This window comes from Lemur catta, chromosome X (assembly GCF_020740605.2).
Source record: "Lemur catta isolate mLemCat1 chromosome X, mLemCat1.pri, whole genome shotgun sequence".
Classification (NCBI taxonomy): domain Eukaryota; kingdom Metazoa; phylum Chordata; class Mammalia; order Primates; family Lemuridae; genus Lemur; species Lemur catta.
Window position 1 is genome coordinate 4,624,713 of NC_059155.1, and position 140,535 is coordinate 4,765,247.

Below are 140,535 nucleotides of genomic sequence, written 5' to 3' on the forward strand. Positions count from 1 at the left end.
GGGGTGATGGGGGGGGGTGGGGAGTGCGCCGGTGAAGCCCCGGCGTCTTCAGGGCCCCAGTGGGCACCATTGCAGTTGGCACCCCTTGACTCTTCTTTGGAAATGTTCTTTCAGCCAAAACTTCAGGAACGGGGTTGGGAGGATAGCAAAGGTTGGGGCTGTTGCGGGCAGGCGGCTCTGGGCCGGCCGGGTGGGGGAGAACGCCGGGCACCCATGCACTGGGGAGGCGGCACGCTGCAGCGGGGGCACAGCGAGAGGTTTGCCGGGCTTTTAGTAGATTGAGCAGTTGTTCACTGTGAAATGTTAGACTTCGGAATTTTAAGGGCAACAGTGGATTTTCAAAGGATCCACTTGAGGTTTTCTTTGTTGTTTTTGGAGTTTTGCTTGTTTTCTGCTTTTTTCTCGGTTTTTGAATGATAAGGGGTTCATATTGGGGTGTGTATTTGAGCATATCTAGACAGAGCATAGAAGTCGTGGTTACCTCAGAAAAAGCGTTCTTGTAAAATGGAGGAACGCCACCATGAAAGTTGCAGCCGCGTGCGTCTAAAGAGCTGTAATGGAGTCAGCGTGGTGGCACGCCCCTGCAGTGCCCCCTGCTGGGGATGCTGAGGGGAAGGATCGCTTGAGCCCGGGAGTTCAAGGCTGTAGTCAGCGATTATTGTGGCTGTGAATAGCCTCTGCACTACAGCCTGGGCGGCATAGTGAGACCTGGGCTCTTAAAAAAAAAATCGGAGTTGTATGTGACTGAAACTTACGTGCATATGGACAAACGCCGCTGTATAAGTAGAGAGGGCCCCCAAAGTAAACCAGTTCCAACTCAGTTTGAGAAAAAGCTTTGATGGTTGGTAGAAAAATCTGTGGTGTTTATTTTTAAAATTGATTCTGAGACTGTTCTTTGAGGAAAAATAGCCAAATTGAGGGAGAGCGGGACAGACTACATGGAGTTTTGAAATTTTTTTTTTTTTTTTTTTTTTTTGAGACAGGGTCTCGCTCTGTTGCCTGGGGTAGAGTGCCGTGGCATCAGCCTAGCTCACAGCAACCTCAAACTCCTGGGCTTAAGCAATCCTACTGCCTCAGCCTCCCCAGTAGCTGGGAATACAGGCATCCGCCACCATGCCCGGCTAATTTTTTGCTGTATATATTTTTACTTAGCCAGATAATTTCTTTCTATTTTTAGTAGAGACGGGGTCTCGCTCTTGCTCAGGGTAGGCTCAAACTCCTGAGCTCAAACAATCCGCCCGCCTCGGCCTCCCAGAGTGCTAGGATTACAGGCGTGAGCCGGCCTGAAATCTTTTTCTATCAGTGTAAGAAGGAATGGCATGTTTTGGATCTGATTGGGGAGGGGGCATGGCAGCTTTGGACCCTTATAGGCGTTTAAGAAATGGAGTTTTCATTTAATAATGGGAAAAAAATGCACTATCTGTATAGCCAGGGAAATCTAACGAATTATTTGACCAGTGGTCCCTAATATTACTTTGTTATGGACAAACGTACTGGCATTATTCTATGAATTCACAGAATTCTGCACGTGCTTGTAAATAGTGGTCTAGTTGGGAACTCCAAAAGTAAAACTACTGTGAAGGTATGTGCTAGGGTTTTTAAAACGGACATATCTGAAAGGAAAAAATAAAATAGCAGTGGCATGAGATTAGTTATTTAGTATTTTAAAACACAAATGCCTGATGCCGTGAAGGGTGGAGAGGCCAGCAAACTGAGGAACTGAGATTACAGGAACAAAGTGTTTCGGAGGTTTTCATAAAAGTAGGGAAAGCAAGTATTTTTAAGATTTCAAGGAATTTTGCTCCCTGTTCAAAAGTAAAAAGTCCCCAAATGAGCTTGCAAAGCTTTCTCGTGTGGAAGCTGTGAAATCTGGCTGGTGGGTCCTCTGGAGGCTCCCTGCCTTCTTTCTGGGCCTTCTTCCGCAGTACCTATTTTTCTGACCCTAAACATGAGGTAGGAACAGTAGGAATAATTCTCATTATCTGATTAGAGGAAATTTACACTATTACTTTTCAACTTATTTTTTTGGGACAAAACAAAATAAGAAAATCTACTTTTTATGTAGTGATTAACCCCTTCAAGGGTTGTATTTTTCCTTTTTAAATTTAAAATGGAACTTGAGAAGCGCCACAGTTCTGATTGCTTCATATTGGGATAGCAGTGTGAGCAAGCAGGTCATTATAATAATCATCCAGGTTTCTGGCTGGGGCAACTGGTGTTACTACATGTGTAATTAGATTAAAAGTAAGACGGCTTTTACTTGTGCAGCTGAGTGGCTTGAGGTGTAGGTCCCTGCGACAGGGGACCTTAGGTGGTGGGTGAGGCCAGTAAAGAGGATGTGCCATGACCAGGGAGGGGCATTCCACTTTTCTTGTCTTGATTAGTTATTTTACTACTACCAAATGATTTTCTTTTGGGTCCTTACCTTGTGAATGTTGATATTTCTATCAGGAAAGTATTTTAAACACTTCTGAGAAAGATTTTCATATATGGTGCATCCTCATAGATAAATAAACTAGCATGGTGTTCTTAATGGAATGAACTTGCACTTTGTTCCTACTTATCCTTGCTTATTGTGAAGTTAGTTGCTTAACTCTGAATATCATGGGAGAGGGAGATTCCCAGGCTGAAAGTCCATCAGAAGGATGGCAGAACCTCTTAGCAGAGTAGGAAGAAAATTTAACATCCTGAGTAATCATGAAAATTCCTCCTGTTTTATAAAATTAAGTAATTCTGCAGTCAACTAGGTAGCTAGTTTATGTTAATTATGTCCGAAGGCATTAACAATGCTCACATTCAGAAATAACTACGGCCGAATGAAGTGCTTGTTTTAGAAAAGAAAATAGCCCAGTTATGTCTGCAGTAGTTTTATTGTACTTATTTCTCTGCCTGTTCTAGAAGAAAATGGAGTATTGAGGTGTTAGGACACCAAGGCAGTAAAAGAGAATCCTTTCTGCTAAACTTCAGAGAATAGGCAGAAAGAAAACGTTGGACTCATGACTTTGAAAGTACTAAGGCCAATGTGTACTTAGTAATGATACTTAGTAATGAGAACTGCTCACCCACTGTCAGTCCTTATTCTGGGAGATATCTGCCTCTGAGATTAGCCTAGCAATTCCTAGGGAGGTTTGGGAGTGATGGGGTGGAAACTGGACACTTCTTTGATTAGCAAAGAGCAGGTGTAGGGTCTATTCCTCCTCCTCTTCCACAGCAAGTCAGGAGCCAGTGTGGGTGGTCCTCCAATGCCTAGCCTTTGTGTGAAAATTTATTTGCAAAGCAATTCACAGGTGCCCACTTTTCTTGACTGGTAAGAATGAAATGGACTAAAAATCCTCCTTTAAGTAACTGAAAGCTGATAGAACTGATAAGATAATTAGTGTTATGGGGAGAGCAGTTTGTTGATGGTAGTAAAACAAAAATTTGTGGTAAAAATATAGTTTAACTCTCCTGGTTTTCCCGGTTTTATTCTACTTTTAGTCCTTTTTTTTTTTTTTTTTTTTGAGACAGGCTCTCGAGTCTTGCTCTGTCACCCTGGGTAGAGTGCAGTGGTGTAACAACAAACTCCTGGGCTCAAGGGATCCTCCTGCCTCTGCCTCCCAGGTAGCTGGGATTACAGGTGTATGCTACCATGCTGGGCTAAGTTTTTTATTTTTTGTAGATACAGGGTCTCGCTTTTGCTTAGACTGGTCTCATACTACTGACCTCAAATCAGCATTTCATTCAAACATATTCACTCTTGTTACAGGCGCTTTCTGAGCTAAAGAATGGGGAAGGCAATTGGAAATAAAGACATAGGCATTGCTTTTTGGGAGTCCACAGACGCATGGAGCAGAAAAACTTGCAAACAAATTGTTATATCCTGATGCTCTTTGCTTTGAGCTTTTTAAATATGTGATTAAGTAATCTGGACGTTGCAGAGGAGGGAGTGACTGATTTGCCCTGAGGGGTAGGGCCTCAGCACATCTTCTTTAAACAGGAGAATGTACATTGGGCTTTGAAGGATGAGTGTGATAACTCTAGAAGGAGAAGGCAGAGGAAAGAGGATGTATGAACAAAATCATGGAGGCGCAAAAAAGCCTGGCATTTTCCAAAGAAGGAGGTGAGGGTGGCTAGCCCTGAGGCCTTTGGAATAGGAGGGATAGGCAGCCAACATCTAGGGGGTGGATCAGTTTGAGGGTTTGCCTTTTGTTTCTTTGACAGTAGGGAGCCATTGCAAGGTTTTAAGAAAAAGAGTGATTCCCTAATACAGCTTGAGTATCCCTTTTCTGAAATGCTTGGGACCAAAAGTATTTCAGATTTTAGAATACATGTGTTTGTATTTTACCTATTGGTTGAGCATCCCTAATCTGAAATCCAAAATGTTCCAATGAGCATTTCTTATGTGCATCATGTTGGCCCTTGAAAAGTTTTGGATTTTGGAGGATTTCAGATTTCAGATTTTCATATTAGGGATGTTCAACCTGTACCACATCTGATTTGGAGGTAGACTCATCAGGATTTGCTGGGCTGAATTGAAGTTGGAGGCAGGGTGAAGGAGAGGGAGCTTTTTAGCAATGATTCTACCAGTTTCTGTCATATATGACTGGTTCCACTCACTGAGATGGGTGCCACTGTCCAAGGCAAGAGGTGTTCGGGCAAGTATAGTTTAGGATTTGAGCATGAGGTGCTGGTGGAACAGCTAGGAAACTACTGGATGTGCATCAGGGGAGCAGTCTGGGCTGGAAATAAAGATGCAGAGTCATTTAGGTTTCCCCTTGGCAAAGGCTTCTGTGGACAAGTAGCTCTTCTCTGTGGCTCTGTTGTTAGGAAACTGAGTCAATGATCAACCTGCTCCATCCATAAAAAGTTGCTCTGTCTCCTGTCATGCTAATGTGACTTACACTTTGTTTGAATGTTGATAGGTGAAGCTGTGTGACAAAGGCTCCCAGTGGATTTTCAAAGTGATACTCTACGGACATTAGTCTCTTAAAAAACAAGAGCTAAGCAATTGTCAGATTTTTAAATGGAAAATACAAACTACCTCTGAAGTAGGTCTCCCAGTTTACACTCCGTAAAGAAATTTTACATTTTCCATTTGTCCTTTATCAAGAGCTTAAGATCTCTGTAAGGCTTTTTCCAAATACTACATAAATATTAAATTGACTTACAAATGTTTATGAGAAATAAAATATCAGTCTTGTTATTTAAAATATATTTATGGGGTGTGTGTGTTCTGACTTGAGTCTAGCTAATATCCCAGCAGGGTAGGATGCTCTGGAGGTTGAAGAGTTTTTCTTCTGATTCTAACAATTAAGCACATTGTTTAAGTAACAGGTTGTTCTTTGATTGCAGAGTGTTCATGACCACTAATAAATGTCCCCCATATTTAATTATACAAGTTGTAGCTCTGGGAGGGCAGGGAGCTAAGGGCTGTCAGCACTTTTATATGCTAATACCTGAGATCAAGGCATACTAGATATTAATCAAACTAATATTTAGCTTTGGAAATTAAAGCATAAATTCATGAATTTAATTAGTGTTCATCTCTCCACATTGATATTTAACCATAATATATGTATACACACAGTGTTCCAAAAGTTCTCCATTTTGTTTTTATTTTTTGACTACCTATGTTTTACTTGCTACAATATTTGTTAACTTCATGAATACTATTATTTTTCAGGAGAAAGGATCCACAAGATGTTGAACTCCCAGTGTGTCTTCCCCCAAGCTTATCTCCTTGTTAAGGTGACCCTTAACATTCAAGGTTAAGGTGAACCTATCATTTAAGACATTCACCAAATATGTGGGTGTGCAGTATACCTTGTATTTTTCAGGGAACTTCCTTGTCATTTGTGGTATGTAATCCTCCTGAGAGTGACCTTATGGGGTAGGGAGGCCAGGGTTTAGCACCATTTTACAGGTACTCAGAGAGGCTAGGTGAATTGCCAAAGGTCGCAGAGCTAGTGCAGAGCTGGGACTGGATACCAAAAATTCTCACTTCAAGAGTTATGTTGATATCCATTAGTTTTGCAATTCTCCCTAGGTAAGCCACTGAATTAATAATTTTTAAAGTATGTATTAAAGCGAGTATATTTTGTTGTCTTGCTGTCCTCTAATTTTAGGTCTCCCAGTTGGGAGAATGAACTTGTAGGTCAGTTGTTTTCTAGTAGAAAGCAACAAATATATTTTTTATATAGGCAATAGGTTTTGAAAGCTTCACTCTCCTCATTGGGCTGGGTCAAGACCACTTTGAAACATTCCTGGGTGTTTTGCTTACAGGACTTAGGGCTGTTTACTCTTTGCCTTCTTTAGTATCAACCTCCTTTGCTAATCATCTTAGGAAATCTAGGTGCAAGCTTTGCTTTGAGGCATGACCACACAGCACTTTGAAATGAGAAAGCTTTAAAGTAACATGCAGGAATTTGACTGGGAATTTGAAAAGTCTGTCTGCACAAAATGATTGTACTTTGAGGTGAAATTCACAAACAAAGTCAATCAACATGCAGAATCTGGAAACTCTCATTGAGAGTTGTTTCATTTTTCTACACATTCCACAAGAAACAAGTTGGAACTTTTGTGTAAAGTTCCAACATATGTGATCACAGAAGGTATTTGAAGTGTATTGAACAGGGGAGGGTATTGTAGCTGTCAGCCAGGGCATTTGCAGAGCCTCACTTTAATATGCACGTCTTAGTCCTCAGCATTGAGAAAAGAAATGGTGTAGGAGTGGGGGCTGGGGAGAAGGGGTCTGGCATTGGGTAGCCAAGAGAGTGACAATTACGGAGATCGTTTTAAGTGATGAGGTCCATAGCCTTTCTTTCAGGAAATGGAAGGTTTCTTTGGCCCCTCTTTCTAATTCGAGAACAGTGTGGCTGATAAATTGAGAACTTTTTTACCAACTGGTATATATATTTTTGATCTTCCATGTGATATTGGCAGTTAGTTCATGTACCAGTCTTAAATTATTTTTGTTGCATATGGATTTTCATGTGTGGACACTATAGGGGTGAGGGGAAACTTGCCCTTTTCCCTGAAAGTTCACTGAAAGATCAACTCACAATTAAGGCAGATCAATAAGAGAGAGAGGTTTATTTACTATGCACATGGGCAGAATCACAGAGTGATTATTCAATATCCTAATGGGATCCAGATATTTTTATATACACCTTTTTTGGGGGGGAGAGATGAGCAGTATAGGTAATTCTGTTTAGGAGCAATAAATGGTTGCTAGGAAGGATGAATAGTTACTTGGGAGAATGAATAGTTGGGGGGAAACAGATTGACCTGTAAATGATTGTCTTAATAAATTAAATTAACCTGAAAGATAGGTATTATATTTAAAATTATTTGGGCCTGGTCTAGCTGCATTCTTGATTGTTTTTTTTTTCCTGCAATATACTGAGATAACAGGGAGGGGAAGGGAAGTCAATTATTCTTTTGATTGGACAGTCTGGTTTATGGTTTACGCAGATAGAGCGAAAGCCCCTTCCTGTGCTTCTTGATCTTGAAGGTCCTGTTAATCTCTAAGAGCCTTCAATTCAAAATACCAAGGAGTCATATTTTGGGGTGAAATTTCCTGAGCTCCTTCAACACAGCCCCTTTAAAAAATTATTCAATGGATTCTAGGAGACAACTTCCCTGCTTTTCTGGATGAGGGAGCCAAGGGTATACAGAACAGTGTAGTAGGATTTTAGGAGAACTAGGGTATAGGCTGAGGATTACTTTAAGATAAGGGGTTTAAAATAAGTTAGGAGAAACCACTTAATCTCTAGAGGGCTTGTTCCCCCACTCAGACTTTCCCCGATTAAAAAATTGTATTTACAGAATTTTTACAGCCATGTAAAATAGACTGGAAAGAAGTACTCCAAAATAGTGATATTTACCTTGAAGTGGTAGAATTATGTTTGCATTGTCTATTTTGTAAATTTAATACTCTTAAAAATAAGAAACCTAAAACAAATTTCCTTTTACAAAATGAAATCGCAAAAGAAACAAGAAGCCTGGCTCTTTCCCTTCATTCTAATAGGAAATGATTATAGAGTTTTACAAAACTATAAAACTGTCAAAGGAGCTACATAATGATGGAAGGTTTTTGATCTCTTTTGGAGGTCTTGTAGGGAACAGCTTTGCAGGCGCTGCCACAGCCCCTTTCCTATGTGGAGATTGGGCTCTGGGACTTTAGTCTTGAGTGGTAAACACTCAGCATGTAGCCAGAAGCACTAGCCGTGGGTACTCCCTTATGGAGCACCTTTTGGGTCTGAGGCTGACAATTGTCCTGCTTCTTATGCGGTAAACTGTCAGTCCTGTGGGCTGCCAGCTGCCTTAACTTTACCAAAAGGAGGTGGTTCATTCATTCTGTTACTATGGATTGTCAACTGAATAAAGTGGCCCACCACAGCCTTAGGGACAAAAGCTCTCCATTAGGATTACATTGCCAGGTTTGAGAATGGCCCATTCAATGCTCTACAGCCTCAAATGGGGGCTCTACTAAGCTGACCACCTTTATGCAAATCTCTCTTCTTTGTCCAAAGGCCCCCTCAAGACAGAGGCCAGCTAAGTCTTTCTGGGCATGTAGGCTTTGTACAGGGCTGGGAGATCGCCCAGGTTAGGTGTTTCTAGGAAGAAAAGTGGACTGAAATGGTTTTGTAAATGCTACTGCTAATAAATTGAACACAGGAAAAACTTTTATGCTTAAGATGTTACTTGGGAAAAATAAATTATTCCTCGAACAGAACAGATTGTGGTGGCATAGAGTTCTGGAGTGCTGAAATAGTTATTCCTTGGCATTATGCAAAATAATATTGCATCTTTATTTGTTTCCAATTTTTTCCAGCTTCCTACATGATCCTGAGCTTCTTTTTGTCTAGAATGGAGAAGCTGCTCCTCTTTGTGCTCGTCTCCTCAGTTGCTTTGGCTCTTTTCTCTCTCCTTGCTGCTGCTTACTCTATCCTTTTAATTAAATATTTCGAAGTCTTATCTTTTCCTCCTCAAGTCACTCCATGGGGGTACTCCAGTGATTAGCTTAATTTCACATACTCTGTGAACATGTCTTGGACAATCATGGACTCTGCATGCTGGAAGAGATGTACAAGTCATCTATCCAACTCATGTCTACATGGTCAAATTGATAATTCTTGTCAAATAGAGGGTGGGTTTTCTTGCATGTTTCCTTGATACTTAACATGCAAAAGAACTCGAAGCTGGTGAATTTTCTCTCAAGACTCTTTTCTTGACATTGTTTCCCTTTAGTAGAGAACACCCTGGTCTTCTGACCTTCAGCTACTTCAGCCCCCACTCTCCCAGGCCCATAACAGTAGTGTTACATCTGAATCTTAGTATTTGTTCCTTCTCCTGTTTGTCTGTTTCCTTCATAGCTTGTGTGGGAGCCATCCTCCCTTGCAACTTTCTCTTCCTTCTGCAACAACTACCTTCTGACCTCAAGCCTCTTCTCAGCCTGTCTGCTTGTGCACCCTGCAAAATCTCTTTAAAATTAGTTTGATCTCGTTAGTCCATTCTCAGAAATTTGAAGTAGTTCCCAGCTACCTCACATATTAAATAAAAATGTTAGCACCTTTGGTTAGAGAACCCAGCCTGATCTGACTGTCTTGATTTTCTCATTTGATTCTTCTTAACACCTTTTAACATTCCAGCTGCTTGATTCTTAGAGAATTCTTTTGACAGTTATATAGCTCTTCTTTGAAATAATAATGGTATTTTTATTTCTGTTTAGGTCTTTTTGCTTTAGGGCTAACAACAACAATGATAATAATAACAATGAAAACAACTGGTGCAGTGCCTTGCTCATGGTAGATAATTGGGGACATGAATGATGAGTAAATAAATGAAAGTACTTGCAACCACTGTAGACACCTTGATTTGCCCAGAAACCAGAAATGCAGGATTCAACATCCTGGAAACAGGATTCATGCTTTGATAATTTCCTATGGAGTCATGTAGAGTGAATCTTAATAAATATAAACTGAGAATGGCCTAAAGTACTCCAATATAATCTGTAATATGTTCAGGTTCTTTACCAAAATTAAATTTTTCTGTCAGTTTATGTTTACGACTCTTCCTGTTTAAAAAGTTCTATTATGCAGTGTCCCAGTATCAATTTTCTTTAGCTTGTTTTCATTGATTGGCTCTCAATATTTTAAACTGAAAATGGACTGAAGACAGAAAAGTTACCTATCAAATTCTTTTTTTAAAATGATTCATTAAAGTCTCTTTAAATGGTTCACTTAAAATATACCTTTATATGAACAGAGATGGCTATCTCCATATTAAGTTATCTGTCCTACATTTTTTCCTACATCTTTTTCTATATCTTAGGTCATTCTTTCATGAATCCCAGAGTCTCTGGAGAAAGCTCTTCATTTTTTTACAATCTTCAACCAGCTGAATGTTATTCCTCACAGTTTTATAGGCTAAAATTGTAAATATTTCATTCTTTCTCACTGATTAAATACCTTTAATAAACCTTATATAAGTAAGAGAAGATGACTTCATTTAAATTGATGAAATATGCCATCATGCATTTCCCCCATAAATGTAAAAAAAAATTCCTGGAACCATATTGAGATTTGAAAGAACATTTTCCTTTACTTGAGCAATTGTTTATAAAAATGTGTTTGTCTCTCTCTATGTATAAAGAAAGAGTTCATCCCTGGTAATGCACAGCAAATTTTATAGCTACAAATATATGGTGTGATTATCTTCCACAATGACATTTTGAATACTTTGAGGTTTTTACTTTAAAATAAACAAATATTGTAACCAGAGTAATATCCAAAGATGTGTTCATCTCTGCATTCGGCTTTTCTTCAGACCCTCTCTGGTTTTCTTTAAAATTCCACGTAAACATTTTAAATGATGTTTACAGGAGCCAAACACTTTCTGGCCATTACTGCAATGTGAGGCCACAGGGCTTTCCTTCTCCCTGTCAGTCTGGCTAAGCTGACTGACAGACTGGTTGGGGGTTGGGCAGATTGGTCAACAGAGCACAGTTCTGGCTGCTGCTGAAAGAGGATTGAATTTGGTGAATAGCTGATTAGGCCTCTCAGTGACTGCCTGGGCTTCAGGCAACTCCACAGAGAAGGCAGTTATTCTTGGGTTCTAGAGCGCTAACTAGTTAACTTCAACCTCTTCAGATGTGGAATAGTGAGGATATGCTCTCTCTTTCCCACTATCTTTTTATGAATGGTAGAATATTGTTCATGATTGTACTTATCAGAAACTACAGGTGACATTTTCAACTTAACTTTGCACAGTTAAGCCCAGAACCTCATATCTTTTATTTTATTTTATTTATTTATTTTTATTTCAGCATAGTACAGGGGTACAAATGTTTAGGTTACGTATATTGTCCTTGCCCCACCCAAGTCAGAGCTTCAAGCGTGTCCATCCCTCAGACAGTGCACACCACACCAATTACATGTGTATATACCCATTCCCTCCTCTCCCCCCACCTGCATGACAACTGAGATGAATGTTACTACTAAATGTGTACATAAGTGTTAAGCAGTTTATACCAATTTGATGGTGAATACATGTGGTGCTTGCTTGTTTTTCAATTCTTGTGATACTTCATTTAGTAGAATGGGCTCCAGCTCTATCCAGGATAATACAAGAGGTTCTACATCACCATTTTTTTGTGTGTGACTGAGTAGAACACCATGGTATACATACATCACATTTGATTAATCCACTCATGTATTGATAGGCACTTATGCTGTTTCCACATCTTTGCAATTGTGAATTGTGCTGCTATTAACATTCGAGTCCAGATGTCTTTTTTATAGAATGTCTTTTGTTCCTTTGAGTAGATGCCCAGTAATGGGATTGCTGGATCAAATGGTAGTTCTACTTGTAGCTCTTTGAGGTATCTCCATATTACTTTCCACAGAGGTTGTACTAGTTTGCAGTCCCACCAGCAGTGCATGAGTGTTCCCATCTCTCCACATCCACACCAACATTTATTATTTTGAGACTTTTTGATAAAAGCCATTCTTGCTGGAGTTAAGTGATAGCTCATTGTGGTTTTGATTTGCATTTCCCTGATGATTAGAGATGTTGATCAATTTTTTTCATATGTTTGTTGGCCATTAATCTGTTTTCTTTTGAAAAGTTTCTGTTTATGTCCTTTGCCCACTTTTTAGTGGGGTTGTTTGATTTTTTTCTTGCTGATTTACCTAAGTTCTATATAGATTCTAGTTATCAGCTCTTTATCAGACGTGTAGCATGCAAATATTTTCTCCCATTCTTTAGATTGTCTGTTTACTCTCATGATAGTTTCCTTGGCTGTGAGAAGCTTTTTAATTTAATCAGGTCCCATTTATTTATTTTTGTTGTTGCTGTGATTGCCTTTGGGGTCTTCTTCATAAATTCTTTGCCTAGGCCAATGTCTATAAGAGTTTTTCCAACATTTTCTTCTAGAATTCTTATAGTGTCATGCCTTAGGTATAAGTCTGTTATCCACCACAAATTGATTTTTGTGAGAGGTGAGAAGTGCGGCTCCTGTTTCAGTCTTCTACATATGGCTATCCAATTTCCCCAGCACCATTTATTGAATAAGGATTCTTTCCCCCAGTGTATGTTTTTTTCTGCTTTGTGAAAGATTAGATGGCTATATGAGGATGGTTTTATATCTGGGTTCTCAGTTCTGTTCCATTGGTCCATGTCTCTGTTCTTGTGCCAGTACCATGCTAGTTTAGTTACTATAGCCTTGTAGTATAGCTTGAAGTCTGGTAAATTGCTGGCTCCCAATTTGTTCTTTTTGCTTAAGATTCTTTGCTATACAGGGTCTTCCCTGGTTCCATATGAAGCGTAGAATTATTTTTTCTAGATCTGTGAAAAATGATGTTGGTATTTTCATAGGGATTGCACTGAATCTGTAGATCACTTTGGGTAGTACAGACATTTTAACAATGTTGGTTCTGCTGACCCATGAGCATGGTATGGTTTTCCGCTGGTGTACGTCCTTTGCTATTTCCTTCCTCAGTGTTTCATAGTTCTCCCTGTAGAGGTCTTTCACCTCAACCTCATATCTTTGCAATTGTCTATTTGGGCACTTTTATTATCCATGTTCTTTCTCTCCTGAAGATTTATTCCAGCCCCTTGACAACTGTACTTTTTTCTCATGAGCCTCTCCCCATCCCTGCCTCAACTTCTTTACTTAGTAAATCTTTGCATTGTGGTCCAACAATTCAAGTACTTTTTCTGGCCAATATTCTTAGTTCCTCTTGTTGTCCTTGGTGTCCAGAAAAACTCCAAGCAAGGGTCAGTATGATCATCCTCCATTTCCATTCCTACATGTGGGCTGCTGGGTGCTGTTGGAGAAAGTGTCACTTTTATTTAGATCAGTACCACTATAGAGTCATACTCTCTACTGCATGTTGTGCATTACAAGGACATACATACATTCAATGCCATGATACCCTGACTCTGTAAGCAGACCTAAGACAGTACTTATTCTGACACACTAGACTTACCTAGCTGGCCCACTGCACGGAGATTGGTCTCCACATGTTTCTCTCATTCTTGCCACAACAGATGACATCAGGATACCTCTCTGTACTGCCAAATTTTTGCTATCACTTCCCTCTTTGGGAAGAGTGCATTCTTCTCAGAATCCTTTAGATTTTATACTGCTATTAATAATCTATAATTAAAGCTACAATTTATTGGGTGGCTGCTCTGAGCCAGTTGTAGTGCTACACACTTTATATACATTAACTTAATTCTCACAAAAACCTTGACACATTGGTATTATACCCACCATTTTATAGTTGAGATAATTGAGACTCATAGGGGTTAAGGAGCTCGCCAAAGGTCACACGACTATAAAAAGGTAGTGTTGGGATTAGAACCCAAGTCCGATTGATTCCGAAGCCCAGACTCTTCACTGTTCAAAACACCCAGGGTGTCCACATTATTTTTGAAAGGAGTCTCTTAATTCTGAATGTCACATATACTAAGTATAACAAACTTAAAAATGTGGAAAAAAATTTGTTTAATCACCCATTGTTCCATCATTCAAAGACACTTCTGTGAATGCTTTGCTTTATTTCTAGTCCCATTTTCTACACAGTATTTCATTTGTTCATTTGCTTAACATGTTTTAAATGATTGGGTTTATATAGCATATATTAATACACAATTGTAACCTTATTATTCAGCCAACATTATAACAAGTATTTTTCATGGTACAGATTCTTCACAAATGAGCTTTTCAGTGGCCTCTGCATTGATTAAAAAACATGAAAAATCTACTGGGGAGTGTCACAAATGCTGAGACTTTCCATGAAATAAGAAATGTAATCTAGGGAGGGAGGATAAAGGGACTCCTAGTCCTAGGCAAATGTTACTGTATTTCAAACTGAAGAATACCACAAGTGTAGACATTTCACATGGAACTGCATTAAAATTCAACTTTATAAATTCTCAGAACAAAGAGGGATGAGTACAAGTATCTGAATTTGTTGGAAAGGTCATCAGCCCTGAGATATGTAAGTAAATTCCTTGAATTACAATGTTATAATCTTTATTCTAAGACTCTTTTCTAGTCCCCTAGGTTTGTTCCAGAGTCATGATTTGCTGTTCTGGTGCTGCTCAACCTAGTTTCTATCCTTCTGTAGCTGCCGGATATAGTAAATGTTGGGCACTATAAAGTAGTCCAGGGATGGTGGGAGATTTAACACCCTGGGCCTAACCTCATAGTAAATGAGTTCTGGAACCATTCTCAGAATGTGATTCACTTTGATTCTAATTCAGGATTATATCTTTAGTGTGATTTTGTCCTAAAATATTTGTACTGGGAGATATACGCACATTAGGTATGTCACATAGACCCCAGATATGGACCCTGCAACATGTTTTAGGAGCATTAGCAATAGGAGCCCAGATTTTGATCAGCAAGTCACTTTTCTCCAGAGAAGTTGGTATTGCCATTGAGCCTGAGCTAAAAGTCTAGTAACATATTTGGGTCCTGGCAGTTTTGACAGTGAAAGATTGAGATTGAGGGTTCTTTTAACTGTAGACTTTATCCCAGTTAAACATTGATAATCCTATATCATCATAATAGTCACACTGGAAAGTATCTATATAAATTACTCAACTACAGAGAGCCAATAATTAATTAAATCCATTTATTCAATGTGTTTCCTTGTGAATTAAAAACAAATATATATGTATATCTATATGTATGTGTGGACACACATACACACATTTTTTCTCAGAAAATTAAAAGTGGATGAGAACACTCCACCCACCTCCTCTCAAACAGAAGAAATCTTTGCAAATGTGACCCTATTGACCTTTATATTATACCTCAGTAATAAAATTTGATGGGATTTTAGATTATTTTCCATTTATTTTGGAAAAATGTACTCAGCACATAACTGTGCTATTCTGACAAATTGTTATTTTGCATAGGAAGGCTGGCTACTCTTGGTCTGAGAGCTTTTAATTAGCCTCATAATTAGCCTTACTCTTTCTCAGTCTTTTTATGTTCTTTAACTGGTATGAGTTTCTGAGTTTGTTGTTTTAGAATGGATTACGAAGTGGAAAAGGCAGAAAGTGCATTAGCAGTTGGATATTTGCACCTACCCTACCTTGTCCAGTAGTTAAGGACAATGGTCAGGTGTTCAGCAATGTATTTTGAGTGTCTGCTTCGTCTAGATCTGGGTGCTGTTGGAGATATCAAAGACATCTAAAGCATGGTTCCTGTTTTTAAAGAGCTTGAAAGCAAATTTTGTTGCCCCCAAACACAGAAAGGGCTATATTAAACACACACACACACACACACACACACACACACAGACTTCATGGTGAAACTTCAAAAGTATAATGCATTTTTTGGTCATAAATCAAATTTCAATGTATGTATAGATCTGTTCCTGCATTGTTTCTTCTGTTTCATACATATGTCTTTCACCGTTATCCACTAGCCTAAGTATTACAGCTTTATAATAAGCCTTCATGTCTAGTAGGGCACATCCTTTACATTGTTGTTCTTCAAAATTATTGTGTATATTTTTGGCCATTTGTTTTCTGCAGGAATTTTGTAATTGTGAAGTTACATAGAAAAGCAAAACAAAACAAAAAACCTACTAGGTTTTGATCAGAATAATGTTAATTTGTAGATTAGTGGGGGAGGTCTAATAAATTGATGATTTTGATACTTCTTGTGCACAGACATGCATATCATTCCATTTATTTAGGTCTTCTTTTATGTGCTTCAATAAAGCCTTATTATTTTCTGAGTAATGTTTCTGCACATTTTCGTTAAATTAACTACTAAGCACTGTATAATTTCTTTCCTATATGAAGAAACCTATAAATGTTAACATAAAAAAGAGATTTGAATGATTGGAGAGATATAACTTTTCTCGATGAAAATATATAATAGCATAAAGATGTATAATGCAATTTTAGTAAATTACAATAAGATTATTCATGGTTTTGGAGTTAAAATTAATTTTCATAGTCAATCAGTTTGAAATAATCTCTAATTTCCTTTGGGGTTTCTTCTTTGAGCCAGAAATTATTTAGAAGTATGTTATTTCCAAATATTTGGGAGTTTCCCAGATATCTATTTGTTCATTATTGATTTCTAATTTAATTATGTTGTGGTCAGAGAACATAATCTGTATGATTTTAATGCTTTAAATTTATTGAAACTGCTTTTATGGCCCAGAATATGTTGAATTTTAATGAATGTTCCATACACAGTGGAAGATAATGTGTGTTCTATAGTTGCGTGGATGTGGTGTTCTGTAAACATAAATGGACCCAAATTTTCTGGTAGTATTGTAAGTCTTCACTATCCATACTTATTTTCTATTTATTTCTATTGATTACTGAGAGAGAAGTGTTGAACTCACCAACTCTTAATTGTGGCTTTGTTTATGTCTTCTCTCATTTCTGTAAAACTTCTCTCATTTCATCATAAAGCTTTGTAATTAGATGTATACCTCTTTAGGATTGTTAGGTCTTCTTTATTGACTTCCTTTATCATTATGAAATGTCCCTCCTTTTCCTTAGTAATAGTCCTTATCCGACTTTGTCTCATATTAATATAGACACCCAAGTCTTTTATCACTAGGGCTGCATGCTATATTTGTTTCTATCCCACTTTTAACCTATCTGTCTTTATAATTAAATTGAGTTTCTTATAGACATATACAGTTTGGTCTTGCTTTTCAAATATCTACTCCTGACAATCTCAGACTTTACAGTTGTGTATTTATTCCATTGGTAGTTAATATAATTATTAATGTGGTTAGATTTAAGTCTACCGTCTTGCTGTATGTTTTCTGTTTGTCCCATTTGATCTTTGTTCCCTTCTTCGTTTTTTTCTGCTGTTTTTAGGATTAAATGAGTATATAATTCGTATTTTATTTTATCTCTTCTTTTGATTTATAATCTGTATATTTGTGCCTTTTGTTTGTTGCTCCATGCAATTTGTAGTATACATCTTTAATTTACTATAGTCTGCCATGAATGAATATTGTGCCACTTCATGTATAATGTAAGAACCTTACAATGGTAGATTTTTATTTTCCACATTCCTGTTCTTTGTGCTATTGTTGTCATAGGTTTTACTTTGGTGTATATTATACACCCTACAGTACTTTGCTTTTACATCAATTATCATTTAAAGAAATTAAAGAAGAGAAACATTTTTTGTATTTATGAACACATATATTCTTGGCAGTGTTTTCCATTCCTTTGTGTAGATCTGAGATTCCACCTGGGACCATTTTCCTTCTACCTGAAGTACTTTCTTTAATATTTCTAGTAAAGCTGGTGTGCGCTGGCCATGACTTCTTTCAGACTTGGTTCACCTGAAAATGCCTGTATCTTTAGTTTTCTCATAAGAGTATAGTTTTGTAGAATTCTAGGTCAATTTTCTAACCCTTCCTCCTAGCACTTTAAACATGTTTCATTGTCTTTTAGTCTAAGTTGTTCTGATGAGAAGTTAGGCAGAGGACATTCTTTTTTTTTCTCCTGTATTAAATTTATCTTTTATTTCTATTTGCTTTTAGGATTTTCTCTTTATAATTTGTTTTTAGCAATTTGGTTTTTTCTTTGTATTTATTTTTTTAAATTCATTGAGCTTCTTGAATTTCTGAATTTATATTTTTAATCTAGTATGGAAAAAAATTGGCTGTTATTTAAAAAAAATTTTTTGCCTCCCCTTTTGGGAATCCAGTTACATATATTTTAGATTGGCTGATATTATCCCACACTGAGACTATGCTCTTTTTCAGTCTTTTCCCTCCACTCCTTTACTCAGGCTCCATGAAACTCAAATGCCTTCCAGCTATGCCTGAACTGTGGTTGTTATTTAGTTTGAATTCATAGTATTTGTTCTCTCCAGGGTTGTTGGTCTTTGACTGGCTTATTGTCCCCACCAAAACTCATGTTGAAATTTGATCCCTAAAGTGGTGGTGTTGGGAGGTGGGGCCCAGTCGGGGAGGCACAGCTTAGTATTCAGCCAAAGCTTCAAGCGAACCCATGTGCAGATTTCTGGAGCTCTTTTTCCCCCCATAACTCACTTTCTTCTGATATTCTGCTCCATAGATTCTAGCCATCTTGGCCTTCTGAGGTCTTACATCTGCCTCCTAAACATAGTGAGGCCACTGTACTCTGCTTGGGATTTTTCTCCCTGAACCATAGTGTGGAAGCGCCCCCAGGTAGAAATCTGGGATTATTGTAGTGCTCATCTCATTTTTACTCTTATCTCCAAAGATCTCAGGCATGTTCTTCCTGTTGTTCAATGTCCTAAAAGAGGCATTTCCTATAATTTGTCCAGTTTCCTAATTGCTCCTGGCAGGAGGGCTTTTCCCGTATCAATTATTCCATGGCCATTCCATTCCCGTATCAATTATTCCAATAATTCCAATGGAATTATTCCATTCCCTTAGTCCATTTGGTGTTGCTATAAAAGAATACCTAAGACTGGGTAGATTATAAAGAAAAGAGGTTTATTTAGATCATGGTTCTGCTGGCTGAGAAGTTCAAGGGCATGACCCTGGCATGGCTCTGGCTTCTGCTGAGGGATTTCATGAGGGAGAAGGTCAAAGGGGAAGCTGATATGTAAAAAGCAAACAGGAGGAGGAAACTTGACTTATAACAACCCACTCTCACTTGCACTGAAACTAATTCATTTCCTCCCCCCCAAAAAAATCTAATCCAGTCTCTAGAGAGCAATAACTCACTCACTACTTAGAGAAGAGAGAATGGCACCAAGCCTCATGACCCAAACACTTCCCACTGGGCCCCACTTCCTAACACCACTGATTTAGGGATCAAATTTCAACATGAGTTCTGGGGGGAATGGGATGGTAAACCATATCCAAACCACAGCAGACCCCTATAAATTTTGTTGCTATTATATCTCTTAAAATATTTTCTAATTTTTGTAGCTGATATATAAGAAAAAAATTAATCTTTACGTATTAATCTTGTGTACAGCAAACTTGCAGAACTATTTTATTTCTAATAATTTGAAGGATTTCTTGGATTTTCCATGGAGATAATCACAATATTCATGAATAAGGACAGTTTAATTTTTCCTTTATAATAGTTATTCATTTTATTTACTAAGACTTTCTTATCTTAATGCATTGGTTATTACCTTTAGCACTGTAGTAAGTGTTTTAGCAGCCACTGCTGTTTTTTTCTGAATCTAAAAAATTCCTTTAATGTTCCACCTTTACATATGAGGTTTGTATGTTTTTGGTTGATATCCTTTATCAGGTTAAGGAAGTTCCTGTCTATTCTTAGTCTGTTAAGAATATTTTTTAAAAAATATATGTGTACTGAATTACATCAAATGTGTTGTTTTGGCATCTACTATAATGATCACATGCTTTTTCCCTTTTTATCTTGTATGTTGAATTACATTTTTTTCTATTGTGAAATTACTCTGATATTTCTGAGATTAACCCTAATTTTTTAATACCCTGCTGTTTTGGGTTTGCAAATTTTACTTAGGATTTTTTTCATCTGTATCGTAAATAAAATTGACTTATAAAATTTTCCTTTCTCATGCTGCCCTTTTCTGGTTTGGCATTAAGAATATACTGGCATTGTAAAATGAATTGATTGGGTGGCTTCTTTTTTATCTGTTTTCTGGCATAATTTGCATGAGATAAGAAATGCCTACCTATCCTTTAAATGTTTGGGAGTATCCATCTGTGAAACCATCAGGCTATTTTGGGGGGGTTTGGTTATTTTTCTGTGGATAAATTTTTAACTACTGAATTAATTTCTTTAAATTTATAGGATTTATTCAGGTTTTCTTTGTAATCTTAAATAGGTTTGGTAAAATACATTTTTTCTAGGTAGTATTTAATTTTGTTCCTGTTTTCTCTGTTTTCAAATTTATGTGTGTAGAGTTGATCATACTGCATTTTACCATGTTTTATTTATAGGTATGTCCCTTTCATTCCAAAATGTGTCTTCTCCTGTATTTTTTGATTAATCTTGTATAGCAATGTTATATTTTACTAGTTCTTTTTTTAAGAAACAGATTTTTATATCTTTATTTTTATTGCATTATTTATTGCATAGTATGGTCCTATACTTACTATTGCCTTGCTTCTCCTTTCTTTAGCTTTACTTTTATTTTTTAAAGATTTTTTTGGTTTACTGGTTAGCTCATTTATTTTCATTTTTTTCTAATAAGCATTTAAGACTCTAAATTTTTTGTTACTGCTTTAGCTGCATCTTACAGGTTTTAATATGTAGTATTCTTATAATACTTTAGTTCTGAATATTTTCTCCTTTTCAGACCAAATTTAGGAAGTTTTATTGTTGTCTTAAATGTCCAAATCTACACAGTTTTGTATTATCTTTTTGTTCTTGATTTCTAATTTAATTGCATTTGGGCCAAAGACTATGGTCCATATGATAGTATTCTTTGGTATTTGTTGATCTTTTTTTATGACCCAGAATTGCCTAGCTGTCTTTTGTGTTCTGAAATTTCACTGTCATGTTTCCAGGTGTGGTTTTATTTTAATTTATCCAGATTGGGTCATATTTTCCATCTGGAGAATTTCAGCCATTGTTTCCTTACTGCCTCTCTCCCATTCTTGCTATTATGTCCATCTGGAACCTCTATTAAATACAAGTTGGACATTCCCATACTGTCCTCCATGTCTCATAACCTCCTGTTTCATATTTCCCATCTCATTTTCTCTCTGTAAAGACGATATGGTAAGTTTCCTCATCTAAATTTCATTTACTGATTTTCTCATCTGGTGTGTCTAATACATTGCTCAATCTATCCTCCTTAAATTAATTTCAGTGCAAATGTCATTATTTATAGAATTTCTCATTTGTGTTTTTTTACATCTACCTTTTCTTTTTCCATATTTTGAGTTCCATCTATATTGTCTCTAATATTTTAAAACACAATTACTTTATAATAGCTTTCAGATGTTTAAATTATTTGAAGTTCTTGGGGTCTCATACAGTGTGTGTATGTCCCTTATTTCTGATATGTAGTGGATTATTTCCTTGTGTATTTTATAATTTTGAGTAGTGAACTCATCATCTTCAGCAGTGCCTTATCTGTAGAAATCTGTGGAATCTGGCTTTAGAGAGTATCTCTTCAGAGTGGGTTCACCTTTGTTTCTCCTGGAACTCCAAGGTTAATTCAATATGGTGACACTTTTTCCCCCATCCAGAGAACATGCTGAGACTGGCAAGCTTCCTGTTTTCTTCCTTTGTTTAGTTGGAGGATTTTTTCAATGAAATGGTAACCTCTGGGTGTCCTGGCTATACATAGGGAAAGGGTGGTGGGTTTTAGTTGCAATTCCATGCTTGGGTTCTCCTTTACCCAAGAGAACATTAATACCTTTGTTACATAGCTTATCCATCTCCATCCATACAGCAGCACAGGTTCGTGTTTTGTTTTCAGTGTCTTTCCAATGTTTGACTCCCTGAACTTTCCCTTACTTTCAGAACATTTAAAGGATATTTGCTATAGTTTAACTAATGCTACTTAACACGTATGTATTTGAATGCCAATGACTTCTATGTTGAGGCTTTAGCCTTGAGGTGATGCGTGAGTCTAATTATTGAATTCAAAGCAGAGCACTTAGGGGATTTCAGGGCCATTATTTTATGGGCCCAGAATTTCTGTAACATCAACAATAGATGCAGATTTCATCTCCTGTGGTGTGTACATGCTAGGTATGAAGTTTTGGACCTGCATCTGTCTTTATTTTCTTAAATGTTCTTGAAGTTAGTGAAAGTTAAATGAATTTAAAGGTATGGAATTAAACCTACAAATATTTGTCTTTTGGATTAAGTAGTGTAACTTCACAGAATGTTTTTGTAACTTTTACAAATATATTCATTTGTAATGTTATTATCAAAAATATTCATGGGTGATCACATAATAAAGCAAGTCTTCAACGTCTACATAACATATGAGAATGTTATTGGTACTTAATGAAATTATATCTTTAAAAGAAGTAGGCATTCCTTGAAGGAAAGGTGTTTTGTAATTGAGAATTTTGATTAGTCTTACTGCTTTACCATGATTCACCGTAGACTGATTTCTTAGTAAAATGTTGCTTCACTTTGATTTCAGAATTCTTCATTACATCACTGAGTAATGGATGACAACGGGAAAGAAAGAAAGAAGAGGTATAAATTCATAACTGACTGATAGTTCTGTTAAAACTCTCTCCCCTACTCCTTGTCCTCTGTTCCCATTTCACATCTAGCAAAATCCTACTTCCTTGGGGAAGCCTGACTCACTCAGAGAAATTTTGTCTTTCTAGTGGATTTTTCATAACTCTCAGTTCCAATTCTATTATAATACTTAGCACGTTACCTGTTTACCTGACAGCCTTTTTCATCAAACTGTGTGCTCCATTCCTTGCACAGTGCCTGCCCAGAGCTGACTCTAGTAAATGGCGGTTAAGTAACTGATGGGTATACACTCTCTATATGTTTAGAATCCTGTTTTTGAGTCTTGGCTTGCCTAGAGCTTAAAGTAATTTATGTTTGAAAAGATAAATTAACTTATTTTTCCACATCAAACTTCTAAAATAAATTCAAGGGCTTCTGGAGGACCCCTGACTCCCCCATCACTTGGCACTAGTCAATAAGTTTTTGTCAAAAATTTCCAGTATGATATGTGGTTTTTAAAGGTAAAAAAAAATCTTAATTAACATTGTATTGCTCAGCCTTCTCTCTGAGAAAGAGCACTGGCTTTGAGAGAGCTTCTTCAGTAATTGTAGATCACGTAGAAAGAATTTTCTTTAATCAGAAGTATTCTTATTAAAGTAGGTGATAACATTAATATATGGTAGAACAAAGACCCACCATTAAATTCAGGTTAATTTGAACTTATTTTATGTACTTGTTAGGCCACATAAGAATTTGCTGGGCTTTTCTGTGGAAGAAATGGAGACAGATATGGTCCCTACCCTCAAGGACCGCACAGTCTAAGTGAGATGAGTTTGGCTTTCATTTCCCCATTTTAATAGTGATAGTTATTATTGTTCTATGGGTAATCAAGGGACTAGATTTTTGCTCAAATATTGACAATAATTCCTTTGTTTCTTTCTTATTTCCCCCTTCTGTTGTTCCACCATCTGAATTCCTAGCCCCACCCTTGCCATTAGTAACCCTGATTTATTTTTGTCAATTAGGGATGAAGTTAATAAACCTGAAGAGCCAAGGCAGGACCGGGTCAATTCCTTCCTTGAAAATCTGCGCACAATGATGCAAACTCATGGTTATCCTAAGAAAGGAGACAAATCTAAAACATCGCAGTGCATGGCTGCCGTCTCACAGAGGAAGGAAGGTTTGATTTGTGCCACCTGACCTAACCTTATATTTTTTGATTAACCACATTGAAAATTAGCTGTGGGTGGGATAACTGGGTCACTTACTTTACCTGAAATGTTCTTTGGGAGGGATTAATGATTAGAGGATCTCTTGAAGTATTTTCTAATACACAGAGAGTTTGTTTCTTTCCATTGATGAGTTTGTTTCTGGTTGGCGCTTAAAAGGTTATTGAGGTTCATGCAAAAGTGGAACAAGGAAATGAAAATTAATAGAAGCATATGTGAGAAATAATAATGCAAATTTCTGTATCTTAGTCACTTACAAGCATATGGTAAATGTTGCTAAGGGAAGCATGGCCCTGAAGTTGTAAAATATTACCTATAATACTTAAATAGGTTTAACTCAAAACATCTGAGTGGGTCATTCCAATAAGCATATAATTATGCTGCAATGATCTCTTACCTTAAAATAAAGTATAACCCCATGACAGCCCCCAGCTATTGCCCTATTTCTGTGCACCTTCACAGCAAAGATTATTGAAATAATTTTATAGGCCCTGTATCCATTTCCTCATATCCCATTCTTTCCTAAACCCACTTCACTGAGGCTGTAGCTTCTACGTTTCCACTACAACTACTTTTGTCAGGAATAACAGTGACCTCCACATTGCTGAATTATTTGGTCCTTTAACTGTCTTCATCTTTCTTGACTTTTTGAAAACATTGGACAAGTTACCACTCCCTCTTTCTTGAAACATTTTTCTGTCAGCTTCTAGGACAACACACTCCCTGTGTTTCTCTCTTAGCTCATTAGCCTCTCCTCTGTCTTTTTTTTTTTTTTGCCACCTCTTCCTCCTCTTTCAACTTCTAAACAATGGTATGCCCCAGGGCTCAGTCCTTGGGGACTTTTTCTTGTTTATATCTATGGAGTACTCATTTTCCAGGTATTCTCACCCAGTCCTTTGATCTGGAGTGCTGTCTGGACATCAGTGACCCCCACTTTTTCAATCCATCTCCAGCCCTAACCTCCTACCTGAGCTCCATACTTGAGAGTCACACTCATAAAATCAGCAAGAGAGTTTCCTGTGTGACTTCTTCACTTGGCTGTCTAATAGGAAAGTTGATATGGCCGTAAAGGAACTCTTGATCCCCCTCCACCACATTGCCTCTCTCACCCACACCTCCAGTTCTCCCCATATCAGTAACGGGCAACCACCAGTCCTTCTGCCAGCTGCTCAAGCTAAAAATCAAGAAGGCATTCTTATTTTTCTGCTTTAATCACCAGCTCATCCAATCTATCAGCAAATCCTTTTGGCTTTTACCTCTAAAATATATCTTAAATCCATTCATTTCTCACTATTTGTGTAGCCTTGATGCACTACCCTAACCCAGGGCACCATCATCTCTTACTCTTTCTACTTTTTCTTTTTTTTTAAATTGGCAAATATAAGTTGTATATACTTATGGTGTACAACACGATGTTTTGATATATGTATTCATTGTGGAATGGTGAAATTGAACTAATATATCCATTACCAAACATGGTCACCATTTTTTTATGGTAAGACCCCTTAGAATCTACTGTTTTAGTGATTTTCAAGAATACGTTACATCATTAACTATAGTCACCATGATGTGCAGTAGATCTCTTGAACTTACTCCTCCTTTCTAACTGAAAATTTGTATCCTTTGAAAAAACATCTCCCCACTCCCCCATCTGTTACTTTTGAAACACCTTCCTAGCTAGACTCTCTGCTTCTATTTTTGCTTCCTGCTTTATTCTGTTTTCCACGAACAGCTATAGGGATCTTCTATAAACCTACCACGTCACTCTCCTGCATAAAAGCACTTCATGTTTCACTCAGGATAAAATATCAGCTCCTTGTCTTATACACTACATGATCTGGTCCTTCCTATCTCTTCAGACTTCATTTCCTGCTACTCTATCCTTTGGTCATCTCACTGTAGCCACTGTGGTCTATTTTCTTCTCTTTAAATAGGCAAAATTCTTTTTTGTTTCACTTTGCACTTGCTGCTACCTCTGCCTGAAATGCTTTTCTCCTGTGTCTTCAGGTGTGTTGCCTTCTTATCATTCAGATCTTATCTCAGATGTTATCTTCCTATTTAGGCTTTCCTTGATCACTCAGTCTCAGTTATTGTACTGTCTATCTGATATCTATCTGAACCCATCTGTTCTGTTGTCTATGTGTTATCTGTCTACACTGCCCCACCAGTCTTACAGACAAAAGGACAGTCACCTTATTTGTCTTGTTCATACTGTATCCTGAGCCTCTAAAACAGAGTCTGACACATAGCAGGATCTCTGTAAATATTTTAAAAGTAAATGAATAAATGAGGTTCAGTTTAACAATAACTACTGAGTCCTTACTGTGACTTAAGTATCATGCAAGACACTGGGGATATAATGAAGAATTGGATATGGTGCACATCCTAGAGACAAAATAAGAACAAGTTTATGTGTAATAGTGAAGTAAAAAAGTTCTTTATGATTTATTGATAAAATACGTTGGTTATCCTTTCTTGGCAACACATGGGCTCTCTTGTCTATATTTTTTATTTCTTTGGAAGAAATATGGGAGATGAAAGTCAGTAGGTAGAACTGAAAAGCAATGGGGAAATTACTTCAGAAATTGACTGTAGGGGGAGTGTCATGGGTTCTTTCCTGAGTTTGAGGAGCTATGCCCAGAATTGAGTTTCTAATCTGGGACAGTGGTTAGTATCACTGATCTGGAGGCAATTATGCAATTGTCATGGTTTAATTTTCATATTACTCCTGCTTTCCACTCAGTTACATACCCTCTTCATGTTCCCTCTTCAGTGAGAGTTCTGGAGCTCCTCTGCTCATGCATGACCTCCCTCTTACACAAATATACTCATTGGAAAGGATCTGAGACTCATGCCCACTGATAGAAAGCAATAGCCATTTTCAAAATTATCCTTGTCACGGGAATTTACATTTTTATTAGGGATCAAAGTTTATGCTATGGGTCTTTCATTTTTCTGTAAGGTGAAGGAACCAACATATATTGAAGTGAAGCATTAAAATCACTTGAGATTGGAGGGCTGGGTTAATGAAGTCCCTTTGGTAGTGAAGTTAGTAGAGCTGGTGGAATTGGGGGAGGTATAGAGGGGAAGATGTTGATAGCAAAGGCTCTGAGTGAGCACAGGAGCAGAAACACTGTTTATTGGGAGAAACGGAAAACCTTAAAGAATGGACCAGGATGGATGGGAGATAGAACAGTGCAATAGCTTTTAAGAGATACAAGATAAGGCTTGAAGATATTCTAGTTAGGGGCCCTTGCTCAAAGCTTAACTAGATGGAACTAAAAAGCGAAATTCCAAATTTCAGTCAGAAGTTGGGAGTCTGAACTTGCCTAGAGCCCTTGACCTTATCTGACAGATTATGGATACTGGGTTTTGGTAGAACCCAAGAAAAGGAAAGAACTGGAAGTTGAAAATAATGAAGTTGTTGTATAGGTTATAATGTGTGGAGTAGAAATTGAGTTGGATGATCTTCAAGGTCTTTTTCAATTCCAAACATTTCTGTGTTTATAATCATTTATAAGCAATTAGTTAGTCTATACCAGATCCTTCATTAGCACTCAGCATTTTCTCATGAGAGTCTTTTCTATAAAATTAATTATAACTTTGAAAAATGTAATACCCTTAGCCAATAATTTTAGTGTGACACTTTTTTATCCTTTCTTCCTTTATCTGAAAAGGCAAAATCAATCCAAAAGCCTCTCGGGAGAAACCACGTTGGATTCCATCATTTCGTACCTATGAAGACTTCAACCAAAAGACACTACAGGTAAGAGGGCTTTTGTTCTTTGATTACTTCATATGTTGAATAATGCAGTAGAAGATAAAGAATAGTGTTTTTCAAAGTGTGGCTAGGAGACCATATGCATGAGAATCACCTTTGGAGCTTGATAAAAATACAGATTCCTGGGCCCCAACTTAAGCCATCTGAATTAGAATCTCAAACCTGATAGGGCCAGGGGTTTTCATTTCTCACAGGCTCCCCAGATGCTTCTTATGCCGACCAAATTTTGAGGCCTACTGATCTTTAAGTGACAACAAGCAAAAACAAATCTTTGTATAGGTTAGTGACAAGGTACATGAATATTTGGTAGACTCATTCAGCATAGATTGTTATACTCTAATGAATAAGACTTCAAGTCATTTTTTTCCTTCAAGGACATCAGGTTTTTGTGGTTCCTATCTCCAAGGAAACTGATTAGTTTCACTAAGTTCAAAGGCCACAAACTTCACCCTGAAGGACCATAGTGTTTCAATTGGACAGATAGGGATACAAATTTTGCCTTTGTCACTTTCTCGCTGTGTGTCTTGAGTAAGTTACCATCTCCGAATTTTGATTTCTTTCTCTTTAAAATGGGTAAAAATTATCTCTATTTCACTGAGTTGTTGTGAGAATAAAGTAAAGTAAATATGTTGTACAATTTCTAGTGAAGTGTTTGGCACATATTAGATGCTCAGAAATTATGAGCTCAGGCCCTTTTCCCCTTTGGTACTGGCTGACTACCCAGCATTGTGACCATTAGTGGTCATAATGGTGTCTGAGAAAGGCTCTGTGTGAGTGAATCTTTTCAAACCTATCCCAATGCTGGAAGCAAAATTCTGCTGACCGCAGAAGTGGAGTCATTTTTGAATAGTCTCTAGTTCATCTTTCTTCCTTTCAAGCAACAAATCCCCTCACTTTTTAAGAGGTTTTGTTTTAGGGATCATATACATAAATATTTGCTATATAGAGGCCTTCAAATGTGTTGTATAAAATCCTGTTACTAATTTTATGAAAACAAATGCTTACTTGAAATCTTTTAGCTACGATCTAAAAGATTTCTATTATATCCTGCAGGAATAGTTATGTTCACAGCGACAGAATATATGGTATTAAACTTTTATTTTCTTTTTTTTTTACTGGACCTTCAGAGTTACAGGTATTAAACTTGAAGGAATCAGAATATCTGTAATTTCCTCTTCTTCACTTTTTCCCCTCCATTAGGCTTTAATAACTTCCTTGGAAAAGCCTGTTTTTTCGTGTAAAAAACAAGCTAGCTCAGTCTGGCTAATCAGAGCTCACTTCAATCAGTGATATGGAAACATCAGGGAATCTGGGAAGAGGGATAGTAGAGGGCTCCTTTTCTCCACTTCCCAATTTTCAGTGTAGCTTTGGCCATTCTTTGGAAGCTTGAAAGAAAATGGAGTTTGGAAAAAAGAGAGGGGGGTGGGGAAGAGATAGAACTTTGTTTCTTAGAGCCTATATTCCAGAGCCATGACTTAGCTTTGGATGTTTCCTTCCTGTTTGCCACACTGCTGGTCAAAGGTAACAGCCTCCTGATGTCTACATAACAACCTACACATGGCTCTCATATAGAGTAGCTGATTCCATCCTCACAACAAGCCCATGATGAAGTTAATACGATGTCGATCCCTCTTGCTGTAGGAAAGAAGAGACCAAACCTGGGAGAGCTTGTGACTTGCCCAAATCTAAGAGCTGTTGTTGAGTAGCACAGCTGAGACACCATTTTTACCTCACACTCCAGCCCATGGGAGTCCAAAGTAACTCAGAGCAAACCATCTCAGTAGGGAATTTGGTAATCAAAATGCCAAAGCAAGCAGGCATACAAGAAATGAGTAGAGGAGCAAAATACCTTACCAGATCTGCCTAGATTCTTTTCTGAACTCAGATGTCTGGAAGGTGACTTCAGGCTCATGGCAATTTTGGACTTCAGCTTTTGATGTCAGACAAATAGGAAATAGCAAATATCAAATTGTAAAAAGCTTTTATTTGAAAATTTATCTTACAAGAATGTATATAGCATATACTTACACTTAAAAGAATAGTATAGGTAACACTGAGCTTAAGAAATAGAGCATCACCAGATCCTTTGAAACCTCTTCATCATAATCTTCTTCCTTGCTTTTCTTTGTCTTTTTAGGACATGTGTATGTATCTCAAAGTGATATATACTGTTTTGTTTTGCACGGTTTTCACCTTTATTTAAATGGAATTATATTGTATGTATTCTGTGACTTTATGTTTTTGTTCGTTTCTTTTGCAGTTCTTCCATGATGTTACACGTAACTGTAGTGCATTCATTTTTGCTTCTATATTGTTGTTAGAACATATTACACAATTACTATCCACTCTACTGTTGATGTACTCTTGGAATCTGTTTTAGCTCACAATCCTTAGAAAATAGAGACTGAAGCAAAACTTACATGCTAAGGTTTTAGTGGGATATGAAATCTCAGGCTAGTGAGGGTAAGGGAAAAAGAAAAGTAAGGCAGAGAAGGAGGAAAATGAAATATATGGTGGTTTATTACCAAGCTGAACATAGATTCACAAGAACACACAGCTGGTTGCTCAGTCACTTTTAAACTATGTAAAGCCACCATACTTTGGAATAGTCTGTGTGGTGGAGGAAGGGAAAAGATTGTATCTACCAGTTACTTTCTGTCTCTTGTCATTAGTCAAGAGTCACACACAGGATGGATATTAACTACTCTATCCTTTGGGTTACCTGACCCTTCTGGGAACCCACTAGGGTACCAAGATCCCATGCCCTGAGGTAGATGATGTTATAGCTTTCATGAATCTAGTCACTTTGGATAGATACTGAAGTCCCTCTTCTTGCTAGTGATAGGAGACTAGGCAGGGGCTGCAAAAATGGAGCAAACATCTGTGGCTTGATGAGGGTGGACGAGGAGTTATGAATCTTGAGGAAGTGCATAAAACCAGGCCTGATACAGCTGTAGTTTTTTAGCTATGGCGAGCAGTGCTGGTTTGAACATTCTTGTCCATGTATCCTGTTTCACATGAGCAAGAGTATTTTTTTTTAGGTGTATATCTAGGAGTGAGATTGTTGGGGGGTAGGGTGAAGTGGTAGGGTGGCCCCCCTATCTGCATGATGATGATAAATTGCTTTTGAAGTGGCTGGTTTTTCCTGTGTATTCTACTGATGATTTATAACCCCAGTAGTAAATGGATGAAAGTTCTTGTTGCTCCACATCATCCTTGCTGATTTTTAAACTTTTGCCAATCTGGTGGGAAAGGAATGGCATCTTGTTTTATTACAAAGGACAATGAATATCTTTTTACATGTTTTAAGGCCATTTGTGTTTCTTATGTGAGATGCCTGTTTCAAACCTTTGCTCAGTTTCTTATTGGATCGTTGTTCTTTTTTATTGTTCGTATGGTGAAGACTTTTAAAATAGATTCTGGGAACTAATCACTTGCTATTTATATGTTGCAAATTTCTCCGCCCAGTTTGTAGCTTGCCTTTTCACTGTTTAAGGTTACTTTTGACAAACAGAAATTATTAATTTTAAAGTAATTAAATTTATCAATCAAAGAGCATTTACTTCCTTGTTTAAGAAATTCTTACCTACAAGGTAAGAAATACATTTTCTTATATTTTCTTTTGAAGGCTTTGACATTTTATCTTCTATATTTAATGTCTAAATACTTTTTGAGTTCATTTTTGTGTGTGGTATGTATATGATGTGAGGGAGAGATATTATAAAGATGAAAAGAGAATATTTTAAACTAATGATTCAATTCTTTAATGATTATGAGATTGTTCATATTTTCTCTTTCTTCTCGAGTCACTTTTGGTAATTTATATTTGTCTAAGAACTTGTCTATTCCATTGCTTTCAAATTTATGGGCATAGAGTTGTTGATAATATTCTCTTGTTATCTTTGTAATGTCTGAAGCTTCTATAGTGATATCCACTTTTCAGTCCTAATATTGTTTGTGCATTTTGCCCTGTGATTTATCATACCAGAGGTTTATCAATTTTATTGCTCTTTTCAAGGAATTGACTTTTAACTTTTTTGATTCTCTCCATGGTATCTGTACTTTTTATTTCATTAATTTCTGCTCTTACTTTTTACTTTCTTCTAATTTTGGGGGGTTTATTCTTTTGTTCTCTACCTAACAATTTGAAATTAGATATTTAGCTCATTGATTTGTAATCATTTTTCTTTTCTAATATATATATTTAAGGCTAAAGTTTTCTAAGTATTGTTTTAGCTGCATTTCATAGGTCTTGATAGTTTTTTTAAAAATTATTATATTGTGAATATTTTCTGATTTCCATTATGATTTCCTCTTTGGCCTGCTTTTTTTTTATTGTGGTAAGAGATCCATAACATGAAATTTACCATTTTAACCATTTTTAAGCATAGAGTTCAGTGGCATTAAGTACATTCACATTGTGCGATCATCGCCATCATCCATCTCCAGCTTTTTACAGCTTACATAACTGAAACTCTGTCCACATTAAACAATAGCTCCCCATTCCTACTTCCCCCAAGTCCCTGTTAACCACCATTCTACTTTCTGTATCTGTGAATTTTACTACCCTAGGAACCTCATATAAGTGGAATCATATAGAATTTGTCCTTTTGTGACTTGCTTATTTCACTCAGTATAATGTCTTCATGGTTGATCCATGTTGTAGCATGTGATAGAATTCCCTTCCTTTTTAAGGCTGAATAATACTCCCTTGTATGTTATACCACCTTTTGGTTATCTATTCATCTGTTGGACATTTGAATTGCTTCCACCTTTTGGTCATTGTAAGTAATGCAGCTGTGAACATAGGTTTACACATTTCTGTTTGAGTCTCTGCTTTCAGGTCTTTTGGGTATATATCCAGAGGTGGAATTGCTGAATCATCTATTAGTTTGTTTAATTATTTGAATAACTGACATACAGCTTTCCACAGCTTCGTCATTTTACACTACCACTAATGGTGCATAAAGGTTCCAATTTCTTCACATCTTCCCCCAAATTTGTTATTCTTTGTTTTGTTTTGTTTTATAATCATAGCCATCCTAATGACTTTGAGGATTTCATGACTTTATATGTCCAGATGCGTAATCCTGCTTGCAATTATTCAGGCTTCTTGAATCTCAAGATTGGTGTATTTCATTACTTCTGGAAAATTTTCAACGTGTATCTCATTGAGTATTTCCTCTTCTCCATTATATCCTTCTTGGAACTCTGATATGACATACATTGTACTTTCTCACTCTCTTCTCCGTGAAATTTAATTTCTCTTCTTTTCCATTTGCATGTCTCCTTGCGTTGCATCCTGAGTTGTTTCTTCAGCTTTATTGTACCAGTTCAAAATTGTTTTTTGCAGTTGTGGTCCAACATGCTACTCAACATATACATTGAGTTTCTAATTCTGATGACAATATAATTTGTAGACATTTTGTTTGATTATGTTTCATATCTGTCTGGTCAGTTTTGAGTCTCTTATTCTTCATATTTTCATTACCCTTTGTTGTTTATTTAAGTGTATTAAGCACACTTATTTTATATTGTGTGTTTACTAATTTCAACATCTGCTATTTTAAAAATCTGATTCTGAATTTTATTATTTCTATTGCCTCTTGTTCATACAGGTTTATCTCTTCCTGTATTTGTTAATTTTTTAATATAAGCTCAAATTATTTGTAACTTTATCTTCATGAATTCTTTGAGCCTTGATTTTATAATTCTCCAGAAGTGATTTCAATTTCTTTTTAGTAGACATCTGGGGTCAGGACCACTTTAAACTAAATATTAGACTTGAGTTGTTGAGGTAGTGTCTGAATTCCAGCTCCAAATTTGTGTGAGTGTGGACTACTATTTAGTACCTCCTAGGGAAGACTATTTTTTTCTTACTCCTTCCAGGGTTGAGGCTGAGGCAAGGATGCACATTCCCTATCTCCTTTTGCTGGATAAGATTTTTATATTTGCCTGCTGAAGGTGTCACCCTTCAGGAGATCTGGCTTTATGCTGTAGCCTCAGCTTTGCTTTCTGTCCCTCAAGCTCTAGGCTATTAGTGTTGGGCAAATATTCCCAAGGCAAACACAGGCTCCAGTGTTCCCTTATATCTTAATTCCCATGTTCTAGTCATTGCTGGCATCAGATCGGTTCCCTTACTTTACCATAACCTTGGTCCTGTTTTGAAAAACAAGTCTTTATATATTTTATTCATCATTTTAGATGTTCTCTACCAGGAGGCATTTGTCTGGATATCTAATCCATTATATAGCAGGAAAATGATGGAAATATCCAAATTTATAAGTAGACGACTAACTGCAAATGAAAGTGTCCTTAAAATATTCTTAGCATTTTTTTAAATTAAATGTGCTTAAGATGAAACAACCTACACACGGAAATGAATCTTCCTAGCTTGTGTTGGAGAGTTTCGTGTTAATTGGGTGTATATTGAAATTTGTTTGTTTAAGTGACAAATCATTTGATAAACATTTCATGCTTAAGGTTAAGTAGATTCTGTGTAGGAGGCAGAATAATGGAATTTTAATTAAGTCTGTGCCTACTTTATTGATATTTAAGGACTGCAATACATTTTCAGTATGCTGTTATAATTATGCATTTAGAAATAAAGCTATCATTTTATTATTGTTCTACTGTTTAACTACATTATTATTTTCTCTTCATTAGTCATTAGATGGCTTTATGATTATACTGAACACAGATGGAGTGATCACTTTTGTGGCTGAAAACATCGTTTTTCTCCTTGGCCATTTACCAGTAAGTTCTTCCAGCTTTTGTGAAAGTGGATCATTCTGGTTTATCATTTAGGGGTTCATTATTTATTTTCAGGGACATATAACTAATCAGAGAAGATGTTCTCAATGTTGTCAAAATGTGCCTCTGTTTTATTGCCATCTCCATTGGTTTCAGAATACCATAGACTGGGTGCCTTATAAACCCACACATTTATTCTCACAGTTTTGGCATTTGGGAAGTCCAAGATCAAACTGCCAACAAATTTGGTGTCTGGTGAGGGCTCACTGTCTAGTTCATAGCCACATTCTCACTGTAACCTCACGTGGTAGGAGAGTCAAGGGAGCTATTTGGGGTCTCTTTTATAAGGACACTAAATCCCATTCATGAGAACTCTTCTCTCATGGCTTAATTAGCTTTCAAAGGCCTCGCCTCTTAATGTCATCACATTGAGGGTTAGGCTTCAATATATAAATTTTGGAGGGGCACAAACATTAAATCTATAGCAATGACTTCATATTCCACTTATGCATAAGTGTGAGGAGGGGCTACATAGATTACATTCACCACCAACAACTCTCCCCTTCGAAACCTCTGCCCCACAACCTCTGGGGTGGTTGTGTTAATCATGTCTTGATGGTTGTTTTCATTGTATATCCCTCATTCCACATAATTGTCTCAAGAACTTGATAAACCCTGACCCAGAGATCTATAGCCCTCAAATTTAGAACATGGAAATTAATAGCAGCTTGGTTAGATTATTCTGTAGTTAAGTTGGAAGTGGGTTTGAAGCTTATTCCACTAATTAAGCCATGCCAGCCAGTATGTTTCACAGCCTTCTTGGAAAACCACAGAGCTTTTATACCCTTTTCTTTTTATTTACAGATGCTAGAATCTCTTTATTCTATTTCTCATTATCTTTCTTTTAAAAAAACAGTTTACATTTCCAAATTCAGCTTATATTGGTAGAATACCAAAACAGCTGTATAAAATGCAAATATGAGTGATATTTATTGAATTGGACTTTAGACTATTTATGTCACAGAAGGCAAGTATCTTATTAAATCTATATTAAAATAAAGAATATGTGAGTATGACCCATTACAGCTTAAATTTTATCATAATGAAAACCAGAAAAATGCCTGAATTCTTGTGGCATCAGATATTAGTTAAACCAAATTAGTCATTTCATTGAGACTGATAACTTTTTCTTAATATGTGAGGATTGTTTTGTAGTGATGGTGTTAGTTATATTATCCTTGTTTCTTTATGTATTCGATTCCAAGTTTTCACTTTCTAGAGGTTCTTTGACCCTTCAACATTTGCCGTATCCGTCTCTTACACACACACACACACACACACACACACACACACACAGAATCACCATAAGGTAGAGATGTCTGGAACATGTACTGCCAACCTTAAACCATAGACTTGATTACCTCAGATTGGTGTACTTAAAAGTATAACTGTTACATATATACATAAATGTTAAATGGAAATTAAGTTATATATTCTTATAAAATAGGATTAAATAGGAATATTTACCTGAAGCACAATTTCACACTTCCTCATTAAATCCTAACTGTTCTTAATTTTTAACCACAGGCAATCTTTTTCTCAGGCATTGATTAAAATTTCATCTTATAAGTCACCCATCTTATATTAAAATGTAGACAAAACACTTCTAGAGTGTACACCGGACACCAAGAATCTATAGTTTCATTAAACATCAAGGCACCTTTGTCTATAGGGCAACTCTAAACTGATAGCATGGTAAGGTGGAATGAACTTGGTCTTTGGAATCAAATAATCTAAAGATTAAAATTTAGCTTTGTCACTCACTCAATAAATGACCTTTAGTTTCTCATCTGTAAGTGGGGAAAGAATAGTACTTAGAGAATGCTGGAGGTGGGTTATTATAAATAGTGTGGTTAGCGAAGACCTGTCTGATAGAGTGACATTTGAACAGAGACCTGAATGGAGCAAGTATGTGCATCATGGAGATTACTGGAGCAGGTGTGTTCCAGACAGAGTAAAAAGCATCTGTAAGGGCCTTAAAGTGAGAAATGTGTTTGATGTGGAAAAGGTACAGCAAAGAGGACAATGTGACTGGAGTGCTGTGAGCAAAAGGAAAAAGAGATAGGAGATGATGAGGTCAGAGTGGTAACAGGGGTCCACCTTGTTTAGAACCATTGTAATGACTTTGCCTTTTCCTTTGAGATAGGAGGAATCCATTGGGGGTTTTGGAACAGATTAGGGAAATCATCTGACTTAAGTTTTATCTGCATCACTTTAGCCGTTATGTTAGGAATTGGCTATGGGGAGCAGACATGGAAGTACACAGTCTACTTAGAAAGCTATATAAATGGTGATGGAGAGGATTGAGGTGGAAGTGGAAGTGTTTTGTAGGTAAAATAAGTTTTGCTACTAGATTGGAAGGCGGTATGACAGAAAGGTGAGATGTGTCCAATTTATGATGTTATAATACATGCCATTAATAAAATGATGTCTATGATCATGATCAGTTATATCCAAAATATGCCATCATATTTTCACAAGAATTGGTTTCCTTAGGAAAACCTGTAGTCGTTTGTACTAGTAACTTGTAGTCATTAACCCCTGTTCTCAGCAGCCTGCCCTCCTACTCACCCTACTCCATCATGCCCTTGAAAAATAAAATAAACCCTAGGAGTTTACATATTTTTATTCTCTTTTGCAATTCTAAAACAAATGAAACTTTTAAAACATACACTTTATAACATGGGTAGAGTTTCTCAGCATTGAATTTCTAAGGGACTAGAATTTAGCAGGTTTTGAACATAGATAAATGGTTAGTTTGTGATAATTGTGGTGAGATTTGTTCTGTTCTTCCTGAGAAGCTTACAGCATAGTAGAGAATTAGTAGTGATGAGACTCATTTTATTCAGGATCCAGCCTGAATCTCCTGCAGAGGCTCTTATCATTCCCTATGCCCTATACACTTGAATAGTTTTCTAATGCATGTTTAATGTGAATGTCTCTGGCAAAAAAAAAATGCTTCTTGCCTACATTCTCAGTAAATGTCATGGAGTGAGGTAAATTTTTTGTTCTCTTTTTGGCACGTCTGGCACTCACCATACTAATGTGTGACAACTATTAGTTATTTGCAAACTTGGCTTTTAAAAAAACCACCTTAATTTTTCGCTGGTATTTATCCTTGCTTCATTAAGTTCTGAGTACCTTGATCTTTCTGCCTTGTGCAATAAGAAGAGCAAATGCCAAGGATTTACAAAAATAACATGAGGTTGATAATGCTTTCAGGTCTCTGCCCTTTTTCTAACTAAGGAGCAGGGTCACTGGAATGATTGTTATGTCCACTTTTTTAGTTGGTGGTTAATTATAAAGCTTGTTGTCACTATTCCCATCCCTAGAGAATTAATAAGAAACTCATTGTCCCACTAGTTACATCCAAGGGAATATAGACTATCAAAAAGGTAGCGCAATTTGAATTCTTTTAAGTGACAATGCTATCCTTATTCTTCTACTAATGAAAGAACATAGTGCTTTGTACCTCTTGTTATGGTACTGTTTTATATTTTGCATCATAATTGTGCATATTTAACCTGCCCTACTGGACTGTGTACTCCCTGGAATTAGAAATCATGTCACGGTCATCTTTTGTAACCCTTAAGAGTACTCGGTATAAAATTTTATTTAATGAATTACTTCATGTAGAATGTACAAAATGCAGGAAATGGTCCAATAGCAAATTTTCTGGTCCTAGTGCAACTTGAACTTGAGGCAGCTATGGTGTAGTGGAAGGAACAATACACATGGAGTTGGATGGAGCTTTTGCATGAATCTCATTTCTGCACTTCTGAATTCCCAACAGTTGGACACACTTTAATTTCCTGATTAATAAAACAAGGGATAATTCTTCCTCTCACAGGGGATTAAGTGAGCTAGTATTGTGAACTTACCTAGAATAATGTCTAGCATGGAGTACTTGTTTATCATATGTTAGATGAATGAATGAATAAGTAGTTTCCACTAATCAGAGATAAATTGATTTGGCATCTAAAATGTATTTTATAACTAAACCAATAAAATCATTTTATTGAAAAATTTAAATTTAATGAAAAACTACATTTCTTTTGGGAAGTCAGTATTTAACTGTGTGACTTTCTCTGTCAAAATGTATTCCTGTTAATTCCATAATGTTTTGTTTGCTAAATTAAGGTAATGTTTCTATCCAAAATCAAGCTAAGCATTTTCTTTTTTTTTTTTAAGACAGAGTCTCGCTTTGTTGCCTAGGCTAGAGTGAGTGCCATGGCATTAGCCTAGCTCACAGCAACCTCAAACTCCTGGGCTTAAGCGATCCTACTGCCTCAGCCTCCCAAGTAGCTGGGACTACAGGCATGCGCCACCATGCCCGGCTAATTTTTTCTATATATATTTTAGTTGGCCAGATAGATTTCTTTCTATTTTTTATTAGAGACGGGGTCTCGCTCTTGCTCAGGCTGGTCTCGAACTCCTGAGCTCAGAAGATCCACCCGCCTCGGCCTCCCAGAGTGCTAGGATTACAGACATGAGCCACCGCGCCCTGCCCAAGCATTTTCTTGATTGAGACAGGATTCATATGCTAATTTGAACATTGGCCACCTCATAGGCTAGCTTGTACAAATGGGCCATAAAGATATATTTCAAAATATTGACTATAAATTATTAATACCAATCAGTTAAAAAATCGTTGGAATTTGTGGTTCATTACCCAAAGCCATTATTCAGCTACAGAGAATACTTTGTTTATTACTTTGTTCCTATCACATTAAAAACTCATTACCTCTATGTCTGATATTTAATTTATCTGTGCGTCACCATATTTCAGCTACATGTTGCAGCATTATTCATTCATTCACCTAATATTTATTGAGCGCTCACTGTGCCAAGCTCTGTTCTAGGTGTTGAGGATGCAGCAGTGAATAACACAAACAAGATCTCTGTTCTGATTCAATTTACATTTTAACGGGGGAGACAGATAGTAAACAAATAACAAAAAAGGCAGTAAGAGGATGTCAGGGAGTTGGTGCCATTTAAAATACTTTTGCGTAAAGACCTGAATTAAATGAGAAAGAAAGCCTTTTCAAATATTTGAGAAAGAGTGCTTCACATTGAATGAAGGGCAAATTTAAGGGCCCTAAGATGAGCATTTGCTTGTTGTATTTGGATATGAGTGAGGAGTTAGGTATATTGGGAGTGCAGTGAGCACCAGAGAGAGACAGAGAGAGAGAGAGAGAAAGAGAGGAATGAGATAGGGTCAATAGCAGCAAGGAACCAGAACATAGAATGGTAAAGGCCCTGGGTGTGAGGCTTTTGGCTTTTATTCTGAATGACCTGAATAGCCAGTGGAAAAATTTGAGCAAAGGAATAACATGATCTGACTTATATTTTGAAGGGATCATTCAGGTTGTTCTGTGGAGAATGGAGTGGTGTTGGGGGTGTGGCAAGAATATACACAGGCCAGTTGTGGCTATTGCAGTATATCATACTGGAGATGAGACTTGGACAAAGTGGTGAGAAGGGGACTGATTCTATATGTATTTTGAAGGTAGATCTGTTTGAGATTGCTGATGGACTGGATGTTGAGTTTAAGGGAGAAAAGGTAAGTCAAGGATAAACAAGTAGGTGAATGGTGGTTGCCATTTACTGAAATTAGTAAGCCTGAGAGGAGAACATGTTTTGTCAGAAGCTCTTTTGGATATCTTACAGCTGAAATCCTAATAAATATCCAATTTGAGTTATTGTGTGCATATAAATCTAGAAGAATTCAGGGAGAAGTCTGGACTGGGGATGAGCATTTTGGAGTCATCAACAGATAGGTGGTAGTTAATGAGATGGAACTGGAAGAGACACCCAGGGAAACAGTGTAGTAAGAGAAGAGGTCTAATGACTAAGGCCTGGGCACTCCAATACCTAGTAGTCAGGAAGAAGAGTAAGATCCAGCAAAGAAAATTGTGAAGGAGTAGCATTTGAAGTAGAAGCATATCCATATGTGTGATGTCCTGGAAGCCAAGTAAAGAAAGTGTATCAAGAAGAAGGAGGGATCAAATATATCAACTGCTGAGATTTTGGTAAGATGAGGGCTGAGAATTAATTATTGGGTTTGGCAATATGGAGGTCATTAGTTTCAGTGGAGTGGTTAGGATAAAATTTTGATTGGTGTGGTTTCAAGGAAGAGTGAGAAGTGAAGAAAGGCAAGATGACAAGTGTACTTCATTTCAAGGATTCTTGTCCAAAAATGGATCCGAGTAGAGCTATAGTTGGAGTAGAGGAGATAGTGTCAAGGAAGATTTTGAGTTTTTAGAATCTGTGTTGTTGTTTTTTTTATTTTCCTAATAATTTTATTTAGTTTTTTTATTGATACATAATATCTGTGTTTATTTATGGGACATGTGTGGTATTTTGATACATGCATGGAATTGTTAATGATCAAATAGATGACATATTATATATTTATGGTGCAGTACTTATGTGCTTATGGGAAGACCCACTAGAGAGGGAAAACTTGATGATGTGGGGAGTAGGGGGAGAATTTCTGGAGCAAGGTCTTTGTATAGTCTAGAGGAAATGGCATGTAGTGTACAAGTGAAGGAGTTAGACTTAGGAAGACACTCATTCATTGAAATGGGGGCAAAGCAGATCTCTAGGCATAGGAACAGAAAGGTTGGTAGATTTGCTGCAGGGAGATGTTGACATTTCTTTCTCTTTTTTTTCTTTCACTGAAATAAATGAGGTTAGTTGAAAATGAAGGAGGCCAGGGATTTGGAGGTTTGAATAAAGAGGAAAAGGCAATAAATAAACAGTTACATTGAAGAGTAGGAGAACAAATTGTCTAAAGAAATGATTACTGGGAAGAGTTAAGTACTCATTTCAAGTAATATACTATATGGTTATGGGTTTTTCTTCATCCGTATTCAGTTGCTTGGGTGAAGGTGTAGGGTAGATGAAGAGTTGGATGTTACCAGAATTGAGATTTTCCCAAGCAAATATGGCAGAGGGAAAGAGTGCATGGGGATGATTATAGTGTCCATGGAATCTGACTTTGGAATCTGAACAGCATAGGGAGGGATGTGAGGATTTGAGGAAGATAACGCACAGTGAAAATGTGATAAGAATGTACTTATCAGTGAATGGAATAATTGTTGGAGAAATGGGGTACTTGCATGACTGTACTGGAAAGGTAGGAGGTAGTGGTACTCATAAAGTGAAGTGATGTGAATTGTGTTTTTTAGAGGTATGACAGGTATAACCATAGATGGCAGAGGACAAGCTCCCTGGGAGTGAGGTGGGTAGAAGCACTGAGCAGTATTAGCACATATAAAAAAAGTGCTCCATTTATATAACCAAAGCATTTGTACCTCCATAATATTCTGAAATTTAAAAAAATTCCTCCCTCTCTCTCTCTCTCTCTCTCTCTCTTTCTCTCTGCCCGCCCTTTCCCTCTCTCCCCCCTCCCTCTTCCTCTCCCAGGCTGATATTGTGGGCAAAAAGTTGTTAAGCTTTCTTCCTGATAAAGAGAGACGTGAAGTCTACCAAAAGATTACTCTCAAATGTCCTTTGTCAAACTCAGGTACAGATTTTTTCAAATAGTTAAGTTCCTTAGGTGTTAAGAGGCAAGTAACAATCAATCACTCAGCAGAGTAATTTTTTAAAAGGCATTAGAGTCAGTATGGTTGTTGTATTGGTTTCATTTCATGTAATATTACAAATTATATTTCTAGTGTTAAAAAATGTCTCTTCCATTAAATCTTGTTCTTTACCATGAATCCTGATTATTGGAGCATCTGTATAATTGCATTAGTGCTATATAAATAATGGACCATTGTGCATAATGTTCTAGCTGGTACCCTACTCTACAGATACAACAAAGATAGCTGTGTAAGTGCTAATGTCTGTGCAAAGAAAATAATATTTTTGCAAGATCTAGTCTAAGTAACACATTAGTCATATGAAATAATCCAGCAGAATATGGTAAAGTTCAAATGTAGACTTGTTTTTTATTTGTTCTCTTTTTAGTAGGAAAACATATTGAGTTTTGCTGTAATTTAAAAAAAGGAAGTGTTGAACAAGGTGGCAGTCCTGCTTATGAATATGTGAAATTCATTCTGAGTGTAAAAGATTTTTCTAATGGTAAGCAATATAGTTTAGCTTATTTACATGATGTTCATGTGTTGTGTATCCCCACATTTGCTAACATAAATGCTCTTGTAGTTTTCGTCCTAGCAAACTCCCTGATATCCTTATGGCCACAGTTTTTGGCTATGCACATTAATTACACTATAAAAATCAATAATGAAATTTACAAGGTGGGTTCATATAGAAATGTGGTACACTGAGCAGATAAGGATTGCTCTTTACTTTTATCAAACAAGGAAATGATTGCTAAGACATAACAAAAGAAGTTTAGTGCATAGCCAAGCTTAAAAGAAAGGAAACTCCATATGTACCAGAAATTAAAGAATAAAGCAGTACCACAGTGGTAAAAGGAAGTTGATTTTGTGGTAGCTTAGGTGGATGTTAAATAATGCACAGGCTTCATTGGCTGGGGTCTAGAATTCTAACGCCCACTCAAGGACGAGAATATAAAACCTAGAGATCAGTAAAATGATCAGTAAAGTTCTGTCCACTGGCCTAGAGGAAGAGTAAGTTTGCCTTCTCTGTAGGAATTTAAATCGACAAAAAAATGTGCCATTTACAGGAATTCAAAACCCAGATTTGTGTCATGTGTGGGTATGGAGTTTGATTTACAAATTTTGAGGTTTCAGAAACTGCAAGCTGAGAAATCAGCATACATTAATTAGTATTAACTAGTTTGGGGCCATTGAAACATTTGGGGTTTGAATCAGAGGTAAGTAGTCCAAATAAATAGCTAACAAATACATGAAAAGATGCTCAAACTCACAAATAAGCAATGAATGAAAAATTTAAAAACCAGTGAGATAGCACTGTATATCCATCAAAATGGCAAAAATCAGAAGCGTAAATAATACCAAATATTGGTGAAGATGTGAGAAATGAATAAGTAAATAAATAAAAATTAGCTCACACAAAGGTTGGCCAATAGATTTGTCATGTTTCTTGGAAATTAAAGGTCAGACATCTTTTTTTCAAATTTTTTTGATACAGGGTCTTGCTCTGTTGCCTAGGCTAGAGTGTAGTGACCTCATCACAGCTCACTGCAAGTCCTGGGATCGAGCAATCCTCCTGTCTGAGCCTCCTGAGTAGTTGCAACTACAGGCATGTGCCCCCATGCCTGGCTATTTTTTCTATTTTTTGTAGAGATGGGGTCTTGCTCTTACTCATGCTGGTCTCGAACTCCTCGCTTCAAGTGATCCTCCCATCTCAGGCTCCTAGAGTGCTAGGATTATAGATGTGAACTACCGTGCTTGTGCCTGGCCTTTAAAAAATTTTACTTGACTGTGTACACACACAAATTACACATAAACACACACACACACAAAATACCTAAGTGGTCTATATAAAAGGGAAGAGCTAAATTTCTCGTGGAGACTAAAATAACAATATACAGGGTAATGACAGAATACTGAAAGCCAAGCTGAACTCTCAATACCTGACTGATTCTTAGTAATGATTTCTTTATGTTTTGGTGGGGACCATTGTGGGGAGGGTGGGTGGAAAGGAAGGAAGACAGAGAAAATTCCATGGCTTAGAATTTTGAAAATGTCAATGGGTTGGAAAATAGTACACTGATGTGGCAGATGTTTGTCTTCTTGTTTAATCAGTCCACCTTTCTATTAAAGTGTCACATGGGTGTCTATCTCCCTTAGATCCTTTTGTGATCTTCGGCAGCTACTTTCCGAAATACCTGCGTGCTGGGCCATCTGCTGCAAATCTTGGGAAGGATTGGTTTTATTTTGTGGGAAATGTTTGTATTCTCAGGGCTCAGACCCTACGGGTGAGTATGCTGTGCGTGCTTCTTCCCTCACTGTGGTGATGTGGGCTTCCTTTGAAGGGCCACTTCCCCTTTGCTCTCTCAGCTGGGGATAACATTGTGCAGAAGGTTGTGCTAGGATGAATGAGTAAGGAAACATCAGCTCCTTTGTTTCAAAAGGTGAGCATCTCAATGGAGATTTAGACACATTTGAAAGAGATGGTGGTCTTGATATCATATAAAATATTATCAAATATAGGTGCAGGGGCCAGAACATATTAATAGAAGTGAGCATTTGGGTGGTAGATAAAGGGATGCTTCTGACACAAGGTGAGTTTTGAGGCAGGTTTTCCTCCATTGAGGAGCTGATATAAAGGCTTTTTGCTCACTTTGTGTTCTAATAAAGCACTCAAAGATTCTCTCTCTGAAAAGAAGAATTCATCTGATCTGTTTAAGATCAATTAATTTATTCATTCAGTAACATATTTAGTAAACACCTACTGTGTTCCAGGGAAACATTAAGGGAAATAGACAAGTGCCAGGAAGATTATAACAATAGAATAATGTGCTAATGACTGGAGGGGGTGGGGAGTTCAGAAAGAATAGTCAAAGTCTCTTCCTGATGATTTGTCTTTCAAGCAAAGACTCCTAGTGATGATAAGAACGGAAGGCCACCCAGGTAGATGGTTCAACAGCTGTAAAAGCCTTGAGGTAGTAACTAGCTTGGAGAGTTCCAAGGAACAAACTAGGTTATGTGACTAGAATAAGGTGAAAGAGGGAAGGAGTAGTAGAAAATAAGATCCAAGAGGTAGGCAGGGGCCAGCTTATGTAGAACTTTGAGATCCTTGATAATGAGTCTGGGTTTTATTCCAAGTGCATTAGAAAGCAGGAGGGTGACATGACTGATTTTTTTTTAAAGGTCAGATTGACTTCTGGGTGGAAAATGGAGTATAGAGAAACAAGAATGAAAGCAAGAGGACCATATGACTGTAGTAATGGAAATAGAAGTACACAGATTGAGGATATATTTTGGAGATAGAGCCCTTGCTGATAAGTTGGAAGTGGCTGGGAGAAGAGAGAGAAATGTCTCAAGAAGGACTCTTAGCTTTTTGGCCTGAGAAACTGAGCATATGGATGTTCCCCTAACTGATTTGAACAAGCCTGGGACAATGTGGATTGGGCAATATGGGAGGGCTAAATCAAGAGCTCTGGTTTGGCCATGTTAATATTTATTTATTTATTTATTTATTTATTTATTTATTTATTTATTTTTATTTATTTAGAGACAGAGTCTCACTCTGTTGCCCAGGCTAGAGTGAGTGCCGTGGTGTCAGCCTAGCTCACAGCAACCTCAAACTCCTGGGCTCAAGCAATCCTCCTGCCTCAGCCTCCGGAGTAGCTGGGACTACAGGCATGCGCCACCATGCCCGGCTGATTTTTTCTACATATATTTTTAGCTGTCCATATAATTTCTTTCTATTTTTTTAGTAGAGACGGGGTCTTGCTATTGCTCAGGCCAGTGGCCATGTTAATATTATGATGGCATTGCAACATACAACATACCCAACTCATTACCTTACAAGGGAGGCCTCTAGATCCAGATCACCTGGGCTCAAATCCTTTCCCTACCAGATGTGTGACCTTGCCAAGTCACATCCTTTAGCCTTAGTTTCTTTTTCTATAAATGGCAATGATAGTACCTCCTTTTAAGATTTTGTTAGGAGAAAATAAGACAGTTTCTCATATATGGTAAGCATTCAGTAAATGTGAGCTATTACAGTGGTCATGGTTGTCATTATTACTATCATTGTCATTGCTAGTTGTCGTTGGGATCCAGAGAGGGCAAAGAACTTGCTTTACTTTTCATCCCTGGTTTAAAATGTGAGTTTTTCAGTCCCTATTTTAGATATTGTGAAGGGCACCTTTACATTCAATTTTAGAGCAGTGATATATGTCATCATAATCTTCAAATTTAAGATGGTGCGAAAAGTAGTATAGAGAAAAACAATTGAAGGAAGTTGCCTGGTTTGATTGCCCCATTCATTATTCCTTCTTGGTAGCTCTCTGGGATTTAACTGTCATATCTGCCATGAGAATGTAGACATCTCATTGTGGAGGTCAACCCCAATATCTACTTCTTCCTCTGAGAAAGAGAAAAAATCTGATTTGGCTCACAACTTAGTTCCTCTCATGGCAAAAAAACTGTTAGTGATGTATTCCAGTTTCTGTCTCTAGGCTATTTGTTCCATATTAGTGGATATCTTGGAAAACACATATCATGAGAACATAGAGCTTTCTGGAAGATTTTTTACAGTGTGACCATATAGCACAGTGGAAAGAGCAATGAACTCAGAATCAAATTTTGAAATTCTGCTCCGGATATACTAGTTCTGTACCTTGGACCAAATCATTCTATCTGTATAATCCTCAGTTTTCAAATCTGTAAAATCCAGTGCCTTTCTCACATTGACATGTAGATTAGTCAAGACATTCGATATAAGGATGCTTCCAAAATTATTACATGTTATACAAATGTCAGGAATTTTTTACTTTATAAATATATTTAAGTATCTAAATGTGTCAATTTTTCTTCAGGAACTTTGCACTGCAAAGGAATCCAGTGAAGAAGTTGTATACATAGAAGATTCAGATGAAGAATGTTTTCCAACGAGCCCCAGGTGAGAGAGGTAGTGTTGCTATAGGTAATGGTGACCTAGAATACAATTTTACTAAACAAAACTAAATCAAGAGAAATAACACCTACAGATATTTTTTCTATCAAAATTAAAACAAACAAACAACCCCCCAAAACAGGTAAATCTAGAAGACCAATCTATAGTCTGAGTCTCCTCTGCCAGCTATTATAATTCATATTTTTCCAACAGAATATAAATACAAGTGATTGGCTTTTTATTTTTCAAAAACACATTGAAGCAATACATAGAAAAAACTTAATGGACACAGACATTTAATGACTTTCAAATTAAGGTAATACTTTTAAAAATAGTACCTTATTACTTTTTTTCTTAAAAATAAAGATAATGTTTAGACATTTTTAAATGGCATATTAGAAGAGCAAGTATACATTACAGTAACTGCTAATTATATAAGCATCCCTCTTTTTATGAATCTAATCTGTTCCTTAAAATTTTTAAATGAATTTTCAGAAAATAGAAGCCAATATTCCATTATTTTAAGTGGGAAAAATAAAAAAAATGCATTCTAACATAGGTAAATGCTGATCAATTTGCCAAATATCACTAAAACCCCCATATACACCTATTTAACAACCCACCAAGTGTTTCTGTTCAATATAAATTAATTATGATACTATTTAGTTATTCAATACTTGATAGACTTAGTAAGTATGTTTATATGCAGTATGCCACAATACCATATACTATACAGTGTACAGTATTGGGGGTGTATTATGTTTTCCTTCTACATTGCTGTGTACATGTACTGGTAAATAAATAATATATAAATGATGTGCACTACATGCCAGTAATACTTAGCAAAATAAAATAAGCAAACAGGAGAACTTAGTGAGAGGTTTCTTAGGATTCAGGGCATGCTTGTGTGTGGTCTGGTGGTGAGAGGAGGGAGCTGGAGGCTGTAGTCACTGTTACTGTTAGGGGCAGGAGGGAGAAAGAAAGCCAGAGCAGGTGAAGGAATGAGTTAAACAGGAAATATCTGAGGTTCATCTGGATCTGAGGGAAGACAGGGAGAATCTTCCCTTCCCATCAGGAGGAGTTCAGAGGTGCTTATCTGTGAACCACTGAGGCTACACAGAGAGCAGTGGGAGGAGAAACAGAACTCTCAGTGCCTGTCTGTTTGAATCCCCTTTGCTTGTTTAAAAACTGTTGCTAACATGAGGCTTCAGGTGTTATTGTGTGTTGAATGTAACTTTTCTGCTCATGATCACCTTCATTTGTACCAGCAAACTTTTTTGGGGGGTAGAATCTAAAATTTTCGTATAAATCTCCAGCATTTGATTTGTGGTTTGTAGGAGTTGGGGACACATGCATAGCCAAGCTTAAGACTTCTAGCCATTCAGTTCTCTTAATGTGCTTTATCACTCCCAACTTTTCTTATAGTGCATGGATTTCAGTAGGCCTCTTAGGCTTGCCCACTTTCTTCATTAGTTTCTCTGCTTTTCAAGAAGATCTGTTATTGAATAACATAGAAGGATAGCTACAAGACATAACATGTTCAAACAATGTGAACCCAAGACATTATCCTATTAGGAAAATGCTGAGATACAATACCAACACACTTGTGTGTTCTTGCCTAGGTGTACATGACTTAAACATATTCTTACATGCAACCTAAAACAGATTTATTTGGTATGTTTGGGTGATAAATTTTGTGTAAAAATTTAGCACATCATTATAGTAAATATTCAGATAGTGAGAGTTCAGAGAGTAAAGAGACCTGTATTTTATTTTAAAGTAGAGTTTACTTAGATGAAAAATATTCTGATGCAGAAAGAAGCTAGCTGTTACATCTATGCCACCAGTCTTCATAAAATATAATAAGAAAAGCATTTTCTGATGGCTCAAAATAATATCCTTTCTAATATTGGAAGAAATTATGACTTCAGTGTGGATGAATGCATGGTAGTTTTATATAGTTTATACTTTCATAAAATATAACTAAAGTTGAAAAACTAGTCAATTGATTGTTTATCATATATAAAGATAGAAAAATGACACTTATGGAAAAAACTGATACATTTAATGAAGAAAATTCTGCTTAATTCCAGACCCCCTGTCCCTCTCATATTCCTCTCCTCTCCTCCAACTCCATGGCCACTGCTCTGGCTCCAGACTCTTCAGCTCTCACATGATGGATTGTTGGTGGACCTGGTTGGTCCTGAGCTCTGTAAGGCAGGCCCTGTCACCCTCATCCCTGTCTAGCACAGAGCCTGATAGTGAGTAGGCAGAAGCGACATCTGCCGATTGATTGATTGATTGATTGATCCTACCATAATGGTAATCCATTCCAGGCCATGATATCTCTCAAACATAATGCACTATTGTTATAAAGCAGAGCAAACCAGTACTGTATTGCCCTACTTTTTTTTTAAAAATAAACTTGTTCCTTGTCCCCACTATATTTTCAGATAAAAAGAAGGAGAGGAGATCATATCATATCAAAGTCATGGTTTGAAGTCATTAATATTCTGGCTGTTTTACCCTAACAGGCATGGTTAGAAAAGTAATCGGGCACAAAAGTCATAGGGACCTGCAGCTCCCAGAATGCTTCCCTTCTCTTGATGACTTTTTCTTGAAAGATTAAGTAGCATCCTGCTGAAAGTCTTGAAAGTTTTATCTATCCTTATGAAAGAAATGCAAAGAGGAGAATTTTAATTGTCTGGAAGAAAGGATCTGTTTCCATGTAAGATGTCCTGTTTATGCATGTTTCAGATCTGAGGCTTAAGAACCTTTCTGGAGAGGGACTCAATAGCTGGGGTATTTTTCATTGAACTCATAGATGCACTGGAGTGGAAGTTCTTGCTTGCTTGAACCATTGAAGGGAGAAAAGAAATAAAGAAGTAAAGGATGTGTGAGTCAGTGAGGGCCAGGCAAAGAAGTGAATACTGAGTAGCCCTCTGCCATCTTGCTTATGCTAGAGCCAGAAGTAAGCAACTAGCCATTCTTTTAGTCTGCGCAGTTGTATGTGTTGGTAAGGCCCAAATCCCTATCATAGCATCATCTTAACACAAGTATATTTTCTACTTTACACATCATGGTGTGATTTAATGTCTATTAACCCAGTTATTCTCCACACACACATAAGGTAGAATTTAGATCCATTACACAACTGAAAAAGTACAGTCCCAGAGGATGTATGACTTGCCCAGATTCACACAGTTGGTTAAGCAGTAGAGCTGGAATTGGGACCCAAATAATTTTGAAGTTTAGATCAGAATTTATTATTTTTTGGCATACAGATGTCCAATTGTTCTGACACCATTTGGTGAAATATGATCTTGTCCCTCTCCTGCTCAGAGACTTTCAGTGGTTTCCCGATTGCACTTAGAATAAAATCCAAATTCCTTTTGCATGGTCTGTAAGACATACTGCTCTCATGCCTACTTGGTTCTGAAATCAAATTTTATGTTACACCCCCTTTTATGTATCATACTCCAGCAATCCTGGCGTCTCCTCTTCTGTGAATTCTCAAAGCTCTTTTCCAACACAGAGCTTTTGCACATATTTGTTTCCTCAACTTGAAATATCTTTTCACTGTGTTGTCCAATGATTGGCTCATACTTACTGGTCCCCTAGGTCCACTTTTAATTCTCTTCCCTGGCATTCTGCCTTTTCTTTCATCATTGTTTTCTTTTTCTATGTTAATTTTTGTATTATTTCAAACATTTATAAAACTTCCAATTACTCAACAATGCATATTAGCATCCTAAAATTAAGATCAAAGGCATTATAAATTGTTTTTTACATTGGTATTCTGTTAAAAGCCAAATACATTGTTTAAATTTATAATAACTGAACAAACCACAAGGGAATCTTTTTCAAATGTGTACAGAGCAATTCTTTTTTTTTTTTAACTTCAGCATATTACGGGGTACAAATATTTAGGTCACAAATATTACTTTTGCCTCACCTGAGACAGAGCTTCAAGTGTGTCCATCCCCCAGACGGTGCACACTGCACCAGTTACCTGTGTATATACCCATCCCCTCCTCCCGCCTCCCATCTGCCCAACACATGATGAATGTTATTACTATATGTGCACTTATGTGTTTATCAGTTAATAACAATTTGATGCTGAGTACATGTGGTCCTTGTTTTTCCATTCATGGGATGTTTTCTTCACGTAGTAGAATGAGCTCCAGCTCTTTCCAGGATAATATAAGAGGTGCTATATCACCACTGTTTTTTGTGGCTGAGTAGAACTCCATGGTATACATATACCACATTTTATTAATCCACTCATGTATTGATAGGTACTTGGATTGTTTCCACATCATTGCAATTGTGAATTGTGCTGCTGTAAACATTCGAGTGCAGATGTCTTTTTTATAGAATCTCTTTTGTTCTTTTGGATCGATGCCCAGTAATGGGATTGCTGGATTAAATGGTAGTTCTACTTGTAGCTCTTTGAGGTATCTCCATATTACTTTCCACGGACCTGTACTAGTTTGCAGTCCCACCAGCAGTGTATGAGTGTTCCTATCTCTCTGCATCCATGCCAACATTTATTGTTTTGGGACTTTTTGACAAAGGCCATTCTCACTGGACATAAGTGATATCTCATTGCTGTTTTGATTTGCATTTCCGTGATGATTAGAGATGTTGAGCATTTTTTCATATGTTTCTTAGCCATTAGTCTTATCTTCTTTTGAAAAGTTTTTGTTCATGCCCTTTGTCCACTTTTTGATAGGGTTGTTTGATTTTTTTCTTGCTGATTTTCCTGAGTTCTAAATAGATTCTAGTTATCAGTCCTTTATTGGATGTGTAGCATGCGAATATTTTCTCCCATTCTGTAGGTTGTCTATTTACTCTCCTGTTAGTTTCCTTGGCTATGCAGAAGCTTTTTAATTTGATCAGGTCCCATTTATTTATTTTTGTTGTTGCTGTGATTGCCTTTGGGGTCTTCTTCATAAATTCTTTGCCTAGGCCAATGTCTATAAGAGTTTTTCCAACATTTTCTTCTAGAATTCTTATAGTGTCATGCCTTAGGTATAAGTCTGTTATCCACCGTGAGTTGATTTTTGTGAGAGGTAAGAGGTGCTGATCCTATTTCAGTCTTCTACATGTGTCTATCTAATTTTCCCAGCACCATTTATTGAATAAGGATTCTTTCCCCCAGTGTATGTTTTTTTCTGCTTTGTGAAAGATTAGATGGCTATATGAGGATGGTTTTATATCTGGATTCTCAGTTCTGTTCCATTCATTGGGCTATGTCTCTGTTCTTGTGCCAGTACCATACTGTTTTAGTTACTGTAGCCTTGTAGTATAGCTTGAAGTCTGGTAAATTGATGCCTCCCAATTTGTTCTTTTTGCTTAAGATTGCTTTTGCTATACGGGGTCTTCTCTGGTTCCATACAAAGCGTAGAATTATTTTTTCTAGATCTGTGAAAAATGATGTTGGTATTTTAATAGAGATTGCATTGGATCTGTAGATCACTTTGGGTAGTGTCGACATTTTAACAATATTGGTTCTGCCGACCCATGAGCATGGTATGGTTTTCCACCTGTTTACATCCTCTGCTATTTCCTTCCTCAGTGTTTTGTAGTTCTCCCTGTAGAGGTCTTTTACCTCCTTAGTCAAATATATTCCTAGGTATTTTATTTTCTTTGTTGCTGTTGTAAAGGGTATTTAGTCTTTGATTTGGTTCTCAGTTTGACTGTTGTTGGCGTATAGGAATGCTACTGATTTCTGTACATTCATTTTGTAACCTGAGACTTTGCTGAATTTATTTATTAATTCCAGGAGTCTCATGGCAGAATCTTTGGTGTTTTCTAGATATAAGATCATATTGTCAGCAAAGAGCGATAGTTTGACCTCTTCTGCCCCCATTTGAATGCCCTTGATTTTCTTCTCTTCTCTGATTGCTCTGGCTAGGACTTCGAGAACTATGTTGAATAGAAGTGGTGATAGAGGGCAACCTTGTCTGGTTCCAGTTCTAAGTGGGAATGCTTTCAGTTTTTCCCCATTCAGTATGATGGTGGCTGTGGGTTTGTCATATATGGCTTTTATCAGTTTTAGGTAAGTCCCATCTATGGCTATTCTGTTAAGCGTTCTTATCATAAAAGGATGCTGAATTTTGTCGAATTCTTTTTCTGTGTCCATTGAGAGGATCATAGGGTCTTTGTTTTTCCTTCTGTTTATGTGATGAATTACATTTATAGATTTGCATATGTTGAACCATCCCTGCATCTGTGGGATGAAGCCCACTTGGTCGTGATGGATTATTTTTTTTTTTTGATAAGCACCTGAATTCAGTTTGCTAGGATTTTGGTGAGAGTTTTTGCATCTATATTCGTAAGGGATATTGGTCTGTAGTTTTCTTTTTTTGTTGCGTTCTTTCCTGCGTTTCATATCAGGGTGATGTTGGCTTCATAAAACATGTTGAGGAAGATTCCTTCCTTCTTGATGTTGTGGAATAATTTCTGCAGGATAGGCGCCAGGTTCTTCTTTGTAGGTCTGGTAAAATTTGAGTGTGAAACCATCTCTTCTGGAACTTTTATTTTTGGGAAGGTTTTTTATTGCTGTTTCAATTTCAGTACTTGATATTGTTCTATTCAGAAATTCTATTTCTTCCTGACTGAGCCCAGGGAGATTGTGTGTTTCTAAGAATTTCTCCATTTCCTCCACCTTTTCCAGTTTATGTGCATAGAGGTTTTTATAGTATTCATAGATGATATTTTGTATTTCTGTGACATCAGTTGTAATTTCTCCTTTTTCATTCCTGATGGAGCTTATTAGAGTTGTTTCTTTTCTTCTTCTGGTTAATCTAGCAAGAGGCATATCAATTTTCTTTATTTTTTTTCAAGGAACCAACATTTTATTAATCTTCTGTACAGTTTTTTTTATTATAAATTTCATTTAGTTCTACTCTGATCTTTGTTATTTCTTTTATTCTGCTGGGTTTAGGGTCAGTTTGCTCATCCTTTTCCAGTTCTTTGAGATGATTCATTAGATTGTTTATTTGTGATCCTTCTGTCTTTTGGATGTAGGCATTTATGGAAATAAACTTTCCTCTCAGGACTGCTTTAGCTGTGTCTCACAGATTTTGATAACTTGTGTCTCCTTTATCATTCAGTGAAAAGAATCTTGATTTCCTCCTTAACGCAATAATTGTTCAGAAGAAGGTTGTTTAGTTTCCATAACTTTGTGTAGAGATGAGTGTTTCTGTTGGTGTTGATTTCTAATTTTATTCCACTGTGGTCTGAGAAGATACATGGTATAATTTCTATGTTTTTAAATTTTTTGAGACATGCTTTGTGGCCTAGGATATGGTCAATCTTAGAGAATGTCCCATGAGCTGATGAGAAAAATGTATATTCAGTGGTTTTTTGGTAGAATGTTATCTAAATGTCAGTCAGGCCCATTTGTTCTAGAGTTCTGTCTAAGTCCATTGTTCCTTTGTTTATTTTCTGTTTGGAGTGTCTGTCCTATTCTGTCAGAGGGGTGTTGAAGTCTCCGACTATTATGGTGTTGGTGTTTATCATTTTGTTTAGATCAAGTAGGATTTGTTTTATGAATCTGGGTGCACCTGAGTTAGGCACATAGATATTTAGAATTGTTATGTCTTCTTGTTGAATTGTACCCTTCACCATTATATAGTGATGATCTTTGTCTTTCATTACATTTGTTGATTTGAAGATTAAGTTATCTGTGCCATGCCACAGCTTTCTTTTAGCTTCCATTTGCTTAAAGTATTGTTTTCCATCCCTTCGCCTTGAGTCTGAATGCATCCTTGTGGGTTAGATGTGTTTCCTGAAGACAGAAGATACTAGCTTGTGTATATTTATCCATTAGGCCAGCCTATTTCTCTTAGTGGGCAGTTCAAGCCATTCACATTTATTGAGAGAATTTAGAAGTGGGGCACATTTCTGTTCATCCTGTTGAGCTGAGCTTTGCTGCTTGGCTTTCAATCTTGAGCCATTGTGGTATCTGGCCTCTGACCTTTAGGTTTTGGATGATTTTACATTCGGGGGTGTTTGTTGTGCTGATCTATGTGTGACACTGTTTTGAGTACTTCCTGGAGGGCAGGTCTTCTCTTGATCAATTCCCTCAGTCTTTGCTTATCTGAGAATGACTTTATTTGTCCTTCATGTACGAAACTTAGTTTTGCAGGGTACAAGATTCTAGGCTGGAAATTATTCTGTTTGAGAAGAGTGAGAATGGGGCCCCTGTCTCTTCTTGCTTGTAAGGTCTCAGTTTAGAAGTCTGCCATTATTCTCATGGGTTTTCCTTTGTAGGTTACCTGCTTCTTTTGCCTCACAGCTCGTAGGAGGGCCTCTTTGGTGGTTATTGTGGTCAGTCTGATGACTGTGTGTCATGGTGTCTTCCTGTTTGCAATGAATCTCCCAGGACTGTTTTTAGCTTCTTGTACCTGGATATCTAAATTTTTAGCATGGCCTGGGAAATTCTCCTGTATTATGTCCTCAAATAGCTTATCCAACCCTTGTGTCTTTTCTTCTTTACCCTCAGGGATGCCTATGATTCTCATGTTAGCTCTCTTCACATAATGCCACATTTCTTATAGGCTTTAATCTTTTCTCTTATTTCTCTGCTCTGTCTCTGTGACTGACTTATTTAATTGGAAGGTGTTATCTCCAATCCCTGAGATTCTTTCTTCTGTTTGATCTACCCTATTCTGGAGGCTTTCCACTGTGTTTTGTAATTCCTTGAATAAACTCTTCATTTCCAAAAGTTCTGTTTGAGTTTTCTTTAATATTTCAATTTCTTTAGTGAATTTTTCTTCTAAGTCCTGTATTTTTTCATGTGTGTGTGGTTTTCTTTGTGTTGGTTATCCATTTTCTCTTGCATGTCAGTGAGTTTTCTTACAATCCATGTTTGATATTCTTCTTCTGTCATTTTAGTGTTCTTAATTTGGTTGATGTCCATTGCTAGAGAGCTGGTGTTTCCCCTTTGGGAGTGTGCTTTCCATTTGATTCTTCATACTTCCAGAGTTCTTTCACTGATTCTTTCCTATCTAGATCAGCTGTTGCTTCTTACCTTTAGATTTTTGTTTGGATGATGACATGCTCTGTTTAGTCTCTGAGCCAGTAGGTGGTGTTTGTGGGTGAGATTTGACCACACCCTGCATGGTAAATCAGTAGATTCTGTAACAGAGTGTGCAGAATGACCTCCCTGTCAGTAGGTGGTTCTTGCTGGGAGGAGCAGGCTGCAGTGTTGTTTTTGGGTCCTGCAACCAGCTCTTGCTCCTCTGGAGAGGCACGCTAGTGCCTCAGGGGGTAGGTGGGGCCCTGGGACTTTCAGGTGTGTCCTTACTCTCCACCTCAGTGGGGGAAGGTGGAGGCTTGAGGCTGGATGGAGCCAAGTTGGGTAAGCCTGCCCTCAAGCTCCACAAGTGCTGTTAGCAGGAGTCAAATGTCTGTTCTCTGCTTCTGGGCAAAGATCCGAGGGAGGGGCTGAAATGGCCCCAGTCAGCCAAAAAGTCTGCATGTGGAGGTGGGGTGTTTGAGACCTGTAGTCTGGAGCAGGCCTCACTCCTTTTGACCCTCCCCTATTCCGCCATTTCTTCAGAGCCTCTTCTAGCAGGGAGGACCGCAAGCCAGTGGATCTCCCCTGGCTGTGATGTGGGCTGGGAGGTTTCTTGCCCAAGTTCACAGCCTGATCTGGGAGCACAGCCCTCCCTTGGGAGCAGTGTTTCCCCTCGAGCATGCTGATGTACCCCTCAGTGCACACACACCTCAGTAGACTCGTCACAAATATCCCTTTTGTGCCCCTGGACAATGTGATCAAGACCTGGGTGTATGCAATCTGGTCTGTAAGCCTGTGTCCTGGGCCCCAGAGATCAATCCCTGACCCTACCAGGGAGAAGAGTGGTCTCAAGTCACCCACGGGGTGCCCAAGCTGGATCAATGTCTCTCCACCTCGGGATTTCCCCTACTCTCCTAGAGTCACCAGGCAAGGAGCACCTTGGATGGCTGGCAGGTAGGGAGCTCACAGTCTGAGTACCCCTCAGTCTGCTGTAGGGCCCCAAAAGGAAAGGTCCTGTTTCCTGCAGATGCCTCTGGGTGGTGACTAAATTGTCTCTATTGGCAGCCATGGGTAGGGAAGGGGAAGGAGAGACTGAAGCAATATGGTGCCTGCTGATCTGCTCGGGTTTGCAGGGCAGGAGGTGTCCTGAGGAAGCTGGGAGCCTGGTGTCCTGTCCGTAAGAGGCTCACCACTCACTGGCAGCAGCCGTCTCTGGCCTGATGTTGGTAGGTCTCTCCAACCACTCAGGAGCCCACCAGCGGTCTGAGATGCCAGGGAGGGGAAATTTAACCACTCCACCTACCCTTGTCACTGGTCTCCAGGCCTCTCAGGGGCCTTTCTCCTTCCAGTTCTCCTCTGCAATTTCTTCCTGTGGAGTCTCCTGTAGTTTCAGGTATCCTTCCTTCTGACCCTCATCCGATGTATGTTTGTCTGCCTGTTTATTTGTTTTCACCTTCTTCTAAAATCTATCTTTCTTGCAGAGACACTCTGGCTGGGTGTTTTCTCATCTGCCATCTTGCCCTATCCCATCATTCTTATTAAAATTTGTACTTTCAGTTATCTCTGAACTAATCATTCATTGTCTAGATTCCCCAAGAAACTGTAAACTCCATGAGGCTGTGTTCTTAGTGTCCAGCACTGTGCCTGCTCTGAGAAATTTTGCTGTCTAGTGTGTAGATAGACAAGTAAATAAGAAAGTATAATAAAGACACCATTCCACATGTAAATGCTTTTTAAGCTCTTGCTGCTTCTACATAGACTAAAATGTCTTCCCCTCTATATTTTGTATGCTTGAGTCCTCCTCACCATTCAAGAACCAGTTCAATATTCCTGCTCTAAGAAGTACTCCCTGCTTACCAGTTTGGAAGAGCTCTCCCCTCCCTGCTTTCCCCTATTTTAATGACACTCTCCACTTTGCCCTGAGATCACAGAGTCTTACTTAGCTCTTCTAGAAAATCAAAAGCCTCATGAGGGCAGAATCCAAACTGCATTCAGCCTGTGTCTCCCTCAGTATAGAGACTAGCTCATTATGTTCAAGTAACTGGTTTTCTGATTTCTAGAATACAATTATGTGTTTAGCCATGTGTCCATCTTGACACTAGAAAGTAATGGGGCTGATTGTAGAATGAAAAAGAAAAAAAACAAGAATAAATTTAAAGTTATATCTCATATTCACACAGCCAACACTTAGGCCATCAATGTTTTAAGCATCAAGGACATAAGTTTTTTTTTTGACACACGCTGGGACTTGACTGGTCTTTTATTTCCTCAGCTTTATTTCCAAATCTGGTTGAATAATAGTCATATAAAAGTGACAGAAAAAAAAACATATACAATGTCATCTTAAATGGATGACTGAGTGGATTATAAAGTGGGAAGATTGAGATTCCAAATAAAACATGGACTGTTTGGCAAAACCATACCATGAACATGTGTACCCAGGCCAGGACCTCTGAAACTACTAGTTGTATAAAAAAGAAATTGGTCCTACTCTGATTTATGATGTAAAAATTTTGTATATGTGTTCTTTTATCGAAGTGAAAGCAAATCACTTTGACTAAACAATGATGAACTTTAATTCATAAAATAGTTTTCAGACTGGAAAAAATACTTGGTAATAATATATCCAAATATGAAATTAATGAAGTATGAAAGTAGATGCAGTACCTGAGGAATTATAAAAATCACATCCAAACTGTCAGTTCTAGTCCTTCAAAGACCCTGTTTTCTTTGAGTGGGAGATACATCCCTATAGAACACCCTGTCCTCGGCTCGAAGGCTTGGCCTTAAAGGTTTTTATTTAGCAGGAACAGAGCAAACTTTCTTTATATCTTACCACACAGTCCTGTTCTTAGTATAGTCTCTTGTCTGATTTATGAATTTCTCCTGGAATGAATTTTCCACAAATATATGATGGGGAACTGTGTAGCCTTGACATTCATTCTGCTCATGAATGTCTTTATTGTTAGCAGTTGGCATCCAGGCTGGGATCCAGGCATATTCCAGGGACTCACCAACCAACACTATATGTCTCCTTTTCTACATTTGAGAAGGGGTCAGACCACTGAACACTAATCAGATTCCAAAGGTGCCTCCTTATTTGCCTAATATTTCTACACTGTTCAGAGGAGGCCAATATCAGCAATATTGATTTTGAGATGATAAAACCTTGAAATATATATATGTATTTATACATATTTGGTTATTGATGGCCTACAATATTTTCAGAGCAATAGAGTTTTTGTTGACTTGGTGTGTGTTTGTCTGGTTTCTCTTCATTCTTTGATGTTAGAGCAATGGTTATGATAGGTTACTTGCTCTTTTAGGTACTGGAGACATCAGACTAGGTCGAGGATTTCTACCATGTTGACAATTTGTATCTACTTTTTAAGTGTTTTCAATATTGTGTATTTCTTGTTTTTCCATTTTGGGGAGGAAATATCACTGAGTGCTGTTAGATGTTTTTCCTCTTTTGATGTGTTTGTGGAAAGCTGGTATAACCTAAAAAGCACATTGGAGGAGATCAGAATTGCTCTTTAGAGAGTGGTGTTTTCTATGAAATGAATAGATTACACTTTTGGTGGAAATTTTCTGATTTGGACTTTATCCTTTGTAAAACACCTAAATATATGAACATTGGAGCATTTGAGTTTTATTTGCTTTTATTTGTGTATTAGTAGTGGTTTTAAGTAAGTCTATTTACAACTAAAATATGAATTGAATTTTCGTAGCTATGTGATAAAAGTAATTGCCTGCCAGATAATTTTAAAAGGGACCTTGTATTCTAAATAGGTGACACTCAATATTTTGTTTTAAATCTTCATTTTCTATGTAAAATCACCTGAACTAATCTGTATGGTGTAGATTCACTTATGTATCAGCTTCAGATGTAACACCTTCATATATATCAGTTATATATCATCTATAGATAGATTTAAATAGAAATATATTAACCCAGATAAAGGATATGACTTTGGGCCAGGCGTGGTGGCTCACACCTGTAATCCTCGCACTTTGAGAGGCCTAGGTGGGAGGATTGCTTTAGGCCAGGAGTTTGAGACTGTCCTGGTCAACATAGTGAGACTTTGTCTCTAAAAAAAAGAAAAAAGATAGACAAATTAGCTGAGCATGGTGGTGCAAGCCTATAGTCTCAGCTACTAGGAAAACTGAGGCAGGAGGATCACTTAAGCCCAGGAATTTGAGGCTGCAGTGAGCTATGATGACGCCACTGCACTCTAGCCTAGGCAACAGAGTGAGACCTTGTCTCAAAAAAAAAAAAAATATGCTTTTTGAAAGCCACAAGAATCTATATCTGTGGCTTGCATAGGAAGACAGGAAGGCTGAAATGGAAGATGTCATTGATACATTTGCCTTATAGACCCTAATTCATCTTCTCATGGACATCAACATCAGTCCTCTTCACACCTTCACACCATGGCCAGGGAGCAGTGAGGAGTGTGGTGCTCAGAGGAGGGCATTGGAGAACAGAAGGGCCAATTATTTCCTAAGCCATCCCATCTTGTTTCACTTTCTACCCATCTCCCAATCCCAGCACATACCACAGGCACATAAACACACACTCCCTGCCCCAAACATTTCCCTTGTATACCCTTTTTGGCCCTGGAGTAATAGATTAGAAAATCATGCTGTTTTTGCCAGAACTTGCACCTAAAAACTGCCAGGGTCTTAAATATAGGATAGCCAATGGTATAAATTACTCTACTGGAGAGAATTGGTAGATTCAAATAGCACACTCCTTCCATTCAGAATATCTGAATGAAATATACTTTTCCCCTTCCGAAAAAAAAAAAAAAAAAAAAACTTTTCATGACTAAAAATGATCTCTTAAGCCAAAAGAAAATTTCTGGAATCAGACATTCAGAAAGTCTTTCCACACTGAAATGCCAAAATAGTAAAAAAAAAAAAAAAATATATATATATATATATATATATATATATATATATATACATATATATATGGGGTTTGTTGTCCCTTTGTTAGCAGAAAACTATGATCTTAAACAACTTCAGGTCCATCAGAATCTTTCCCAAGTAAGAATGGAATGGACATTTTTGGTGATGCTCTAAGTTGCCTATTGGCTTCTGCTGTCATTAGTGGGAAAGAAACTATCTACCTGCTTGTGATTTTTTCAAATATTGAGATGTCTGTTTATAGTTCTAATCATCTATTTGAGAGAAGTCTCAAACAGCTCCAGGTGAATTAATCAAAAATACATATTGGGAAAGCGTTCTGCCAATGACCAATGTGTCCAAAACTCAGAGTCTTGATCTTCAGTCTGCTTATCTTAGCACTGGAGAGTCTGCTTCTTGGTTCTGAAGGAATAGAGAAATGATAGAATGTGCAGAACTTATCTTTGAGGAACACATTTTCTAGGAGAAAGAATTAAAATCACAAAAGAATAATTGTAAGGCACATTACAGTATTATACCTCCAAAATCATATATTTAAGTGGAGTGAAAACTTAGAGGAATGGAGCGATCAAAGGGAGAATGGTTAATGAGGACATTCGAGATGATCATATTTGTATAGGACTCTATAGGTTATGAAGCACCTTTTCTCTCTTTTTTTAATTGTTGAAAATTTTAATTTTTTGTGTGTTTGAAGTTGAGAACAGTATTTTTTCATACTTATTGACTTATAATGGAATAATAAAATTGTATTTATTTAAGGTGTGTGACCCCAGCTTCTGTCCTCTTCTGTGGTATTCCTGGAATACTGGATACAATAGTGGGAGCTGGGGCAAAGACGTGGCTATTTCAGGCATAATCCTTTGGGAACCACTTCACAAGAATCCTCTCCTAAGAGCATAGTGACTCTCGAGGGGAGGTGGGCTCTGGAGGTGCTTGTAACTATCTAGTTGTCAAGGATAGCTGAGATGTTGTTGGGTCTGAAGGAAAAGAGGCTGCCTGATACTTGACCTAAGATTTTACATTTCAGAAAGGACTGGGTAGTGGGTTTCTTCTGCAAGCCTGTGGATTACTTTGGTTAGAGTAACTTTAAAAATTAGATCCGTAAACTTTGTTCATAACCTGCAACCAATAAAGGAAATCTGGTTTTCCTTTCTTCCATCGCTTCAGATTAGATCATCTCTGCTGTAAATTAAACAAGGAGAGACATTTTGGGTTATATTTTTACTGTCATCAGTTTCCTGACTCTCTGCCACAACTGTTCAAAACACACCTTAGTTTGTACTCCATTGACGTATGAAAGGACAGTATTCATTTGACGTCTTTTTAGTATTTACAGTTTCATTTATATAGCAAGTAGAAGTAGATGATATTTTGAGCCAAGAACAACCTTGCATTAAAGTAATTCAGCAGTGTTGAGTACTTTACCAAATGAATATCTAACCTCAGTGAAAGATCTAAAATGGTGAGAGAGTGAAGAAACATCAAGGGCTCAATTTAAGAGTAACATTTTGAGATTTTACATAATAAGACAGAGGTACTTTTCTTTGTAGAATTAGAAAGTGTTCTTTTCATGTAAGTACAACTAGCAAAATGTTCTTTGATCTTTTTCTTTCTTTTTGAAAATTAAATGATATGATTTGGAAAAGGAAAGTTGTGTTTGTACCTGTTCCTAACTAAAGGTCAGCAACGGATATGGCTGAAAACCCTCTGTTACACGCCATATCCTGAACCCGAATTCACTATTTATATGTACAACCTAGTTAAGTATGAAGTATTTCTTAATGCTTTTCTTTAAAAATGTTTGTGCTTATTTGTGACTTGTATATTCTTATTATAAGTTAAATATTTGCCATTTATATTAACTTATGTACAGGCATGAAATGTAAATTGAATAATTTGGAAAACATTTACTTTCTTTTATTTACATTCTTGATATTCAAGTCGGTAGACTTGAAGCAAAACATAGTTGCCTCACATTCTTTTGTTGTCAACATCAGTGTTTTGTGTAGGAAAACTCACCACATCCTTGTTAATTTAGCACTCTCCAATAGAACTTCCTGTGGTGGCAGAAATGGTCTATAATCTGCTTCATCTAACACAGTAGCTACTAGCCACATGTAGCTACTGAGTACTTGAAATGTGGCTACTGCAACTGAAGAACTAAATTTTTAATTTTATGTAATTTAAATTAACTCAAATTTTAATTTAGTCACATGTGGCTAGTGGCTGCCATATTAGACAATGCAGCAATACATTCACTTGCTGTTTATCTCAAATATAAAGATGATCACTTTTTAGAAGCTAGTATAAAGGCATTACATTGCTTTTAAGGAACAGATAGAAGTCTCAGCTTGTTCTTTAAAATAATTGTGTCCAGCCAAGCAGACTTGGGATGAAGAATGTGCAAACATTTTAATTGAAATGACTGATAAGTTTTATTTGCTTATTCCTTTATTCACTCAGCAAATATCCATTAAGCACCTAGTAAGTGCTCTGCATTGTGCTAAGTGCTTGGGATACAGGAAGTTTAAGGCATGTTCACTGTTTTCAAGAAATTCACCAGGTAGAAAAGGTGGACAGAAAGTAATAAGAAACTTTCATATAAGACAGAAGGGGGCTGAGAAAAAGAGAATCGTTAAGGATGACTTGCAGGTTTCAGCCTTGAGTGACTGCATGGAGGATGGCACTATTCACCAAGCTAGGAGACACTGGAGGAGAAAGAGGAGTCTGGACCATGTTGAGCTGAGTTTAGACACCCAAATGCATGTACTGAATGCAGTTGCATATATGGGTCTACAGTTCAGGAAGAGGTCTTGAGATGAAAATGTGGGAGTCACCCCTAGCTGAAGCCAAATGATACAATATGGTCTGCAAGGGAGATAACATGAAGAAATAACAGAGAGCCAAGAGCAACCTTGAAGAGGTACCAGCATTTATTAAGTGAGAACACATTCTATTAGGCTAAACTGGCTTATAAATTTAGTCAAAGACTAATTTTTTAAAATTTTAAAATAATCTTTATTAACAATTTTATTTTTACATGATGTGTGGGCCGATTTACAAGTAACACCATTTATGTCTAAGTTACTTGACACTGAAAATCAAATCAGTAATAAATACGTATTAGACATTTTATAATTCAGTCATATACACAAATGACTGAATTAATTCATTAACTAGTTGTTACATGCTGTGGAAATTAATACTTCCTAAATGTTACTTACTTTGAATATCCAAAAATATTTTTCAGGCTCTTCTTAGTTTTCTAGTATTAGAAATGAATGATATAAATAAAATGGATTTTTGGCTGGGTCCTGTCAAATACAGAATGAAAAATTTCTTTCCATTGCATCAACATTCACTTTTTGAAATCATGCTGAATAATTCAGTTATTCTATTAATTATGTGTCTTCTGAATGAATTCAGAAGCTTTCACAGTTATTTTGTCACTGTCTTGCTGTTCCTAGGTCTTGTTTTTTATAATATTTATTATCAGACTCCAGTTTCTCATTTTGTGGAGTAAAGGGGGCTTTTCAAAAGAAAAACTTGAAAAAATAAATTTTAATAACAAATTCTCACTTATGAAAATTTTTAAGGCTTGATACACTATTTTGAATATTAAAAATAAGTTTCTCATTCATTCTTCCTCTCCCAAACTCGTACTTAATTGGTGAAAAGTAATCTAGTATTTAGATTCTAGTGTGCCACAAAGCTGCATTCTTACCTTGGGCATCAAAATTCTAATTTTGATAGAAATGAATTGTTAATGAGCCTGAGAATGGAGAGTTTCTCTAATTACAGGAAATAAAATTAAATTTTGCCTGAAGGCATTTATTATAATTTTAGTTGGTTTAAAAATTGAGAAAGAACATTCTACTCATACACCTGGGCTTGATTTTTGTCTTGCTGTGCTCACCACTGTTAAAAATAAGCATTGAGACCTGCATCAAACTTCATTCTAATGACATTCTCCGTAATTTTTTTTGTAGATGTGATGCAGAACAACTTTCTCTGTAGGAAAAGTGACACCTCAAAGATTGATGATATCATGTATTAAGAAAAATAAAACAAAAAATTTTTCTTATTTGAACCTTATTTTCATTGTATGATAGAAAATTTTGAATAATGGCAAGTGAGATATGGTTACCATCTCTCTTTTCACTTATTTATAGAAGTGTTCGTGGTCAAAGAAGAAGTTCTAGAATGCAAGCTCTGTGTGCTCCATCTACTGCTGCTGCCTCCAAAGTATGTACATTGAAAGCCATAGATTTAATGCTTGGACCCGTATCCCCATGATGTTGATTATTCAGTTAATGTGTGTTGCTTTTAATTTAATTTTAAGATTTTAATTTCAAGAAGTATCTCATATGGGCATAGCAGATGAGCAATGTTCCACATTTTGCCATTTTGTAGACATTTCTTGTTGGGAGCCAGTAACTGCTTAGAATGGTCCCTGAATAGCCTAAAAAAGGATTAATCTAAGCTCTATTCCAGACATTTATCAGTGTCTTTTTGTTTTTTTGAGTGCATTTTATAGTGAAAGTTTACTGATCTGCCTGCTGCAGAGTAGACTCATAAGATTGTGTCACACCATCATGGGCAAAACCCAGTCCCTAATTAGCCTGGGTTGTCCCCATCCTTTCCTTAAGACCTTAAGTCTTTCATCTATTTACTCATTCATCAGATGTTACTATAGAGAATCCTTTAGGGATGTACATTAATAGAAATCTAAAACCTGGGTCATTCCTCAATAATCTGAAACTCTAGCCTTGGAAATAAAATCAAACTGCAAGAAGAGAGGTACTGAAGGACAAAAGAGACATTTCCAATGTTAAAAAGTGGCAGGGTGGTCCTTCACTTTACCTGCTACTCCATGGGTGCATGTCACACAGCTGATAGACTAGATCACCACAGTAGTAACAGTGCTACAGAGAAAAAATATGGCTGAGGCATAAGAAGATAAGGTTTTGATTCCTGATAATGCCACTTACCAGTTAGGTGGCCTGGGGAAAGTTATTTTACCTCAGAGTGCCTCAATTTCCTCATCTGTAGAATGGAAATGGTAATAATAATATCTTCCAGGCTATCTCATAGGGATGTAATAATGCTCAAAGGGATCTTATTAGTATCTTGTCTGTATTCCTGCAATAGAAGGAAACCTCTGTGAGAGCAGGGACCTTTGGCTGTCTTTTTTTTTTTATTTCAGCTTATTATGAGGGTAAAAAAGTTCAGGTTATATATATTGCCCATGACCCCCCCATCCCCCCGAGTCAAAGCTTCAAGCGTGTCCATTCCCCAGACAGTGCGCGTTGCACTCATCATGTAGGTATGCACCCATCCCCTCCCCCCACCCCCACCTCTGTCTGATACCCAATTGGTGTTATTCCCAAATGTGCACTTAGGTGATGATCAGGGAAACCAGTTTGCTGGTGAGTACATGTGGTGCTTATTTTTCCATTCTTGGGATACTTCACTTAATAGAATGGGTTCCAACTCTCCCCAGGAAAACAAAAGAGATTTCCAGTATCTTGCAGAAGGCGTGGAACACATAGTAGGCACTCATAAATATTAGATACACAAATGAGTAATTTATGTTAAAGCACTCTGTTATTTTTATAAAACTCTTCAAATATATGGTAAAGGGCTTTCAAGAGTAGTACAAACAGGCTACATGTGTGGACTGTCACTCTGGATTTCAGGCTTCTATGTGGTTTTTGCCTGAAAGGATTCACACATTCCTGGGGTCGGTGCAGATAGCAGGTCTTTTCAATATTTGTTCTCTTATAACATGGAGATGCTGTGAGCACATAGTTTAAACATGAAGTGCTAATTTTGTATTTAATTTTCTAACTATTTCTCATTTAAGAAAGTACTACTATGTAAATAAAACTTTCTCCCTTCAGAGGAAGTACCTCTTTTTATCCTAGCATTCTGTTTAAAGAAGTATGAGACAAGGAGGAAATTAGGTAGAAGAAGGCCAATTTAAACAGAGCAATGTTCTGTTTACACACAAAGTAATAACAGGTATGCTAGGAAAAGAGGCCAAGCTAACTATATAGCTCTAGCCATCAGTCTAACATCTACCCAGCTGTCAGCTTTACTTCATCAGTCAGTCAGCTGACAAATATTTGCCCAGGATCTATAGTGTACTGCATGTGACCTATAGTGTACTGCATGTGAAGAATCCGGAGTCCTTAAACTTAGTGTGTTTTGAGGAAAGCTGGATTAAAATATCCTCACTTTACAAAGCATATGAAACCTAAGTTATTATAACATTTGAAGAAAAGAGTTTTGTTAAAAAAAAAAGAAACCCATAATTCCACTGCCGTGGCACAGGTGCTATTTAATTGTGCTTATTCCTATTCAGTCTTAGTTCACCAACATATATATTTTTCATATAGTTAGGATGAAAAATATAGCTTACATGATATTTCATACTCTTGGCTTCCACTTATTACTGTGTAAGTTCCATTTTTCTACAGTCCCATTTTTGATCATTTCAGTAACTATACATTATTCCATGGAATTGGGGGACTTCTACTTCCAACCAAGATGGAGTGGGAGGGGTTAGATTAACTTTCCTGCCTAAAATAAGCAAAAATAAAACAGACAAAATATATGCCATAAAACTTTTCAAGATAATGGCCATCAGGCAACAAAGGCTAGGAATCCTTTAGCAATGGGGAACCAATGAGGTGAGCCCCACAGTTACCACAACTTACTACCTAGCAAGTTTCTAGGCTATGTGGCAGAGAGGAAGAACACATGGAGCCCAGTGGACTGCCTGAGTCAAGGAGATTGAGCTGAGAGTATAAGGAGACTAAGTTTGCTAGCAGAGTCCCAGAGAGGAGAGAGCTGCAGGGAGAGAGAATGCCAGAGATCTGTGAGAGTCCCCCTCTATAGAGTGTTAAGCAGATTACTGATTGACACATGTATTTGAAGAAGCAACTTGAAGTGGGGGAAGGGAAAGAACCATCTGAGAGGATTATTGGGAATAATGCAAGTACTCACAAAGGGCCGGTAATAGTTCTTGTTTGTACCAGCCACACTGGAAATCCTCTTAATATACAGGGCACTAGGTAAGAGTACACAGAAAGGTCTTGCCTTGGGACTGGGGGAAAGTTAGCCCTAGGCTAAACATTGCTTTGGTTCCCACTAACAAATCATAAAGGCAAGACTGAAAAGGATCAAACTGTTTGCAAGTGTCTTCCATCTGTTTTGTGCAGTTTGGTTTTTCAAGGCTAGTGTGTTTGAAATGGTTTGAGGTTTTGTGGTTTGTTGACACTCCAAGGAACTTAGAACATGTTAGCTTCCTTTTACTTGGTGAGCTGTCCATGGCATTTGCAAATGCACACAGAATACCTGAGATAGGGTAACTTATAAAGAACAAAGATTTATTTCTTATAGTTCTGGAGGCTGGGAAGTCTAGATTGAGGGGCCTATAGCTGGTGAGGGTTTTCTTTCTGCATCATCACAAGATGGAAGAAGGGCAAGAACCCTATTGAAAGAGAGAGAAGAAGGGGGATGAACTTATCAGGAGCTCAGTCCTGTGGTAACTAACCTACTCCTGAGATAATGGCATTAATCCTATGCCCTCATGACCTAATCACCTTCTAAAGGTCTCACCTCTCAACACTATTGCATTGGGGATTAAATTTCCAACACATGAACTTTGGGAGAAACATTCAAACCAGAGTACCAAGTATAATTTAACTACATTCTAGAACAACGATGAAGATATTTATAGAAATACAAAATATTTATTAACCTATGAGGTACAATTAACAATACTGTGGCATTCAGTCAAAGATTACCAGGCACACAAAGAAGCAGTAATATATGAGCCTTATTGAAGGGAATGACCAATCAATAGAAACCCATGCAGAACAAACACAGAATTAGTGAACCAAGTTACTAAAACACTTATAACTGTGTTGTGTATGTTCAAAATTTTAAGTAGAGGTGTGGAAGATAGGGAGAAAAAACCTCAAATTGAAATTTTCGTGAAAACTATGCTGGGTGAGACTGATGGCAGATTAGACACTATAGACTTAGTAGATTAGTGGATTTAAAGACAAAACAATAGAAACTCTCCAAAACTAAGCATAAGGAGAAAAAAAATTAAAAAAAAGAAAAGAACATCAATTTGCTGTTGGAAACTTCAAGAAGCCAAATACACACACACACACACACACACACACACACACACACACACACACACACACACACACACACATATAAATGGAGTCTTCAAAGGGTGGGGGGTGGTTGCAGAGAAAAATATTTGAAATAATGATGGCCAGAAAATTTTCCACATTTGATGAAATCTGTAAAGCCAAAGATCCAAGGATCTCAACTAAATGCAAGCAGAAGAAACATGAAGAAAACCACACCAAAGCACAGAAGCCCCCTGACAGGGATCATCATATTTTGGTCTATCAGCTGTTGCTGTAGACAACCCTGTAATCGAAAACAATCATGTTCTACTGAAAACAGCTGTTAATTGATAAGGAACTGAGTACAAGGTGTTTGTGTTGGGTATAAAGTTCCTTTAACAAAACCATTACCTCACTATTTGGACAGCAATGGCTAATGTGGAAGCATTGATGCCAATCTAAAGCAAATCTTTCATTTCTGTGTACAAAGTACTTGCTCTTAATGATGAGTTTAGGGGATGTATGTTACCAGCTACTGACATTCTGCCACCCATTGCTAGAGATCTGTTGCTCCTGAACCATGTTGCACTAAACAGGCATGTTTGGCAGAATTGGGGCTTGTTCATTATCATGTTGCTTTCTCACCCAAATCCATTGTGCCTGGCAGTGGCTTTGAACATGAACCAAGGGCTTGGTGAGGTGGAAGAACCATAGTACATATCAGACTCCAAGCAGTCTACTTGAGCTGATTGTGTGCAAATGGAAGGACACGACAAACCTGGCTTAGGGAGTAACATAAGAGCACCTTGCAGTGATGTTACACCTACTTTGATTAAGTGGTAAGCACTTAATTGTTTATTCATTCAAGAGATACTTAAGTGTATAGAAAGTTGTCTAAGAAGGTCAACCCTGAAGAACAATGATAATGCTAACAACTAAAGTATACCAAGGAATTCCTATTTGTCAACCATGGGGCTAGGTGCTTAACCCTCACAATAGCCCCATGTGGCATTATCTTTCCAGTTTTACAGATGGTGAATCTTGGGCTCTTGTTATTGAATAACTTGCCCAAAGTCACACAGTAAGTGGCAGAGCCAGGATTCAAACCTAGGTCTGTCTGATCCCAGTATCAATATTTCTTACTACACAATGAAGCATGTACTTTCAAAGCTGTCTGTTTGTTCATATTGTCCTATTCTTTGTTATACAGTTTTCCTTTGTTTTCTTTATATCTTTGAACATTTTAAATGTATTTACTTTTAAAGGCTGTTTCTGATTCTTTCATTTACTGATTCATTGAGCAAATATTTATTGAACACCTACTATATACTAGACATTGTTTTAGGTTAGGAGGATGGATTCATCATTTAACAAAACAGTGAAAAAATCTTGCTCTAGAGGAGCTCACATTTGAGCATTGGGAAACACACAATAAATTAGATAATCATATTAAATTAAAAAATAATATATTAGAGGATGATGAGAGTTATTGGAAAAGTAGAGCAAGATGAGGAGGATTGGGAATATAAGAGGTAGGGGAGTATAGTATTAAATATGAGCAAAGACTTGAAGGAAGTGAGAAGGCTAGCCATGAAGGTATCTGAGGGGGAGACTATTTCAAGAAGAGGAAAAATAATTGCAGGGCCTTGAGATGGAAGTGTGCCAGCCCAGTCTGGGTCTATTCCTTCCAGGACCTTGAGGTGGAAATGTTTAGAGGAATAGCAGGGAGGTCATAGGAGCAGGAGCAGAGTGCGCAAAGCTGAGAGTTGGTGTTGATGAAGGCAGAGAGATAGTGGAGGTAGGTTGAGTAGGGCCTTGGAAACCATTGTACTGATTTTGGCATTTACTCTGAATGAAATGGGGAACCATTAGAAAATTTTGAGCAGATGAGTGGCATAATCTGACTTGTTTATTGAAAGAGTCACAGTGTTGAGAATAGACTGTGGGGAGGAAGGGCAGAAATGGAAGATAAGGAGACCAGTTATGAAGCTATCTCAGCAACCCAAATGAGAGACAGTGATGGCTTGGACTAGGTAGTAACGGTAGAAGTTATGAGAAATGGTCAGATTCTACATATATTTTGAAGGAAGAGCCTTTGGATTTGCTGACATTTGATGAGGACTGTGAGACAAAGGAGTTCAGGATGACTTTAAGATGCTTGACCTGAGCAACTGGTAGTATGATGTTGCATTAACTGAAATGGAGACAATTATGGGAAGAATTTGCAAGCTTAGGAGCATTTTGTCTCGTGTGTGTGTGGGTGTGGGTGTGTGTGGGGGTGTGTGTGTGTGGTGGGTGAGAGGATTAATATCAGGGACTTAGTTGTGAAAATGTTTATGATCCCAATTCCCATTAAACATACAATTGGAGAGGTAATGCTGGACTGGAGATTTGAGTTTGGTAATCATCAACATGGATGCTCTTAGAGCTATAAACCTGGATAAAGTCACCAAGGTAGATAGCATCAAGGACCAAGGACTGAGCCTAGGACTACATCTGAAGTAGGAGGAAGAGGAGAAATCAGCAAAGGAGATTGAGAAGAAGTGAGCAGTGAGGTAAAAGGTACACCAACTGAAGAAAGTATTTGCAGAAGGAAGGAATGATGAACATTGTCAAATACTACTGACGGATTAGGCAGGTTGACAATTGAGAAGTGACTGTTAGATTTAGGATGTGTAGGTCATTGCTAAACTTCAGAGAAGTTTTGGTGAAGTATGGTGGGGTGCAGGGAGTTAATGTCTGATTGGAGTAAGTTTAAGAGAGGATGATAGAATTGGAGACATTGGGTATATAAAACCCTTTTGAGAGGTTTTTCTGTAAAGTGAATCACATAAATGGGGTGGCAGGTATAGAAGGGGTGGCATCCAGACAGGATTTTTTTTTTTTTTTTGCTGGAGAAAGTATGTCCTGAACTTTTATTATAGGTAGCTATTATTTTGTGGGTTATTTAGGTTTTTTTTTTTGAGTGTTATTTTTATTTACAAAAATCATCATTTGATTGATCTAAAGAAAAATATTAAGGATAAACTAGTTATTATAATTTATTCAGTAATAATGTTTTGTTTTTTTCTTTTTTTTCTTTTTTTTTATTTCAGCTTATTATGGAGGTACAAAAGTGCAGGTTATATATATTGCCCATGTCCCACCCATCCCCCTGAGTCAGAGCTTCAAGCGTGTCCATTCCCCAGACAGTGCGCCTGGCACTCACCATGTAGTTATACCTCCATCCCCTCCGCCCACCCCCCACCTCCCCGAGTCAGCACCTTCAAGCATGACCATTCCCCAGACAGTGCGCAATGTACTCATCATGTAGGCATACACCCATCCCCTCCCCCCACCTCAGTCTGATATCCAATTGGTATCATTCCCAAATGTGCATTTAGGTGATGATCAGGGAAACCAGTTTTCTGGTGAGTACATGTGATGCTTGTTTTTCCATTCTTTGGATACATCACTTAATATAATGGGTTCCAACTCTCTCCAGGAGAACCAAACAGATGTCATATCACCGTTATTTCTTATAGCTGAGTAATACTCCATGGTATACATATACCACAGTTTACTAATCCACTCGTGGATTGATGAGCATTTGGGTTGTTTCCACATCTTTGAAATTGTGAATTGTGCTGCTATAAACATTCGGGTACAGGTGTCTTTGTCATAGAATGACTTTTGTTCCTTTGGGTAGATGCCCAATAATGGGATTGCTGGATCGAATGGTAGGTCTACTTGAATCTGTTTAAGGTATCTCCATAATGCTTTCCACAGGGGTTGCGCTAGTTTGCAGTCCCACCAGCAGTGTATGAGTGTTCCTGTCTCTCCGCATCCACGCCAACATGTATTGTTTTGGGACTTTTTGATGGCTATATGAGGATGGTTTTATATTTGGATTTTCTGTTCTGTTCCACTGGTCTGTGTCCCTGCACTTGTGCCAATACCAGGCAGTTTTAAGAACCACAGTCTTGTAGTATAGTTTGAAGTCTGGCAAATTAATACCTCCCATTTTGTTTTTATTGCTTAAAATTGCTTTTGCTCTACAGGGTCTTCTCTGATTCCATACAAAGTGTATAATTATTTTTCTAAATCTGTGAAAAATGATGTTGGTAATTTAATAGGGATTGCATTGAATCTGTAGATCACTTTGGATAGTATAGACATTTTAACAATGTTGATTCTTCCAATCCATGAGCGTGGTATGGTTTTCCACCTATTTACATGTTCTGCAGTTGGCTTCCTCAGTGTTTCATAGTTCTCCCTAAAGAGGTAATTTACCTCTTTAGCTAAATATATTCCTAGATATTTTATTTTCTTTGTTGCTCTTGTGAAGGGTATTGAGTCTTTAATTTGGTTCTCCGATTGACTGTTATTGGCATATGTGAATGCCTCTGATTTTTGTGTATTGATTTTATAACCTGAGACTTTACTGAATTCATTAATCAATTCCATAAGTGTCTTGGTTGAATCCTTGGGGTTTTCCAGATATAACATCATATCATCAGCAAAGAGTGAGAGTTTGGTCTCTTCTGTCCCTATTTGGACACCCTTGATTCTGCTCTCTTGCCTGATAGCTCTCGCAAGGACTTCCAATACTATGTTGAAAAGTAATGGGGACAGTGGGCAGCCTTGTCTGGTTCCAGTTCTGAGTGGGAATGCTTTCAATTTTTCCCCATTTAATATGATGTTGGCTGTGGGTTTGTCATATATGACTTGTATCATTTTTAGGTAGGTCCTGTCTATGCCTATTTTGTTAAGAATTCTTATCATAAAAGGGTGTTGAATTTTGTCAAATGCTTTTTCTGCATCTATTGAGAGGATCATATGGTCTTTATTTTTGCTTCTATTTATGTGGTTTATTACATTTATAGATTTTCGTATGTTGAACCACCCCTGCATTTCTGGGATGAAGCCTACTTGGTCATGATGAATTATTTTTTTAATAAGCACTTGGATACGATTTGCTAGGATTTTATTGAGAATTTTTGCATCTATGTTCATGAGAGAAATTGGTCTGTAGTTTTCTTTTTTTGTTGCATCCTTTCCTGGTTTTGGTATCAATGTTATATTGGCTTGGTAAAATGTGTTGGGGAGAATTCCATCCTTCTCAATATTGAAGAAAAGTTTATGTAGGATGGGCACCAGTTCATCTTTGTATGTGTGGTAAAATTCAGGTGTGAACCCATCTGGTCCAGGGCTTTTCTTTTTGGCAAGGTTTTTTATTGCTGTTTCAATTTCAGTTCTTGATATTGGTCTATTCAGGAATTCTATTTCTTCCTGATTGAGCTTGGGAAGGCTGTGTGTTTCTAAAAAAATTTCCATTTCCTCCACATTTTCCAGTTTGTGTGCATAAAGATTCTTGTAGAATTCATAGGGGATATTGTGTATCTCTGTGGTATCGGTTGTGATTTCTCCTTTCATGTTCCTGATGGAGGTTATTAGAGATTTTTCTTTTCCGCTCTTGGTTAGTCTACCCAGAGGTGAGTCTATTTTGTTTATCTTTTCAAAGAACCAACTTTTTGTTTTATTAATTTCCCTTATGGTATTTTTGTTGTCCTTTTCATTTAATTCTGATTTGATCTTAATAATTTCTCGCCTTCTGCTGGGTTTGGGGTAGGTGTGTTCTTCTTTCTCCAGCTCTTTGAGTCTATTCATTAGGTTTTCTATTTGTAAGTTTTCTGTCTTTTTGATATAGGCATTTAAGGAAATGAATTTTCCTCTCAGGACTGCTTTAGCTGTGTCCCATAGATTTTGATAAGTTGTGTCTCCTTTGTCGTTTAATTCAAAGAATCTTTTGATTTCTGACTTGATTTTTTCCTTTATAAAATAATCGTTCAGGAGAAAGTTGTTTAGCTTCCATGACTTTGAGTAGGAATGAGAGTTTCTGTAAGGGTTCATTATTACTTTTATTCCACTGTGAACTGAGAAGATGTATGGTATAATTTCTATTTTTTTAAATTTTTAAGACATGCTTTATGTCCTAGGATATGGTCAATCTTAGAGAATGTCCTGTGAGCTGATGAGAAGAATGTATATTCAGTGGACTTTGGGTAGCATGTCCTGTAGATGTCAGTCAGGCCCGTTTGTTCTAGCATTCTATTTAAGTCCATTATTTCTTTGTTTATTTTCTGTTTGGAGGATCTGTCCTGTACTGTCAGTGGGGTGTTAAAGTCTCCAGCTATTACAGTATTGTTATCTATCATTTGGTTCAGATCAAGTAGGGTTTGCTTTATGAATCTGGGTGCGCCTAAGTTGGGTGCATATATATTAAGTATAGTTATGTGTTCTTCTTGAATTGTGCCTTTCACCAGTATATGGTAACCATCTTTGTCTTTTGTTACTTTTGTTGGTTTAAAAACTAAGTTATTGGAAATTAAAACTGCCACACCAGCTTTCTTTTGGCTACCGTTTGCTTGAAATATCGATTTCCATCCTTTTATTTTCAGTTGAAGTGCATCTTTGCAGGTTAGGTGAGTTACCTGAAGACAGCAGATACTTGGTTTGTGTTTTTTTATCCATTGGGCCAGTCTATGTCTCTCTTGAGTGGGGAATTCAAGCCATTCACATTTATTGAGAGAACTGATAAGTGGGACAGATTTCTGTTCATCTTGTTGGGTAGAACTTCATTGCTGTGTTTTCTCTCTTGAGCCATTGTGGTGGGTGGAATTTGATCTTTAGCCCTTGAGTAGTTTTACATTCTTGGGTCTTTGTTGTGCTGATCCATGTGTAACTCTCTTTTGAGTACTTCTTGGAGAGCTGATCTTATCTTGGTGAATTCCCTCAGTCCTTGTTTATCTGAGAATGTCTTAATTTCTCCTTCGTATAGAAAACTTAGCTTTTCTGGGTACAAGATTCTAGGCTGGGCATTATTCTGTTTCAGAAGAGTGAGAATGGGGTGCCAACCTCTTCTTGCTTGTAAGGTTACAGTTGAGAAATCTGGCATCATTCGGATGGGCTTTCTTTTGTATGTTACTTATTTCTTTCTCCTTACAGCTCGAAGAAGGGTCTCTTTAGTGGATATTTTGGTCAGTCTGATGACTACGTGGTGTAGTGTTTTCCTATTTGCTATGAATCTCCCAGGGGTACTTTGAGCTTCTTGAATCTGTATATCTAGAGTTTTAGCAAGGCCTGGGAAATTTTCCTCAATTATGTCTTCAAATAGCTTATCCAGCCCTTGCTTATTATCTTCTTCACCCTCAAGAATGCCAATAACTCTCAGGTTAGGCTTCTTCACATAATCCCACATTTCTTGTAGACTCTGATCTTTTTTCTTATTTCTTTGCTCTATCTCTGTGACTGACTTATTTAATTGGAAAGAGTTATCTTCAATCTCTGAGATTCTTTCTTCTGTTTGATGTACCCTGCTCTTGAGACTTTCCACTGTGTTTTGTAGCTCCCTGAATAAATTCTTCATTTCTAGGAGTTCAGTTTGGTTTTTCTTCAATATTTCAATTTCCTTAGTGAATATTTCTTGCAAATCCTGGATTTTTTTTTTTTTTGTGGTTTCATTGTATTGGTTATCCATTTTTTCTTGTATATTATTCAGCTTGTTTATAATCCACAACTGAAATTCTTCCTGTAACTTGTTGGTATTTTGAATCTGGTTTGTGTCAATTGGTAGAGAGCTGGTATTTCTCTTTGGGGGCGAGATTTCTGTTTGTTTCTTTGTGCTCCCCGTATTTTTCCACTGAGCCCTTCCCATCTGGATCTATCATTAGATCTTTTCTTACAGCTTTAGTCCAGCTAGCAGCATGCCTTGTACTCTTTTCTTAGGCTGTGAAGCAATCTAGGTATGTTGCTTCCTTTGTCAAGAGGGGGAGACTGTTGTGTATTGTTTAGAGTTTTTTCTATCTCAGTTGGGGGGCTGCTTCTGATGGGTCCAGCCCCAGAGGATTGGTTTGACCTAAGACCGGTTTGGCGAGTAAGTCACTGTGTTGTGGACTTTCAGTTAGCAGGCAAGATTCACACTAGTTGGAGGCAGAAAGTCTCTCTCTCTTTTTTTTTTTTTTTTATTCTTTCTCTAGAGGGGTGGTTTCTGCCTCTTTCCGCAGGAAAGACTCTGGCTAGGGGGAGGAGCAGTGCCCTCGCTCGCTCAGCACCTCAGCTGCTGTAGCTCCTACGGGCAAAGGTCTGCCCTGCTGCTGCAGCTCCCACAGACAAAGGTCTGCCTTGGCCCAATGTCCCCAAGGTCCAGGCTCCACACTCTCGCGTCTGAGGAAGCACTGTGTTCACACAAGGGCGGGGCTCCTAGAGAGGGTCCACAGACTAGTTGAGGGAGCCGCCCAGGGAGCCACCCGGCACCCTATGGCTCCGCAGCACCTAGGCCGTGGACCCCACAATGGCGACTGCCCACCCACAGATCGCCGGCACTGGGGGTGATTGTTCAGGGTCCGGCAGGCACCAGAGCTGGGGGCCTGACGAGCTCAGGAGTACACAGTAGCTCCCCAGCTAGAGGGCCTCCGAAAAAAAAAAAATTCTGTAATTCAGCAACTCTTCCCTGCCTTTTGCCTTAGTGCAGCTCTGCCCCTCTCCCTGTAAGCGCCGTCCCAGCAGAGATCTCTTAGAGTCTAGGCTGTTTCCCATTGATGTCTCCTGTCTGCAGAGTTCATACAAAGCCAGAGCTCTTGGCGTGGGTTCCCGGACTAGGGGAGGGAGCCGCCTGGCACCCTGTGGTTCCGCAAGGGCTAGGCTGTGGACCCCAAGATGGCGACTGCCCATCCGCAGATCGCTGGCGCTGGGGGAGAATGTTCAGGGTCTGGCAGGCACCAGAGCTGGGGGCCTGTTGGGCACAGAAGCCTACAGTAGTTCCCCGGCTACAGGGCTGCCAAAGAAGAAAAAGAAAAGTAAAAGAAAAAAAAAATCTGTAATTCGGCGACCCTTCGCTGTCTTTCCCCTTAGCGCAGCTCCGCCCCTCTCCCTCTAAGTGCCATCCCAGCGTAGATCCCCTAGAGCCTAAGCTGTTTCCCATTGATGTCTCCTGTCCACAGAGCTCCATGTCTCCCGCGGTGGTTCTGCACCAACTTCAGGCAGATCCCTGATTGAGTGGGTGTGGAGGTCAGTGGGGAGAACAAGCTGCTATACTGTGGGGCTGAACCTGCCTCACTTGTTGGTGAGGCGGGTACAGCCATCCCACACTCCACTGTCTATTGTCCGTCCCACACTCTCCAGATTTTCTTGATCCTATTTCCCGTTCACCTCAATTTTGGGATTGGTTTACTCTTCCTTTTCCAGTTCCTTGAGTCGATTCATTAGATTGTTGATTTGTGGTCTTTCTGTCTTATCGATGTAGGCTTTTATGGTTATGAATTTTCATCTCAGGACTACTTTAGCTATATCCCACAGATTTTGATGACTTGTGTCCCCTTTGTCATTTAGTTCAAAAAAATCTTTTGATTTCCATCTTAATTTCCTCTTTGATCTATTGTTTACTAGTAAGTCCTTTAGTTTCTATGACTTTGTGTAGCGATGAGTGATTCTATTGGTATTGATTTCTAATTTTATTCCACTGTGGTATGAAAAGATACATGGTATAATTTCTGTTTTTTTAAATTTATTGAGGCATATTTTGTGGCCTAGGATGTGATCAGTCTTAGAGAATGTCCCACGAGATGAAGAGAAGAATGTATATTCAGTGATTTGGGGGTAGAATATTCTATTAATATAAATGTCTGTTAGGCCCATTTTTTTGTAGAGTTCTGTTTAAGTCCATTGTTTCTTTGTTTATTTTCTGTTTGCAGTATCTGTCCTGTTCTGTCTGAGGGGTGTTGAAGTCCCCAGCTATTACGGTGTTGCTGTTTATCATTTTGATTAGATCAAATAGGATTTGCTTTAGGAATCTAGGTGCACCTGTGTTAGGTGGGTAAATATTTAGAACTGTTATGTCTTCTTGCTGAATTGTTCCATTTACCATTATATCATGATCATCTTTCTCTTTCTTTACTATTTTTGATTTGAAATCTATGTTATCTGATATGAGAACTGCTACACAGCTTTCTTTTGATTGCCATTTGCATGGAATATTGTTTTCCATTCCTTCACCCTGAGTCTGAATAAGTCTTTGTGGGTTAGATGTGTTTCCTGGAGACAGAAGATACTTTGCTTATATTTTTTTATCCATTTAGCCAGCCTATGTCTCTTGAGTAGGAAGTTCAAGCTATTCACATTTATTGAAAGAATTGATAAGTGGAGTGGATTTCTGTTCTTCCTGTTGAGTAGAACTTTATTGCTCTGGTTTACCTCTTGAGCCATTGTGCTGACTGAGCCCTGACCTTTATCTTTTGGGGGGTTTTACACAGGTGGGCATCTATTGTGCTGATCCATGTAAAGTGCAGGTCTGAGTACTTCTTGCAGGGCAGGTCTGGACTTGGTGAATTCCCTCAGCATTTGCTTGTCTGTAAAAGACTTAAATTCTTCATTGAATGTGGTACTTAATTTTGAAGGATACAGAATTCTAGGCTGGCAGTTGTTTTGTTTAAGAAGATTGAAGATGGGGACCTACTCCTTTCTGGCCTGTAAGGTTCTGGGCTAAGTCTGCTGTTATCCTGATTGGTTTTCCCTTGTAGGTCAGTTGTGGCTTACTTCTAGATTTTTGTAGAACTTTCTCTTTCACTTTCACTTTGGCCAGGTGAATGCTATGTGTCTTGGAGATTTTCTGTTTGCTATGAATCTTCCCAGAGTTTGATGACCATCTTTTATCTGGATGTCTGGATCTCTGGCAATACTGGGGAAGTTTTCCATAATAATTCCTCTCAAATAGATTTTCCATGCTTTTAGCACTTCCTTCTTCTCCCTCAGGTATACCTATAATTTGTATGTTTATTCACTTCACGTAGTCCCATATCACTCTAAGTAATTGCTCTGCCATTGTTGTTCTCTTCTCTACCTCTTTAAATGATTGGATTAGCTTGAGAGCCTTGGCTTTAAGCTCTGATATTTTTTCTTCTCCTTGGTTTAATCTGTTGCTGAAACATTCTGTTGCATTTTGAAAATCCGTAAATGACTCTTTCATTTCTTTAAGTTCTATTATATCCTTCCTAATTTTGTCAAACTCTTTAGTGACTTAATATTAATTTTCTGAAATATTTTTTGGGCTTCTTTTTATTGGTTTTCAACTTTCTCTTCAATTCCATTCATCTTATTTGCCATCTATATTCTAAATTACATTTCTGTCATTTCAACAATTTCCTTGCAGTTGGAGTTCACTGCTGTAGCTCTGTTGCGATCCCTTGGGAGTGTTGATCTGTTTGGATCTTTCATGTTGCCAGGATTTGTTTGCTGGGTTAGTAGGTGTGGAGGACTCCTATTCCTTGCTGGGAACTCTCCAGATAGTTGTAGGATGTTCAAGTTGGGAGCTGGATGAGACTCTCTTAACTGAGGCTGGTGTTGTGAAGAGTGCTCTACCCAGGGTCTCCCCACTGAGGTAACCACAGCAGCAGGATAAGGTTGCCATGAGTTCCTGGGTAGTGGGTGTTTGCTCAAAGTAGGTCACAGTGTGCTGGCGGCTTGAGGCTTGGGGATCCCTGGTGGGCCGTTGGACTTTGGAGCAGCTCTTCCAGCATTACTTTGGTGGTGGAGGCTCTGGGGTGGGGTCTTAGGGTCCAGATGCAGTTCTGGAGACTTGGGGATGGTGTCTCCAGCCTGGTGGGAGTTCTGGAATCACAGGGATGGAGCCTCAGACTCCAGTGTGAGAACCTCAGACCTGGGACTCAAGAGGAGCCACAAACAGAACTTCTGAGCAGAGCCTTTGAGCCAAAATCAGGGCTGTGCAGATGGCAGGCTGATCTGACCTGGAGGGCAGGGTCAGGGCCAAGCAGGCAGGAGGCAATCAGGGCCCAGAGGGCAGAGTCAGGGTGAGCAAGCAGAAGGCTGATCTGCAGGTGCCGGGGTCCTACTAATGCCAAGTCAGGCAGGCTGTGGTTGGTTCTGGTGGCCCAGGGACTGCGGGGCTCTCCATATTCCTCTTGGGGCCTGCCAAAGAGGCCACCCAAGCCTCTCAGTTCACAGCTCACTGCGCTACTGAGTGAGAGCTTCTGAGCCAAGACTGGGGTGGAGCTGGAAGCAAAGCCTCTGAGCAGGGACTCTGAGCCAGAAGCGAGGCAGCTAGGGTCTGGAGTGCAGATTTGAGGCCGAGCAAGCAGCAGGCTGCTCCTCAGACACAAGGGTCCTACGGGTGCCAGGTCAGGCATGCAGAGGTCACAGCTCTTCACACCAGACCTAGGACCCACCGAAGCGGTCGCCCAAAACCTCTCAGTTCAGGGCCTGCTGCTCTCCGGTAAATTCCTCTGCCTAGGTCCTGCTGCATTCTAGGGTTGAAGGGCTTGGCCTCAAGTTCAAGGATATGGCTGAGGGAAGCCACAAGTCAGTCCACTCCCTCCCCAGCCCAGTGTAGACCTGGCGTGGTGCACCCAAGAGTTCAGGATGGCTTTAGCTGTTGCCTGATCCCCACAGCACCTGTTGTCTAGTGCAATAGCTCTGCACAGACTCTAGGCAGGTCCCGGTCTGAGCAAGTAGGAGGTCTGTGGGGATGGTGGGAGCAGTCCTGCAGTTCACTCTGTACTATGTCGGCAGGGTGAGCATGGCACTTCCATGCTCTATTCTCCTATTGTTCCCCTCACGTTCTCTGATCTTGTTATATGTATCACCCTGTCATCATTTTTTAGTGTACTGTGTTGCTTCTCTGTGAATTCACAATGCTGCTTTAGGGACGAGCGATCCATATGTAGGCAGCTGCCTGCACCTTTCACTTCTTTTCTTGGGAGCAACGAGCTGGCAGGCTGCCTCTAGTCCGCCATTTTTTTTTCTTGAGAGGATTTTTAAACTCAGCATATTTTAAAAATTCTGCTGTATTTTATTTCCCATTTTCCCCTTATCTATTCAATCTGCTGTCTTGATTGGAACCCCTCTGCCCTTTTCTCCCCCTAAAAAACCTAAAATGCAAGGATCTCTTAAAAATTGGCCAGAACGCTTATGACATTAAGCTACCAAAGGGAAAATAATGAAGTTTAGGGACATACTTTTTGAATGCTCCCCCCCACACACACTCATTTCCAGTTCACATAACCATCATGTATTGGAACCTGCATTTGAAGCCTAGTCTATGTCCAGCCTCAAAAGCCATGACTCTCTTTTCATATCCCTTAAATACTGTTCATGGAGATAATTATGGAATAAAGGTGAATCCAAAACTCCTTTCGACACTGTAAAAGCATATTAAAAGCTTTCCAGTCCCCATGTATGCATTTTCATTTTATTTTTCTTTTTGGCTTCTAGCTGCCTTGCTTGAAAGACTATCTTCAGGCCTTAGTCCTAATGACAGTTTAAACTAGTGTCGTTTTGCTTCCGAAATAGTTTCTTGGCTTTATTTTTTTTTTAGGCCAATTACCATTACCACACATGATGCTGTCATTTAAATTCATTTAAACTCACTGCATTTTATATTGATAAGCTAAAACATATGAACACATAAAAATGGACATCTTAATATCTGGGTATATAAATTTCTATTGAAAATCATCCTGGAAGCAAGGATGAGTGATTAAATCAATAGATGGCTATGATAAAGAACAGAGAGAAGAGGACAGAGAGAGGTCATATCCCATCTCAATGAATACCACCTCACTATTATATGTATCTAAATAATGAAAAGATTCCCAGATCTCCAGCAACATATCACTTATTTTAAGAAGTACAAAACATAATCACTTGAACAGTGAGATTGCACAACTTCCTGAAGTTCAAATGCTGGAATGAGATCGAACAAACAGGTCTCTTGCAGAAAAATCATCATGAGTCTGTGTCTTAAGCCAGTCCAAAACAAACAAACAAAAAACTCTAAATATTTCAACAGAGAATTAGAAGATTTTACTGATAAACTTAAGTTTCATATGAGCCGTGATCCACAGACTATTCAAAAAGGATCCAGTTGTTAAGGAAATCAAACTGGATCACTCAATAGAAATATAATTTGTATATGGTTTAAAGAAGAAGATGGCTTAAATAAAGGTAGTCAGGCTTAGGGAAAAGAGCACTGAGTTTGGCTTTAATGGATTCTCTCTCTTGTTTTGCTCCTAACTTGCTGTATGGCCTTGCCCTCTTTGACACTGTCGAGTGAGAACATTGCACTAGAAATTCTCAGGGGCCTTTTCACCTCTCTGCTAAAAGTACTTTTGCTAATAATACTTTCAACTTTAATCTGCCTAAAAAACATGGGGTAGTTGTTAAACAGCCCCCAGTTGGCCTTTTCTTGCTCTAAGCCTAGGTTCCATGTGAGGAACTCTGGGAAAATGGCCCTATCAGTAATGGTACAGCTCCTCCGCTGCTGTGCCGGTTCTCTTTAACACATTGACTGCCACACTAGAAAATAATTTTTTTTCCCTGGGGCCAACATGTTTTATTAAAACAAACAATCTTTTCGAATTTGTTACTTTTTATTGTCTTATGTGTGTGAGTTCTATGCAGCACAATCCACGTTTTTAGCATTAAATTGTCAATATTAATTGTAACAATAAGGACATCAACAAGTAAGATTTTCATGAACCAACTGCAGGGTTTTGCTTAATGAGGCCCTGGGCTCAAAACTAGCCTGAGTTAAATACAACTCACATGGCGGTCAATGTGTTAAATCAGTGTGTTTGATTCTAATAATGAGGAAAGGAAGATGAGACGACTGCCATTGAAAGGCATAATATTTTTTGCCATGGCCTTTGATCTATAAACATTTTTAATGCTATGCTTTTGGGTATATGTGTACTGTGCTTCTCTTCTTCGGTTTGGCAATGTATACGTTGTGGCATCCATAATCTCTGTTAGTTGTTACACTCCAGCAATATTTTTCAAGGACATGTTTGATAATGACTTTGTGTTAGCTTTGCAGTTGATGGCAACAATGTTAGAAATTGTGATATGAAATACATCAAAGTTTGCATTCTGCCTGTGTTTCCCTGTTGTTTATATCTCTAACTCCAAAATGAAATGTCATAGTTTTCTCTTTTGGAAATTTATAGGATCAAAGTGATATTGTAGAGGTCAAGCAATATGGACAACAAGAAACCCTTGAAGTAATTAGAATACGGTCTGATTCATCTTCTGAGTCCAGCATGTCTTCCCTGGAAATCATGCCTAAGTCACCAGGTAGGTACACTTGAGAATTTGGATATGGACTATCAGAAGAAAAATAGTGACCTATAGGGTAGTTACAGTTTTCAAATGAAGGTAATGTTCTATTTATAATGGTGTGAAATCACAGAAGCAAATTCCAAATTTCTTCATCTTCTGTAAATTTTTGAGATGATGATTTGAAAGCAATAAAAATGATTATCTCATCACAGGTTCAAGTGGTTTGGAATGGTATCATTCTCTCCCATTTAATTTTAATCTTCTAAAGATTGGTGCTGGATCTCAGTCCTTGAAATAGCATTTATCTTTTCAAACTTATGTAGTCTGTTCTGCTGTGTCACAATAGTTATGTCCCAAAGAAACCTCTTTTTTTTTTTTGAGACAGAGTCTCACTCTGTTGCCCTGAGTAGAGTGCTGTGGCGTTAGCCTAGCTCACAGCAACCTCAAAATCCTGGGCTCAAGCAATCCTACTGCCTCAGCCTCCCAAGTAGCTGGGACTACAGGCATGCACCACCATGCCTGGCTAATTTTTTCTATATATGTATTTTTAGCTGTCCATATAATTTCTTTCTATTTTTAGTAGAGACGGGGTCTGACTCTTGCTCAGGCTGGTCTCGAACTCCTGAGCTCAAACGATCCTGTCGCCTCGGCCTCCCAGAGTGCTAGGATTACAGGCGTGAGCCACCGGGCCTGGCCCCAAAGAAACCTCTTGTTATTAAGTTTTAGTGGGCATAAAGGGAGAAAGGGATAGTATCTCAAAAACAGTGATATTTCTTGCATAAGTTCCAATATTAAAGATATTTCATAACTATAATTGTATAAAAAGTATGAAATTTAAGGAAATGGTGGATGCATAATGCAGATCATATCTCCTAATTAGTTGAATCTTATCGTAGATAATTTGTATTGTGGAATCTCCATATATGGAAGTAATAGCCTGTATTTTAATTTTTATCTTATTCTTTTTTTCACGCTTTTTAAACAGTTTTAGTACTTTTAAACACTCTTAGTTAACAACTCTTCCATTGTTGCTGTTAATCTCAAAGCTTTGTTTAAAAAAAACCCTTTCAAAACAATTGATTTTTGGTGGGAGAGGGCAAAGTTCATGAACTCATAATTGTGATTTCTAAAATTTATAAGAACAGTGATTATTTTAAACCTATTTATCTGGACTTATCTTGTGGCTTTGCTGTACCGAATTATTCGTGTTTATTACTGTTAAAACAATGATGGAGAAATCCTTATAATCTTCCACAGCTGACTCTTCCAATAAAATGGGGCATATTGAGATGGCTAGCAACATATGGCTGTGTGGTAGAAATCGAGTAGCTCTTAGGTTTCTCACTATCATTTATTGATGGTAACTTAGTAGATTTGTTCATTTGGAATCAGAAAATTATAAATATACTATGAAGATGCTAAACTGATTTGGAAAGTGGCCCATAGTGGAAAAGGAGTTAAATAGATGAGTTTGCCAAAGGTCTAAACACTGGAAGCATCCAGAAACCATAATTTTACAAAATATTTTAAATGGTCATCCAAAACTCATACCACAATTGGAGGGTGATTTCCTCATGTCCACAGCATTGTGATAAGTTATGAATGCAACCCTAGGCTGCCAGAGCAGGTGGGAGGTGTCCAGGTAGTTCACTCTGCCTAATCCTGACATTTCTCTTTTCTAAACTTTTTATCTTGAAATAATTTTGGACTTACAGAAGAGTTGCAAAAACAGTAAAAAGAAAACATAGAAAAATAAGGGAAAGTTCCTATTTAGGGTAACCTTCACTCTGCTTTCCCTAGTGTAACATCTTACATAACCATAGTATAATTGTGAGAACTTCGAAGTTAAGATTAATGCAATAGTTTTAACTAAGCTCCAGCCTTAATCGGTCTTCCCCAGTTTTCCCTGAAAGTCCTTTTTCTGTTCCAGGAAGCAATCCAGGATCCCTGATTGCATTTAAAACACATGTCTCTTTAGTTTCCTCCAGTCTTTGACAGTGTCTCAGTCTTTCCTTATTTTTAATGATCTTGATAATTTTGAAAAATACGGACCAGATATTTTATGGAATGCCAATCAATTTGGACTTGTCTGATGTTTTCTCAAGATGAGATTGAGGCAGTGAATTTTGGGGAAGAATATTGCCGATGTGATGGGCCCTTCTCAGTGCATCCTATCAGCATGTACGTGATGTTGCTATATCACTGGTGATTAACTTGATTACCTGGTTAAAGTGGTGTTTGCCAGATTGCTCTACTGTCAAGTTACTATTTTCCCCTTTTCACTTACAAAATACTTGAGGGGAACTACATTGAGAACATGCAAATTTCTCCTTAAACTCTCCTCCACTCATTTTAGCATCATCAGTGGAATTGGCCTGCAGCAATTACTTCTATGGTGTTCTAACGCTGATTTTCTATTTCCTTCATTCCTTGTGTATTTATTAACTAGAATCTTTGTGTAAGAAAGAGATGTTACTCCTCCTTCTTTCATTCATTCACACATTTATTCATTCATTCATATCAAGATGGATTCATGAGTATTATTATTATTTGGTTTGTAATCCAATACCATCATTATTTTTTCATTTTCCCGGCTTTGCCTAGTGGGGCTCTTTTAGATTGGCTCCCTTGTCCTTTCACTTGCCTGCACCTTTTTTCCCCCCTCACTTTCTTATTTCTGATATTACAAATTGTTCCAGGTCACTGAAATCAACACCTTCTCTAAGGAACATTAGGTCCTTTGAGAGTGGTATTTAGAAACAAAGATCTGGGTGCTAGGTGTACTACAGGTGTGTCACTGCTTCCAAATTCTCTCAGTGGACAAAGCTGAGAAAGATATGGATGCATACTAACCCACGGGCATGCACATAGACCCATCTGTATTTATTTCAGCATATAAAAAACAGCAACAACAGGAGTTCTTTGATATCTCCTACTCCACTCCAGCACTGTAGTGTTCATTCTAGCCTTTTCTCTCTGCTTATTTCTGATTTTTGTCTCTGACAGTGAGAAATCTGGGTCTCGTTATCTACAGCACATTTATTGATTTGTTCAATGCACAAAAATACCTAAAAAATAGTTTTACAATTGCTAACCTGTACCCCTGAAGAAGCAAATTTACCATTTATAATTAATTTGTGTGTGCAGTTCTATTTGTCTTAGCCTTACAGTATCCAGGCAGACTGCTGTTTTCCAAAGTTACTATTAATAGGTTAGCTTCCTTATTTATCATCCTCTTTAGTGTGGATATGCCACTTATTTGTAATAGAGTTAAGATTCATTTGTCACAGTCTGCATTCCAACCTGGGCTTCCCCAAATCCTGATCAATTTATTTTTAAATTTATGTACAGTAAAATTCACTCTTTGAGGTATACATTTATATGGGTTTTGACAAAGGCTAAGAATCCTGTATGCATCCCACAGTACCAAACAAAGCAGTTCCATCACCCCCCAAATTCCATTGTACTGCTCCTTTGTACTCACCTTTTGTACCCCATTCCCTGGCAACTATTGATCCATATTCTGTCTCTGTAGGTTTCCCTTTTCCTGAATGTCATGAAAACGGGATCATACAAGATCTAGCCTTTATGGTCTAGCAAAATTCATTTAAGATTCATCCATGTTAAGATACTTAGCAAAATGCGTTTAAGATTCATCCATGTTGCATGGATCAGTGGCTCATTCCTTTATATTACCAAGTAGTACTGCATCTTTATGAATATATCACAGGTTTTTTAAAATCCATTCACCTGTAGAAGAATGTCTAAGTTGTTTCTAAGTTTTTGGTGATCATGAATAAAGCTACTATAAATATTAGCATACAGGTTTTTGTGTTGTGTGAATGTTTTCAGTTCCTGGGTATGGGACTGTCAGGTCATATGGGAAGTGTGTGCTTAACTTTATTAGAAACTGCCAAACTGTTTTCTAAAATGACTCTACCATTTTGCATTATTCAAATAATGGCTTCTTCTGTGCTTTTCAGGGCTACTGAAGCCAAATCATGTCACAACACTTCCCAGAGCACTTTGAGGTACCAAGGTCCCATATTCTGGGGAACTCAGTTGTTTAGAAGTGATTTATGACTAGGTTAAATTTGTTTTTATCAGTTGGATGGTACCAAATTTCCAGAAAGAGAGCCAAAAGACTTTTATAATGAGTGAAACAACATTTAAAAAGTGGAATGGGTTTAGGCACTAGCGTAAGCTGGAGGGTGGGCAGAAGTAAATTCAAACACTCCTTCCTTTTTCTTCATTTGCAAATGTGAACAGATGTTTAAAGTAATGCTGTGAATGATTCCTGGTACCTGACACATCTCATCCTTAACATGGAATAAAACTGGACTTCCTTGTTATATAATCTCTTTGATAACTTCAGTACTTTTGCTTTTTTTTTTTTTTTTTTTTTTGAGACAGAGTCTTGCTGTGTTGCCTGGGCTCGAGTGAGTGCCGTGGCATCAGCCTAGCTCACAGCAACCTCAAACTCCTGGGCTTAAGCGATCCTACTGCCTCAGCCTCCCCAGTAGCTGGGACTACAGGCATGCGCCACCATGCCCGGCTAATTTTTTCTATATGTATATTTTAGTTGGCCAGATAATTTCTTTCTATTTTTAGTAGAGACAGGGTCTCACTCTTGCTCAGGCTGATCTCAAACTCCTGACCTCGAGCAATCCACCCGCCTCGGCCTCCCAGAGTGCTAGGATTACAGGCGTGAGCCACCTTCCCCTTTTGCTTTTTTAGTCATGAACTCCACTGTACTTTCTTCCTCAGCCATGTTATCCTCGCGTAGCTTTGAATATGAGGGCGACCCTATGGACCTGGACACAGAGAACTCAATGGAGCAGCAGAACCTGGTGGACTCAGTGGACACAGTGGACCTGGTGGAACAAGAAGGCCTGATGGACATAGTAGACCAGCAAGATACAGTATACCCAGGGTCCCAGAAGGACTTGATTGACCTGGTGGAGAAGAAAACCTTCCCCTCCTCCAGCGAGGCTGCTAGCACCAGTGCTCAGGTACCTCTGGGAGTCTTGCTTTACATATTTGTCTGGACCACTAGACAAAGTCCCAATTTTCACTCTTTTGACCAGTTTCACTTTGCAGAAAACATGCTCTTTATTTTTAAAAAAGCTGCATCATTGTTTCTGTTGTACTAGATTTTCAGATGCAGCTGAGAACCCAGTGGGCCCTTGTGAACAGGGAGGTTGGAGCCAAGGACACTTTGTACTTGAGAGAAACTTTGAGCCAAATAGGAAGCTTAGCTACTAAGAAAAGGCAGTAATTTTAAGAGCCCTGTTCTTCATCACCTGTAAGGGGATGCTAACCATCTCAAGGGATGACAACTGCCCTGAGCATCCATACCAGCCCTCCCCTTGTACCACAAGCTTCATTTTCCCAATTGAATTTTTATTAGGTTAGAACATAGTGTTAGAGTGTTAGAAATATGTAACCTTGAAATGCCAGCACCAATATATGGTCCAAAGCCAAATCAGTCAAAACAGTTGGATTAACTACTGCATAGCTCCTCTACCCCCAAATTTGTGTACATTGTCACAGATTTGGACAATCATCTTTTATATTAGACAGGATTATTAAAATCAGGATTGGCAGCCAAGATAATAAGATTATGGTCAATTATGTGGATTTGTGTATGTTAATCACTGAGGCTAAGATGAGTTACTCCATCCCTAATGCCAAAGGCACCCTCATCCAATGAAGAGAACTGAGGGCTAGGAGACAATTGTTTGAGTTTGGCCCAGCAATGTGACTTTGGCAAGTTCCTGAGCTTCAGTTTCTCCATCTTGAAATGGTCTCCTTGTTTTGCAGAGATCTGTAGACTGTTGTGGAAATTCTTTGAACTATTTAAAAGGCAATTTCTGTGAAAATCCATTTTGTCCTTATTTATGTCCTTATTATGCTAAAAAGTTGTGGTCTCCCTTTCACTGTTGACAGGTTTCTCTTCTCTTTTGAATTCATTTGTAATTAAACCTTAAGTATAGCTTTGTTTAAAATCACCAAAATAACCAGGAATGAATGTGTGTAATTTGGCTCTGCAAGTGATGGTGTATCAGGCTTATTTCTGGATGCCATGTATTGACAGGGTCGACTGTATCCAGAAGATGGAAACCAAGGTAGGGAAGGGGCTGGAAAACATCATATAGTCAGTAGTTGAAGACACAGGAGAAGGGAATAATGGGGAGGGAGGGCTAGGACAGCTTTATCCAAACAACTAAAGAGCTATCATGCTCATGAAGTGGAAGATGTGCTTCCAGTGGCTCAAACCAGGGCTGAGAGCTAGAAGCTGCAGGGAAGGCAGCTTTCAGATCCCTTCAAGGAAGCAATCTGATACTATTAGCCCTTCTCAGATGGATTTGATTACCTACTAAAATTGTGAGGCACCTCCCCTTCCATGGAAAGGTTAAAGCCAAGGCTTGGTAGCTCATTTTCCAGGGACAGCAGAGAGAGGATTCCTGCCTAGAAAGGGCAGGTAGATGTGGTAACCTGTAAGGTTTGTCTCTTCCAGACCTGAGTTTAGAGAGTTTTGTATGTGGGTGTTTTGGTCTAATGGATGCCTACTTTCTTATAGGAAGAGATATATAATATATAGTGAAAGAAGGACAATTGAACAGTTTTCAATGGACTAAAAATACATACATTATTTTTATTCTGACTGAGAAAAAAAACAAGTTGTTTAGTTTCCCTTCCTCCCTCCCTCCCTCTCTCTCTCCCCCTCCATCTATCTCTATTTCTATCTCTCTCCTTCTTCTCTCTCTCTCTTCTTCTCACCTGCCCCCAACTCAGCTATGTACTTACATTAACCATAAAGGACCACAGTATGATATAACAGACTGCCTTATTTTTGGTCTCTATATATGTACCTTTTCCTCATCATTAATATTGGAAATTCTTTATGGGCTGGGACCACAACTATCTTATCTTGTATAGACACACAGTGTTCAGCATAGTTCAGGGAAAACAATTGTTTCCAAGCACTGCTTACAACCTTGACAGATAGTTTTTTTCCAAGAATTCCATCTCTTTCCTGTTCTCATAAATCAATCATTTGAGAAGTCATATCTACTTTCACTTTTCTTCTTCTTATTTTTTAAACTTTATTTTACTTTAAGATATTCTGGATGGTAATCTATCCTTTTCTTATAATTTGATTTTTTATTGATATATCATAGTTGTACATATTTTGGGGATACATGTGATATTTTGATACATATATATAGTGTGTAATGATTAAATCAGGGTAATTTGGATATCCTTCACCTCAGATACTTACCTTTTCATTTACAATTTGTCTCTTCCAGCTATTTTGAAATATACAGTAAATTGTTGTTTACTATGGTCTCCTTACTGTGTTATCAAATACTAGAACTTATTCCTTCTATTTAACTGTATATTTATATCCATTAACCAACCTCTCTTCATTCCTCCACCCTCCACCATCCTCTGATAACTATCATTTTACTCCCTACCTCCGTGAGATCCACTTTTTAAGCTCCTAAATATGAGTGAGAATATGTGGTATTTGTCTTTCTGTGCCTGGCTTATTTCACTTCACATAATGTCCTCCAGTTCCATCCGTGTTGCTGCAAATGACAGAATTTCTTTCTTTTTAAAGGCTGAATGGTATTCCATTGTGTATGTGTGTCATATTTTTTCTCTGTTTTTGGACACCTAGGTTGATTCCATATTTGGGCTATTGTGAATAGTGCTGCAATAAGCATGGGAGTGCAGATATCTCTACAATATACTGATTTCCTTTCTGTTTGGTATATGCCCAATAGTGGAATTGCTGGATCATATGGTAGTTCCAGTTTTAGTGTTTTTGAGGAACCTCTATACTGTTTTCTATAGTGGCTGTGCTACTTTATATTCCCACCAACAGTATAAGAACATTCCCCTTTATCTGCATCCTCACCAGCATTTCTTTCCTCTCCTCTCCTCTCCTCTCCTCTCCTCTCCTCTCCTCTCCTCTCCTCTCCTCTCCTCTCCTCCCCTCCCCTTCCCTGCCTCCTCTCCCCTCCTTTCCTTTCCTTTTTTTTTCAGAGTCTCACTCTGTTGCCCTGAGTAGAGTGCTGTGGCATCAGCCTAACTCACAGCAACCTCCAACTCCCGGGCTCAAGCAATCCTCTTGCCTCAGCCTCCCAAGTAGCTGGGACTACAGGCAGGCACCACCACACCCAGCTAATTTTTCTATTTTTAGTAGAGATGGGGTCTCTCTCTTGCTCAGGCTGGTCTCAAACTCCTGAGCTCAAGCCGTCTTCCCACCTCGGCCTCCCAGAGTGCTAGGATTATAGGTGTGAGCCACTGCGCCTGGCCTCTCATTTATTTTCTTAATTTCTCTCAAATTTCTCTCCCTTCCTTTCTATATCTTCTACCTCTGGTCTGTTTCAGGCCCCTGTTATCTCTACTTTGAATCGCCCCCACAGCCTTCTAATTGGCCTTTCCCTGACTCCAAACTTCCTTTCTCCTGTCAGTCCATCTTCTGCACTGCTGCCAGAAGGCCTTTTCTACAAAACAGGTCTGAGCATGTCACTTCCTGAATCAGATCTATAGTGTAGAATGCTCCTTCTGGCAGCAGTGCCAAGTGATCTGTGAATAAAATTCAAATTCCTCGACTGCATGAACCTGTACGCTCTGAAAAAAAAAAAAAAAAAAAAAAAACCTCTTCTTTCTGCCTTCTTTTCCACATGTGGCTTGCCTTATCCCTTCTATTCCAGCCAACCTGAAGCATAGTTTGTCCCCTAACACACTCTCTAGTTTTATAAACCTGTACATTTGCTCATTTCAAGATCTGAGGCTGTTCTCCAATTTAAAATTAGATTTCCAGGACCAAGAGGAGAATATTCATCCAAGTACTATGATTGTATATGAGAACAGTAAGTGTTCCTACTTTCTAGGGCTCTGTGAAGATCAGATCTGTGAATTTCCATATAGTTCTTAGAAGAGTACCTGGCACAAAGGAGGTACCAGCTGGTGATTATCTCTATTGCATTGCTAACAGGGGCCCTATTGGTGGATTATCATTTATGATTTGACCCAGGGGAAGAACACTTTGGCACTGCAGGTTGTTTCACATCTCTGGGCCAATTCCACATCTTTCTTTTTGGGGAAAAAAAAAATGAAATGATCTCCATGGGCCATTTTTTATCTAGAATTCCCGGATTCTCTAACCATTTCTTCAAACTTTCTAGTAATGAACGAAATCAAGATTAGACTGCCACTGTTTGCATTCTCAGGCTTTCAAAATTTTGAAGTAAAACAATATGGTAGTATTTGGACAACGACTGTCCCTATACATGAACCATAAATGATTCCTCCCCACAGCCATCACAACCATCATTGTCAATTGAATCCTCCATCGGTAACCATGATGTGGAACTGTTGGAGAAGTTCATGGAGCAGCTAGAAGAGAGGACTCAGGTGCTGCAGGTTACCATCAAAAGCCAGCAGGATGAACTGCAAGTGATCAAGGAGCAGCTTCAAGCACTTCGGGATGGTAGCATTCAGGTCAGACAAGTTCTACATAAATGGCAGAAGGAGGAGGAGAGAGGGACCTTGGCAACCCTTAAGGAGTTAGTCAATAGGGCCTACCAATAGTGACAGCTGCTGCCCACAGGGTGGCATGGGACATCTAGAGTGATCTCCAGAAGGTACTTTTAGTTTTACCTTTTTGCTCTTGGCTGCAGGACCCAAGATGGGCCAAGCCAGGCCTTGGCAATGACAGATGTGGTTTATGTATAGCTAAGGCTGCATGTAGGCTTGCCTGTGGGTAATCCTGCTCCATGCCCAGCGTGCCTTGTGCCCTAAGAAAAGGTGTGTACTATGAGTAAGACCTTTGCTATACTGTTTCCTTACAGATGCAGCGTACTGCAACATGCCAAGCTGTCAGTTCTGATATCCAGTCTTCAGGGGAAGTACTCAAAAAACTAAGCACTGGGCAAGTGAAGCGGTCCCTCTCAGATCTCAAGGAGGCCAAAAGGTTTTGTAGTTCATATTCATTCCCGTCTTTGAAATTCATTGAGAAGTTTGAGGAGCCTTCTCTCGTCTCCACCCAGGTATGGAAAGACTGTTTTAACTGTGTAGCTGAAAGAGGATTACATTTTCATGAGGATTTGGATTCACCTGGTTTTCTTTAAGGGGTAGTGGCTACCCAGTTAGCTGTAATTCATTTGCCTAAGATAGTAAAAAAATCCCGGGCTACCTAGACCTGAGCACATATGTTAGACCAGTTATACATACATATGCATATGTGTTGGATTAGCAGACTCTCACATCCAGGAGCATGACGGCAACTAGTGTCCAGCCAAACAAGCAGACAGTCACACAGATCACTATGTGCAGGGCGGCCTGGACTACTGTTACCTTCTACCTTGAGAAACTGAAGTGAGAGAATTAAATTTCCCCGGGGCTCCTGCACACACTGAGGTATTTTTATCACTTGTCTTTTCATGCAGCAGGAGCAGAAGAAGCTGCAGGAGAAGGAGGAGAAGCAGGAGAAGCAGGAGAAGCAGGAGAAGGAGGAGAAGCAGGAGGAGGACAAGCAGGAGAAGGAAGAGAAGCAGGAGAAGGAGGAGAAGGAGGACAAGCAGGAGAAGCAGGAGAAGGAGGAGAAGCAGGAGAAGGAGGACAAGCAGGAGAAGCAGGAGAAGGAGGAGAAGGAGGAGAAGCAGGAGAAGCAGCAGCAACAGGCACAGCAGATTCAGGAGCAGCCAGAGCAGCATAATGTCATGGTGGGGAACCAGACCCTGCAGAAATGCCTCAAAAATCCAACTGGCATGCCTGTGCCACTCTACAATAATCCTGTTACTTTTATGCAGACCAAGCCTGTTGCTGTTCCTGTCCAAATGGTAGATGAGCCACAGCCTTCTGACTCCTATCAAGAGGAAGACCCTGGGCACCAGGAAAATGAGAGTCCTAGGTAAGGAGTGCATAGCATGGTGTTAAGGGCTAAGATCACTGCTTTCCCCTCGTAGCTGGGTACCATGCCTGAGACCATAGATGACCTGTCCATGTGGCACCAGCAGTCTTCTCATCAACAGCAACTTGCTCTCAACTCATCTTTCTCTGTGGTTGTTGGCCATTCTGCCTGTGCATGTATGTGCATGGCTAAGCACCCATTGATGGAACAGAGGAGTCCCCCTGAAGAAGGGATGAGATGAGGAAGCCTCAAAGCCAGGGAGTTAGCATTGCAAACCTTGAAATCACTTGGCTTGATTCCCCAAGCCCAGTCCCTTGTATGGGGTATGTGTAAAGTAGTCTTGAGTGACCACAACTGAATAACTCCTGGGCTTCCAGGTTCATTCCGTAACTTCCCTGGAATCCAGTGATCACAGTAGATCAGGTAAAGGGATCTCCATGGCATTTATTATCAACATCAGGGAAGTGGGTGTGAAACAATTGCTAGATTGCCAAGATCAGCCAAGGAAACATAAGGGCTAAGTCCTGGGTGGAAGTATGGGAACACAAACACATTTCTGCTCAATAATAAGGTCTTTGGTCCCAAATGCCAAAAAGAGAAGGTTCTGTTCAGCAGTTAAAGGATTGCTTAGCATATAGTTGAGGCCCACTAGATAATTGTGAATGAACGTTAGCTCTTTGAGACGTGCCTCCCAAAGCTCTCTGGATTTCCTTCTGGGCCTTACTTTAGAATCAGTGACTTTGACATGTGGAGTGGGCTAGAGTTGTGTTGTTCATCTGGCCTGATCATCAGACTCCACCTGATGCTGCTGCTGAAAGTACAGATTCAGAGTCTGGGATGGGGCTCAAAAGTCTATATTGATCACAAGACCCCTAGGCTTAGAGTTCTGGAGAGAGCACTAGATTTGAAGTTAGGAAATAGGCCTTGCAGTCTCCACTCAGCCACCAGCTCCCTTAGTGATTTAGAGGTAGGAGAAATGACTTGCCCGTGGCCACAGAGAGTACAGTCGTGGCAAGACCAGAACTGTCCAAGTAATAGAAATAACAGTTGAGACAAATGACTGTAATTTCTCCTAGTGTCTATATTTGCTTTACTTTGGCAAGTTGAGTCTTATTCAGGCCAAAGTGAGGAGACATATAAGTGAATCATGATGTAGCCACCAAAACCAAACGTGCCTGAAGCATCTACTGATGACCAAGGGAGTGTCTCGTGGGCCGTTATTTCCAGGTCCATGGTACAGCAACAGATTTCTTCTCTTACAGTTTTCTTCCTGAGGCACACCAGGGCCCTCCCATGGATCAGCCACCACTGGGGTATAGCTCAAGCACTCAGCCAGTTTCTTCCACCAGCTTTCCTCAGTCTCCCATAAATCCAGAAGTGAAATTGCCCATGCGGGAGATCCCAGAGGATTACGTGCAACTTTGGCAACAGCCGCCTGCTCCACAAGGTCACCTTTTCCTTCAGGTGAATATTTGGCCTTGCAATGAGCAGGCCCCCATGCAGGGTCAAGACCCCTGGAACCAGGTAAACTACATTCCAGGTCAAGAGGGGTTCTGAGTCCCTTCCTTAAGAGGCAGCCACCCTAGGAGTGTGCTCTGTGTGTGAGTGAGTGAAATCCATACTTCAAAGCTCAGTAAATTTGAGGGCAATTATTCACATGATCGTAGCACTCACTGCTGAGTAAAAATGTGCTCCACAGTGTTACTTGAGAAAGTGAGCTGGCCTGTATCTTAAATGTAATCTGACTGAAACTTCTCTCAAAAATATATTACCCGGACAAAGTGAGCCATGCCATATTTTTAATGCTGAGCTCGTCTGAGCTGAAGCCTCTTTACAGATTTGTGGATTTTTATATTATTAACATTAATAGTTCTTCAGAATCTAGGGCCTAGTGTGGGTTTGTTTCCTTGTACTGAAAATAAATCTAGGGTCCCTCTGTTGAGTGCATTTAGTATCCATCTATGGGGTGCCCCATATTTGGCAGGGCAGATCCACCTTGAGGACCATCTGCAGTGGCCATGTTTCTGGGATGGAAGGTGGTCCACATGGCAGTTACACAGTGGGTTTTGCTCCAAAGTAAGCTCCCAGCAGGCCCCATGGGACCATGTACTCTCAATCTGACTGATGAGTAGTACTTACAAAAGGTGTTTTCATTATGGCTTTAGAAACTTTAATATAGCCTAACCTTTGTTTTTCTTTAAACAACCAAACCAAACAGCAACAAAAAAAGCAGTAAGCTGAGGCAGAATGAAGGAGTTTAAATATTTTAAATGGGTAAAGGTATGATTATTTTTCACATTTACACCTTGACCAACTGGGCCACCAATGTTGCCAGAAAGTTGGTTCCTTAGAGAGACTGCCCACAAAGAGATTGGAATGGTGAGTGGGTCCTGTAGTTTTGTTAAAAAGCCAGACTCTGGTAAAACCTTTCCTCGTGCGTGTTTTTGAGGCACTTAGCCTCTTGGGTGGGGCCCTGAGAGGCAGAGCCAGCACAGAGCTGAGCAGGTGGTGCAGGGAAGTAGAGAAGGTAGGATTCCCCAAGGTTGCTCAGCCAGGGGAAAGCAGTGGAGCAGCCTAGGGCAGGGCCATGTGGAGCTTCCCTGGCCACAAAGCTTCAGGGTCTCCCACTGTCCTCAGGTGAAGCCCCAGCTCCTCCTACTCTGAGCTTCTGTGCCCTTGCCACCCTGCGCTGGCTCAACCTCCACTGCCTTCTGGGCCCTGCCTCCCTGTAGGTCCTCAGACACCTCTAGCTTTCCGCCTAGTGCCCAGCCCTGCTCCTTCTGACCCCTGTCTTCTCCACGCCCTTGAGTACCACTTGTTGGAATCTTGCATCACCTCACCACATAGCCCAAGGGATCCCTCCTTCTCAACCAGAAAAGGCCCCTCAGCCCACTCTTTGTAACACCATCGTTGTTTCCATCCTTCTCCCCTCCTCCACACTCCAGTGTTGGTTGGTACATCTCCTGCACTTTGCTAAAGTGGGCCGAGTAGTTGCAAATCTAGGGCAGCATGGACATGGCTGAGTCCAAGGCCTAAGGTTTGGGGCCTTGGCTGGCTGTGGCTGGCAGAAAAGCTGCTGAGAATGAAGGGCCAGACACAGACCCAGGAGCTTTAAGGTAACTTGGGAAAGCTGGGTCTGTTTCTGCTGGTTTTTAAGCCATGATGCTGCTAGGAGATGGAAGAGGAGAGGAACCTCATCTTCCTCAGCCCCTCGTTCACCAGCACTTTGCAGGCTCATGTTCCAAAGAGGCATTTCTCAGCAGCTGGCTGACTTGAACTAAAGGGATCCTCCCACTACCACGAACGGGCCCAGGACTTCTATCAAAGGATTCCACCTTGTTCTCTTTTTTCCCAGCAGGGACAGTCCCCCAAAGCAGGAACCCAGGACACCCCAGGTCCAGAAGCTTCTCAGGATCCCACCCAGTGCCAGCCACAACAAATGAGATACTTCCTGCCTGCAGAGCAGCCCGATGTGGATGAGCAGCAGCAGCAGCAGAAGCAGCATTAATTTTGTGACCAGCCATGAGAAAAAGTGGGGAGGGGTCAGGCCAATGAGGTCTGCATAGCCAGGGTACCTGCATGTTGTAGATTCCCTTGGAGGGGGAGTGGAGACTTACTTTTCTTTACTGATAAGATATGTTTATAACTGTTTGTTGAGCAATAGCCTGTTCCTTGGCAGTCATACTGCAGAGGCAGCCTGTGATCCCTAGTGTGCTAATGTATGACACAGCTGTCTCCTGCCGGCCGTGCCCAGCTTCTCATATCCATGTTCCACCATGGGCAAGTAGGCTTCAGAGAATCTGCTCAAGTTTTTCTGCAAAAAAAAAAGACAAAAAAAAAAAAAACAGTTGTTTGCAATCTAGTAGTAAGAGGCTCTTCTGTCTTAGCTGCAAGAATTCCTAGGCCTTGGCCTTGATGATCAAGCCCTGCCTCTCTCCTCTGCAATCTTGTTGGAGAAGCCCAAGGGGTATGGGACTCCAACAGCGTAAACCTGAATTCAGCTCAACAGAAGCACTTAGGAGCTAAAATAATTGTTGGCTTCATTGCCTAATAAAATTTTCTTGCATTGCAACTCTCCGTGAATTTGACTGGCTTTTGGAACCTGGCTGTGCCAAGGTCCTGAGTGAAGGGCTCATTTGCTACAGTTGGGCCCCTCATGCAGGACCTGCTCCCCTCGGCCTCTTGCTCACACCTCAGCTCCATGCCACACTTACAGTGTCTGGTGGCTTCTGCCATCCTATGTGACTGTGCCCAGGCTCTCTGTGTGATTCATGTGTGACGGCTCCTTCACTGACATCAAGGGCAGCCACAGGCCCACTGGGCCCTGAAACAGTTGGCCTAACGGCTGCCTGCTCAGGGTGGACAGTGTTAGTGCATCACATATTATCTGTGGTGAGCCTGGATACTAAAGGATAGGATGCCCCTTCCCTTTGCATGCGGGTTCTTCCTCTTCTGTCCATAGCCTTTTACATTGATAGGTATAATTCCTGGAGGAAAAATGATTTTGCTCACTGGTCAAGCACTAGGGAGAGTACCTTCCCAGCAGTGTGCAGGGTGCAGGGGGCAAGCTTGGATAGCCATACCAGAGGCCACCGTGTGTCTTTCTTAAGGTAATGAACCATTGTTGGAAGAAAGCAAAGGAAGCCCCAGTCGCCAGTGGGAAGTTAAAGTAAAGGGGCATGTTGGGCCTCACACCCCCAGGAGGAGGCTGACATTCCTGAGGCAGCGTGATCTCTACCGAGGTGTCATAAAGTGAATGTTTGTGTCCCCTCAAAACTCTTATGTTGAAGCTCTAACCTCCAGTATGATAGTGTTTGGAAATGGCGGGGGGGGGTGATTAGGGTTAGATGAGGTCAGGAGGGCGGGGCTCTCATGATGGGATTAGTGCCCTTACAAGAGGGAACACCAGAGAGCTTGTTCTCCCCTCAGCCTCTGTATGTGTGCACACAAACGCACACACATGACACAACACACATGCTCACAGAAAAGATCACGTGAGTGAGATGGTGGCTGCCTACAAGCCTTACAAAGAGGCCTTAGGATAAAACGTACTTTGCCAGTGATCTTGGACTCCTCAGCCTTTAGAACTGTGATAAATATATTTTTGTTAATGAAGCCACTCAAGTATATGGTATTTTGTTATGGCAGCCTGAGCTGATTAAGACACATGGGCTATTTGTTTTCAGGAGTGTCCCTTCACAGCTAGTGGGGAGAGGCAGCTGAGGCCCCTGCAAGTTGTTAAGAGTCAATCACTGACACTTAGAGGTACATCTGTTGTGGTCAACAGATGTAGAACATCCCCAAAAGTCAGTTACCTTGCACCACCTAGCAGAGATAGGAACAGAGTTCAGAGGCACTCTTGATACCCTCTTTGACTTTGGAGAGGCAAACTTAGATGTGACTGGCATTCCTGGGTGTCGTCAGGAACTCTCTTGCCTCCTGTACTGGCAGCTGCCTCTCTTCAGATGCCAAACTCCAGCTCAGAGGCAGAATCAGCCACATCCTGCCAGAGAGTCAGGGTGGCACAAGTGCAAAACCAAGCCAGACCTGTTGAAGCAGTGAGGAAGGAGTGCAAGGGAGTGGGAAGGGACTGCCACTGGCATGCAAAGTGGCCTTCTAGACCCAGGGCAGTGGGAGGAAGGGTGGTAGTGGCATGTGGGCCCCTTCCAGCTATGCAGCCAGCCTGGTACCATGCTGACCACAGGGGAGGCTCAATTCTGCCTTGGGAAAGTCACTTAATGTTCTCTTGGCTTCAGTTTCTCCATCTGAATAAAAAGGAGTGCAGAGGAGATAGTGCCTTTCCTACCCAGCTCTTAGAGCGGGTGTGGACACATGAATGCAGCGGCAGTGCTAAAGAGCCTTGGGGAGAGGCACTGTGAGAGCCCACTAGGCTGGAGGCCTATGGCTGGGGTTACAGTTTGAATTCAGTGTTTAGAGTGTGCTTGGGCCAGGGTGTGTCCCATCCGGGCGCCTTTATACTGGATTCACCACCTGCAAGGATCCTGAACAGGGCGAGTCTGTGGTCACGCTCCAGTCGACAGCTTAGCTCCAGGCTCAGCCCCACAGCCAGGTTGTCAGAGGGTCTGGGGTGCTGCCCAGGCCTGCTTTTTCCCAGGGATCCCCCAAGGATGAGCCCTCTTAGGAGGGGTCAAGTGGGGAGTTCCAGGCACCAAAAGCCCCAAGCCAGTGCTCCTGTGCAGGATGGTCCAGCTCATTTGTGAATTACCAAACTGTGGTGAGTTCTCTGGCCTCTTATGCAGTTCTGGGATCCCTGTTTCAAGGTGTCTGTGGTGCTGCTGGGAGGATGCGCTCAGCTCTCTCCTGGCCTGCACACTTAAGACCTGGCTGCCTCGGCAGATTAGCAGTTCTACTTGGAGTCAGTTGGTGCTTATCTTTCTGCTCATTGTCCAAGGCATGAACCCGAATTCTGCCAGCTGTCCCTGTGGAGCTGGCCAGGCAAAAGGATGACAGTATTGGGACTGAGCAGGGAGGCCTGTACCAGCCTTGCCCGGGGCAGGAGAGAAATCTGAGCATGACTTGGGTCAAGAATACCTGCCACAGGCCAAGCTTCCAGGGCTACAGCTCAGACTGGGAGGAGCGATGGCTGTGCCTGTGGTCTGTGTTAAACTGCTGTCTGGGAAGCTCTGTGGGACTCTGAAGTCCATGCCACAAAGTTTTGCCAGGGAAATGGTTAAATGGAAGCTGCACTGGAACTACTCAGGACAGATATTTTCTATACAGTAGCCTCCCTTCCAGCCTCATATGCTGCCTGTGCAAAGTGCACACCTCGAGCAAGCCTGCCCCGTCTTCACTCTCAGGATCCTCTTGGGGGTGAGGGAGAGCGCACAGGGAGAGGAGCTGTTCCTCCAGCAGCCTGAGGCCAGGCCAGCCACAGGGAAGAGGCTGGGGAGAGAATCAGAGGTGAAGCAGTTCTTGCTCCCAGGACCCCCACCATAGCACATCCAGCCTCTGCTGTCTGGCTCTCCTTGGTGGCAACCTCCTTTCTGGGAGGCCCCAGGGTGCCAGTGCCTTCTGCCTCGCATCCTAAGCACAGTGGCCCACACACTACTATATGGCTGGGCACCTGGCTTGGAACACAAGGGCTGCCTGTTCCTGGAGTTTCTTGGCCTTGCTGTGTACCTCTGCTAGGATGGCTGTGGCCTCCTGCCTCGCCCCTGCTTCCTGGCTTCCCCCTCAAGGGGTAGGCAGAGGTACCAAGGAGCCAGAGCACCTCAATCTTGTTGGTGTAGGGTTCCTACAGCAGGAGCGGGCCCAGACACAGTAGATCCAGGAGCCCCCTCCCTGCCCTCTCCTCCCTTCCATAGGAATCTCTGCCAGAACCTCCAGATCTGATGCCATGCGGGAGAGGGAAGCCCCAAACAGCCACCAGCAGCCCCAGGATTCAAAGCAGGCAGCGCTGGCCCACATGACTTAATGGCAGTTGGGTTTGAATTTGTTTATATGTCCAGCATAAAGCCAACTTGACTTCACCCATCTGGAAAAGTGCAGGAGTTGTATTTCCATGTGGGCTGGCGGGTGGGGGAAGTTGGAAGAACACGACTGAGGTGCCCCAGCCACACACATGGCAGAGCTTCCAGATACAGCCACTGCAACCTCCACATCAGCTCATACCCAGGTGGGCAGCACAGCACTTCTTGCTGAGCGAGACTCAGTCTGTACATAACAGAACATTCCATGCACAGACTTACAGTTGAATATTCATATGTTTTCTGAACACATCAAAAATTTATAAATGTTCCTATTCCCAAGTGCATTTTATAATAAGGAAGAGTGTTATTAAAACTACCGGCCCCTGTCTATGTTCTTCCAGCACACAGCACAGCACTGGCTGATGCCCACTGTGGTGTCTTGAGTGGTTTCTGTTTTTAATTTTTTTATTTCAAAATATTAAGGGAGTACAAATGTTTTTGTTACATGGATACCTTTTATAACGCTTAAGTCAGGGTTTTGAGTGTGCCCATCACCAGAATAGTGTTCATTGTACCTGATAAGTAGGTATATTTTGAAGACAGTGAAAGAGAAGGTAGCCTTGGAACATTCTGGGGTATGAGTGCTGTTGGTCTCTGCCAAAACCCCTGGGAAGAAAAGGTTGAGGAGAGGCCAGGGTCTAGGAACCGCAACTTCAAGGCAAACTGCCTGCCAGGAGGAGAGGAAGGAGCTGTTCCTCTAAGACCTCGGAACATGTCTCTAGCCTCAGGGAAGACCACAGCAAACTCTACCCCACCTTTCAAAATGAGCTATACCAACCTCAATGAAAACTCTCTGGTTTTATAGCTAGGAACCAATTCAACATTCCGTAGAGGTTATTAAATAATTGGGGTTTTTGTTTTTGCTTGTTTTAATAGGTAAGCAAGACGCTGTTGAGTGGTTCTCCATTGCTTATCAAATAAAATACAAGCTCTCCACCTGGCCTTGTCTGGCCTAGCCCTTCCTCTCTCCACCATTCCTGCACTCTGCCCCTAGTCTCACTGAACCACTGGATTCCATACGAGTCCTGGCTGTTTCTGCCCTCGTGGATTTGTCACTGTTCCATATACCGCATGCGCTTCCTTCCTGTCCCTGCATTTCCAACCCTTGCCCGCCGTGCAGAGTCCGGCTGGGAAGGACCCTCACTCCCTGCGCCCCAGCCCCAACCTGTGCCTCACTCTTGCTGCACATGTGCCATCATCCTTCTAGACTGAGCTACAATGGGCAGATCTTGGAGGTTCCCATAACACAATTCCTTGCAGAGGAAGACTTCCTTCTATGAATGTTCCACATCTTTGCAAATCAAGCCCTTAGCAGTACCTGGAAAATGTTTCACAAAGAAAACCAGCTGCTTGAGACAGCATCATCAAGTAGGAATTTAAGTTGGACTTGGGACAACTGTCCAGCAGCTGGGAGGGGCCAGGCAGTCCTTAGGGCCAAGAGGTAGCTCCTTCCCTAGCCCCTGGGCACCAGGAAAGCCTTCCTTCTCTGCTCACTGTCTATTTAGCTCAGGTATCACCATTCTGAAGCTTCTGAGCATTAGCCAGCCACATTGAAGCCTTCCTCAGGCTTCTTCCTCAGGGAGGAACTCCTCGCTGAGGGTATGCAGGACCTGTTGGCATGCCCTGCTGTGGGGGGGCAGTTCTGGTCCCTGGGATGGCAACTTGCCCATGGGACTGGGGGGATGAGGGAACTTGGTGGATGTGACAGCAGGCTAAAAGCAGTGAATGTAAAGCACTGCACACAAGCTGGCAAGTGTCCCCAGTGGTGGCTCCCATCAGCCTCCGCAAATCCCTTTGTGGGACACGTAAGACCGGACTGCTGCGGGGAGATGGGGGTGGTGTTTAGGAGTGTAGGGGGAATTGACAGTGAAAATTAAATGCCAAGAGGCCAAAAAATCCTGGAGCCATGGATGTTTCCTGCCCAGATGGAGATCCTGACCCCCAAGGTCAAAGGGTAATTAACCACATGGTCACCTTGTTGATGAAACAAAACCCACAACCCTGCGGAATCAAAACATGTCAAACGCAGAGAGGCAAAGATCGGCAGACAGGACAGACAAATTGCAGTATTTAGAATAGCATGGTCAAGTGTTTGTGTAATCTGTTCCCAGTTCTAGCCTGTGCGAGAGGGGCTGGAGGCTTAGCTGACAGGGAACAGAGACACAGGCTCGGCTCTCTGGGTAAGAGCCAGACTCACAGGACGATTGACGCCCAGATCCTTGGAGCATATGATCAGCTAAAACATCCAGCCTGGGACTGCCTGCAAAAAAGGGGTATCTGGGGACAGCAGAGCACCCAAGACAGGGGGGTGGGACCTCTCAGTTTAGTGCTGCTCTTTTATTCTGTTCCCCTCACCTGTCAGCAGACAGTACCCACCAGTTTCCATCCAGGATGTGGTGCTGAGGGAGGCAAGACATTGAAGTTTTAGGCTTCTACCTGGTAGTCACCTGCTGTGAAACCCTGGGCTAATCACTGTATCCCTCTGTGTCTCTGTGGACTCGCTGGAATGCAGGGGTAAAGATAAGATGCTTATCTGAGAGTGGGGCTAGAACCCAGAGCCCTCCTGATCACGGAACCAATGAATGAATGAGTGAGCCAATGTCATCTGTCTCCCTGCCAGTCTGAACCCTGTTCCCTCCTTGTCTCCACTGAAGACACAGAGCGGGTGCCTGGACCCTGAGGACATGGCCATACTGCAGAGGCTACCCCCTTCCTGTTGCTTTCACTTCCGTCTCTTTCCTCTCTCTTGCTTCTTTCTCAGGACGCTGTTCGCCTCCTTTAACTACTAAACTCTCCCCTCTCAGAGACAGGTGCTGCCATCCTCTTAGCCACCAAGCTTATGCTCAGACATCTGCCTGTGTCCTCCCTTTCCTTTGTCTATTACCTCAGACATAATTGCTTTCTCCACTGACACATGGGAGGGGGCAGCAAGTGTGAGTGGATGAATAGGCACATGTATAGTCTCCACTCTCTGGTGCTCCCAGGCCCAGAATGGGCTGGGGGTACAGGAGACATCAGGGAGGATGTGTTGATCAATGGGCTCTGCCCACCAGAGCTTTCCCATGTTCCTCCTTAAGCACAAACATGTTTCCAGGCTGTAGGCATTTAGCTCTAGGATGCTGCAGGTTACGGGCAGCCTGGAAGACTATATACAGGGTACCAGCCTTAGGGAAGGTGTTTGATGGTTCCTTGGGATCAGCACATATATTGGGCTTCTTGGTACCAGCTTCCCATATGTTAGGGTGGCCAAGAACACTCAAAGTCTGTTTCCTGTGGTTTCTCAGGGCTGTAACATTGCACAGAGCCCAGGCATGGACCTGGAGCACAGGATGGGTATGAACAAAGGGGGTTCCTTTACCTGCATCTTAGGGTTCATGGTTTCTTCCATCCTTGCTCCGCGCACCCTACCACCAACATTTTGGTGGTACCTACAGCAGGCTCCAGCTCAGGTAGACAGCAAAATGGACCTCGAAGCCTGAGGGAAGCTCAGAGTAGGCAGGCGGACAACTGGCGTCCAGGACACACAGCCCCCAAACTTTAGGTGGGGCATGGTTGAACTCATTTCTTGTCATCTCTTGCCCCCTGGTGCACTATCTCGGTATTGCATCTCTCCAGTTTGCTGATTACCTACGCACTCTGGGCTGGGCCCTATGCCACATAGAATTCTGTTCTCAAGATTTCAGTCCAGCCCTTGGTCAGCTGCCTGAATTTCCTTTCAATACTTTCCTAAAGTGCCCTTCTATCCGTGTTCCATCATAAGCCCTTTTCTTTCCCTTTTTTGCCTCTGTCACAATTGACTGTAAATCCTCAACCTTGGATGCACCCAACTATATGTGCTCTGTGTGTCTGCATTTAAGCACGGCTGTGCTGCTGGAGAGGATCATCCAAACTGGCAGACTGCATGCCCCTGTAGGTTCATAATCTCCAGCCTCGCCAAGGCACACTTCACCTCTCAATCCTGGTCTCAGAATGGTGATTTGCTCTCTCCCCATGTCTGCCCACTTACTTCTTGCTTGCTTTGTCAATACTCAGTCTAGAAATGATAAGATATGGAATAAAAAATTCCCTCATGCTCCCATCACCAACCCTGCCTCGACCTTCCTCAGAACTCAACCTTTCTTCCTTTCCTTAAGCTAAAATGGTGGAAGTATCCCTTCTTTCTCTGGCTGCTACTTTCCTCTGTGTTCTGGATCCCATCCCAGACCACCAGCCCCTCTCTCCAGCGTCACTGAATTTCCCCTTTCTACTGAAGCAGTCCCATCACTATGCAATGTGCTGTAATATTTACCACCTTCAACCCATCAATCCTTGACTCCCACATCCCTGTCCAGCAAGTGCCGCATCTGCCTGTGCCTTTTCAAACCACTTGCCCGCGCGCACTGTCTCTACTTCCTTTCTTTTCCCAGCGTGCCCATCAACATGCTAAGGTCCAACCTCAGCTCCTTCCACCCCACTGAAATAGCCGATGACCTCCAGGCTGTAAAGTTCACTGTTCACTTCTGCACCCTTGTGATACTATGGCTCTCAGCAGTGTTGATCCACTGTGATCCCTTCCTTCTATGGGTGCTTCCTGCTCTGGGTTGCTAGGATACTCACTTCTGTGGTATCTCTTACCTATCTCTTACCTCACTGGCTGCTCCTTCTCACTCTGCTCTCCCGGCTTTTCCTCCTGAGTTTCCAACATTGGAGGGACCAAGAGTGGATGTTGGGATTGTTTTCTACCTCCTTTCACTCTCTAGGTGATCTCATCAGTCCCATAGCCTTAAATCACTCACATACACACACACACACACACACGCACACACACCCCACATTTCTTTACTGAACCCAGACTCATATTTGCAACTGCATAATTTATAGCCTAAAAATTAGATACCTACCTGGCATTCAAACCTAATCTGCCCAAAACAAAATGTTTGCTACTCCCATAGCTTGCTCCCCCAACCCCTGATAATCTTCCCTCTTTCTGTAGATGGAACCACTATCTACACAGTTCCCTGATTGAGAAGCCTGGTGCTATGGGTTGAATTGTGTACCCCCAAACATTCATATGCTGAAGTCCTAACCCCCAGAATCTCAGGATGTGACCTTATTTGGAAATAGGGTCATCGTAGGTGTAAATAATTAAGATAAGGTCATACAGAAGTAGGGTGGGCCTTAATCCAATATGACTACTGTCCTTTTAAAAAACGGACATATGGACACAGAGTCATGACACAGGGAGAGCACCATGTGAACATGAATACATAGATTAGGGTGGTGCTTCTAAATGCCAAGGAACGCCAAAGATTGCCAGCAAACCAGCAAAACTAGGGCAGAGGGATGGAACAGATTCTGCCTCATGGCCCTGAGAAGGAACCATCACCGCCAACACCTTGATTTCAGACTTCCAGAACTGTGAGACAATAAATTTCTCAGTTTAAGCCACTGTTATGGACTAATTTGTGTCCCCCCTCCCAGTTCATTTCTTGGAGCCCTAACTCCCAATGTGACTATATTTGGAGATAGGACACTTAGAGGAGATAATTTAGACTAAATGAGGTCACAGGGGTGGGGCTTTAATCTAACAAGATGGTGTTCTTTTAAGAAGAGAGACACCAGAGTATGTTCTCTCTCTGCCTTTCTCTCTCTTTCTCCTTCCTTCCTTCCTTTCTCTCTCTCTCTCTCTCTCTCTCTCTTTCTTTCTTTCCTCCTTCCCTCCTTCACTCTCTCCTTTCCTTTCTTTCCTTCTTTCTTTCTTTCCTTCTTTCTTTCTTCTTCTTCTTCCCATCCTCCTCCTCTTCCTCCTCCTCCTCCTCCTCCTCCTCCTCCTCCTCCTCTTCCTTCTCTCTCTCTCTCTCTCTCTCTCTCTTTCTCCCTCCATGCACGCACAGAGGAAAGACCATGCGAGGACCTAGGAAGAAGGTTGCTATTTGCAAGCCAGGAAGAGAACCCTCACCAGGGACCAGATTTGTAGGCACCTTGACCATGGGCTTCTAGCCACCACAACTAGGAAATAGATGTCTGTTGTTTAAGTCACTCAGTCTGTGGCATCTTGTTATGGAGGTCCAAGCTGACAAATACAGCCACCTGGTATGTGGTACTTTGTTAGGTGGCCCTAGCAAACTAATAAATACACCTGGGGTCATCCTTAACTACTTCCTTTTCTTCAATCCAAATAACCAATCAGTGTCCCTACCTTGTTGGCTGTGCCTCCAAAATCTATCTGGAATCCATCTACTGCTTCTCCTCCCCAGAGGACCCACATCATCGCTCACATGCACTACTGCTGTGACTCTCTAAGCTGGTCTACTTATTTCCATCCTGGATTTTTAGAGTCCATTCCTTACACAATATCCAGAGTGATCTTTATAAAATATAAAACTCATCATGTCTCTCTTGCTTAAAACCACCCAGCGCATTCCACTGTACTTAGAAAGATGGTGAGCCCCTAGAAAAGTTGTCTAGGTCCCCTGTCTGAACCATCTCTTCCCACTGTCCCTCACCCCTGTCACACTGGCCTCTTTTCTGGCCCATGGACATTGAGCAATTTTTTGCCTTGGAGCTTTGCACTTGCTGTTCCCTCTGCCTGGAATGCTTATCCCCACCCCCTCAAACTCACTTCACATGGCTGACTCCCTCTATCCCTGTAGGTCTCAGCTTAAATGTCACTTCCACAGAGGAGAAGTTGCAATTGTGAGATCCAAAAAGGGACATTTTGTCAATTATATTTTCTAATCAGTTATTGTTGATTTATAAGAAAGTTCCTGATTCATGTAAAATTGACCTGCATCCATCTGCTTTGCTGAAAACATTTCTCAGTTAATCATCTTTAGCTTTCTACGCAGGTAATCAAATAATTTGCAAATAATGGCACATTTTCACGATGCATCATTTCCAATATGTGTGCCTCTTGTTTCTTGTTCAAATCTTACTACATTGTTTTAAGTAAGATCCCCTCCCTTGTTATAAGCTCACCTAACAACACCACACATCTCTTTTCATTTTTTTTTAATTTTTCCCCGCCCCAACACCACACATCTCAATTTGTTCTTATATATTGTTGTGTTGAATGAACAAGTTAATAAATTAAATAAGCTTGAACAAGTAACTACGTGGCTTCTGCCCTCCCCTCTGTACTCTGAGCATTGTGTTCATGGAGTGGGGGCCGTGACCAAGTCCAGAGACGTGCATTGAGAACAGGAAGGCAGGAAATGGAGATGCTCTAATGGAAGCGTGCAGTGGCTTGCTGAGTGAAGGGAAAAATGACAGTGAGACCATTTCTAGCTAAAAGAGAAGTGTCAGCACAGGCTCTCACTGCATCTCAACTCCAAATAGATGTCATCAGGTAGAGGAGGGCGGGTGCACATCACAGGGAAAGGAAGCAGCCATGGCCAAGGCCAGGAGCTAGGGGAGTGTTGTAAACCCTGCCTCACTCATCTCGGGCTATCACACCTGCAGCCCTCTGGATTCGCTCTTTGCTTCAACTGTAAGCCACCACAAAACTACGAAATAAATGTGTGAAATATCTGCCTGATCCCTAGATGGATGGGTAGGGATTACTATGCTTAAAAGAAATGGAAAGAATCACAAAAGAAAGACAATGTAATAGATTTATCTGCATTAAAATAATAAACTTCTAGGGGCAGGGTGGCTCACGCCTGTAATCCTAGCACTCTGGGAGGCCGAGGCGGGTGGATCGCTCGAGGTCAGGAGTTTGAGACCAGCCTGAGCAAGAGTGAGACCCCATCTCTACTAAAAATAGAAAGAAATGATCTGGCCAACTAAAATATACATATAGAAAAAATTAGCCGGGCATGGTGGCGCATGCCTGTAGTTCCAGCTACTCGGGAGGCTGAGGCAGTAGGATCGCTTAGGCCCAGGAGTTTGAGGTTGCTGTGAGCTAGGCTGACGCCACGGCACTCACTCTAGCCAGGGCAACAAAGCAAGACTCTGTCTCAAAATAAATAAATAAATAAATAAAAGAAAATAATAAACTTCTGTATGGGGAAAAGATAAGAATAAAAGACAACCAAGAGCATAAATGTGTGCTACATAGCATGCAAAGAACATGTGCCAATCAATTAAAAAACACTAAGATTGCAGCAGCAAAATGAGACCACGCAGATCATTCATAGAAAAGCAAAGGCAAATGGTGAATGAACATGTGAAAATTTAAATATGATTAAAAATAGCAACTAAAATGATGAACTATTTTAATAAATTTTGCAAAGACAATTAAATTGCATTATTTCCTGTTGGCAAGGGTGAAGTGAAATGAACACTTTTATGCACTGGGATTTGGAACAAACTTGTTGTATAGCAACTCAAATCTACAGAGTAAGACCCTTTAAAAGTTCATATTCTTTAACCCAGTAATTTTACTGGTAAGGATCTATAATTCTATTAATACTTTTAAGAAGTAGAAAAATATTTGTTTAAAAATATTCATTTGCAATGTCAATTACAATAATGAAAAATAGAAACAATGTAAGTCTCCAATTACCTGAGGAATTCTTAGATAAATTTTGAAACCTCCATACAATGGAATAGTTTGCATCCATTAAAAAATACTGCAAAATACAGAAAAGTCATTTAATAAAACTCAACCTCCACTCCTGATTAAAATAACAAATACTAGTGAACTAAGAATGGAAGGATTCTTCCTCAACATGATGCACTCAGTGTGTCCAACCCAACGGTAAATGTTGGCATGAACCATGAATTGCAAGAGGCATTGCCATGAAAGCCAGGGACAGGACACTGTAGTTATAAGATTAGAACAAGAAATAAATGACATACATATTGAAAAGGAAGAGACATGCTTATCAGTATTTGCAAATTCTATGATCACCACTTAGAAAACTAAAGTGTTTTTTAGGAAAGCAGATGTATACAAATAATTTCACAAAAATTAGCTTCTTTCTGACAAACCAGCAATAACCAGTTAGAAACTATAATGGAAAAAAACCCATTCACAATTGCAACAAATCTATCTATCTATCTATCTATCTATCTATCTATCTATCTATCCAGCAACTATGCATAAAATATTTCTAAATGTGCAGGACCTACAAGAAGAAAACTAAAAAACTTACTAAGGAAAATTAGACAAGATTTAGGAAAATATAAAAGAATACCAAGAACTTGATTGGACAGATTTATATTGTAAAGATATCAGCCTTTCCCAAACTTAATCCATAAATTTGATGCAATTATAACCAAGATAGCAATGGTACTTTTTTGATAACTTTATGAAACTATTCCAGAGGCTAGAGAAAAGAATAAATAAGCAATAGTGAAGAAGAAAATTTGGGGGGGAAAGGAGTAGAAATAGTTGGGAGCAAGGGGAAAGAGGGTAACTTGATCTGTCAAATATTAAAAGGTCTGTTGGCCGGGCGCAGTGACTCACGCCTGTAATCCTAGCACTCTGGGAATCCGAGGTGGGTGGATCGCTCGAGGTCAGGAGTTCGAGACCAGCCTGAGCAAGAGCGAGACCCCGTCTCTACTAAAAAATAGAAACAAATTATCTGGCCAACTAAAAGTACATATAGAAAAAAAAATTAGCCAGGCATGGTGGCCCATGCCTGTAGTCCCAGCTACTTGGGAGGCTGAGGCAGGAGGATCGCATAAGCCCAGGAGTTTGAGGTTGCTGTGAGCGAAGCTGATGCCACAGCACTCATTCTAGCCTGGCAACAGAGCAAGACTCTGTCTAAAAATAAATAAATAAATAAAAATAAATAAATAAAAAGGTCTGTTAAAGCTACACACTGGTTCCCACAGTGTTACTGCCTTAGTAATAGACGGGCTATAGCAATAGCAATGAACTAGACCAGAAACAGAATCAACAATATACCAAAAAAAAACCCCAAACAAAAAACTGCTAAAACTGGTATGGAAGAACTGTGGCTCCAGATTTACTTTAGAGACAAATTTGAAGGGTGACCTTGTGGTCAGTAGGGAGGGGAGGAGATTCTTGAAGACCAAGGAAATATTCATTGTCCACTTCAAAGACATGCTGAGCAGCAGTTAATGATATTCTCAGGGCCTGAAGTCTCCTAAGCTACTCCTTCCCTCCAACAGTGGTGAAGAAAAGATGGTATTCCCAAAACAGACTAAGCACTTAGAAAAATCTAGTTAATCAAACCTTACCTTAAATCTTAAACCAAGTTTAATTCCAGGCAGACTAAACATTTACATGTTAACTAATGAAAACATAAAAAATGTAAGGTGAAAATTACGACTATTTTGAAATGTTGGAAGTGGAGAAGGCCTTTCCAAGCATGAAAGCAAATGGAGAAAATGGTCAAATGCCAAAGATGTGTGTACAAATGAGGCCATAATAGCATTGTTTGCAAGGCAAAAAAAAAAAAAAAGAAAAGGAAGCAGGAAAGCATTAGGTCATAAGTAAAGAAGTACTGGTTCAGCCATGAGATCACAAGACATTGTTAAGGGGAAAAAAACAGTTCATAATTCCTTTGTCTGTGAGAGAAAAATGTGTGTGTGGAAGGAAATATACAGAGGAATAGATACCAAAGTACTAAAGTGATTCTCAACAGGTCATGAGATTATGGGTGATTTTTAACTTTAGACTTCATATATTTAATTTTTGCCTGAATATTTTTATAATGTACACTTTATGCTTTTATAATTAGATTAAAAACAAAGGAAATGAAAAATATTTATAGCATATGAGCTAAATGATGTAAAATTGAATTTGTAGAGTGAAAAACAAGAAGGCAATATACAAAAATTTTAATAATGGCTTTCTCTGGCTGGTGGGATTGTGAATGGTTATTTCCAAAATTGCTACAATAAGAGCTTATAGTTTTAGACTCAGAACAAAAACTATATATGCAATTCCTGAGCTATGTGGTGAGAAACACAATGAGAAAGGCAGGAGGGAGCTGAGGCTACAGAGACAAACAAGGCAGAGAGGTCCCTGCCCTCAGGGAGCTGACAGTCTGATTGGGCAGGCAGGCAAGGCACAAGGCAATAGGAATGAATCAGAAAAATGTCAGAGTGGCAAATGCTCAGGAGGAAAGAAAACAGGAGCTGGGATATAGCATAGAGGGGGAGAAGCTATTTTGCAGAGTATATCTGGGAAAGCTTCTCTGAAGATGTGACAGTAGAACAAAGATTTAAAAGACAAGCAGGAACCAGCTATGGGAAATTGGGGGGAGAAATGGCCTCATCTGAGCTCACCTTCTACCACTCTCCCATGGTGATCTTGGCTCTAGCCATACTGAGCTCCTGTCAGCTCCCCACGTCCCCAGTTCCACAGGGACAAAGTATCTTAGATGGGCTAACTTATAAACAGCACAAATTCAGTGCTCACAGTTTAGAGGCTGGAAAGTCCAAGATCACGACACCAGCAGATTCGGTGTTTGGCAAGGACGCTCTGCTTCATAGATGGCTCCACCCTCATGACCTGATCACCTCCTAAATGCCCCACCCTCTTAATACTGTCACATTGGTGATTAAGTTGCAACATATGAATTTTGGGGGGACACAAACATTCAGACCATAGCAAGGGGCTAGGTGGACCCAGGGAAGTGGGTGAGAAATTTTCCATGGCAGCCTCACAAAAGATAGGCAGGGGAATGAGAAAGGGTTTTGCAACAGCTCTTCTCAAGACTGCCCATCTTCCAGTGTTACTGGGAGGATCACTGGGTGTTCCACCAGGACTTGAGCCAGACTGTGGTTCAGCCTTGCCTCTGTGGCCTGTGTGAAGTTGTGCAAGGTCGTCAAGGTGTCTGGTGGAGCCCTTCCCTTATACTTCTTGTGCTTCAAATATACCAACCACAGTCTTGCCTCAGGGACTTTGCACTTGCCATCCCCTTTTTTCTAGAATACTCTTCTCGCAGTTATCTGCACAGCTCTCCTCCTTACCTCCTCTAAATGCTGTTCAGATGTTACTTCTCAGTGAGTCCTTCCTGGACCAGCTGATTTAAAACTGTAATCCTCATCCCCTAGCCCTTCCCCTATCCCTTTCTGCTTTACTTTTCTCCATACACCTCATTACCATCTGACATGCTACCCAGAGTTCAGTGATTCTAAGAAGTGTGTGTGTGTGTGTATACAATTTTTTTTCATATTTAATTCACATTTTCCCGTTCTGTGTTCATATTTCAGTCTCTGAAATCAGGGTGAGTCTCATCTGACAACGCCAGGCCTATCGGGTGTCAGCATTTGAGAAGAGACTCCCTCCCCCCAAGGTGATAGGGACCCACCTCTTTAACCTCTAAGATTCAATGGCAGTGGGGAAGGGGTGGGGATTACCTAGATTAGCTACATTTCCTAAACTGGAGTCCCAAGTGGACTTTAGGGCCCAAAGGCTTTTTATTTATTATTTATTTATTTAGTAGCTAACGTTTATTAGCTGCTTTACTTGTGATACCTTATTCAATCATTAAAGTACCCTTTAAAAGAGAAATATTATGTCCCCCATTTTGTTGATGGAGAAACCCCAAAATATTAATTGCCCAATGTCTTATAGATAGAAAATGGAATTTTTCCTTGAAAAATAAATTATTTAAAGAAAGCCTGCCTCCGCAGTAGCCCTGATGGCACAGAGGACAATGCTGTGTGGCAACACGGGGACATCCACAAGTGTACGTCAAAATGTGATTCAGTAGAGTTGGAATCCGTATGTGAGCGGCTTTACTTTAATCAATTTATTTTGCTTCTATTTTCCTTTTTATGTAAGCACTGGAGAGATCTACAAGAAAAATTAATGTCTGATTAAGTCTAAAAGGACTCTTTCAATAAGGATAAAATATAAATTCTATGTGCTAAGAAAGCATTGTATCATGACTTAATTGGAAGCATAGCTTAGTTGGTAGGTCATGCAATTGATGTCACCTTAGATTTGATGGAATCTGATCTACGTTGTGCTTATTTACTAATGTGTTGTCTGTCTTCCCTTGCTATAACACCCACGAAGACAAAGTCTTTAGTCTTCTTGGTTCACTGCATCCTGTCCCCTAGTGTTCCCGGAAGCATTACCTCTGATGCTTGGTGAACATTCCAGGCAAGGCTGTGGCTCCAGGAGCTTAATTCCTTCTGAAAATAGGCATGATTCCCTCCCCCTCATCATAAGATTCAGATGCAAGTAATGTATCTGGACTTGAGTTTGGAGCCCTCGAACGTGCTTCATGCGGCTTGTGTGGTGATGGTATCCAGGGAGGCCTGGCAGGGGTAGAGGCGGGAGCTACAGTGCCCACAGTGTCCAGGAGGTGGCAGTAGGGAGAATGAAAGCACCCCCCCACACACACCCGCGCTGAGTCCTCTTGGGAGCTTGAGCTTGTCTGCCCAAGCATCTTTTCCTGGCCTGGGGTGTGTGCATATGTGTTGGCTGGGACAGGAGGTGTATGTGAGTAGGAGGATGGTGAAGTTCCAGATGGGCTATATAATGGCCACTCAGCCTGTGTTTGGCTTCCCAGCCTTGGACTGAGCCCTCCTGGGGGTCTGTTCCAGGCCTAGGGATACTCCAATGACCCCGTGTGCTTGCTCACTTGACCTCCCAAATTTGAGATCAGGCTGCTTCCTCCTACAGCTTATCACTTCTGGAAGGTCTCTGCTGGGGTTAGTGGGTTGTGCGTGCATGTGTGTGTGCGTGTGTGTGTGTGTGTGTGTGTGTGTGTGTGTGAGAGAGAGAGAGAGACAGAGAGAGACAGAGAGAGACAGAGAGAGACAGAGAGACAGAGAAAGGGGGGTGGAAAGAGAGAGAGGCTTCATGGGTAGAAAGTCTAGACTAAAGAAGCATTTCTGAAAGTTTGGTCCCCTGGGGCCCCTGCATCCGAGTTACTAGGCATGCTGGGTGTCGGGTAACCCAGCAACTCTGGCTTCCCCTCAGGCCTACTGATTCTAGGCAGAATGTAGATGAAGACATGAGAATTGCCATGACTGAAAAGCATCCCAGATGAGTCTTGTGCATTGTAGTCTTTGAGGAATACTAGTCTAGAGGTTCCACTACCCGCAGTTAGAGCAAGTGGCCAAAGGGACAGTGATTACCCAGTGAAAGGGAGGAAATTCCAGCACCAGAGCAGAGGTGTTAAAGGGACCTTTCAGCCACTGGGGATCATATCTTGGCTATTGTGAATAGTGCTGCAATGAACATGGGAGTGCAGATAACTCTTTGACATACTGATTTCCTTTCTTTGGGGTATATACCCAACAGTGGGATTGCTGGATCATATGGCATTCTATTTTTAATGTTTTGAGGACTCTTCGTACTGTTCTCCATAGTGGCTGTACTAGTTTACATGCCCACCAACAGCGTACAAGGGTTCCCTTTTCTCCACATCCTCATCAACATTTGTCATCAGAAAATGTGGTACATACACACAATGACATAGGGAATGCTATTCAGCCACAAAAAAGAATGAGATCCTGTCATTTGCAACAACATGGATGTTAAGTGAAATAAGCCAGGCACAGAAAGACAAAGACCACATGATCTCACTTATACGTGTGGAATATTAAAAAGTTGAACTCACAGAAGCAGAGCGTAGAATGGTGGTTGCCGGGGGCTGGAGTTGGGGGTGGGGTTGGGGAGATGCTGGTCAAAGGGTACAAAACCATTTAGACAGGAGGGACAGTTCAGGAGATGTGTTGTACAGCAGGGCGACCACAGTTGATAACAATGTATTGCATGCTTGCAAAGTGCTAAGAGAGTAGATTTTAAGCGTTCTCACCACAGAACAACAGACCTTGGGAGGTAATGCATATGTTAATTAGCTCAATTTAGCTATTCCACAATGTACACATATTTCAAAACAACATGTTGTACATGATATATATATATATATAATTTTTATTTGTTAATTTAAGAAAAAGAGCTCAGAGTCAAGGCTCAGGGAAGGGCTGACAGATTGGGACTAGGGGTGGGCTCAGTGGTGCACTACCTCTAGGGCAAGTGAGGCAGTGGGGAGCCCAGGGATGCAGTGCCCCTCAGGTTCACGATGAGCCCAAGGAGTGGAGTGAGGGCTTAGGAAGGCGACAAGGTGGCAAGGGGCTGGTGTTAGGGTAGTCACACAAGAACATGCTTGGTGGTTTCAATATCTACATAGATAGTTCAACCCCCAGGGCTCCTACCCCGTTGACCATGCTCTGTGCTCCTCCCTGCCACAGCCACTTCCTTCTGTGGTCACATCCTGAGACCGTGACAACATCTATATCCACCGCCCCTCCAGAACCTCCACATCACGCATCCAGCTCCCCAGCAGCCAGCTCACTCCTTTTAGCATTACAACAATCCTCTGACCCTTACTGGGGCCCTCAAACCAAAGATTCTACCATGTTTCACTCTCCTTCACCAAACCCCGATTTGGTCTTTACCTCCCTCCTTACCCAGCCTAAAATCCATGGCCAGTCATTACTCTTTCTCCCTGGAATCCACACACAACTACTGTGTCCCTCTGTCATTTCCTCATACTCATCTGGCAAAACCCCAACCCTGATGCAATGCAGCCCTCTACCTACTCTTGTTCTGTGCCAGTGCGACTGGACCTGGCCAGAGCAAACCGTAGTTTCACTGGAAAGTAATGGCTGCCAAGCTCCAAGTGGGTCCTTAACATAGCCGCACAATCACACTGCAGTGCCACAGCACACTCACCCCCCTGTCTCACACTCTCCTCGAACCACTGACACCCCTCCCCCCACTCCCGGTGCTGACCTGGCCTCCTGTTTCACCGAGAACTTCTCCAAGCTCCGCTGTGGTCTCCCACCTACCTGCATCTGTGCCTCTCCCCCACATCACCGATTTCTCCCTCTGTACCAGCTCATTAGCATACTAACATGTCACCACTGTAATCTATCCCATATTTTAAACATACTTTTTATCTTGGCCCCTCATATCCCTATAATTCCCCCTTCTCTCTGTTCTCCTTTGTAGCAAAACTCCTCAAAAGACTTGTCAATCAGCACTCTCTGTTTTCAACTCCTCTTTTCCCACTCTTGATTGAAACACTCTGATCTGCCATTGAAACACTCTGATCTGCCTTTGTCCCTCCATGTTCCCCTGGAATTGCTCTTGTCAGGTGACTCATGACCTCCACATGGACATATGTGATGTTCCATGCCTTGTCCTCATCTTACTTGCCCAGCCCGTGGGACTCAGATGGTTGATGGCTGCCTCCTTCCTGATTCACTCTCCTCACTTCCTCCACGTCCTGCTGGTCCCCTCCCTCTACCCCCATGGCCCCTCCGTCTCCTCTGCCAGCTCCCCCTTGTCTACCTTGCCTCCAAATGCAGGACTTCCCAGGGCTTAGCCCTTGGCCTGCTTTTCTTTCCCTCCATTCCCTATCCCTCAGATCCCAGCCAGTCTCATTGCATTTACCAACTCAGTGTCACTTACTCCAGTCACACCTCCAGCCCTGGTATTGCCCTGAACCCCACACTCCTGCACATTACCTATCCTATCCTGTCTGCCTTGCCTCAGTTAAAGTGCCTTCCTTCATCCTTCCCGTTCCTCAGACCAAAAACCTGAGTGCCATCCCTGACTTCTGTCTCTCTGTCCTAGCCCAACTCCCAACTGTCATCCAATGTGAATGACTCTCCCATCAAAACCTCTCCAGCATCTGGGTTATTCCAATAGTCCCCTAGGCAGTCTCCCAGCTCCACCCTCTCAGTGCAGCCAGACTGATAATGTATATGAATAGAAATCAGGTCATAGTACCCCTTAACTCAGAACCCTCAATGTCTCCCTACGTCACTCTGCATGATGCCTCGTCACCCCCATCTTGGCCTCTCTGACCCTATCCCCTACCACCCTCCTTTCATGCTCACCCTCAGCACACCAGCCTCCTGGCTGACCCCAGAACACGCCAGGCTTGCCTCTGCTCCCACGGCTCTTGCGCTGTGCATCTGTTGACCCAGAACAGGATGGCCCCTCTTCTCCTTCGAGTCTTGGCTCAAATGCCGTCCTCTCTGTGGGGCCTTCCCTGACTGCCTTATTTCAAATCTCTGCTTTATTTTCCCCACAGCACCAGTCATCGTCCAGCAGCCTGTGTATTCGACTCCTGCTTTTTGGTCTAATATCCACGAAGGTAGGAGTTAGTTTTTGTTTAGTTTGTTGGCTTCTGTAATCCCAGGTCCTAGCACAGCCCTTGACACATAATATCACTGAGTAAATACCTGATATATGAGTTTGCTCAGGCTGCCGTTTTTGTTTGACAAAGTACCATAGGCTGGGGGGATGGGGGTTAAACAACAGCAATGTATTCTCCCCCAGTTCTGGAGGCTAGAAGTCCAAGATCAAGTTGTCAGCAGGGTTGTTTCCTCCTGAGGCCTCTCCCTGGCTTGTAGATGGTCACCTTTGCCCTGTGTCCTCGCATGGTTGTCCCTCTCTGGGTGTCTGTGTCCTTATCTCCTCTTCTTATAAGGACATCAGTCCTATTGGATTAGGATTCGCCCTAATGATGTCAATTTGTTTTATTAATAATTACCTCTTTAAAGACCCTATCTCCAAATACTGTCACATTCTGAGGTCCTGGGGGTTAGGGCTTCAACATATGAATTCTGGAGGACACAAGTCAGCCCCTAACACCTGATTGGTTAATCAGTGTGCAGGGATGGAGTGAGTCACTTATAGGGTAAGGACCACTATTAGTGAGGGTAAGGACGTAAGGGGATGGAGGGGTAGTAGAGCTCAGAGAAGGTTCAATTCTGGTATGGATGAGTGTCAGGGAAAGAGTGAATGAGGCTGGCAGAGGGCACTCATCTCAGCCAAAAGATGAGGTGCAGGGATGGGGTTGGGAGAGGCAGTGTGAGAGAAGGAGATGAATTGGTGGAGCTGAGACATGAGGAAAGGAGAGACTAGCCCGGGCTTGCAGAGTGGAGAAGGCGAGGAGTCAGAGGAGTGGTTGACAATCCTATACCCTGGGAGAGGATTGGGGTGTTGGAAATGTCACTCATGAGCAGGATCATCTACATACTTTGTGGAGCCCAGTGTAAAATGAAAATGAAGATCTCTTGTTCGAAAACATTAAGATGGTGACATCAAGGCCTTGAACGAAGTGTGCTCAGCCCTTTTAAGCACGGGGCCCTATCTGACCCCACTGGTCATACACCCATGAAGCTGGCTTTTCTGAATGGGATCTGGAACAGAAATGGAGACAGGTCAGAAGTCAGATCAATTTATGGATGGAAGTTCTGTCCTCTTGCATTGTGTTGGGAATTTTTGCTGAATTGTGATCTACCTTTTGCCACCTTAAGTTTTCTTTTAGCAACTATAGCATGAACTCTTGGAGCTGTGTCCTCCCACAACCCTTAATGCAGTGCCTTATACATGACAGGCACTCAGAAAACAGGGGTGGTTATGATGTGCCAAAATGTGTTTGGGGGACTCACCAATGCAGAGTAAGAGAAGGGTGAATGTCGGCTGCGATGGAGGTGGGGAGAGGGAGTGAAGGTTCATTTATATGATGAGAGCCTGAGCTGTTCCAGTGGCCTAAGGGAGGCTAAAGTCATTGCAATTTGGTTGGAAAAGGAAAGCCACTTGAGGACACTAAACTGCTCAGTGCCTGGCCCGGGCAGTGAAGCCAGTGGCCAAGCCCTTCCTATACTGCTTCAGGGAGCATTGTTCAGACCAAGATCTAAAATCATGTGGCGAGAGGGACGGAGGGATGGCTGCAGCCCTCCCCTGCCAGTCCCCAGGAGTGCCTGGAGCCATGCTGTGGGGAGTTAGAAAGCCCCTGAGTAAGCCAAAGAGTCTGGGGGAAGCTGATGTCCCAAGACTCAGGCTCTTCTCAGGAAGGAAGTAGGAGGTGGAGCCACTGTTGGTGTTGGGGACAACATCAAGGTGGTATGTTGAAGGCTGACCCTCTCTCCAACTCCTCACCTCAGCCCCCTTCAGCCTCAGCTCTACAAGGATATAGTGAGCACCTTCTACCAGTGAGGCTCTGTGTTGGATGCTAGGGACACAGGAAGAGACAGGTCCCTGGACTCGGAGAGAGGAGGCACTCCTGCAACCTACGTCAGCAACCCCGTGAACTCAGTGCAGCTCACACTTAAGCACTAGGCACACTTTGCATGATTCCCTTCTTTACCCTGTTAGCATCATCCCCATTGGACAGATAAGGGAACTGAGATGCAGAGAGGTTAAGTCACTTGCTGAAGATCGTAGAGCCACTACGTGGTACTGCTGAGGCCGCACTACACTCCAGAGGCAGTGCTCTTCTCCCTTCCCATCCCTTGCCATCCCCAGAGGGCTCCATGTTCACAGTCACTGCACTGTGTGGGAAGAATGAATGCAAGGGCACCAGGCCCACGGCGGGAGGAAAGGCATTCTGGGCAGACAGGGAACTAGAAGTAGGCTAGTGTTGTTTGAGCCAGAAGCTCAAGAAGTGCGTAGACCCCTGTGTGCATACTGGAAGGGGTATGGTTTCAACAATTGTATGCGTGAGGGTCTGTGGCTGTTGTGATCAGGATGGGAACATGCTGGTGCGCTAGCAAACTCAGATGTTTCCCCCACCAGTCATGACCCCAGCTCTCTCTCCCTGAATTGGGGTTTCTTCCAAAACATACTCAGTCCTTTAGGCACCAAAGGAGCCCCATTCTCTTCCTCAGGTGATCTTGGTTTTTTCTGTGGAACCCTGTCCCACAGGCCTGGGACGTGGACCTCCTTACCTTCAATGTAGGGAGTGCCACAGACTCCTGAAGCCTAGGACAGCCAGCATGCCAGGGAAGAACTCAGAGAACAGGGGGCTGAAATGGAAGGGAAAGCACTTTGGGGGCATGGCGGGTAGAAGGGCAGGGACCAGGGCAGCGGGGAGCTCAGCCCCTGGTAGCTGGGGCAGGTTGAGTTACTTCACCTGGGATGGGAGTCGGGGTAGTTCCAGGGACACCTTCTCAGGCTCATTCCTATCAAAGGCACCACTTGCGCTGAGGGGAAGCGAGGGACGGAAGCCAATCCCAGTGCTGGGTGGGCTCTAGAGGTGCAGAGGATGAAAAAGAGCTCTGATGACCCAGCAGGGCGCACCAGGCCCCTCCTCTCGGAGGCTTTCCCAGACCTAGAACCTGACCGCCCTCAGGAACTGCCTTGCCCCTCTCTTAGCTGTCAACATTGTCCTTGTCGTGTGGTCCCTCTTGGACTAGTGTGATCTCTGCTACCAGTGTCTTGTCCTTCCATGCTGAATCTCCCACAGAGTGGCCTCCGAAGGAGCCCTCCCCCCCATCTAGCCCTCGTTGCAGTCCCAGACCATGCCTTCCTGTCCCCTTTCTGCACCTGAGGGTCTCCCGAGCGAATCTTCTCCTTCATCTCGCCACAGCCCCGCGGGGGAAGAAGGATTCTCCCCATTTCTCAGATTTTACAGAAGAGAAGTCTGAATTCCCAGGGCCAGGGGGCGGGGGGAGGTAAATGAGGAAGCCAAGGTCACTCAGTCATTGCCGGAGGAACGCAGTCTCCACCCGGCCTTTCTTCTGCGGGACCGGTGGGGCCCTGAAAAGGTGGGCCCAGGCTGCTGGCCCGCGTCCCTCTCTTCTTGGCGGGCACCCGGGGCCTGGCCGGCCCGAATGGCAGGTAAGCCCGGGTTAGCACAGGAGGGGGGCTGGGCTGCGCGGGGACGCTTGGTGTGAGGGCCTTGGGCGCGGCCGCCCGAGCCCGCTGCTGCGCCAGGTCTTCCGAGGGGCCGCATCCCGGGTCACGACTGGGCCGGTGCGGTGGCCAAGGTCCCCTGCATGTCCCGGGCCCGCCGGCCAGGCCCCGCCCCCCGGCGGCACGGGCGGGGGCAGGGGCGGCGCCGGAAGAGTGGGGCGCGGGCGCGCGGTGCTTGGTGCGCGCCGCCGCCCCTCCGGCCCAGCTTGCCCGCCCGCTCTCCCAACCCCCTCGGCCCGCTCTGGTCGCCCCCACCCCTCCTTCCACTCCTTGGCCCGCTGGCCCAGCGGCCCGGTGCGCAGGGCAGTGCGACGATCGCGGCCTGGCGATCGGAGCACGGCGGTCGTGGCGCGCGAGGCTCGGGGCGCGAGGCCAGACCTGGCGCAGCGGGGTGTGTGGGGTGGGCAGCGGAGCAACCCCCAGAGGAGAGCAGGGGCAGGCAGGGGGGTGCTGAGGTAATGGGCAGGGCCTGGGCTCCCAGCTGAGAGGGGCGGGGGCTCCAGGCGCACTTCGGCCTTGGCCCGGCGGGCGACAGGGCTCCCGGGGCTGCGGGAGGACAGCGGCGCGGGGAGGGCGGGAGGGAGGAGACCGCTGGGCTGGGCCGGGGGGCTTGGCCGACGGGGAGCAGGTGGGCGGGGACAGGGGCCCTGCTGGAAGAGGCGCAGCAGCGAGGTGGCGGGCTGCGTGCGCAAACAGGGCGGCCGCCTCCTGGGCCCGGAGAACGGTGAGGCCGCTTGGGTTGGGCGCCCCAGCCCCTAGGGCATGGTTCGGTGTCCAGGGCCGCTGATCTGGGCTCTGGCACTGTTGGGGAGGGGGGATCTGGAGGCTTGGCCGGGCCAAGGCGTTGGGGGTCTTGAGCAGCCCCGGAGAAGTGTTGCTGGGCCAGAAGCAGGAGTTCCTGGGCAGGGCGCTGGTGTCCGGCAAAGGTGGGCGAGGACAGGCACTTTCAGTGCTGGCATGAATGGAAGGGGACAAGGGGGCCCAAGAGTTTGAATTTGAGCCTCATTTGGGAGCTTCCTTGTCACTGGGAGGGTCGATGAGTCATGAGATTTGGAGATCACAGAACCCTTTCTGGCGATCAGTTCTGAGTGACAGAAATAAAAAGGGCTAGGGTTCGGAGAAGTGGTTTAGAGGCCATGCCTTGGGACCCCAGATGCACTGATGGCCACCAGGCTTCATGTGAGGGACTTTGGGAGCCGTGTCCCAGAGTGAGTGCTGTGATTCAGAAGCTTCAGCCTGGGGTGGGGTCGAGGAAGGTCTTTGTGGTGGCCAGTTCCCCTCCTTCCTTCCTCTCCAGGCTGCCAGGATTCAGCTGTGTTCCTGTGGGGAGTGGGTTAAAAATTCCTTCAGCCTACAGTCAGCTTTACAGTAGCCACCAGAGGCAGGAGGGACATATAAATGTGTGACTGCAGCATCATTCCCTGTTGTGGAGCCCTCACGCTCGCTTGCTTCCTCACTGTTGCCATAGTAACTGCCTATTGATGGTGTATTTATAGGGGAAGAAGCAGACGCTAAATTTTGGGGGTAGGAGAAGGCCTCATGGTAGGCCGCAGCGGCAGTGATGGTGGCCTCAGAATTGCCAGTGGAGCTGTTTAGGGGACTTCCTGGCTCGTTTGAAGCCTAAAAATGAACTAAGGACTTCAGCAGGTGTGTGAGGATAACACGCATTTGGGTCTATGATAGGTGTGGGTGTGCATGCACCTAAGGTGGGTGTGTTTGGGACAAAAGGTGGCTATATGTAAGTTGTTATGTAATGTTTCCCCATAAAAATTTAAAAAACACTGCAGTTCTCTTCGATAAGCAATGAAACATATTTTTCACTCTTCCCTTATTAGTAAAACCTTTCCTGATTATTTTCAAACTGGATACAACAGCTCCATTTTTCTTCAATCAAAAAAACCTCCACATCCTTACTACATGAACCTCAGGGAGCCATGATGGAAGTAGAATTTGGAGATAATATTCCATCTTTGCTCTGATAAACACTGAGGCCAATTTGCTCACAATGCAGGCCCGTCTGTTGACAAATTCACATGTTGATAGTTTTGGGTGATGTCGTTGTGGGGTTCAAAAGAGAATGCCTCTTGACATGGTGTTTCCACAGATGAATGCTAGATTTGTTGTTTTTCCTTTAGTTTCAAATTTATGATTTATATCCTACCTGTTTGCTGGAAGGATTAGAAGATATATAAATTCACAATAAGATTCTGAAACCATAAATAGAAAACTGTATCCCACATCACAGGAGAGACGCATATGTGCTCAACAGCTGGGCTGCCAGGGTGCCTGTGCTTGACTGGCAATGCTAATGCTGAGCTTCCTGGCAGCCCAGGCCAAAAGGGGCACACAAGGGGTTACATGGTTCACGTGTCTTGCATCTAGTTAGTCAGAAAACCAGAGCTTCTGCTTGGGGAGGGAAGCAGTGGGGTGACTGCTCCCCAGATGTGGACAGCTGAGCCGGTGCTCTGGAATATGTGTGTGAGTGGGTGTGTATGTTATGGGGAGGGGCAGGAGGAGCAATGTGCTGTGCCCACGGTTTATGTACTGGCTGGATAGCTCCTTAGCAGGAGGAAGGCTTTTGCACAGTAGCTCGCATTAGAGCCAGCTCTTCTAGTTAGCATCTTAGTGTTGATCATCTAAATCCATGTCTTGGTACTCTGCTGTGGTGGTCTTTAATGCAAAGAGAGGAGAGATACCTGGTTCCAGAAGATTCCAGGTATCTGCCTCCCTGTCAGGTGAAGATGAACCCAGCAGGTCATCTAGGTTTGGGCCTAATGGGTATGCCCAGGGATCTCAAGAATGCAATTGCGTTGTGCATGGAGGGTCTGACCCTCCAGGACATGTGTCCACAGAAGGTTCTTGGAGGCCAGTCTCAACCAGGCCATGGCATCTGAGATGGTGGTTGTTGCTGCCTTAAGCTTTGCGTTCAGGGGAACGTGCTTGTCATTAGAGGTATCTGGGACTCGCCATGGTGATCAAAATTAGTTTCAAATTCAGGTTCTGCCTCTGTCACTGTCGTTTTGCTTAACATTGCTTGAGTCCCTGCATCTCTGGGCTCATTTTTTCGTCTTCCTCTGAGGGCATTTCCAATTCAAATGTGCAAAGACTCACTGAGGGGAACAAGGAAAGAGGAGCCTCAGCCTATAGGAGTTTTCCTTTTTTAAAGAAAAAGGCCAACTCGTAGGTCTTCTAGATGCTCTGAACGTGTTCTTGGGGGACATAGCTGAGAGGTTTGCTTTGGGCTCTGCTGGGATCCTTGGAGGGCTCCGGAGAAGAGCTTGGGGGAAGCATGAGAAGCAGTAGGAGCTGTCAGTGCTGCAGAGAGGGTGCTGCAGTGCATGGGGCCTTGCTTGGACCTTTTGACCAGGCTTGGGGGGCAGGAGGTCACATCCCAGGGCCAAAAGGGTGCCATGCAGATTTCTGTGAGTGATTTCACCACAACTTTGCTTTTCTCCTTTGCCAGGCAAGTGAGCCCCTGGAGCTGAGGGAGCATCATGGCAGGTGAGTTTTTTCCATGCCCAGGCGGAGTGGTGGAGGGCTATGCCCAGGGGCCCATGGGAAAGGCATGTGCCCATCTTTCAAGTCCTTCCCAGCTTGCCTGTCCCCAGGGTGGCCCTATGGCCATTGTCCAGTGGGCCGAGCAGCAGCTTTGCCCTCTCAACTTTGGCTCCCTCCTGGAGCATGTGCTAGATGCACTTCCCCAGGCTGCTCAAGAGACACTAGCATGACAGGCAAAGACATACTAACCAGGGCACCAAGGGCAGTTGCCTCACATGAGAACTAGGAAGGCCCACCTCTAGATGAACACCAAGAGCAAATATCACCTCTTATTTCATCCTTTAAAGTTTCGGCTCAGGCTTATGTGGGTGCATGGTTCATGTCATGCTGCTCAGCCCAGCTAGAGCTGGGGGTCTCCCTTTGCACGGAGATGTGGCTGCCACCCAAAGGCATTTTTGCAGGAGGGGTCTGTGCCCAGTCTCCAAAGGCTTAGACTCCCCATCTAGACCCTTCTACTGCCCATTCCCAGAGGCACCCTCAGGTTCATGTGTGCCCAGGCTCCTGATCTAGCCCAGCCTGGCTTGGTACTAGACTGTCTTGAGCAAGACTCTTGATGCCAGGTGATCTAGTAGCATAGGTGGCCGGCTCAGGTGGAAGGATGCCACCCTGGTAGAGTTTTATGGGATTATTTGGTATCAGTCTCACCAGCATCAGCCTCAAAGAGGAATACATTCTCACAACAAGGGCTCTGACTTTCTCTTTTCAAGGTGATGCAGAAGATACTGGGTATTTATTCACTGATGACTACAATACTTAAAATTCTTATTCTTTCTTGTCCCTGTGTACCATGCACTTCTCTTTTAGTTGGTTCCCATTTTCCTCCATATAACCAGGGGCCTGGGCCTTGTTGGGTCCATGGTATTCTAGATGGGAATGTATGGCGCCACAAGAAGTCAGCCCTTCCATCCCTTGGTTGGGAGCCTGGCATCTTGCCTGCTTACTTTGCCTTGTTTTCCCCCATGATTGTGCTTCATGCATGGACTGGGCCTGGCTTGAAGGCCATTCCAGGCCTCAGTGCAGCTCTCTCTTCAGTGTTTCTGGAGGCCAAGAATGCCCACTCAGTCCTGAAACGGTTCCCTCGTGCCAACGAGTTCCTGGAGGAGCTGCGCCAGGGCACCATCGAGCGCGAGTGCATGGAGGAGATCTGCAGCTATGAGGAAGTCAAGGAGGTGTTTGAGAACAAAGAGAAAACGGCATGTACCGCCCTGGGGCTGGCTTCTGGGGTAGGAGTGGCCTCAGCAATAGCCAGAGCAGGCCCTGGTGTCTCAGATGTATTGAAGCAAGGAAGGGAAGCCACCCAGCCTAAGGTGGGGCCATAGAGGAAAACAAAAAATGTGCTTACATTCCCAGTGCCTGACTCTTGGGGGGGGGCGCTCTTCACTTGGGAGCGTTGTCCTATGTCCTTGGTGCATTCCGCAGCTTCTCTGCTAGGTCTCCGAGGCCAGTCAGATGGGGAAAGGTGGGAAACATCTGCGGGCTTTGCTGACATAATATGGCCTTGCTGAAGGCCTCTGAGGTCCGCCCGGAGTGTGAATGTCTGGTAAGTGGTGCTTCTTCTTTTGCAGATGGAGTTCTGGAAGGGGTACCCGAATGCAGTCTACTCAGTGCGAGACCCCTCACAGAGCTCAGATGCCATGTACGTGGTAGTGCCCCTTCTGGGCGTGGCATTGCTGATTGTCATCGCCTTGTTCATCATCTGGAGGTGCCAGCTGCAGAAAGCAACCCGTCACCACCCCTCCTATGCTCAGAACCGGTACCTAGCCAGTCGCGCCGGGCACAGCCTCCCCCGGGTCATGGTGTACCGGGGCACTGTGCATAGCCAGGGGGAGTCCTCTGGGCACCGCGAGGCAGGGAGCAGCAATGCCCAGGTGGTACTGGGGCCCAGCCGGGGGGGCAGAACCACAGTGCGGCTCGAGAGCACCCTCTACCTCCCTGAGCTCTCCCTCTCCAGACTGTCCAGTGCCACCCCTCCCCCCTCCTATGAAGAGGTGACTGCGCCCCAGGAGAGCAGCAGTGAGGAGCCCAGTGTCTCTTACAATGATCCACCCCCAAAGTACGAGGAGATAGTGGCCGCCAACCCTGGCACCGACAAGTAGTAGGATGCGTGTCCCGTCCTGTATGAACGCCTCTTTCAGAGGCCTCTTATTTTCTTTTTAACTTTTTAAAGACTGTGCCACCACAAAACAGCCTTAGCCTCCTTGTTGCCAAATAATTCCCTAACCATGGAGTATTAGGAAGTCAGTTGTCAGAGACAGGTAGGGAGGGTGGGGTAGGGAGCATCATGGTCAAAGCCCCCTGGGAAGAGCTACAGGCCCGAGCATCCAGCTCTTCCGAGTGCTCCCACAAAGCTCCACCATCCTGTCCTCCCATTAGGGACTGGCTTTTCTTATGCCAAAGGAATCAACCCATTGAGTCGAATGTGGCCAGGATGGCCACAGGCCTGGCCCCGGGGCTGTGGGGCTGGCTGGAGGCCTGTCTGTGTGTGGAAGCCTAAGCCACAGAGGATAGTGAGAGAAGCCAGCCTTTCGGCACCCCCTTCCCTTGACAGTTCTGTCCTTTCTGTCCTTGCTTACACTTTGAGGGCAGGGACAAGGATTGAGCAACAAACAAAATTAAAAAAAAAAGTAATGACAAATAAATAAATAATGAGTACAATAGAACAAAACTCTAGAACCCAGGCCATTCCTAGGAGGCCTAGTGAAATCCATCTTACAGATAATCTGTGACACTACCCCCTCTGCCTCCCCCACACTCCTGGAAGGAGGACGGGGTATGTGAAGGATGTGGGGCAGGGTCTGGATGGCAGAGCTACTTCCTACAGATTTACCAAGGGGCCCATGTGACTTTGCCTCCCCCAGACTTTGCCTCTGCAGACATGTGCACCAGCCATGCTAAAACCACTACCCACTGGCACAATCCCACTCACAGCCCTGGAGCACTCTGCCGTGGGGCACACTGACACTCCTGGCCCTACCTGTGCAGCCCATGGCCTTCCAATGGTTGGGGCACAGGCTGGGCAGAGCTGAAGTTTTCTCCTTGTGAGGTTAATAATAGGACCTTGAGCTTGGCTTCCTTGGCACTGTGCTCTCTGGCTTTGAACTTTTAAGATACTTCCCTTTTTGTGAATAGGTGCATTGAAATTGAACTTCAGATTGATGATTTCTCCTTAGGGATGGTGCCCACCTAGGGAGAAGATCCTAAAGTGTCCCTTTTTAAACATTTCTTTGTGGGGGAGCCCGTGACCTGGGATCAAAGGCCCATCTGGGGTTTGCTCTGCCAGCCTGTTTTCTGTGAGGCTTTGGACAGCAGTGGGGCAGAGGTGACCTGCCTTTTAACTATCAGTGACTGCACAAAAGATTCTGTTGACACCACCTCCCCCAACTCCCATCTGCATCCTCTGGCCTTAGCACCAAACAGTTTTTCCTCTGTGGTGCTTTAAAAAATGTAGCAAATTTTTGTGTGGCCCAAAAGAGTACACAGCCTAGGTCCATTGGCAACCACAGCGGTTTAAAACCCCCTCAGTCGACAGCTTCTTTCTGTCTAAACAGCTCTCCAAGGCAGACATTGAAACTCAGTCTTAGAATGCAGCCCCACCTTGAGGCCACAGATGACTTCTCAAGGCCCCTCCAGGCCTGGGGACTTGCCCTAAATTGTGCTTCAAGTCAGGAGGCCCATGTTCTGATCCCAGTGAGGCCACCAGCTTGGATGGCTTGCTCAAACCTGCAGCCAGAGTTTTCCACCCTCCCCCTACCTGTTGGGGCCCATGGAAGCTGAATGACCTAATGCCTGTGAGGTGCTTAAGGCACTAGGGAGCCAAGGAGGTTAGCCCTTAGAAAGATTCTTCCAGAAATGTGTCAGTTATAAGGGACCAGCCCTTCATATGCCTCTGATATCAAGTCTCCACCTGGGGAGTCAATCACCTGCCAGTTGACCTTTCTGTCCCCTTGCCCCTCCACCCTGCAAAGCTCCAGACATGCTGACCAGGTGGCATTACACCTTTCCTTCCTTCCTCCTTCCCTCCCCTGCCCTTACTCACAAAGGGATTTTTGGCCTAGAAGGCCCCCACTTTTTCCTGACGGAGGCCGGGGCCCATCCCATTCGGCCACGTTGGACAACCTGGGGCCAGGCCCAGCCCTCCCAGTGTTTTCTCAAGCAGGTACCCAAGTGTGACCTGGGAACTGGCGAGAAGATACTCACCCCAATGCATCTGCTCACCAGTTAGCATGGAGCCAGGCATGGCCCCCACTGATCAGAGCCAAGAGATGCCCTCTGCCTTTGGCATCTGTTGTGCCCTTTCCTGCTGTGCCGCCCAGTAGCTTGAGGCTGGGTAGTGGCGGGAGAGAGTAGGAAGTGGAAGCCTGGGGACTAGCCCGCAGAGGGCAACATGTGTCCTTCTGGAGCTGGGGACAGGCCACGGGGAGAGCCAGAGGCAGCTCCTTAAGGCCCGTGGTCTTCGGTTCAGGTGCTTCACAGCGTCCTTCCAGGTGGGCTTGTGCCGCAGTGTCTGGGATGGTTTTGTAGCACACGATGGGCATCACTCCTGAGGTGCACATTTGGCTTGTGCAAATGCTGTGTACATATCTTTTCAAACTCTGTCTTTATATGGATGTGGATTTGATACAATTGTAACACTTCAGTAGCCACATTTTTGTTGTTTTTGGACTTGTATGTATGTGTGTCTGTACACATGTGCACGTTGCCTTTTCTCATTGCTTATCTGAAACAATAGCCGGTGTGCGGCTATATTTGTACCAGGAGGGATCCAGTTTGAAGGGAGGAATGTCACCTCCTGGGGACAGGAGCAGGCAGCCTGATGACAGGGCCCTGAGTGGGGAAAGCTGAGATTAGCTATTGGAGCCCCCCTCCCCCGAAAGTTGCCACCTTCTGCCCCCTCACAAAAGGCTTTGGAAGAAGACGAAGCTGCTCCATTCTGTGGGCCTCCGCCCTGTTGGACCAGCTCACACGCCCTTTTGGCACAGTGCCCTCCGCCTGGGCCTGGACTCCTGTTCTGTGGGCATCAGCAGCTGAAAGAAATCTGAGCCCTCCTGGGCATTTTTTTTCTTTTTGTGGAAAGATGTGTAACTATTGACTTTGGGTATGGTGGGGTTAGTTATTTAGATATTTTTCATTAAAAAAAAAAGAAAAGGTTTTAAAAAATTCCTTGAAATATCACTGTCCCTTATTTTCAATCAAAAACTTTTTAAGGCTTTTTAAAACAAGAATCAAAATCCTATCCCTCCCCTGCTCCTCGTCGCCTTGGGTTTTCAAAACGAAAGCACAAGTGCAAGAGTGGGGCGCACAGGTGCCCAGCGTGTGCTCGGCCCCCCGCACAGCTGCGTCGCGCCCTGGCTGAGGGAGGCTCAATGCTGAGCAGTCTGAGTGGGGAGGCCCAGGCCTCTGCTCTCTGCCTGTCCCTCTGCCATTAGTGTGAATTCCTTAGGGTGCTTTGGAAAACAGGAATCTGCCTGACTTGTTGGACGTTGCCTTTTTGGTAGCCTGAATGTGAGGAATTCAGGACAGGAAAGTGTCTTTTTGTTAAGTAGTTGGAGCCAGATGCTTCCCCTCTCCCCAGCTAGAGTTGATCCTTTGACAACCAAATGGCATCCTATGAGAAGAGGGAAAAAATATCAGCACTGCCTCTAGATTGTTCTTTTGTCTGAGAGACAGAGAGAGAGAGATCAGGGAGAGAGGCCCTCTCCCTCACCCAGGCTCTATGTCTGTAGGATTGAGAGAGTGCGCAGTCTCCTGTGGACTCTCACAGTCAAGGCTGAGATGCAGAGCTTGGCGGCAAAGCTGCAGGCCTCGGCGGCTGGTCAGATTGACAAGTAATGAAGCTCCATTTCAGGACTTCACCAGTTCAGAAACAAGCACATCCTCCCCCACTGAACTCTACTGATACTAATCACCATAATTAGCTAATTTAAAAGTACTGTAATCAGACTGCTGGCAACTACAGTAAAAGCCCATTAATTTGAAGCCCACTAATTCAGAACTTAGAGCAAATCACAACTGAAGATAATTCACAGTAGCTGGGATTCCTGCTACATTAAAAACATTCTTCCCTTTAGTCAATTTTCAGGGTCTTCTGTGTAAGAGGAATCCAGTTTAAAATGAGTACTTTTTTCAAAGAAAAGGCTCAAGATATTAAGGATCCCTTCACTGTGCCTTCAGCTTTGGGGTTCAGCACTTGTATGTACGGGGTGATCTCTTGTTCTCTCTCCATTGAGGGGATGGTGGGTATTGCAGCCTTTCACTCTACTCCTTTATTTATCCTGTGAATAGCATAGTTAGTGAACTAGACTGCAGTTTAAAGTAGCACACGTTATGTATCTTTCTAAATATTCTGTCAATCAGATGCTTTGCTATCAGACTGGCCGCACCCATCACTTGCTCCCAGATGTCCAACCTAGGGAGCTTTCCCTTTCCCAGGCTGTGGGTGGCAAGTCTCTCTCTAGCAAGAATTTCTCTGACAAAGATCTCCGAACAGCACACTCCCTCAGGCTCAGTGCCTCCCAGTTGTCACACTGTGCTGCCATATGACCCTGAACAGTGCCTACCCCGGCTGCCCCCGGCACAGACCTTCAGCATCGACAAATCCCCAGCTGCTTCTGCCTCCCAGTCTTCTCCCCTTACAAATGCCGCGTTCCCAGGCCTGGACACACATGCTGCTTCCCTCTGTAATTGTGAATTTGTGACCGTGGAAACCCTGATATGTGCAACTGAGCTTATAAAAATGATTACTGTGAAATGGATCAATTTTGGTACCACTTTAAACTGTGCTGTATTACTGTGTTGACCTTGTCCGCACTCAGTAATATGTCAGCATTTCACTGGAGCCTGGGGGCAACTTGCTTCTGATTCCTTCTCTCTCTCTCTCTCTCTCTCTCCAATTGTTGAGTTTAGCTGTTAAACTTTGTCTCTTTCTGTACAAGAAAATAATGAACAATAATAAAGAGCAAATGATATCCACTTGAATCTTGTCCTCATCCATCTTGGATCCCTGCTGACTCCCAGACTCCCATGGGTATGGATGGTTGGGTCAATCTGGTTTGTCCAAAAGCCAGACTGTATATAAGGAAACAGCCCAAACCGGTTCAGGAGCAGGAAGCACAGACGTCCTGGGTCCTAAAGTTTGTCCTCTTGCTATGTAAGATGATCTCCTGACCCTTCCCCCTGGGATGAGGTTAGTAAGATCTATCACAAATCACAGTTAGTTAGCAACTTCCCTGTCACCTGATCCCTGGTTACTAACAGAGGTGTCCCTTGCTAGAAGGATGCCCTTCTTGATTTCAAAGCTGGGGGAGGGGTGAGAGGGACACATACTTAGGCTTTGCCCTGGCTGGGCTTCCTGAATTTTGAGGATGGCAAGGGTCAGGGGTGGTTCTGAGGGCAATGATGCCTTAGCCTCTGTGCAGAGGAAACTGGTCTTAGCCCCAGAGGCTCCCAGCTGTTGGTGTGGAGAGAGATATAGCCACGGGAAGTCGCTGGCATAGGTTGTACCAAACCCCAGCAATGAAAGTAATCCACACTTTAATAGGGAAAGCCCTGGCAGTGGTGGGACAATGGCAGTGAAATTCAGGGCCTTCTTAGAGGGTTGAACGTGGAGGCTGAATGCCAAGAATGGCAGGCAGAGGCCTTGGCCTTCCTTCTTGTCCCAGGCTGGAAAGTGAAATGAAGGCTCTTCAAGCAGACATCGGCACACAGAAGGGGTCATGTTCTTGTTAACGGAAAAAGACCCAAACTCTGTAAAATAATTTAAAGAGGTTTATTCTGAGCTGAATGTATGTGACTGGCCCAGAGCACATGGCCTTGAGAGGTCCTGAGAAAATGTGCCCGCAGTAGCTGGATTACAGTCTGGTTTTAGACATTTCAGGGAGACAGGAACTGCATGCAGGTAAAGTCATAAATCAATACATGGAAGGCGTACATTGGTTTGGCCACAAAAGGTGGGACATCTCTAAGGATGGGCTTATAGATAATAGGTGAGTTTAAGATTCTTTGATTTGCAATTGGTTAAAGAAATGAATCTTTGTCTAAAGGCTTGTAACTTAAGATAAGGATGTCTGTTAATCAGAGACAAGCCACTGGACATTTACTGAAACCCAAGTGATCGGGTGAGTAAATTAATGACCTGCAGGTGTGGTTTGAGCTCTGTCTCATAATAGCCTTAGGCCGGTTGATGAGCTGCAAAGGACATCTCCAAGAAGGGAGAGGGACATGAAGAGGCATGTCTGACCTCCCTTCTTATGGTCAGCAACTCAGCTATAGGGTATTTCTGGGATCTTCTTGGCCAAGAGGGGATCCATTCAGTCTGCTGAGGGGGTTAAGATTTTATTTTAGTTCACATTCTGAATATAGCTTTGAACTTTAGGTTGTTTTGCCAGAGACGAGCATTCTAGGCAGTGACTTAGGGTCCCAGGCTAGCCTAAGCAAGGAAGCTAATACAACAGGTTTGCCCCAGGGTCCCAAAGTCCTCCTTGGACACCATCCATGGGACTGGGCCTCAGTTGCTTGCCCACCTGCTCTACCATATGCCCATGGTGCCAGGGTAAAGGAACTCGAATTGCTTGTGGAGGGTGAGGGCAAGTCAGGGGATGATGGCTGGGGGAGAGGGTCCCTCCTCCAGTCTCTCCCCAGTCCCTGCTGGAGCAGACACAGAAAATCAGGAGAGAGGCAGAAGCTGTGTTTCAGGGTTGTGACTTGCGAAGGTGGGGCCTTCTCCTCACCCTCTCTCTAGCCCCCTATCCTGCACCACTGCCACCCCCTCATAGCAGCTGGCCTGAGACCACTTGGAATGAGGGATAGAAGGACAGCGGGGAGGACCTATGACTTGTGCTTGTAAGTGTACACCAGGACCTGTATATGCACTGACTGAGATAATCCTCCCAAGAAATCTGTGATGTGGGGTTTATAATCTATCTTATTTTATAGCAGAGGGAAGCAAAGCCAGAGACGGCATGTCGTTTGGCCAAGAGCTCACAGGGAGAAGGTACTGGCCCCTTTGTGCAAATCCAGGTCTGCCCTGATTGCATATAGTGTGCTGGTCTCTTGGGAAGGGTAGCTTTGCTTTTGTCTCTGTGTTGACTGTCCATTCATCCAGTGTCCCCTCTGCCTCTCCCTGCCTGACTGTTAACCCATTAAGGGCAGGGACCGTGTCTAAATTTTCTTACTACTTCTGTCCCAGAACACAGCACAGTGCCTGGATCACAGTAACTGTTCAATTAAAAACATGTGTTGACTGACTGTATTCTCCAATCAGAGCCTGAGCTCCAGGTGTTATTAAATAGTTTGCTCGGGTTGCCATGACAAAGGACCACAGGCTGGGGAGCTTAAGCCACAGGAAAATGTCGTCTCACAGTTCCAGAGGCTGAAAGTGTGAGGTCAAGGCGTTAGCAGGGTGGATTTCTTTTGAGGCTTGTCTCCTTGGCTTATAGATGGCTGTCTTCTCCCTCTGTCTTCACAGTATCATCCTTCTGTTCCCATGTTCTACTTTCCTCTTTTTATAAGGACACAGATTGGATTAGGTGTTGCCCTATTGACCTTATTTCACCTTAATTACATCTTTAAAGTTCCTATCTCCAAATACAGTCACATCCTATGTGACATCCTGAGGGTTAGAACTTCAACATATGAATTTCGAGGGGATGGAATTCAGCCCATGATGCTCCACTCACGGTGTGGGGAGTCTGCTGCTCTTGCCCAAACTGAGCACACCATACACACTCCAGAAAAGCTTGAGGGGTGGACATTGTGGCTTCTCTGAGATGCTGGCAAAGACAGGGGTACCTTGTCAGTCTCAAGCCAAGTCCCAGAGCAGTGTCTTCCCTGCCACAGCTGGACAGACCCGGGACAGCTGCCAAATGTCCCCACAGGGCAGGTGGGGTTGAGAGAGGAGAAACAGGACTCGGAATGGTTTTCCAAGGGTCCCTCTGTGCTAAGTTATGGGAGGAACCCAAGGCCTGAAGAAAAGACAGAATGTTTGTGCCTTGCAGATTTTTTTTATAGATAAAGTATGTTTTGGGGGCTCACAAGACTGGCAGCTCCAATAACAGTGACTTTCAACAGTTTCTCTGAAGAGCCCAAACTGTGTGATGGATACAGTTGCACCAGGATTTATGTGCTATGAAAATAAGAGACTGGGTGACATTTTATGTCAGACTAGCTGCACTGAGTCACAGGAGCCCAGTGGGCAGGCCAGTCAGTGGTGGCACCCCTGGGTCCTGGAGCTGACAGGGCATATAGGGGTGGGAATCCCCTCTGCCTGGACCTCTGGGCACAGCTGGGTGGGGGCCATAACAATGGTGCATGATGAACTTTAAGTCCAGGGGCCCAGGTGTGGGGGCTTCCAGAGAAAGCCTTCCTGAGGAAGCCATGGCCAATCAAAGAGAAGGATATGCAGAAATCAGCCAGGCAAAGAGCATGGAAGACGCCAAGCCATGCAGAGGGACAGCACGTGGAGGGGCCTGGAGCGTGCAGCAAGCCCATTGTGTTTTTAAGGAAACAGGAAGACAGGATAGCATGAGGGGAAGACTTGTGCAAGATGAGATTGGCAAGGCAGAGGGAGGCCAGCCTATGCAGGGCCCTTCCAGGCTCAGAACTGTAGTGTTTTACCCTGGCAATGATGGGGGAGCATGGAAGGGTGCTTTAAGGAGGGAGAGGACATAGCCAGGCACACTCTGCCTGCCATGTGGACAATGGGCTGCAGGGGCTTGAGAATCAGAGAGATCAGAGAGGTCAGGCTATCGCAGCCATCCAGGCAAGAGATGGTGATGGGATGGACTAGGCTGGTGGTGGAAGAGACAGAAATAGACCATTGAGGAAGTTTTTGCTCAAACTTTGGTATGCAGCAAAGCATCCGATTGTTTAAAATGCAGATTCTCATACTCCACCACCAGACTTTGATTCCTTGGGTCTATGGTGAGGCCAGGCATATGCACTGTCACGGAATTACCCAGTCAATTCTTCTTCAGGGGACTTTTGCATCACACTGGAAGAAACACTGAATTCTATGTTTAGGAGGCCAAATCACACACGTGACTGATTGGGTTGGGAAGGGGTGAGGAGCAATTCCAGATGACTCTCAAGTTTCAGGGCTCAGTATTGGAGTAGATGGTGTGGCTCTTCCCTGGGAAGGGTCACGCTGGAGGAGGAGCAGATTTACAGGAGCAAAAGACCATGGGTTTGAGTTGAGGCATGGAGTGTGAGGTGTGGAGTGTGTTCAGGCAGAGCTGACGAGAGAGGCCTAGGCTGGAGCAGGAGGGAGCAGAGTTGCTCAAGTTACCAAAAAGACGATAAGTGAAGTCTTGAGTTCAGACCCAATGGCCCAGGAGGGAAGCCAGACAGGTGAGAGGAAAACCATGGGAGTGTGGAGTCCTGAAAACCAAAGGAGGAGGTGTTTCCAGCAGGAGACAGTGGACAATGATATGAAATGCTTCCAAGAAGTCAAGGAAGATGATAGTGGAAGTGAATTCATTGGGTGGAGCTGTCATTGGTGGCTGTGGCAAGGGGCAGCTTCAGTTCAGTGGCAGCTGAGGAAGGCCACCTAGAGTGAACACAGGGATGTCTGGGAGGCAGGAATGTGCAGGTAGCTCGCAGGGTGCAGCAAGCTTTTCAAGCAGTTGGGAAAGAACAGTAACGTGAGACAAGTTGCCAAGAACAGATCATTTTGTCTTGTTTTTTGACATTCAGATCATTCCGATTCTGCAACTATTTTGCAATCTCCTATTATGTGTGTAGGCAGTGTGCTAAGCACAGGGGACACAGCGAGCAAAGCAGACAAGGTCTCTGCTCTCACAGAACCGGTGTGGGAAGGAGGCAACGATGTGAAATGCCAGGAAGAATCATGCAGGCGAGGGAGGGAAGTGGGAGAGCCAGGAGGGGACGAGACCATGGGTAGAGCTGGAGCAGGGGCCCCAGCATGCGGGCAAGGCCAGGCCAGGCCCTGGGAACTGAATTCTTCACATCCCACGGCTCCTTACCCACCTTTGCCAGGCAAGACCACTGAGGCACAGAGAGGCCAAGTGAATCCCCCAGGGCCACATCTCGGACTCAAACCCATGGCTGGGGAGTGGGCAGGAGGACGGCAGAGCTGGGGTTCTGATCCACTCTCTCTGCCTGGTGTACACGGTTTGTCAGACAGGCCTCTGTGGTCTAAGAGTGGAAGGCAGGTCAGAGTGGAATAGGGGATGAAGGATGTTTTTGGAAACTCTCTTGAGCCAGCTCCTCACTGGGAGCGCCTCTGGGTCTAGCAAGGCCCCTGGAGTGTTAACCTGCCCGCCTTGGTTTGTCACTGAATTAGCGAACTGGGTCACATCCCAGCTGTCTCTGTCCCCCACCCCAGCTCTTCCTTCTGTAAAATGGGGCCCAAGATGCTCAGGAGGAGTATGTACTTTATAGATGGGAGCTCTTGTCATCAGCTTCTTGTCTGAAATAACGCACAGCTTGTCGGGGCTGTGATTCTCACCTCGGGCCTTCTGTCACTGCCTCTTCTCCAGCCCGGAGAGACACACGCTGCTTGCCATTTTGAGCAGGCCAGTGTCTGACACTTCGCATCACTATTGTAGCCTCTTCATCATTGCTGGCCGTTTTCCCTTGGCCTCTGTTTCTCCTGATCTTCACATACACGCCGCATTTCAGTCACTGGGCGTGGGGACGATCGAAAGCGGGTGCATTTTGATCTGAGGACTCACTACACGGCTGAGGTCGAGGGTTCTGTGAGGTCACCTTGTCTAGCCCCTCCTGGGAATCAGGAAAGAGGCCCCAAGGTTCCTTGGACACAGAAGCAAAGTGCCCTGGCCTCTCAGTTAGGGATGGGGGGAGGGGTGGGTGGCTTCTGGGCCATTGTAGGAGAATAGGCAGGTGACTAAGCCCCTCTGGGTTTCTGAACTTGCTGCCAGCTTTTGGAGGAAAGGATTCATGCATGGAGCAGTGGAGAGAAAAGGAGGAAGAAGAAGGAGCTGCTGGTCTTTGTCCCCACACACGGCAAGACGGCCTCTGGACCCCAAGCCCCAACAACTGGGTGCTCAGGAACTGCCGTCCTGTCCGCTGGTTTGTAAGCCAAGGCTATGCCTCTGTCAGTGCCTTCCCCCCCGCCTTCTGCTACAGGTGCTCCTCTCCTACCCTCAAGACTATCAGAATTTCCACCCAATGCAGGAAAGATGTTTCTACCAATCTGAGTCCCCTTGGAAGGTAGCAGGCTGCAGAAGCTGTAGAGGCTGGGGACACTTGTTGGGCCATATCTCCCTTTGACCCTTCCCTCTCAGGTTAGCCAAGCTCTAGTGAACACCTCCCACACACCCAGCCAGGAAGGGTGTGGTAGGATTAAGGGGATGACCACCACACAAGCAACCCCCTGCTACTGTCCCCACAGACCCATGGACTTCCTTCCTGTCTGCTTGCGTCTATCTGCCCACTAGAGCATGAGCTCCATGAGGACAGGGATCTTGTCCCCATTCCCAGTGCCTAGCACGTGGTCAATCTGGATTCAAGACAGCCATGCTGAATGAGAGGAGCCCACATTTGCAGACAGAAAACGGGACATTGAAGTGGTCCTGTCCCCATGATGGGGATGGGTACTAAGGGCTGCCCCAGGTGGTCCCGCCACTTTCTTTTTCTCCCTCTCTGCTCACAAGTGGCCTTCCTTCCCCAGGCCGAATACAGTCCCTGCAGTTTGATCCTTTGTCTGTCTGTCTGTCCTTTCTGTCTCTTTAAGGAGAGGAGGGACAGCTGCAAGGCTCTGCTAGTCCCCATTCCAACTTCCTATCTAGCTG

The 140,535-nt window shown here is 41.9% G+C and overlaps 2 protein-coding genes across 2 annotated transcripts; both read left to right on the forward strand.

Moving 5' to 3' along the window:
* The first annotated feature begins 23,730 nt into the window (after positions 1-23,730).
* On the forward strand, positions 23,731-98,648 carry PASD1 (PAS domain containing repressor 1). The gene is made up of 15 exons (XM_045538777.1): positions 23,731-23,815; positions 27,542-27,630; positions 34,312-34,401; positions 41,890-41,989; positions 42,439-42,549; positions 44,208-44,335; positions 46,907-46,989; positions 49,077-49,179; positions 84,099-84,225; positions 88,978-89,222; positions 93,547-93,729; positions 94,080-94,277; positions 94,677-95,140; positions 96,403-96,664; positions 98,499-98,648. The coding sequence occupies exons 1-15, from the start codon at positions 23,731-23,733 to the stop codon at positions 98,646-98,648; spliced, it is 2,418 nt and encodes an 805-aa protein (XP_045394733.1).
* Positions 98,649-123,882: 25,234 nt separating this feature from the next.
* Positions 123,883-130,034, forward strand: PRRG3 (proline rich and Gla domain 3). The gene is made up of 4 exons (XM_045537522.1): positions 123,883-123,932; positions 126,672-126,709; positions 127,799-127,959; positions 128,332-130,034. The coding sequence occupies exons 2-4, from the start codon at positions 126,703-126,705 to the stop codon at positions 128,860-128,862; spliced, it is 699 nt and encodes a 232-aa protein (XP_045393478.1). The 5' UTR covers positions 123,883-123,932; positions 126,672-126,702; the 3' UTR covers positions 128,863-130,034.
* The last annotated feature ends 10,501 nt before the right edge of the window (positions 130,035-140,535 follow it).

What these genes read in the sequence shown, in the direction of transcription:
- PASD1 (XM_045538777.1), top strand. Translation starts at nt 23,731, where the DNA reads ATGATGCAAACTCATGGTTATCCTAAGAAAGGAGACAAATCTAAAACA. An exon ending in ATGGATTGTTGGTGGACCTG is followed by an intron (nt 49,180 to 84,098) that starts GTTGGTCCTGAG and finishes GGAAATTTATAG; the next exon opens with GATCAAAGTGATATTGTAGA. An exon ending in CTTCTCTCGTCTCCACCCAG is followed by an intron (nt 94,278 to 94,676) that starts GTATGGAAAGAC and finishes CTTTTCATGCAG; the next exon opens with CAGGAGCAGAAGAAGCTGCA.
- PRRG3 (XM_045537522.1), top strand. An exon ending in TTGAGAACAAAGAGAAAACG is followed by an intron (nt 127,960 to 128,331) that starts GCATGTACCGCC and finishes CTTCTTTTGCAG; the next exon opens with ATGGAGTTCTGGAAGGGGTA.